This window comes from Cibotium barometz, chromosome 24 (genome assembly GCF_041138505.1).
Source record: "Cibotium barometz isolate CiBa-2024 chromosome 24, ASM4113850v1, whole genome shotgun sequence".
Lineage (NCBI taxonomy): Eukaryota > Viridiplantae > Streptophyta > Polypodiopsida > Cyatheales > Cibotiaceae > Cibotium > Cibotium barometz.
In genome coordinates this window covers 28,490,140-28,612,618 of record NC_141069.1, presented here as the reverse complement: position 1 = coordinate 28,612,618, position 122,479 = coordinate 28,490,140, and the positions used below count along the sequence as shown (strand labels likewise).

General features: G+C 45.5%; 1 protein-coding gene across 1 annotated transcript; it reads right to left on the bottom strand.

Annotated features, from left to right (window-relative positions):
- Nucleotides 1–11,609: 11,609 nt before the first annotated feature.
- LOC147625119 (Rhodanese/Cell cycle control phosphatase superfamily protein) lies at nt 11,610–115,358 on the bottom strand. The gene is made up of 6 exons (XM_086818390.1): nt 114,856–115,358; nt 67,529–67,650; nt 67,347–67,420; nt 22,441–22,481; nt 22,151–22,322; nt 11,610–11,915 (listed from the first exon to the last, which is right to left on the bottom strand). Exons 1-6 carry the CDS (start codon nt 115,217–115,219, stop codon nt 11,798–11,800), a joined length of 891 nt encoding a protein of 296 aa, XP_086674516.1. The 5' UTR covers nt 115,220–115,358; the 3' UTR covers nt 11,610–11,797.
- Nucleotides 115,359–122,479: the final 7,121 nt, after the last annotated feature.

Below are 122,479 nucleotides of genomic sequence, written 5' to 3'. Positions count from 1 at the left end.
TCTTTGCTCGTTTACAGCAAAAGCATGCACGTGAGAATATTGTTAGGACGCAAGATAGGCAAGGAGTATTGATTATTGATCCTACTTGTGTTCTAGATATGTGTATAGACTTTTATTGCCATTTGTTGGGTCCGCAGGAGGTCATATCTCCGGATGCCATTACAGCTACTAGAGAGAGTCTTTGTTTCACTTGTGGTTCATCACCAGGTATCAGATGTTTCTACAAATGAATTGGAAAGAGATATTTTTGAGGATGAGGCGGAAGCTGTGTTGAAGCATTTGCCTAAAGGGAAAAGTCCAAGATGGGATGGGCTCCCCAATGAGATTTTCAAAAAGTATGTTGATGAGTCGAAGGCCCCTCTAGCTTCTATTTTTCAAGAGGTGTGGAATACAGATATCATTCCTGCGAGTTGGAAGATTGGACTTGTACGTTTACTGCCTAAAGTTCCATCACCAGTTAATCTACGTCGATGGAGACCAATCACATTGATGGGGACCATGTATAAGATATTTGCAAAGGTCTTGGCCAACAAGTTGCAATGCTTTCTTCCTACTTTGATTCATCCAAGGCAATATGGATTTATTAAAGGTCAAAATATTTTGCATAATATACTGAATGTACAAATTGGAATTGATTATGCAAGGGCGTCAAGGCAAGATGTGGTTATGATTCAACTGGATATTAGAAAGGCTTATGATTCAACTGGATATTAGAAAGGCTTATGATCACGTTAGTTGGTCTTTTCTTTCGCAACTTATACAGGCTACGGAATTTGGCCCTTGCATGTCTTCTTTGATTTATACTATTAGCCAACATGCAGTGGCTAGGCTTATGATTAATGGTGGGGTGACTGAGCCCAATCATTTGACGAGATCAGTCAGGCAGGGATGCACATTTAGCCCTCTCTTGTTTGCAATTGTTGTTACACATCCAATCTTATCTCGACTGGATAAGCTAATGGAGGACGGTGAAGATATAGGGCTTACACTTCCAAGCGAAGAGCAGATAGTCAGTTAGGCATTGGCAGATGATTTTTTCGTGTTCCTTAAGGCTCAAAGATATAATGTTCAAAAGGCTATGGTTGTTTGGGATACTTTTGGTCTTGCAATATGTAGAAATCTGCTCTAATAAGCTGTACTGAGAGCGATTTGCTTGGTTTGGGATGGAATGGGCAGATCATACAAAGGGGATGCATCACACACCACTTGGGTTATCCGATTGGAGTTGATGTTGATTCACAGGCTTTGTTGGCATGGATTTTTGCAAGGATAAATGATAACTTTGTGTATTGGAAATCTTAGGGTTAGCCTATGCATGTTCGGCTCAAAGTGGCACAATCCATTATGATTAGCATGATATCTTTTTTCTTGCCTTTATTACCATGGACGGGTAAAGCTACATTAGATACAACAACCAATTCGATTTATGCTATGGAAAAGAGCAGGAAATAAGCTACGGCAAACGTGGATTTCTTAGGAACATGTTACTACCCTGAAGAGGAGTGGAGGGGCAGCCCTATTAGATGTCAGATTACATATGGTCGCTAGGAGATGGCCTTTATTGTAAGATATGTGTGTATCTCAAGAGCCATGGGTGGTAATGGCTAAGGCCCTCATAGAGGAGGTAGCACTTGTGCATGGTAATACCAGGATTGATGGCTTCACCTCTCCTTTCTCATTTGATGATCTCATGGAAGGAGGTGTTGGCACACACTAAATGGAAGCCTTCAAATCAACAGTTACGGTTCAATTCTATGGCAGGTGAGATGTTGGCAACTTCTCGACTTCTGGAGTGGCCTGACAAACTTGTTGAGCGACCAAAATTCAATAGAATGGCTCGATTGGGACTAGTGAGAATTCTCGATACTTTGTTGCCACATAGAGGCCACTTATTGTCTTTTTGAAAATTCGTCAATATTTTTGGGTACCACATGGATATGCACAGTTATGGGAGAAGGTGAGGACAACAATTACACCATTTGGTGATATTCCTCAGTTGGAGGATCAACAACCTTGGTTAGATTGGGCATTTAGAAAGCCTCAAGACATTGTCCAGCATACAACAAACCAAGTGTACCATATGTTGGTGGAAGATAAGCGTTGGATCACTAAGAAGGCTAATAGGGTATGGAACATCAGGAAGAGTAGGGCCTAGTGGAAGGAAGTAATCTTACAGGGCTGGTGGTCTAAGATTCCATATCAAGAGAAGGTGTCCCTATGACGCATGCTAGTTGGAGGCCTACCATTGGGGGACCAGTTGTGCGAAAGCGGCAGATTGCTTCTGGTAATTGTGTGTTTTGTACTACATGCTTGGAAACATGCTCGCATCTTTTCCTTTTATGTCCGGTGGCAAAGAAGGTGTGGGATTGCCTTTCTCGTGTATGGACTTCATTGACAGATAGGCTCGTAATAAAGGTTAAAGACTAGATTTTTGGCAAGATTCCGAATGGGCCAGATAAGCTAGAACATTTAGTTTTCTTTCATTTTTTTCAGATGGACAAGTTTGTGGCATTTCTGGTTAACTAGGAATGCCTTCATATTTGATGCAAAAGCTAGTATTACATCTCACATAGGTTGTATAAAAGGACTACTATTGTGGCAAGTCTCTTCCTTGCGGTCAGCTCATTTGGTGGAGAATGACATGACCATATATTGGATGAGGGTACTCCGAGCTATACTTGTGGTTCGAAGTAATTAGTGAGGGAAAGCTAGTACATCACATGGTGGCCATGTGGCCATTTATAAAGAAATTTTGGTAATATATCTTCTATTACGAAAAAAAGAAGGAGAGAGAGAGAGAGAGAGAGAGAGAGATTATTAACATCAAAAAGCCCTTTTATGTGATTGCAAATATCAAGACAACATGAAAAAAAGTAAAAGACTAGCTGTCGAAAGGATCGATAAGGTCAATGTACTGAGTAGACCCCTTTGTGTACAATAAAGTAGACAACGAAGAACCTCACATCTGGAGCAAGCAAGTGGAGGGTCTAGGTTACCAGAACCGGGGCAATCCTGCTCTCTAGAGAGATTGTGCTCTCTCAGAGGGCTCCTCAGGTGCATGGTGTCATGCACCTATGGGTGCTCACTCCTCGGGGACATCTAGCTCTGTCTTGGTCCCTATTTCCAAGCTTATCCATATAGGTTGTGTTAATCAGGGATAAAGAAGTTAATAAACAATGTATGTGCCGTATTCCACATTTTGGGCTTTGGCCTCACTAGTATCATGTGGTGCCTCAACTCTAATAGGAATATTCCCAAGAATATTTGGTCTCTTTTATAATTACCTATGGTTTTCAATGCAACACTAAAAAAAAGGTTTTGAAAAAAATGACATGGCACTACCACGTTAGTAGGATAGCAACGCAAGGCGTCCTTATAGGCTTGGAATGATGCAACTAGATTTTGGAAAGAAAAATATTAAAAGCCTTTTAAGTACTAAAAAGAGAAGAGCTTTAATTATGAAAAAGATAATTTTTGGGTTATAAGTGAACTATAAAGCGCTTTTCTTAAGTGCTTTTGGGCAAGAACTATAAATTCAATAATTCTCTCATTGTTGAGACATGTAAAAAGACAAGAGAGCTCTCTAGCTCTACGTACTTGTACTCAAGACTTCTCCAAGGGATTTTATCTAAGGAGCTCTAAGTGAGTTATACATCGCTTTTCTCAAGTGATTTTGGGCAAGAACTATAAATTTAGCTAGTCTTTCATTGTTGAGACATGTAAAAAGACAAGAGAGCTCTCTAGCTCTAAGAACTTGTACTCTTAATCTCTTCTCTCTCTATTCTCTCTCTTCTATTTATTTTGAGATTTTCTCAAGGTTTTACGCATGAATTTGTTTTTTTATTGAAGATAAGCTAAGTACCCCTTCCACAACCCTTATAAAGGCCTAGTATAGTGCTATCAGAGCGAAGGTTATATCTCTTTCCTACAAGGGATAACGATCTTTACACGGGGTGCTTTTTGCTTTTTCTTCGAACAATGGGAAGCACTCATCACTAAGAAGAGGACCAAGCCACCAAAAGTAGAAGCAAACCCAAGAAGACCCAAGAACCCACATGGTCAAAGAAATTATGACCAATTTGGACACTATTCTCCAAGATCACAACTTGATGAAAATTTTTGAGCAACTATCTAAGAAGATCAAGCAAATGAAGAAAGGGGATGAGCAACCAACAAGGGAGAATGCGGTTGAAAATTGAAGAGGAGCCATTCCAAATCAGTCCAATCTCATCATGGGAAAAGCCGACATAGTCAGAAAAGGTCTAGGAGCCCATCTTCTTCATTGAGCCTTTTATCTTCTTCTTCTTCTTCTTCTTCTTCTTCCTCTTCTTCTTCTTCCCCTTCTAGATCACCGTCTCCATGGCATGGAAAGAAAGGAAAAGGTAAGCACAACGCTAAGGCATTCAAAGAAGGAGAAAGGATGGTACGGTTTACACCATAATATGATGGAGCTTATGGTTACACAAACAAAGCCCTCACTTTTATCCACCAATTTGATATTGCTTTTGGTTCCGAAAACTATTTGGAGTCATCCAAGATTCCCATGGCTAATTTACATTTTATGGAGACACCCAATGCATGGTGGGGTGAACTCATGGTTGAGGGAACATCTCCCAAGAAATGGAAAGACTTCAAGAAGCAGTTTTATGTGATCAGTTTTTACCTATGGAAAGATTGCATACAGAAATAGGTGAGATAGTTGATCACTATAACAAGAAATTTGGGATGCATATCTCAAGATTACTCCTTTTAAGGGGATTTTTGAGAAGACTAAGTTAAGAAAGTATCAAGCCGGTTTGCATGTCAACATTTGAGATTTTGTGAATGCACGCCCGAATGATACCATCCAAGAAAAAGACAAGTATTAGAGATCAAAAGTCTTCGGTACTTGAGAAGCATGAGAACTCCAAGAATAGGTTTCAACCTATGAAGCTGAGAGGTATTCCAAACTCCTCCAAAGGAAAGCACAACTTGACCAAGGAGAAAATAGAGGTCTACTACAAGGAAGGGAAATAATTTATATGTGGCAAAGATGGGCACATGTCAGCCCCTCTTTGCCACATGTCGCCCAATTGGATCATCCTAAGGAACCTAGAGAGCAAGTAAAGTCCAAGGAAAAGTGGTGGGATTCCCGATGTATTGGAAAACACTTCTTAACTCGAGGCTAGAGAGCTATTCCTCTCTTCGGGCGAAGTGTGGGACAAGAATGCTCTAGTGTTGTTTGACATTAAAGCGCAGATAACTTCATTAACATAGAGCTTGCAGAACAATTGCGTATAAAACCCAAGGAGAAGGAACCGGCCTTGCATGCGAAATACGTGTTTCATGGGCAATAACGCCTATCATTGGTAAGTTGAGGATTCATGTCCAGGGTTATGTGGACTATGAGGATTTCTATATTTCACCTCTGAAGCACTCGGATGTCATCTTGGTGATGCCATGGTTCCATAGGAAGAGTGCTATTATTTAGATTCTCGAGAGGACCATTTCTTTTAAGCATAAGAATATCACTATTGTAGCAAAGAAGAAGGGAGATACTATTCCTATTGTATCCCATGTATCTATTTCCAAAGCAATAATAGAGTCTTCCATCTTCACATATATGATCTTTGTAAAGGATAAGAGTGAACACTCAATGAAAGATTTGAACTCTCTTTAGAGGGAGAGACTACAATTTCTCGAGGGATATAAAGATTGCTTCACGGATGTTATTCCAAGAGATTTGCCTCCTGAGTGACCAAAAGATCATGTGATAGAGTTGATTCCGGGGAGTTCACCCCCGAATTGACCTCCTCAGCTTGTGAGTGTGATACAATAAGAAGAGATTACGACATAAGGATAGGACTTGCTATCAAAGGGGTTGATATGGCCCAGTTCTTCACCCTTTTGTTCTCCAATGCTTGTAGTGCAGAAGAAGGATGGCTCATTCCGCATGTGCGTGGATTACAGAGCCTTGAACAAGATTACAATCAAGAATCGATTTCTTATACCGAGGGTTGAGATATATTGGATTGGTTGGAAGGCACTGCATTCTTTAGTCAGATTGACTTGAAGAGTGGCTATCATTAGATTCGGATTGAGCCATAGGATATTCACAAGACTGCCTTCCGTACCACTTTTGGATTGTACGAGTATTTAGTGATGCCTTTTGGACTCACAAATGCTCTAGCTACCTTCAACCGCATGATGGATCAAATCTTTAGACCACATCAGGCAATTTATTTGATGGCATCATTGTGTTTTTCGAGAATGAATATGAACACAAAAAGTATTTAGCTAAGGTATTCCAGCAGTTGTAGGAGCACAAATTGTTTATCAATGGAAAGAAGAGTGTGTTTTTCTTAGAAAAGATACACTACCTTGGACATACAATGTCTAAGGAAGGAGTGTAGATGGACCCAACAAAGCTTGAGGCCATCAACAATTGGCCAAAATTTACATGAGGTGCACAGTTTCTTGGGGTTATGCTCCTATTACAAGAGAAACATTAGAAACTTTGCCACCATTGCTGCTCCATTACATGATCTAACCAAGAAGAAAGTAGTGCTCATATGGGGTGAGCGTCAGAGACATGCCTTCAACCTATTAAAGGAGAAGCTTACTACTAGACCGGTATTGGTCATTCAAGACCTAGTGAAATCATTTGTGGGGGAATGTGATGCAAGTGGGGATTGTAGAGGGGTAGTTTTGAAACAAGAATGGCATGTTGTGATATTTGGACCATTTTGGACAAGTTCAATAAACACGCTCATTTTATTTTAGTGATGAAGACCATCAAAGTAGACTACATGGCAAGGATTTTTTTGACACAAGTGTCAAATATCATGGACTGCCCAAGTCTATTGTTGGTGATCGAGATCCCAAGAACACCAATTTGTTTAGAAGGCATTGTTTGATAATATGGGAACAAAATTGAAATTTTCTTCCTTGTATCATCCAAAGATGGATCATAGATGGCTGACCAGAGCGAGAGCAAATTCAGCCATTTTGGATTTATAAAATGCTGTGTGGCAGAATAGAAACCGGAATGGGAGAAGTATCTTCCACTAGTAGAGTTTGCCTACACCAATATAGCGCATAGTTCCACAGGCAAGGCGCCGTTTGAGGTGTTTATGGCAAAGTTATACTACCACCACTTCTAAGGATTGGATCTTTGTTGTAGATAAGTTTGTCAAAGACCTGAATATGGCTTTTGCATAGGTGCGGACAGCCATAGAGAGGTCAAGGGATAAGCAAAAAAGGGTGTTGATAAGCATAGAAGGGCGATGGAGTATAAGGAAGGTGATTGGGTATTGTTGAAGTTTGAGAAAGCAGAAGGGCAAAGAGAAGGATTATCCTAAGTTGTCCAACAGGTATCATGGACCCTTCCAAATATTGGAAAAGATCAATGATGTGGCTTTTAGACTAGCATTACCTGATCGTTGGAGGATTCACAATGCTTTTCATATGAGTCTCCTAAGAGCTTATAAGGATTCCGAACCTTTCGAAACACTAAACTAGGATTCTACCTGAAGTTGAAGAGTTAGAGGTAGTTATTTAACCAAAGCAGATTATCTTTCGTAATGAAATAAGGGGATCACATGGCAAGATTACTAGAAAGTAACTTGTCAAGTTCAAGAATTATTCGGCAATGGATGCCAAGTGGGTGAATGAGACCTTCTTTATAGAGTATCCATGGTTTAATAAGCATATCTCGAAGCTTTTTGAGGACAACTGATTAGAAGCCGAGGGGATGTCACCGGCCTTTGTATTTTGACCTCCAAGGAATGAACAAAAGAGAATGCTTAAAGTTTATATTCCACTGCAACAAGGAATTGAGTATTCTAGAACTCGAAGGTTCTTATCCAAGTTATATCTCTGAGATTGGACAACACTAAATCTTTTGTACAAGAGTCATAGAACTAGCCATCTCATGGAGGCACTGTTTATGAGTGAAGAAAATCAGAACTGAGGACGTGGATATGAATACTATTAGTCTACCATAGTTTGACACTAACATGGATAGTTGGACTACAGTAGGAACTAACATAAAAACCAAGAAATTGGTATCAAAACCAAGGAATTGATGGTGGATTCATTTGTTCATTTTATTTATGCTTGTGAGCATATCTATGTATGTGTGCCAAGGGTCGAGGAAGGGATGAGCATGTGTGCACGTGTTTGTGTCTTTTGACATATAACGGGTGCATATTAATCTTGATAGGAGGAGAATCATGTTGGGGAACTCCTGCCTAAGGGAGGCTCTAGAGGTGTAAGCGGTGGAAGTATCTGTCGGAGAGATCAAACCCAAGGTCACTTTATGTGAAGGGTGAAAACCATGAGGACAAGATGCTCCTTGAAGCCAAGCACAAGAGAAGAGGACATTCCGCATGAAGAATCATGTCTCAAGAGCCAGAGAGAGAAGAGTTAGGCCCACAGCAAGAGAAAAGTAAGAAAAACAAAAAGCAAGGAAAAGCTAAGACAAAGCTAGACCTATCAATTGAGGACAACTGTTTAATAAATTGGGGGGATGTCATCGAAGCATCAAAATACAGGTTGCTAACATGCAAAAACACAACGCAAAAAACCCAAAAAAGAGTTTTGAAAAAAAGTGGCCGCATGGTAGGATAGCAACAGAAGGCAACCTTATAGGCTTGGAATGATGCGACAAGCTTTTGGAAAGAAAAAGATTAAAAGCTTTTTTAAATACTGAAACACAGAAGAGCTTTTATTATTAAAAAGATTCTTTTTAAGCTAGGAGTGAGTTATAAAGTGCTTTTTTGAAGTGCTTTTGGGTAAGAACTATAAATTCAGCTCTTTCAATGTTGAGACATGTAAAAAGACGAGAGCTATCTGGCTCTAAGAACTTGTAATGAAGACGACTCCAAGGGGCTTATCTAATATAACTTAGAGGGGGGCAGCCCAAGGCTTACTATGACCCCCTATGTAGTGTCTTCTCTCTGTACTCTCTCTTTTATTTGTTTTCAAATTTTCTCAAGGTTTTATACGTGAATTTGTTGTTTTCTTGAAGATAAGCTAAGTACCCATACCACATTCCTTACGAAGGTCTATTACAGTCAACGTACATGTATTGTCTCATGGGATGCCCTTTAATCTCCCTCTCTTAATCCAAAGGCGGTGTGGAAACACCCTCAGCTCACCAATGCGGATCCTCATGAGGTGGAACATGTGTCTGTGGAGATAACTGGCCCCCTAAACCATCCCCATTGACCCTCAAGAAGTGTGTAGATGTGTGTGTAGATGTGATGTATGTATGTGATGGCATAGAACATGGTAGCTACAAAGAGAGGGGCTGATCCAGATTCGGTCAATACTATGGCATTGATGGATTACTCCTAGTCGTGCGGGAGAGCATCAAAACATGCAGTCTCTCCACTCTATGTCACCAGTCTTCTATTTAGACTCGGCCAATATTATGGCATTGATGGATTACAGCTAATTGTGAGTGAGAGCATCAAAACAATCTCTTCTTTCGTCCCTCTTCATGGTAATTGTCACATACTTTGCCCAACTCAACAATCTAATAGCATAAGTTTACAGAAGTAGAGGAGAGCTTCAAACTTGATGTGATCTTCCGCGTCTCCATAGAGCCAGACTTCGCCGTCCCCAATGATGCTATTGAGGGCATACTATGTGTTCTTCCCATGTGCTACCAACCTAATGATGTGCTAAAAAAAACATTGGCTAGCAAAGAGCAATAAAGCCCCCAAAAAAACTTCACTCTAGGTGTGGAAAACAAAAGCACATCTATTTAATAATGGCATGACCTAATCTCTCTCTCTGTTTACATCAATATGCAATCACAATATATTCTTTGGGGTTTGTTTCCAATCGATGCAAACTTGAAATGTTCCTCAAGAGTGGTGGAGATTGGATGCTTAGCCCCCCATGCTTCATCTTCTATTAGCCACAGTACAGCCTCCTGTCCTCCCCATTGGTGTCATCAATTATTAGTGCTTGAGGAAGTATGAGGAAGTTCTTACGACACAGCCCCCAGTACCAGTGGATGAGGCTGACAGGCAGCCCATTATGTGAAATGATCTTGTTAGAAATTAAGCAGGATATAGACCCTTGGGTGCAGCAGGATATGGTGTAGCACCATATATGCAGTGGCCAAGTTGGGAGAGATGTGTAGCGACAGTGCTTGATTGGAAGACTTTCAGAAGTCTTACAGATGATTGGAGATTGACATCCACCCACAGCATCTCAAGGGGAGTTGCAGACGTACCCACCCAGCATCTTAGAGGGAGTCGTGGACGTATCCAGCAGATTATGCAGCCATACCTAACCACTGGATCACTGGTACATTTCTCGGTGAGCACCATCATTCATGGCTGAGAGTCTTTTCTAGGAAAGGTATGCCCCTTCACATGCTTGGCTTATTGGATCCAGAAGACAAAGGGGCTTAGTGCTTTCTACTCTCATCAGCCGGCGTGGTGACGACTAGATGTGGCATGCAAGAGATTATACCTGGCTCTATGCTTCATCCAATGTGAGAGTAGCGGGCTGCTTAGGGAAGCACTGAATATTGATCCCTTTGCATGTCCCCATGGTGACTCATGCTTCTTGGTGTTTATGGTTATGTATTTTCATTGGGCCAACCCCATGAAGAGGTTGCCTTTTTTCAACTACACTCCATAATGCTCGGGTGCTCTTCCTAGGATAGACCTAGAGGACTCCCACTCTTGGACCACATCAGGAGGCACACGACATTACCCCTCCCATCCAGAGGAGATTCTTGCATAGACTTTGACATTCATACAGGAGCAGCCTGATCCCTTCTTTACATGGCGGGCTCCCAAGCTATCTTTGGTGCTGATCCAGCCTGTCCCAGATGCACAGCACCTTAAAGTACATCATTGCTTATGGTAATGCAGAGCAGCCGGACCTAGGTATCTATAGCACAGCTCTTGGGTAGATTGAGGAGAGGTCTAGATTGAGGAGTGGACCAGTTTATGTTACTTAGGATGATATTTGCTTGGCTGGCCCAATCTAGCCCATAGATATTCTTAGGGATTGTGATCCTGTCATTTTGTTACGTGGAGGTGTGGCCCAAAGAGGTGCACTTCAGGATATTCCTCAATCATAGTATGCACCATCCTTGCAGAGCATCGACACCACTTGGCAGCATTGGCAGATTTGAAAAGCCAGATGCACAGAGGCTTTCGAGGGCACTTGTATATATAATGCTCAGTGTATATGCAACATATGGAGTGATATCGTTCACTCTTATGGCCACATGGACCCACACACGGGGTCCATCTAGAGCTGCACAAGCGGAAGGCAACCTGTTTACGAGAGAGTGGGATCATGGTAGTTTCTTCTCTTCGACCCTCTTGGCAGCATAATGCCCCATATTGGTTGAGATCTCCCTATACTCTGGCTTATAGCCGTCATTTTGTACTGTTTCACTCATACTTAATAGAAGTCTCTTTCTTGGAAAACATTGGAGCAAACATCTTCCCAATTGGACTCTATTTTCAGTGTTACGATGGGTAAGCTGGGATGATGGTTATTTTTTGCTCCTTACATACTCTGCATGTTGTCAAGAAAATTAGACCTGCCATCCAAGAATGGGTTCGGCATTTGCACATGCTTTGAGACAACTTGCAAAAATATTTGCTTTCCCTTCTTGATAATTTCAAGCCTTGGAGGTGATAAGTAGTATGTGCATGATACACCTTTGCAAAAAATACAATTAATTTTATGAAGTAGAATACATGGATTAAAGGAATCTTCCTTTGTCAAAGTGGCTGACTTGCAACGATAAAGCAAATGCCATTGATTATAACCTTTGTTATGCATTTGTTCCTCGTATTGGTAGGCCTTGATGTATCCACTGATTCACACCATCTTTGAGATGGTAGACATTGGTGAACCCAGCTTCTTGCAATTCATATACTGCCTTCAAGGATCTACAAAGACATTGAAGCCATGGTATAATCAGAAGCAACTTCCTTAATGAAGACATATATAATCTTTTCTTGAATAAAGGAGTCTTAGAAACAAATGCACCAAAAATGCTAACTCCAAAAACATGCAAATTACCTTGAAAAGACTCTGCTATAAATTGAATAAAGTATTCAAACTGTTGGGAATGGCATTAACAAGGGACAGATGGCCAAGCCATGGTGATGAAGTGCCTAGATGAAGACAAGGCCGGCCATGGGAAAAATTGTGTGCTTCTGTCATGTGTCCAAGTAGTCATAGTACATACCCTCTATGAGCTGGCACATCTGAGTCTGAACGTTGGATAAACCACATACAGAGAAGTTAGGATGCACAGACAGGAGAGCAAGCAGAAAGTTGACTGCATGCCCAAGTCACAGTCAACTTTTCATGATTCGCAGCTTGCATCCCAACCCTGGACAAGCCGAGCAACTGCCCCATTGGAATAAAAGCAAAATCAGCCAATAGCTAATCAATTCTCTTGGACCAGGAGCTGCATGTAGAGTGACTTGCTTCATAATGCTACAGGCACCTGGCCAAGCCTTGGCAAGACAGCCTTCACCATCCGCCCCTTGTGAAGGGGGTCCTTAGGGATACAGATAGCTAACCTGAATCTTGTAGCCCTTGCAATGCAGTGAAAGGGAAACCATCAACATCGACCTCCCATCTTGGAAACTTCTTTGTTGTCTTGCAGGTGTCTGTATCAGTGCCATCACTTGACACCACAGCATTAAGAAGTTGCTAGGCTTATACTCTTCGAATGTGTGATGCTGGGAGAAAGGGAAACTGAGAACAACTTTGGTCTCTAGTACATTGTCCTCTCTCCCATTCTTTCCTTCCCTGGCTCTATCCCTATTAGCTGGGCCTGATACTTTGCATGCAAACTCAAATGTATCTGAGTAATTACTAGAAAAAGGATGTGCAGCAAGAGAGGTAGAATTAAAGGAGAGGAGGGCGAGTCTTCATGGAGAGGCTTCAATAATAACAAGATTTATTGAGAGGTAGGAAGTCGACCACTTCCAACTTCCAAGCGTACTACTTACTCTAAAGTGGGATGTTGGACAGGGATTAAGGAAGTATTATTTCCACTAGGACCGTTCAAGTGTAGAAGAGCTCTCTCTCTCTCTCTCTCTCTCAGTATATGGGGGCCAAGCATAGCATTTGAATCACAGGGCAGTTGGTCAGGCGGGTTTCGAGAGAGATTTCTCCACATTGGACCATATATTCACTCTACGGGCTTTCATAGAAGAAGCACGATCACGACGGAAGCATGCGTATTGCTGCTTTGTGGATTTCCACAAAGCTTTTGATTCGGTCCCTCGGTCCTGGCTCATTGGACGCTTACAGGAAATTCAATTACCATATGATGCAATTTAGACTCTGATGTCACTATATGCGGCAGTAACAGGCCAAGTGCGTGCACCTCTCTGTCTCTCAGGAGAGAGATGCAGCACTCTTGGGGTTAAGCAAGACTGTTTGCTCTCACCAACACTATTTGGGCTATATATTGATGAGATTGCATCCTTTGTGGACAGCTTTGGAGATCGAGGATCACCTTTGGCCCAAACAGTGGTAACCATATTGCTATACGACGCTGATTGTATTGTCCTCATCTCAGATTCAGAGGAGGGACTGCAAAAACACCTAGATGCTCCGGACAGATTCTGCACAGAGAGAAACCCCACGGTCAATTTGGGCAAAACGAAAGTGACAATATGCTCTACCACCTTATGGCTATCCTTCCTAGAGGCGAGAGTGGAGATTGTGCCAAGATATGTATACCTTGGAGTCACATTTACAGGCCTCGTGTTCAGTATGGCTACTGCGACCACTGACAGATTAGAACGAGGACATGCCTCCATAGCCCATTTGGAGAGACACTGCTTCCATGCACATTTTCAAGAACCCTGCACTAAGTGTTGACTCTTTGACACCTTAGTGCCCCTAGCAGCTATGTATGGAGCAGCGAGGAGTATTGAGAGGCTTGAGGTGCTGATGCTGTCATGCATGATTAGGAGTAAGCCATCGGTGCCCCATGACATAATACATGTGGAGTTTGGGGTAGCTCCACTGGTCACAGATGCTCTCTTCTAGACCCTTACATTCACCATTGTTAAGCGTCCGACAGGAGCTGACTAGTGGGACCTGAGGAACTGGCCGGAGAACATAGGCCGACAGTAAAAAGCCAGTACACTGACAGCCGTCCGCAGACGGCAGTGCATGTGTGCCTATTGTAATCATATGTACTTTATTGTAACAGCTTGATAATAGAATGATTCTTGTAATAGTAAGGGAAACGGCTGGATGGGACAAGAAGAAGGTTCTTCCAAGATTGATCTGAGCTAGCATCGTGCGTTCCCTGAGTGCCCCCCCAGCCCCCCCCCCCCTCTCTGCGCGCTTCTGCAGCCCCCCCCCTCTCTTCAAGCCTCTGCGCCCTCCCCCTCGCTGTGCCCCCCTCTTTCTCACCCCCCCCCCCCCCCCCCCCCCCCCCCCCCCCCGCGGCCCCTTCTATTCGCTTCGCTATGCTCCCCTTTTTCGCTCTCTGCCCGCCTACCATCTTCACTCCCCCTCGCCTTCAAGTTTTCATAGCCATTTTTCTTTTTCTTTTTCTTTTACTTCTTTCCTCTTTCCTCTTCTCTTTCACTTTCTCTTTTTCTTTCTCTCTTTTTTCTGTGTCTCTTTCTTTTTCTCTGTTTTTCTTTTTTATTTCTTTCTTTTTCTTTTTTTCTTTTTTTTAAATTTTTTTTTTTACTTTTTTCCTCCAGCCTGCCCCGCCCCCCCTCCCTAGCCTCTGCTGCAATCTGCCCTCTTCTCCACCTCCCCCCCCCCCCCCCCCCCCCTTCTTCTTGTTATCTCCACTCTCTCGCCTCAGCCCCCCCCCCCCCCCCCCTCCCCCCCTTTTTTCCCAATTCCCCGTTTCCCCTTCCTCACAGGTTAATTTTCAGACTCTTCGGGATTCTCTCATTTCGGCAAGCCTTCACATTTTCTGGTCTTCACCCTCAGGAGGACACCATGGCAGCCGCTCCTCCATTGAGGCTGCCGTTGCTTGCATATCCTTTTTCGAAGCAGACCTTCAGGTTCTTGCCACAACTATTGCAACATTATAGGCTTCCACGCTGGTTTGCAAAATTGTTGGTAGCCGCCTGCTGCGCATGGACAACTCAATGATCTTTTCCAGGCAAGCCTCATTGGTGAGCCTGCAACGATCACAAACATTCACCTTCTAGGGCGTGGATAATACCAGGTGGAGTTCGGCTCGCCCACGGCGTCAGAACGAGTCATGCAGCCGAGCCCCCTTGCAATGCGTATGGCGCGGGCCTTCTTTGCGCGGTGGCAGCATGGCTTTGATCCTATGTCTGACCCTTTGGCTAGCGTGTCAGGCTTCCCAGTGACAATCTGCTTCCCACGCCTTACGAAGGAATACCTTCCTCTTCTCCCAGTGATAGGTGGTGCCATCAGGAGAGCGATGGAACACCCCCCCCCCCTTCTACCTCGACCCTCGCATGGGCAGCCGGTATTCCATCCCTCCACATCTGTGTGGCCTCGCCGGATTCAATGCCTTATGTATATCTATTCCTAGCCTCCGGGGCGACCCCATCTAGTGGCAAATGGAGTATTCAGGCCTTCCACGTCAATGGTTCATTTGCAGACAGATGGAACTTTTAGATAGAGCTTGCCCTCAACGACAGTCCAGGAGCCCACCTCCAGTGTTCCCCCCCCCCGTTTCACTTTCAGATCCTCCCCAGTGGGCATAGAGAGAGGCAGGTTCCTAGACAGCGGAGCATCGGGCCCCAACTGTGCAGACGACTGTGCTGCCGGACAGTGGTGGACGGTTGGCCCGTGCCCGGGCTGTCAACCGTCCACCAGAGCTTAGTGTTGAGTTTATGCCTGATTTATGCATGTTTATGCATAACAATTATCTAGAGAGGTCTTAGGGTTTTAACAGTGGTATCAGAGCAATCTCTATTTAATTGTTGATTTTTTTAAGTAAATTTTAATATTTACTAATAAAATGTTATCTTTTGTTTATTTGTGTTGATGAATTGCACGTGGATCATCGATATGGTGATTGGAACATGTGTAACTACAATTCAATGGATGAATCGACGTTGCGGGGGAATACCGTGAGTTAATGCTATTTTTTTCTATTTTTATGGTTAAAATCAAGCATTAATGGAATTTTTTATAAAAATACCATAGAGTTTATGGTGGATATTTTTGTAGAATGGATTCCCTAAATTTCTAGAAATTTTAGAAATTTTTTCCCACATACCCGTTGGCAACGGCCCCCCTCTAGTCACAAAGTGAGCCCCCTTCGCCCCACCAGTTTGGCGGCCAATTCCTCGTCGTGATTCCCGCTTGGTCCTCAATGCCCAGTGAGGTTTGCAGACCCCATCGAGCCCTTGACGAGCCTCCCCCTCTTATGGATCTCTCCCAGCAGCACCCCTCTCCGGCCTCTATCGGATAGGAGGAGCACAGGCCCCAACTTCTCTACACTTGACACATTTTACGTCGATGACTAGGCTTGCAGTCGTAGGGGCATGATTGGTATCTTGGCGGGCACTTCCTTTTCAGATCACGCCCAAGTTATTTTGTCCCTAGAGCACCTGTCATGTGCACAGTGTGTATCTACCGTGTGCTACACGGACGCAAGACTAGTTTCGAGGCTTGGGGAAGCTTGGAGCTAGGCAGGCTGATTGACGAGCTGAGTTAGGGATATACTAACGGGCAGGCACCCAAGTATGGACGGGCGGGCGCCCAAGTGTGGACGCCCGATGACCGGCCAAGAGCCTATAAAAGGGTGGCCAAGGTTAGTTATTGAGATATAGAGAGTCTCGCGAGTTTGTGAGAACTCTATGGTCTTGGAGCCTGGATCTAGTGTAGACGTGCACTTGCTTTATGCAGCCAAGGCCGGCAGCAATCTCGAGGCCCGCGAGGACAGCTTCGTGGCGGTATGGGACGTTGCGAGGAGAAGATTGGTCGGTACGTCAACCTAGTTAGCTCAGCTCGTGGCTCGGTGGGGACAGCCAAGACTGTGGGCTTGCTCATGGCTGTCATGGTTGGGAGGTGAGTCAGGCCTGCACCCCCTTGTTTGTTTGTTTGTTGTTTGCAGGAATCGAGTCTCGTATCAAGAACGATCACGAGGAGATCCGTGGGGATTTGACAGTGGTATCAGAGCATACCTCGTGAACGAGCAAGTGGGTAGGTAGAGAAGATGAGGTCGAAGAAAGGTATGTGTTAAAAAAGCTTGCTGTTTTTTCTGTGCATACTGCTGTTTTCAGATTCAGTATGTGTTTTTCTTCATCAAAGAAACCCCCCATGTTGATGGGAGATGGTAGTCTAAGAAGGGTCGTTTGCTTTGCAAAGAAGAGGAAAGATTTGTTTATGCAGGCGCATGAACTGCAGAGAGAGAAAACAGAAAAAGCACGTTGCTTTTGGCAAGAGAGAGAGAGAGAGAGAGAGAGAGAGAGAGAGAGAGACAAAGAGCCGGTTGTGGCATGCTAGTCGAATTGGGCAAGGTTGGCAGCCGGCCAAGTGTATGAAGGAGGCCCTGTTGGCGGGCGCCCAAGGCGGTGTAGGCAGGCGTCTAGGCTTGCGTAGCCAGGCGGCCTAGGCCTGCGTAGCCAGGCGGCCAGGCCTGCGTAGCCAGGCGGCCAGGCCTGCGAAGCCGCCCAGGCTAGGCTAGGCCAGGCCTGCGAAGCCGCCCAGGCTAGGCCAGGCCTGCGAAGCCGTCCAGGCTAGGCCAGGCAGGCGCCCAGGCCACGTGGCCTCCTACACGGGCTGTCGCAGGCGCAAGCTGGCGAGAAGGCACTAGCAGCAAAGGTGACGACAGCAGCACGCCGACGGCTAATCCAGGAGGAAAAAAAAAACAAGGAAAGCACTCGTTTTTTTTTTGGCTTTCGTTTTTTTTTAGTTTAAATTTTTTTAAAAAAGGTTTAAAAACCCCTCCTCCAAGGTTTCAAAGGTGTTTTATTTTTAAAAAAAAGAAAATTGAATATATATATATATATATATATATATATATATATATATAAACACAAAAGCAAAAGCTAAAGATAGCTTTTGGGAATTTTTAGCTTTTGGGGAAACCTTTATAAACCCCCTTAAGTGGGCTTCTTGCCACACATCTCTCAAGTTTTCAAGCTCTCAAGCTCTCAAGTTCCCTTGCACTTTTATTGTGCAAAGATCGAATCTTCTCTCCACTTGCCCTCTTCACGATGTCGACCCAAGAATCAGAGTTGGAGCCCCTTGTAAAATGCGAAGGCTTGCCGGCTACGGAAGATACCGATGCCGATCTTTTTGACGATTATGTGTCAAAATCAGATTTCCAAGAGTTCAAAGTAACTCTCGAAGCTTCTTCAACGGAACGTCAGGCACAAATCGCAGCCCAGATGCAAGCTTTGCAAATCTCCATTGCTCTATTGACCACTACCCTCTCTACTCTATCGGGTATGGATACATTGGCCTCTGCTTTAGGCCACAATATTACTCCGGAACCGTTCGGGGACGAGCAAAAGCAGCGCACCAAGGAGATCGTGGACACGTGGTTACATAAGTGGCAAGTTCACTTTCAGTTTCATCCATATGATGATGGAAAGAAGATCCAGTTAGCAGCAGGTTTCCAGTCCGGCAAAGCTTTGCTTTGGTGGAAGGAATTCAACCCTAAGCCAATGACTTGGGTACAATTTGAAGACGTCTTCAAAGAAAGAATTCCTCAAGAAAGAGGATGATTATGATGATGTTGCCCGGTTTTCAGCTTTGACCATGACCTCGCAGCACCTCACTTATGAGGTCTACCTCCAGAAGTTTCGGGACTTGCAGATGAAAGCTACAAAGATGGATCCCACTACTCTTTTGGGGTTCTTCGTAGCTGGTTTACTAGACTCATACCGTTTACAGGTTAAAAATAACAAATGTAAAACATTGGACGAGGCCATTCATTCAGCTCGTATCTATGATGATACAATGGTCTCTTCCAAGTCGAAGCCCGTTACCAAGCAAGGGAACAAGCATAAACGAAAGTTCTCCGCACCTATGGCTAACACGACAGAAGGAAAGTCTTCGGACCAACCTTCAAAGAATTCAAGTTCGACACCAGCGAAGAAGAAACGACTCCTTAGGGCTTTAAAGCTCAAGAAGGAAGGACGTTGTTTTCTTTGCGAAGAAAAAGGACACATGCGTAACGAGTGCCCAAAGCAAAAGGGTACCAAGACGAACGCAGGACCCAAGCCAAAGGCAGCTAATTAGTTGTCTTTGACAGGTACGTCAATTACTGTACTTTCTCGCCCTAGTACTTGTTCTGATTGTCTGTTCAATTCTAAAGTATTTGGCTTGCATGATCTTCTCCGAGTTTATGGAGAAGTGAATGGCCATAAGACTCACATTCTTCTAGACCCTGGTAGCTCACAAAATTTTGTTAACTACAAACTTGTGCAGAAATTGAGTCTTGATACGACACCCAGCGATCATACCTATGAGGTACGCTTACCTGCGGTAAGGCAAGTTTGGGATCGAAAGGTGGAGATACTTCCGATCCAGATTCAGGACTACAAAGACACTCTAGAATGCTATGTAATGCATCTAGAAAATGTAGACTTGTTATTAGGGATTGAGTGGTTTGAGACTCTTCAAGTCCAGATAGATTGGTCTAGTCATATTTTTTCTTTTCAGCATAGGGACACCAAGTATAGTATTTTAGGTGATTGTATACATCCCTCTCAGGGACCTCTTGTAAATACAATTGATTTTGGAAATATAATGGATTCTTCTTTGTATACCGCTTTCCATTGTGTATTGATTCCACTTCTTCCTTTCTCATCCCTTCCTTGGATGTAAATGAAGTGTGTTTGAAAGCAAAGAATTACAGAAGATACTTGATTCGTTTCAAGATATATTTCCTAAGGAACTACCATCGGGTTTACCACCTGAACGGGCAGTAGATCATCGTATTGACTTGATTCCTGGTGCTCATCCTGTCATCAGTATTCCACCTTACAGGATGAGCCAAGCCGAGGAAGATGAGTTGGCTAAACAACTCGAAGATTATTTAAGGATGGGCCAGATCCGTCCAAGTAAATCACCTTGGGGTGCACCTGTGTTGCTTAGGAGAAAGAAGGACAATACCTGGAGAATGTGTATAGATTACAAGAGATTGAACAAGCTGACCATTAAGAACCGTTATCCTCTCCCTAGATCAAATGACCTGATTGACCGGTTAGCAGGAGCGAAATATTTCACGAAGATAGATTTACGTACTGGATGACCTGATTGACCGGTTAGCAGGAGCGAAATATTTCACGAAGATAGATTTACGTACTGGCTACCACCAAATACGTATTCATGAAAGGCATGTCGAAAGAACCACCTTTCAGACTAGGTATGGCCATTATGAGTTTCTCGTATTACCTTTTGGGTTAACCAATGCTCCAGCCACTTTCCAGCAAATGATGAACGATCTTTTTCATGAACATTTGGGAAAATTTGTGGTGGTGTTCTTGGATAATATTTTGATATATAGTCGTACTCTTGAGGATTATGTCAGACACCACACGATTATCTTATCTATTTTAAGACAGAATAGACTATATGCTAAGTTAAGTAAATGTGAGTTCTTTATGACCGACATCATTTACTTGGGACACAAGATCACTCGAGATGGATTGAGCATTGACTATGACAAAGTTCAGAAGGTTCTGGACTGGCCTATACCGCGAACAGTGAAACAACTTCATTCTTTTCTCGGTTTTGTTGTTTTTCTTCGGAAATCTGTACAGGAGTACTCTCAGCTCACACTACCGATGACCGACTTATTGAAAGGTCGTGGACATAAGTCAAATCAGCCTATCACTTGGAATAACGATTTGGATATGGCCTTCAGACTTTTAAAAGATAAAGTCAAGGAAGCACCTATCTTAGCATTGCCTGATCCTAGTCCGCCTTATGTTCTTGAAACTGATGCCAGTGACTATGCTATCGGGGCTGCTCTATTTCAAGATGGTAGACCGGTTGCTTTTGAAAGTAAAAAGCTAGACGACACTCAATCTCGTTGGCAGCAGGTGATGCAATATATGAGGATTGGAGATATCTCAAATGTACCTGATAGAGCTAGACGACATAGGGACAGAGTTTTGAGAGGACATGTTGGGAGACGAGACCAGCCCATACAAGCCGTTGCCCAAAGATCCATCACTGATTTCTTCATGGCACGAGCATCCACATCAGCAGCAACCCACGCCGACACCACGGCATCAACATCGGCTCACACCAGCCATACACAAGGGCCGTGTTCGTGTCCCACAAGAGTCCTAAGTGGGCAGGCCTACTCCATCCTCCATGCCATGCGCTCCCAACCAGAGTACCGAGGATCTACAACACACAGACAAATCCACGAGATTCTCCGACGACAAGACATGCTGCCATCAAGAGGCTTATAGAGTCATGTTCCAGTTTTCACATCTTTTTTTTTTGTGGGTTTTTCCATGGCACTGTATACCCAATGGTATCATTGTAATATTCATGGTCTCATATGCCCTTCGGTCTTTAGTAAACACTAATATATCTTTCTTTCTTTCTTTTTTTTCCTTGTCATGATACTCAGGACATGGACTTGTTGTATACAGATTTGTCTCGTAGGCCAATCTGGCCTTCCGCCATCGACCGATGAGAGACATCTTTGGATAGTGATGTGTATGATGCTTACCTTTGTTGCTGGAGTTTTCCTCCCAGATGTTATCCATTAGGAGCTCCTAGTACCGTACTTTTCCTCATAGTTGTTTCAGTTTCAGTTAGTTGTTTAGTTGTTTTTAGCTTTCCTTACACAGACATTGTATCAGATCCACCAATTGTTGTAACCTTTTTGGTCTCATAGGTCATTTTGGCCTTCTAAAGACGTTAATATATCATTTCATTTCTCTCTCTCTCTCTCTCTCTCTCTCTCTTATGAAGGTGATGATAAGGGTTGATAGGTCTTAGGGAAATCTCTCGGGATATCCTGTTTGGCTTCACCACAAAAATTACCCTTAGGGAAATCCCTCCCCATGGGAAGGGAGGTAACCATTTAACGTAAAATTGAATTGAATAACTTTATCCTAAATGGCTCAACCATTAATGCAGGAGAAACACTTCTTGCTCTGTATATGGCTCTTCGTTATACTAATTCTGGTGCTGCAGAATATTAAAAAAGAGATAGAAATCCACTTACCGAGATTGCCGACCAAACATCCGTTCAGGATCTGCATACTTCTTTGCTTTTGGTCCTTTCCTCTCCACATACGTTTGGAGTGTGCCACCAATGCTGCACATGACCACCAACTTCTTTCTTTTGTCGCCTCCCACAGCTTCCAATGCTTGATCAATAAAAAGAGGATTGCGCTCTGAATAAGAAACAATGTGACTCTGTCAAAAGTTCACCTAGATACTTCTAATTAAACACACAAGTGAATAAAACAATATAATGTCTGCCTTCAAAGCTATCAAGGCATAGTGACCAACCTGTGCCAGCAAAATCAGTAAGTAATGCATACCCGAGCCTCCTATTACAAGCAATTGAAGAAGAATTCAAGTAAATATTTGAAAAAACTTAAAAATTACATACACAATACAAGCTTCCAACACAAAAAGGTTATCTATTTCAAAACCAAACTGTAAATTAGCCTAACAGCATGTCACATGCATCAGTCCCAATCCTCAGATAAATGTGTCAAGCTAGGGATGCTTAATCAGGCAAGGGTTTAGCATAGCAACCAGCCCATGTTACAAGCTATTATCTTTTAAGGGACATTAAGGTATGAGAGTTTTTTTTTTCTCTCTTTTCAGAAAGAGACCTCTATTAAGTATGAGAAAAACATACAACAATCATAGCTATAAGCCGGAAAAGAATAGCATCACCCCAATATGTAAGGTGATTTAGACCACTAAGGAGCATCATGATGCCATGTAAGACCTGTGGTACTAGAGGAAAAGAAGATGCCATGGTCCCACTCCCACATAAATATCGCGCGCTTCGCCTGCGCAGAACGAGAGGGCCCGTGAATGCGAGCCCAAGTAGCCATAAGTGTATGGATGATATCACCCCATATAGTACTAATGCACTGAGACCCAAAAATCTGGACACCCTCAATAGCCTCCGTGCATCTAGCTCTCCAGATCTGCCATGCTGTAATATTGGCAACAATCTCCCAAATGGTGTCAATCCTCTATCTGGGGAGTGTATACTCGGAGTGAGGAACATCCTGCAATAAACCATGCTGGGCAATACCTCTACGAATGAAAATAGCAGAATCTATACCATTTCCCTCATAAAAAAGCAGCGGACCGGACTGGGAGAGCCAAGCAACTGCCCCCCAAGTCACATGCATGGCTCGGCCACTCAATTTGCCCATAAGTTGGGCTACAAAACCCCAAATCTGTTGTGCAGTGCTGCATCCCCATAAACAATGTTCTACAATCCCAGAATTTGCCACACACCTAGGACAGGAAGGTGCTACACCGAAAACCGATCTCCACTGAGAGTTTGAGGCATGACATCCAGAATGTCCAACAATGCGCAGCCCGCCATACTAGTGCAAGTGTGAATGCAATAATTGCAATTAACACAATATGCAAGATTGTCTTTAAAATTGTAAACTTAGCAACATGAGAAGAAGAGAACCAACCCTTCCACTATCATTCCCTTTCCTCTTTCTTTTTTCTCTTCTCTATGTATTCTCAATGAAGTTCTTCAAAGTAGCTCAAAGAACCCACTTTGTTGCAGTGCAACCTGACAATGGTATTGGAGCACATTTCTCACTCCTTAACCTGACAAAATATAAATTTTAAACATGGTTCTACATGGTGCTCACATACATTTCTCATAAGGCAGAATACAAAGGAACAGACTCCTAAAATCTAGGAGGGTTACTATTTTTGAGCAACCCTAGTGGAAATTTCGTGCGTCGTTACGTCCGTAAGCTAAGCAAATGGGAGACTTGTTGAAGCACCTTTGACAAATGTCTATGAGTTGAGATATTTTTAGAGATGAAGTTTGGGGGGGGGGGGGTTGGTTGTGACCACTTAAATTGGGACATATGGCAAGACTATAGATCAAAGTGAGACAAGTGGCCTCACACTTGTCACCTCAGCTCTCCACTTGTCATTATAGCATTTACTTGCCATTATAGCTCATGTCATGTGCATCACAGATGCCATGGACATTTCTAGGGCTAAATCCAGAAGGGGCAAGCAGATAAAGACTATGAACCAGTAGAAGATGGACATGGAGCAGGACTTGGAGCAAAGCATGGATCAGAAGGGCTGTCGGCTGCATGGAGGCTGACATCAGCATGACCAAAGGGCTGTCGGCTGCAGGCCAGAGGGTGCTGGCAGCAGGCGCATCAAGGAATATGGAAGATACCACAGTCGGCTGCATTAAATGGAATTTAATGAATTATGAACTGGCCGACTGCTGGTCGGCCAGTTCCCCACATGCTCCAAGGCCTATATAAAGGCACCTTTGCTCTATGTTGTATTCATTCACTCCCACTAGGGGTGTGAGTCACTAGGGGTCCCATAGGGGACAGAATTTAGGGTTAGCAACCTTTTTATGAAGGCAGCCCATGGCTGTACAGATATGTACCTTTTTGTACCATAGTATATACTGAAATTCCAGCACTTCTCACTCTCTCTCTCTACTCTCTCTCTACCTCCGTTTTTGCATCAGATGGTGCGTTTTTGCATCAGATGGTTTCCAAGAGTGTTTAGGGCTGAAAGAAGACTACCCAGAGCTTCCGCGCGTTACAGTGAGAGCTCCAGATCCATAAATTGGAGCCCTCTCTTCATTTGAGCAGGCTCTCTACCATGTTGGCTCCTCGCCGCCCCAGTTCGCCTTTGCCCTCGCCGCCCCTGTTCGTCGCTGTTAATCTCTCTACTGTCACCGCCCGCAACTGTCTGCCCTCGCCTCTGCCCTTGTTTCGCTGTTCGCTACTGGTTGCCGCCCGCTTTTCGCTGCACTGTTCGCTGCTTGCTTCACTTCGCTGCTCCCTGTTCGCTTCGCGCCTCTGTGCGTAGCCGCCCTCTCTGTTCGCCACCGGCACCCACTACTGCTGGCGCTATGCTGGCCCGCCTGCATGTCTGGTAGGCCCTGTGCCCCCCTCTCCCGTCCCCTCCCGTCCCGTCCCGTCTCCTCCCCTCCCACCCTTGCTAAGGCCCCCCAGACAGTGTATCAAATGTCACATGGTTGTAACTTTGGTCTCATAGGTCACTTTGGCCTTTTGAAGACGTTAATATAACATTTCATTTCATTTCTCTCTCTCCTCAATCTCGAGGAATGGCCCCGAGTCTCCAAGAGAAACTCGAGGCCCTCGAGACGGCAATGAAGGCACTAATCAAGGAGAATAAGAAGACATCCGATTCCAACCTCAATGAGGTGGAGAACAAACTACACCAGCACATCATGGCCCTCGAAGCATGGGTCACGGACCTTGAACAAGAGAACACAGCACTCAAGGAGAAGGTGAGTGCATTGAAAGTGGAACTGGTAGTCGTCAAGAACACCGAGAAGGAAGAAGGGGAGATCAATGAGAACACTCTCACGGCCATCAAAGAAGAGATCTCCAAGGAGATCACAAAGGACATGGAGGGAAAACTCGAAGCCAAGCAGTCAGGTTGGATTGAGGTGGTGAAGAAGAGAATCCGCAAAGAAGTGAGGGAGGAGACTCAAAGGGAAGAACATCAAATCATTCACACCACCATTGAGGAGGAGAAGATGAGGCATGCCCACCGCCTCAACATTCGAGTCACAGGTATAGCCGAGACACCCAACTCCACTCTCGAGAAAGATGGACAGCTTCTATGCATGAAGCTAGGCTACAGGGAAGAGGACCCTCTCCCCTTCACCAAAGCATGGAGAGCCGAGAAAGACTCAACACGCAAGCAAGCCCTCATCCTACAGTTTGTAGGAGAGACGGAGAGGGGTCATCTTCATGAGGAAGAGGGTCATACTACGAGGCTTAGAGGGAGCTCCTATTTTCTTGGATGATGATCTCACGAGGATGCAGCTAGAGCATAGGAGGACTTGCATGCCACAAGTCTTACACGCGAGGAGAGAAGGCAAGAAGGCCTTCTATCGAGATGGTCGGGTCATCATTGATGGCCGGCCCATGGATTAGCGGTCGACTGGAGCATGTTATGGTGGGGAGAGACATCATACTTCTGACAGAGACACATCAGAGCCCACAGAGAGGGCTACCTCGAGTAGAGGGATTCCAGTGGGAGTCAGCATATAGGAGGACCACACGCCAGGGTACCTCGAGAGGGTCGGGGGGAGTAGCAGTTCTATTCAGACGAGAGCTACAGGGGAGACTGAGAGTGGTAGCACAGGATCCAGAGGCCACATACATGTGGATCAGCTTACAGCTCTCACAGGACAGGGTTATATACATAGCCCTATGTTACTTTCCTCCATCAGGATCCTCCTATGTCATTACAGAGGACATGCCACAGGAGGAGGAGACAGGAGCCTCACCATACACTTGTCTCAGAGGAGATTATGCATTATTCTACACTAGGGGAATTATTTCTTACGGGTGACTTCAATGCCCACACACAGAGCAGACAGTGTGAGGTGTATGACTATGATGACATGGAGATCCTCCACCCTGTGGATCCAGAGGAGATAGGGGCTAGTCGGGCATCAAAGGACACTGGACCAGAAAGAGGACATTATGGGGACCACTTACTAGAGTTGGAAGCCAGGCATCGTCTCATTATTTATAACGGGATGCTACAGTGGCCAGGATCAAGAGGGCTGACATGCTTCCCACACGGGGGTCATACACGGACCGGAGGCACGGTGGTGGACTACATTATGGGGTCTTTGGAGGCATCACAGCTTGTCACCTCATTCTCCATCCCACCTTGTCCTATTGGGGCAGATCATACATACTTGGCAGCCGGATCACCAGTATCACCAGCCCCCCACATACGGACGCCACACACTACCATCTACTTCACACATGACATGGCAGACATATACACTAGCAGAGTAGAGGATGGGCTCCTACTCATGGATCCCCTGGCACCTATGGATACCATTACAGCCCAGCTGGCATCACTCCTACACATGGCTGCATTACAGAGCTTCCCACATCGTGTCCACTCAGGAGAGCCTGCAAGATCTGGGACTATGCCCTAGAACAAATGGTATGATGACGAGTGCAGAGCCCTATACTCACGGCTCCGCATACAGAGAGCCTTGGGAGCCATCACAGAGCAGGAGTCGAGGAGAGAGATGAGGAGACTTACTCGCCGCAAAAGGCGGGCCTTCGCAGAGATACAGGAGCTAGAGATCTTCCATTTGTTCATGAGTAGAGATAGCCCTATCTCATGGCAGCACTTCAGAGAGACCCGGACACTCACACCCATTGTAGACCCACAGACATGGCACACATATGCAGAGGGCCTATACCACGCCCCACAGCAGCCACCTATACCTCAGCCCACAGGAGCCTCGACCTACCACAGCTAGCTTCTTTACCCACTCGATGGTAAAGGAAGCTATCCGCCGCCTACAGCATGGTCGGGCCGCCGACCATATGGGCCTATAGGGTGAGCATCTCATATATGCAGTAGATTCTTTGGCTCCTTTTCTTGCACACCTGTTTAACAGGGCACTAGCAGAGGGTTTGCCTACGGAGTGGACGATGCACACCATTGTGCCGATCCACAAAACAGGGGATATGCTCGATCCGAGAAACTATAGGACGGTTATGGTTGGCCACGTGTTGGCCAAACTCTATGGTGCAGTGTTGGAGCAAGAGCTTAGCTTATATGCTGAGCGAGCAGGTTTACGCTCATCAGGGTAGGGAGGCCTCAGGAGAGCTTTCTCTACCACTGACCATGTATTCACTTTGAGATGTATGATTGATCAGGCCAGAGTGAGGAAGAGAAAGCTCTATTGCTGCTTTGTGGATTTCTGCATGGCATTTGACACAGTACCACGAGAGAGGCTCTTTCAGCGCCTGCAGTCTCTTGGCATACCAGCAGATATGACATGGGGCATCTATGCATTATATGAGCAGGTTTTTGGGCGAGTCAGATGCCCAAGAGGTATGTCCGAGACTATTGCTAGCACCATTGGGGCGAAGCAAGGATGCCCACTTTCCCCCACGATATTTGGGTTATACATTGATGAGGTGGCTGACTTCATTACACGGGGAGGCAGAGATGGAGTTGATCTAGCAGGTACCTCAGTACATATTATGCTTTATGCTGATGATATTGTATTAGTGTCTCAGTCTCCAGGAGGTCTACAGCAGCATCTACATGCACTCGATGATTTCTGCACACAGAGGGGTCTTACTATGAACCTTGGGAAAACCAAGGTTATGGTCTTTCATACATCAAGACAGGGCAGGAGTCAGCTGACATTCACTCTCGCAGGACGCCATGTGGAGGTGGTGACATCATACGTGTACCTAGGGGTTGTATGGAGCAGCGGTATGGGCGCCAGGACTTGCTACCCATTGGTGGACATAGATAGAGAGACCACAGGCCCTCATGATGGCACGCATGATACGCAGCAAACTGCCAGTACCTCATGACATTATCCGAGCAGAGTTTGCTGCACCTCTTATGATGGTAGAGGCCATATTCCAGACTATATGCCTGCTAGACAGATTCAGAGAGATGCCACAGGACAGATTGTCATACAGAGCTTTTGAGGCATCTAGACAACTGGCTGAAGCAGGAGACAGAGGATCATGGTATGCACAGGTCACACATTGGTTCTCACAGCATGGCCTAGACATGGATCATCTACCACCATTCCAGTATGACAGGGATGCACCACATATCCGTCTCTCTCATAGTGAGAGGAACAGAGTATTGAGACAAGACCTATGGCAGCTCTATACACGAGAGACATGGATATCACCTACACAGCCTCTTCCACCGAAGATGCTATACTACAGAGATCACTTCATGAGTATCACTGATGATGGATTTATAGAGAGGCCTAGATACATGGAGGGCTTTTTACCACACGGCTCCCGAGTAGCTATTGGTCAGCTTAGAGTCTCATCACATCGATTGGAGATTGAGACTGGCAGAGCAACACGGATCCCCCGAGAGGAGAGGGTATGCAGATTGTGCAGAGAGGAGGTGCAGAGTGAGGAGCATTATGTATGCAGATACAGAGCATATACAGCCATTAGAGAGAGATATCCCATTTTATTCAGAGAGGCACAATTACTCTCCAGAGAGCAGAGACACTCAGAGCCCGCAGGAGACAGAGGACACCTGGCTTTCGGACACCACGCCTATACCAGAGAAAGATGACAGAGATCAGAGCTCAGTTTCACAAAGAGGGTGCGGAGCGACTGGCTCGCTTCAGAGCAAACCCAAGCATGTTCTTCAGGGAGCTGTGGACACCCCCTTCATTGATGTATACCATTCTATACCCCCAGTATGGTACAGGATGGAGCTAGCTAGGTTGCATATCATGATTGTATACTCCATGCATATATCTTTGCATTCTCCTAGTAGTAGAGCTCCATCACCTCCCCCACTCATTGTACTTATTGCACACCCAGATTCAGCTTTTTAGTTCAGTACTTTTTCATTTTGTTGGGATGACAGAGGATACCCCACATAGGTACACTGATTTGTCTCATAGGCCGAGTTCGGTCTTTTGGAAGACGTTAATAAAATCTTTCTTTCTTTCTTTCTATGGAGAGTCTCTACACTACTTCACTAAAGGGATACTCTTACCTCTAGCTTTTCTATGGCGGTATTCTTGCTATTTCAAGTGTACTTGCCACTATACTTGCTGTACCAATCATTGTACGTCTTGTACCGCCACTATACCTACTATACCAATGATTATAGTGCCTGTACTTGCTGTACCAATCAATGCACTTATTGTACCAATCATTTTACCTATTGTACCAACCATTGTATGTACAATTGTACTTGATGTACCACCACATGTACCTACTTCCTATTTTTGTACCTCTTTGTACCAACTCTATTGGTGCTGCCCTAACTTGTTTTCGTTGTGCGTGGTGCTGCCGAACAACTCCTTCATGGTGCCTAGGATGGTGCCTGTCACCATTTGGTCCCTTCACTAGCCTTGACCAGTGTTTTACACACTGAGCAAAACCAAGGTGTGAACAGGGATTTTTCCATAGAAGAAAGCTGGAGCATTTACCGGCAAAGTTTGTCTTGAAAGATGGCAACAGAGCATAAGCAGCATGGGATTTTATTCATCAAAGTGACTTATAAAGTTTATAAGTCAGTGTGTTCACACATCATTAAATACGGGCTGCTCATATGATTATTTTGGGATGGACAGGTGGACAAAAGGAGGCGCCTACTTGAAACTTGGCCAACAAGTTAGGGAAAAGAATAAAACTAGTATTTTTGGGCACATCCACTACTTTTGGCAGAGAGAGAAAAGCACTTCAAATATAGCTGGTCGACTTAATGAAAAAGGGGATTGGGGCCTCTCTTTTGGGCATGCGCTCCCATCCCCAGCCAAGGCAATCGCTCTCTCTCTCTTTGCGCAGCCGTACAGTTTCCCCCTCTCTCCTGGTGCAACCGTACAGACTTTCTCTACGCTGGCCGTTCAATGGTACAGCAACTCTCTCTATGCTGGCCGTACAGACGCTGAGGACTTCTTGTGTGCAGGCCGTACAACAAATAGATGGTGTTCTCCTAGTGCTGTCCATACAACCAGCGGGTACAGCTAGGCTGCCTTACGCTGGACGTACAGAGCTTCAGTACTCGATTTTTCAGCAGTTGTACAGTAGTAGTACAGCCGTACAGGTTGTTGGGGGTAAAGGCATTTTGCCCACCCTTATAGTGTGTAATAGCCCATAAGTTGTATAGAACATAGTACACTTAGTACTTTTAATGTACTAAGTGCACTATGTGTACTAGTGCAAATATACATGTGTGATAGGGTAGTCACACACTCACACTCTTGACTACATGTCTCTCTCTCTCTCTCTCTCTCTCCCTTCTTCTCAGTGTATGTCTCCCACATGAAACCCTAACTCTAATCTCCCTTCAACTGGTATCAGAGCAGGTCGTTGAGACAACAGGTCGTTGCAGTCCAGAGAAGGTCACGTGTGTGTAAGGAAGGCGTTGCAGTTTTTTTTGGCAGAGCCTGGAGAAGAAGCGCAAGGAGTCAACGTGTAGGGCAGGCGTGTGCTGGGCGCAGTCTGTGTGCGCGTTGGGCAGCGACTACGTTGGGCAGCGACTACGTAATGGCGGCGCAAGTGTGCAACCAACCGCTGCCGTCGACCATCAGCTGTGAGGAGTAGCCGGGACAGCCGTGGGGCAGCGTCCAACAGCCGTGAGAAGAGTCTGTGTGAGCGAGCTGGGATAGCGTGAGGATCTTGAGGACCGCCTTGAGGAGTTTTCGCGCACAGCTGGAGAAGTCGAGCGCCATGCGGGAGAGGCTTCGTTCCATCATCGCCGCGCAACTCGCCTTACGCGGGCTCCTGGCACGCGAAGTACAATGACTTCGCCTACATCTACGCATCTCGTCGTCATCGGCAAAAACTCACACAACGCCTCCATCTCTGCCTCAACCTGCGCTTGAGAGATAAGCTCTCGCCTTTAGGCATGCGCACCTTCCTGCAATCCGACTCTGACCGTTTGTAATCACCGTCTTCAACCTGTAGAGCTATGCGTGTCATCCCCGCTTTGTTCCTGAACCCTTTGTTGCTGACCTGAGTCGAGTCAGACTTCTGCAGCACGCCTGAAGAGCCCTCCATCTGCACAGTTTTTCTGCAGCAGCATCAGCCAGTTCACACGGCTATCCAGCAAAGGGGCATTCACAATAGCAGCACCTCATCAGAGCAAATACGACTCCCCCCCTTTTTCTGCAACAGAAATCAGCTGATTTCAGAGGTATTTGCCTTAAATTTGTTTTTGGGATTTGCAATTGCGCAGGTACAATCATCAATTGAGCAGGTACAGGTTCAAATTGCTCAGATTTTGAGCAAAATTGGCAACAATTAGGTGACATTGGTCACATTCCGCGTCAATTTGCAGGAAATTGGATGTCAAAATTTGGGGCTTTTGATGTAATTGTGCCATTGGGCATTCATACATGCTGTATGATGTGAGCAATCTCACATTTGGGGCAAAATTGCAGGAAATTGGAGTGCAAATCAAAGGGCTTTTGTGCCAATTTGGTTGATTTGCATGCAGGCACTGGCATTTGATGCTTTGGGCAATGTGTTGATGCCTGTCAAGCACTCAATGTGCCATTAAATCAAGGGGCTTTTATGTATTGGATGTATATGTGGCCAGGGGGAAGCATTGTGAAGACTCTGGATGCCTTCATGTGCGTTAATGTACCATGTATGATCAGAAATTGATCTTGAATCAAGGGGCTTTTCAAGATTTTATGCTTGTTGAGCTTGGCAAAGCAGCAGGGAAGACTTTTATGCCTTGAACGCTCAGAAATCCACTTGCAGTCAAGGGGCTTTTGCTCAATTTCTGTCCGGGACTGTTGTATGCAGTGGTGAGGACTGTCAAGGTCTGATTTTCACTCATTTGGACAGCCAGGAGAGCATTTTCAGCTGCTGTACTTGCTGGTACAGATTTGGTACATCATTGGTGAGCACTTAGTACTGTTGTACAGTACTTTGGAAGGGGAACAGAGCACATCTAAGGTGCTGTCCTAAATCTGTAGCAACCAGATTTTGGTGATTTTATCACATTCAGTGGGAGTAGAGTTGCATTGGTGCTTCCGCAGTGGGAGATAAACTTTGGGAGAACAACTGTGAGCACTTTGTGTGCTTTGGTGCAGTGTTTTGCACATCTTGCATGGAGTCAGGCATTGACTGTATCAAGGGTTGCATATTGCTATGGCAACCACAGGTGAGAGCTCTTCATTGCTTCACATCAAGAAGCTTGAAGGCTCACATAATTATGACATTTGGCAAACCCAGTGCTATAATGTGTTGCTCCAGAAGAAGCAGCACAAGCCCATCAAAGAAAGGGGTGTAAAGCCCGCTTCTCTTACTGCTGAAGAATGGGAAGATATGGATGAGCTAGCAAGATCCACTATCATGTTGTCTGTGTCAGACACTTTACTTTCAGCATTCGTGAAGAGAAGACAGCTTGGGGAATGTGGCAAAGATTGCAGGACTTGTATGCCCAGCAAAGTGCTTCATAGGTCTTCAAATGAAGGAAGGGGCGTCTATGACAGCAAAGTGCCTCAAGCAAAGTGTATTGGTTGAAGAAACTCATAGGTCTTCAAATGAAGGAAGGGGCGTCTATGACAGCCCATCTAAATGAGTTTAATGGTGTTGTCAGCCAGGTCATCAATCAAAAGTTGGCAATGGACGATGAGTTCAAAGCCACCTTTCTCTTATGCACTTTGCCAGAGAGTTGGGACACATTCAGGACAGCCACTAGCAATTCAAATGCTATGCTGTCATATGCAGATGTGGAGGGTGCTCTTCTTCAAGAAGAGATGAAGAGGAAGAACAATTCTGTTGGAAAGTCCAATGCAATGAATGCACGTGGGAGATCCCAGCAAAGGGGTAAAAGCCAAGAATGGGGAAGGAGCAAGTCCCGCTCCAAAAAGGACTTGGAATGCCATTATTGTGGCAAGAAGGGACATATCAAAAAGCAATGCTACAAATGGAAGAATGATCAAAGAAAAAGGCAAAGGAAAAGACAAAGACAAAGATGAAGCCAAAGATGCAAAGCCAAAGGGCAAAAGTGGAGTCAAGATTGAAGAAGTCAATGTGTCACATGCAAGTGACAGTGAGGATGAAGTCCTATTCACGTCTTCACTTGATGCCCATTCACTTCTTGCAAGAGATGGTCATGGTATGCACTCATGGATCATTGATTCAGGTGCCTCCTTTCATGTCACAGGTTGCAGAGACTTGTTTGTCAGTATACTGCTGGCAATGAAGGAGTAGTTTATTTGGGTGACAACCATGCATGCAAGATTCTTGGCAGAGGTGATGTGAGGCTTGTGTTTTCAGATGGCTCACAGCTTATTCTCCATGGTGTCAGGCATGTGCCTGAGATCAAGAAGAACCTGCTTTTCTTCACGGTGATCTCCATGAGGAGATATATATGCAACAGCCATAGGGTTATGCAGTGAATGGAAAGGAGAAGCTTGTATGCAAGCTGAAAAAGAGTCTTTATGGGCTCAAACAGGCACCAAGGGAATGGTATCATAAATTTGATACATTCATGAAATCCCAGGATTTCAGGAGAAGTGCATAGATCACTGCTTATACACCAAGAAAGCTTTGGATGGCAATCTATTGATCCTCATCTTGTATGTTGATGATATGTTGATTGCCGGGAAATCTCGTAAAGAGATGGATGCCTTGAAGAAGAGGCTGCATCAGACCTTTGATATGAAGGATTTGGGTGATGCAAATCACATTTTGGGTATGCGGATACTTCGAGACAGAAATCAGCATGTGTTGTATTTGTCTCAGAAGGAATACATTGGCAAAGTTTTGCAGAGGTTCAATATGGATGGGGAAAAGAAGACTAGTACTCCTTTGCCTCCATATGTGAAACTCAGTGCTATGGACAGCCCACAGTCGGATAGTGACAGGGCTGATATGGCCAAGATTCTGTATGCTTCAGCTTGTGGCAGTCTCATGTATGCCATGGTTGCTACCAGGCCGGACATTGCATTTGCAGTGGCAATGGTTTCTAGATACATGGCCAATCCTAGCAAGAAGCATTGGGAAGCAGTGAAAGGTGTCATGAGATACCTGAAGGGCACACAGGATATGTGCATTTGCTTTGGCAAACAGGATGCATTAGTGCATGGTTACACGGATTCGGATTATGCCGGTCATCCAGATAACCGGAAGTCTACTACCGGTTATGTGTTTACATTCACAGGAGGTGCTGTGTCATGGATATCCAGGATGCAGAAGTGCACTGCCTTATCTACTACAGAGGCCGAGTATATTGCAGCCACAGAGGCTTGCAAGGAGGCATTATGGCTATCTCGGTTAGTGGTTGATTTGGGTTATACAGGGGATATTCCATTGTTGCATTGTGACAGTCAGAGTGCCATCCAGTTGGCAAAGAACCCTGTCTTTCATGCAAAGACGAAGCATGTGGATGTGAAGTATCACTTCATCAGAGAGGTGATAGAGAACAAGCAAATTCAGCTTGTCAAGATTCATACGGATGACAACCCGGCTGATCTGTTGACAAAGAGTTTGCCTCCAGAGCGGTTTGCTCATTGCAGACACTTGATGGGCATTGGATGAGGCCAGTTTCAGCCTTGATATGGCCTTGTATATTAGCATGTACATGCTAATTTTTCTTTTCCTTCATTTAAGGGCACTTTGCCTTTAAGTGGGAGGTTGTTGGGGTAAAGGCATTATGCCCACCCTTATAGTGTGTACTAGCCCATAAGTTGTATAGAACATAGTACACTTAGTACTTTTAATGTACTAAGTGCACTATGTGTACTAGTGCAAATATACATGTGTGATAGGGGAGTCACACACTCAGACTCTTGAGTTGACTTATCCCCACATGTCTCTCTCTCTCTCTCTCCCTTCTTCTCAGTGTATGTCTCCCACAAGAAACCCTAACTCTAATCTCCCTTCACAGGTCCACACGTGTGGCGTCAATCAGCACCGTTTCTCTCTCTTAGATCTGGCTGATCATCTGGCTGTGTTTGATGCCTGTTCGTGGGCTGTTTGGGGGATTGTTTGACAGCTCTTTGAAGCTGTAAAAAGCTTCTATCTCAATAAAGAAGTACCTAGGGGGGGGCGGCCATTCCGGCTTAGTGCAGTGTTTATTCATAGTTCTTGTGGTTTCCTGCTATGTGTTCTCTGTCTGAATACTTGGAGAGTTGTGTCCTTTTGTTCCGGGTCTCCGCTACTTGTGACAGTGGTATCAGAGCATAGGCTTTTCCAGACTGTTTGGAAAAGAGGGGAGAGACTCGGAAGAGTTTTCTCATTGCTTCAATACTACGGACATGACAGCACTATTGGGATACAACATCAAAACATTGTTCGAGAACATGCCTGCAGAGTTCCAGAAGACTCTAGATGCCCGGTGGAGTTATATTCAGAGCAGCTAGACAAGCTCCTTGGACAGTTGGCCACACAAGAGTCCTTGCTAAGAAAATATCGACGCTACCCATACGTAGATACACTATTGTCTAGAAAGGTAGCTCAAGATCAGTCGGTTATAGACCTTTTCGGAGATCTAGCCCAAATGTATGCCGAAGATTGTGTAGACTTGGCTTTCAAATCTCTCTCGGAGGACGACGACATTCAGCTACAACCAAACGGTGATCTTCTCATCCTAAAACCTCCTGAGCAATACCGAAAACGCACACCAGAGGATTTGGATGAGCAGTCCTGCTATGAGAAGAAGAGACCTCGTTTGCCTACTGTGACGTCTCCTGAAGAGCAACAGAAGACTGAAGATCCTCACCCAGCATCTCTTGAGTCTGAGGAAGGAGTAGCACATCAAACGAAGCCCCAAGCAACTGTGAAACAGCTTATGTGCATGGGTGGTAATCCTAGTGAGTGATTCTATGAAATCATGGAAGGGTGGTAACCTTGGTGAGAGTGTCGCATGAACTCTGGGAAGGGTAGTTGCCCTGGTGAGTGAAGTCTCATGGAAGGGGAAACCATGGCGAGCATGTTTGGTTTCATGGAAGGGTCATTGCCCTGGTGAACCATATGGACATGTGAAGCATGTTTTGGCCTGGGCATGCCGTGGTACAACAACCGTACAACCCTCTCTCTCTACGTTAGCCATACAGTGGTGCATGTACTACTGCTGAAAAATCGAGTAATAAAGCTCTATATGGCCAGCGTAAGGCAACCCAACTGGTCTACTTGTTGGTTGTACGGACAGCTCTAGGAGCACCACCTATTTTCTGTACGGCCTCCCACACAAGTCGTCCTCAGCATTTGTATGGCCAACGTAGAAATGAAATGATATATTAACGTCTCTAAGAGGCCATAATGGCCTATGAGACCAAAACTGAGAGTACATCTGAAGTTGGTGTCTCATCAAAGAGGACAACTAAATGAGACTAAAAAGTACAATAAAATGATTGTTCTACAGTTATAAGAAGAATTGTATGGCCAGCGTGCTGTATGGTTGCCGTACAGGTCCACACGTGTGGCATCAATCAGCACCTTTTCTCTTTCTCAGATCTGGCTAATCATCAGGCTATGTTTGAGGCCTTTTCGTGGGCTGTTTTGGGGACTCTTTGAAGCTGTTTGGTCTTGCTGAAATTTTGGAAAATCCGGGGTTATTCACACCCGCACCTTGCTAAAAAGCTTCTATCAAGTACTTAGGGGGGGTCGGCCATTCCGGCTTAGTGTGGTGTTTATTCATAGTTCTTGTGGTTTCCTGCTATGTGTTCTCTATCTGAATGCTTGGAGGGTTCTGTCGTTCTGTTCCGGGTCTCCAGTACTTAGATCTGTTCTACACCGGTTTTATAGCTACCCAAGTTTGTATTTCACCGATGTTTTGGATTTATGGTATACGTGGAAGTATTTTTTCCTTCAGCTGAGTTTTTCTATCACATACGGCATTATGAAGACCCGTGGTGATGGAAAAGATTAGTACCCTCACGGGAAGAGATTGTCATGTGCACACATGGACATGTCATTTTTCTAATTAGGCAACAGATTAAACAATAGGATTAGTAGGAGGCAGTCCAAGGAACAGGCCAGGACCTTGTTGGCCAATATGAGGAGCAATCGGCCAGGATCAATCCTACCTTGCTCTTGGGAAAACCGTTCCAAGGGGGTGGAGCAAGGATGCCAGGATCAACCTCGGGAAGGAGACCATCATAGTGTTCAGGGACATGGCATGAAGGCAAGGGGACAAAGTGGAATAGATGTATAGGACTCATGGAGTGGAGTCAGAGACATGGCAAGGTTTTTAGTCAAAAGGTTACTGGGAAGGAAAGATGACAAATTTTACACTCCATGAGGAGACAAGGGGATAATGCCAGTCATCCAAGGTCAAAGGTTGGAATCTCGTTATCGAGTTTAGGAGGGGATATCATGTGCACACATGGACATGGCAATTTTCTAGGCTAAGTCTTGATTACACATGTAGGAATAGCGGTAGCAATCAAAGGAACAAGCCAAGACCCTGTTGGCTAGTATGAGGAGCAGTCGGCCAGTACTGATAACCCACATGTGTGAAGGTGCCTCTTTATTGACTAGATAAGCAAGTCGTAGAGCAGACCGACAACCGGAAGGGCTGACCAACCAATAAGTGGAAGCCCAAAAAAGGCTAAGCAAGGTTCACTTGTTATTCATCTTCCCCCAGATGGGGCAGATCATAGGGTAGGTCAAGAGTCACCTTTTTGATAGGCCGAAGGCCATAAATCTTATACAGTTTTGTGTAAAATAGAGCTTTGTCTCTCCTCTGTATCTTTGTTGGTGATTCACATCAGGGTTCCTATTTAGTTGCTTAGGGGTAAAAGAAGACACATAGAGCCTCTGTGTATGTGACAGAAGTGATTTACACATATTCATGGTATTTTGGGACCTCTTTTGATGAGCCCGTGTGTATGGTCGAATCATGGCTGAATATGGATAATCTGGCATCTCCCGTGGGAGATTAAGGCTCTCAAAGCTTGTACATGATATTTTTCTCCCTAGGTAATAAAATACTCCAAAAGGGGGGGCGGGGGGTGGTCAGCCCATCCCGGCATCTATGTGGTGTTAGATGTGTACACCTCTCTTTCACAGTTTTGTGGAATTAAGTGGGATATGTTTAAGGTTGTGGCCAAATTTAAGGGTCTAATTGCATTGATGATCAAGTATTTTGTGAAACCCCTTCTACCCCAACTAGGAGTTAATTACAAACATAAAGAGAATGCGGGGGAGAGGGAGAGCTTGAGTCTGTTGCAAACAAACACACACAAGAGAGAGAAATGGATGGTTGAATTTCCTTCTATCTTCATCTCTTCTCTATAACCATAAAACTAACTAGATAAGAGTACATACTATAAGGGAAAGTAATCTCCTACTATACCATACGATGGTCAGTCCATAGTGTGAACCCGACTATATGAACTGGCACTATAACTATGTCATACTCTTGTAATCTAAATATGGTTCACATAGCTTGTCATCTACACTGGTAGCATATCAACCATAATATCTCCAACCAAGCCAGTGGCATAAGTGCTGAAGCTATCAACCAAACGGGTCATCAATGTCCATAGCACTAGTTGAGATCGATATCTCAACACTCCCCCTCGAGCTCAACTCCACACACTGCACTCCAAGTAAGCTCCTAAACCTATGGAGCTTCTTTGTACCAAGTGCCTTCATGAAGATGTTAGCCACCTGATCCTCTGTGCTGACATATACCAGATCTACATCACCTGCTAGAACCTTCTCCCTCATAAATTGATAATTCACCTTAATGTGCTTCATCCTGGCATGGTATACTGATTTACTGGCCAGCTCTATGTGCTACTCATGTTGTCGCAACAATAAATGACAACGGCCCCGAACATTCATCGAAAAAGAAGGTTGTAAAACCATGGACGCTCCTGCTCGCTGAAGCTCCCGCCTCCACCCTGCTCTGCGCACATTCGCTCCCCCCCCTCCTCCTCGCGCCTTCCTTCCGCCCCCCGCTTGCTCCCCTCTGCTCGCCGCTGCGCCCCCCCTCTCCTTCCTCGCTGCTGCGCCGCCCCTCGCGCCTTCCCCCCCCTCTTCGCCATTTCGCCATCCCCCCCCGCTGCCGCCTGGTCGCCATCCCCCCCCCGCTGCCGCCTGTTCCCCCCCGCTGCCGCCTGTTCGCCATCCCCCCCGCTGCCGCCTGGTCGCCATCCCCCCCCCCCGCTGCCGCCTGTTCCCCCCCGCTGCCGCCTGGTCGCCATCCCCCCCCCCCCCCCCCCGCTGCCGCCTGTTCGCCCCCCCGCCTCTTCGCCTCCTCTCGCCCGCCTCCTTTCAGCAGCGCCCCGCCCCCCTCCTTCTCGCGTTGTCGCCGCCCCCCCCCCCCCTCTGGGCCTCTCCTCCCCTTTTTTGCGCCGCCCCCCCCCTCCCTCCTCTGTCGTGCTGCTTTTCACCCCTTGGGGGTTTTTGTTTTTTTTCCCTCATCGTCATCCGTCCTTCCGCCTCTTGGTGTGCAGCCCGCTTCTTGCAGGTTTTCCGCTTTCGCCTCGCCTTCGCTTGAGCTTCAGACTCTGATGGAGACTCCTCCCGCCTCGCCTCAGAGGGACTCTTCCGCAGCCCCCTCGCCCGCCCCCGAGGTCATCCCCATCAGGCTTTCTCTTTCGCCGGAAGAGGAAGCGAGCCTCACCGCAGAGGTGGAACGCCTTCAGGCTCACTCCACCATCTGCCGTATAGTCGGCACTCGCCCCAGCAGAGGGGAGATCAGGGATCTACTTCAGGCTCGCCTTCTTGCAGATGTGGGCAAGATCCTTGATGCACAGCTCTTGGGCCGGGGACATTATCAGATCGAGTTCGAGGCCGCCCAGAGCGTTGCCAAGGTCCTTGCCATGAGTCCTCTGGATATCAGGGGTGCTCGGGCTTTCTTCAGGCCTTGGCAGCATGGATTTGACCCAGCTGCGGGGGCGGAGCAGGGAGAGCGCCTCTTCCATATTACAGTTTGTTTCCCTGGTCTCCGCCGGGAGTATCTTCCGCTCCTCTCCAGGCTCGGAGCATTGGTGGGCTCGGTTCTTGAGACGGGCCCCTCAGCAGCTTCAGTGGTGGCCAGAGCAGCTGGGCTACCTTCGGTCAGAGTGTTGGTATCTGACATCTCCTCCCTTCCTAAGGTCATTCAGCTACCTAGGATAGGGGGGGGGGTGGATAGATCAGAGAGTGGAGTTCTCGGGGCTCCCGAACCAGTGCTTCATTTGCAGGCAGGTCGGTCATTTGGCCAAGGCCTGCCCTCGCAGGAGACCTCGGCCCTCACCACAGCAGCAGGCCACGGATGGCCCGCCCACAGATTCGGCTCGGCAGGCTGCCTCAGGGACACCTGCTCAGGCCACAGAGACCTCGGAGTGGCAGCCTGGACAGGGGCGCCGTCGAGGGAGACAGCCACAGCAGCACGCCCAGGTACCGCTGCAGCAGCAGCAGCCACAGTCTCAGCCTCACTGGGTTCCCGTGAGGAACAGATTTGCTCCCCTTCAGGAGGAGACCCCTGCAGCGACCGAGGACCAGGAGATGCCAGCTCCCCCTCCTTCACCTCCCCCACACCCATCCCCTCCCACCGCCTCGCTTCCACCATCGCCTCCTCCCGCCCCCGCTCCGGTCTCGGCAGCGGCTCCCTCTCCTCCTCCCTCGCCTCCCCCTCCTCCCCCTCCGCCCGCCTCGCCTTCCCGGGAGGTCCTGGCAGCTCCCTGGCGCTCACCTGCAGTCCGGAGGTCGCTGAGCACTGACCTCGCTCGAGCATCACAGAGGAGACCTATGCCGATTAGGGCCTCACGGATTTCATCTATCCGCAGTCGGCTGAGTCGCCTCGGCATTCGACAGCGCTCGGCGGCGTTTGATTATACCTTCACACGGCTTTTTGGAGCAGAGGGCCCCCATGAGCCAGCACCCATCCGAGTGCATGTAGTGATACCTCCGGCCCGCGGGGAGGAGGCACTAGACTCAGCGGTGGCCTTCTCGTTCCCTCTATGTGGACCTTGTGACCGGGAGTGGACTCTAGAGCTCGCTCTCAGCACGTTGAAGACTCAGGCAGTTGAGTTTTCTCATCACATGAGCGATTTGGAGGTTACAGATGTGCTAGGCCGACTTTGGGAGTTGGCTCATTTTGTCTTGGATCCCGGGGGTGTGGATACATCCGGGATTCGGCATTTGGTCGTGCGCATAGTTGCAGATTTGGCACGCGACCCAGGATATGTGAGTATTCACGAGGTTACTATGTCAGAGCAGGAGGCAGTCGCCATGGGTCACAGCCACTGGCGCCTGATCCGGGATTCTTGCAGTACACCGGGTGGGCAGACTCGCAGCCGTTCGGATGGGGACTACTCTCCATCCAAGCCGCTTGCGAAGGCCCGCCGCACGGCTGAGACAGCATCCACCTCAGTAGGACATCCATGAGGATCATCTCATGGAATGTACAGGGCCTTGGCGGAGCACACTTTATACGCTATCGAGGCTGCTTGAGGCAGGAGTTACAGAGATGCCTGGTTGGTGGCAGCATTGACATTCTGATGATGCAGGAGCACCACTTGGGTGAGAGCAGGATCCGGAGATATGGTTCGGTGATGCCTGGTAGATGGGACACTTTCTGGTCTGCAGGGTTTGGTCCTTTGGGTGGACAGGGAGGAGTATGCATGGTTATTGCAGATGCATGGCGGCAGGCCATTGTGGATCGAGGGATCATTGTGCCTGGTAGAGCACAGTATGTCATTCTGAGGATGCATGATGAGCTATTGGGTGTGCTCAACATCTATGCGCCCAATCATGCTAGTGCCAGAGCAGAGTTCTGGACTCAGGTTACAGATGCATTGCCAGAGGCCGCACATTGGTGTGTTGGGGGAGACTTCAGCATGCTTGAGGACCCGGCAGATCGGGTGGGAGGCAGTCATGTTACAGTGCACGGCACGGAGCTTGCAGCTTGGGACCGGTTTTGTATGACACTGAGGATCACTGATGCATGGCAGCATGGGGCTTTCTCCCGGTCTCAGGACAGTCTTAGTTTCTCTCGGTCGGATCGCCGGCAGGGAGGGACTAATCTATCTCGGATTGATCGCTTTTATGTGGGCGATTGGTTGGGGGAGCGAGGGGGCTCCGTCGGCATTCTTGCTGGCACCTCATTTTCAGATCATGCGCCAGTTATACTGACTTTGGAGGAGGGGACACAGGAGCCCAACTTGCAGTTGAGGATCCCAGAGAGGGTACTTGCAGACCCCAGTCTCGCTGAGGACATTGAGAGGATCTGGCATGATAGTCAGTGCTCTGACCAGGATGCAGCGGGCCAGTGTGCCCAGGGACTCATTGATCTTAGCTCTTTTCTACACGCTGCAGCTTTGACACGACTGGGAGAGATTCGCGAGCGGGAGCAACGGCTGAGACGCAGCCTTGCTTCGCTACAGCGCCTCCAGGAGCAGCAGCCTGCATGTGAGTGGGTGGCGTCCCAGCTGAGCCAGGCACGCCAGGAGGTTAGAGAGGCAGAGGAGCAGAGACATGAGTTTTACTATCGTCGTCAGGCCTCTCAGTGGACGCAGCTTGGTGATAGAGTGACTGGGGAGTTTTTTGAGATCACTGGACCCCGTCATGCGCGAGCAGGGGTTCGCCAGCTTGGTAGACCGGATGGATCGATAGCTACTGAGCTCGGGGAGATCAGAGCCATTGCCACTGCTTTCTATCGTGACTTGCTTTCAGCGGAGCCAGCCACTGAGGATCGAGATGTATGCAGACAGACTGTGTGGGCCCATGTGCAGAGGAGGGTCAGAGACCATATGCGCACAGTTCTAGGTGCGCCTCTATCAGAGATTGAGCTTGCCGAGGCCTTGAGGGTCCTGCCGCGACATAGTTGCCCAGGGGAGGACGGACTGACGCCGGCCTTTTTTATGCGCTATTGGGACCTTTTGGGGCCAGGCCTCCGCAGGGGCTTTCAGCATGTTTTGGACACTGGGGTGATGCCGCAGAGCTTTTCAGAGGGCTTGATCTATCTTATCCCCAAGGGGGAGGGAGTATCGGATGACATTCGGCATTGGAGGCCTATTACGATCCTCAATACTGTATACAAGGTCTTGGCAAAGGCCTTGAGTTTGAGGATCCAGCCCTTCCTGGGGGAGTTGATTCATGCTACTCAGACAGGATTTGTCAAGGAGCGCAGTATCCTTGACAACATCTTTACTTTCTGGGAGGCGACGGCCCGAGCTAGGTTTCTTGGCGAGGACTTGGTCGTGATGCTTCTCGATTTTGAGAAGGCATACGATAGAGTTGATTGGGGATTCTTAGAGGGCACTATGCTACGCCTGGGCTTTGAGCCAGGATGGATCAGAGGGGTGGCAGCTTTGTATTCCACAGCTCGCAGCCAGGTGCTGATTGCAGGAGGTCGGGGGCCGAGTTTTGAGCTGACCAGATCAGTCCGTCAGGGGTGTCCTCTCGCCCCTTTCCTTTTTCTCTTCTTTGCGGAGGCTATGAGTATGTATTTGACGGCAGAGGAGGTTGGTTTGAGAGGACTTCAGCTCCCAGTCCGGGGGGAGGATTTGCTTGATGCTGAGTTTGCAGACGACACGGGCTTATTTTTGCATGGCCAAGAGGCCAATCTTATTCGGGCAGAGCAGTCGCTCCAGGTTTTTAGTGCAGCTTCGGGAGCATTGATCAATTGGCGCAAGACAGTGGCCTTTTGGATCAGTAGTGCTCCCACTCCGGCATGGAGTCCGGACCCCGGTTTTAGATGGATTCCTCCCGGCACAGCAGTGCGGTATTTGGGATGCCAGATTGGCCTCGATTTGTCACCTGAGCAGCAGATTGCCCCGCTTCTTCTGAGCATTCGGAAGAAGCTATTGTATTGGAGTACAGCTCGACTATCCTTGGCTGGGAGGGTGGTGGTGGCAAATCAGGTGCTGTTAGCGACTATGTGGTACATTACGTCTTGCTGGATTTTCTCGAGCTCTTGCATCAGCCAGGTACAGAGGCTGATCAGGAACTTTCTGTGGTCTGGGCGGGACGGTCAGCCAGCTCGGGCAAAGGTTGCATGGGCAGTTATTACGCTTCCGCTGGCTCAGGGCGGTTTGGGCATTATAGATCCAGTCGATCAGAGTAGAGCCTTATTGGGGAAGCTTATTGTCCGGGGGTTGCTTCCAGGCACTGAGCCTTGGAAAGAGCTCCTCTTGCAGCGACTGCAGGCCCGGGCGCCTCCTGCAGGGGGTACTTGGGCACCAGAGATTCGCTGGATATTCATAGAGATGAGGAGGACAGGCCTCAGTAGAGGATGGGAGGACAGATTTGCTTTGAGTATCCTGAGAGCTTGGGAGCTGCTGAGACCGGGGCTCTCTCAGCGGCCTCCGTCTAGTGTTGAGGAGCGGGCCAGGCAGCCGCTCATCTGGAGCCCAGCGGTTCGTACAGAGCAGGGTCATATGCTGGGTTCTCGGCCTCGTCTAGCCTGGGGACCTTTAGCGGCAGGCCCAGCTCGTAGTTTTGGAGACTGGCAGGCTTTCTGCAGTCTACCAGAGGAGACCCAGGTGGAGAGGCTGAGTCACTTCAGAGGGGGGTTGATTATGAGGGATGATATTCAGGAGGCACTTACAGAGGAGTGGTTCACACCTCTCGAGCCAGTGGCCCCACGGTGGATGGGTGCCTTCACACAGTTGGAGATCCTGATTGCTGTCAGAGCTAGCACTGAGGATGGCAGATGCCTCTATTATGAGATTCAGGATGAGGGCCGACTCCAGAGAGTGGAGGTGGAGTCGCCTTTGGTTGCAGAGTGCACCTTTTAGAGGATTCGGGTAGTGGCTGCCGCTTCTCGGAAGTGGCATATTGACCCCGACCCTGCTGACGTGCTCCCGGATTGGCGTATATGGGCATATGCAGCGCGCCCCTTGGCCCGGCTACAGTGGGACCCCCGAGAGTATGAGTGGCATGATCCTTATGCATCCCTTGAGGCCACAGAGATCACATTTTTCCAGTATACTGTTCGGCTGGGACGGCATATTTTGACGGCGAGGAGGACGGTTTCTCCAGCGGCAGCGGGGCATTGGCGATTGCAGGGACTATCACAGGAGTTCCTGGAGGATTTCTGGGCTAGGCTCTGGGCTAGTCGACAGGCCCGCAGGATCTCGGCTTTTCAGTGGCTGGTCGCCCACAGGGGCTCAGCAGTTGGCACTTGGCTTGTTTACAGCGGTCTTCCGGCGGCCTGCGTCCGATGCGGCCACCCTATGGAGACACAGAGACATTGCCTTTGGGACTGCCCTCAGGCACAGCAGATTTGGCTGCGGATGCTGCGTATTCTAGCCCCCCTCTCTCCAGAGGGTATGTTTACGTGGGGTGCCGCTGCTTGGTCGACTTCGTCAGGGCCTGCTATGGGCTATGAGATGGAGCAGGGCAGTCAGGCCATCAGATTTATTAGGGGCCAGCCTCGCCTGGTTCCGGCACCGGATTTCTCGTCCGCCAGCTGGACACAGGAGAGGGATTTACGATGGGAGCTCCTCAGCAGCCTCACCATCTGGTTCACCTGGAGGGCCCGGTGCTTCACGGCCTTTGAGGGGAGATTAGAGCCACCAGCAGAGACTGTTCGGGGGATTTGGCAGGAGTTGATCCACACCCTGCGAGGACAGTACGACCGCATCCGGGGAGACTCGGATGAGGCGATTTTACGGCGCCAGGCCTTTCATACCACTTGGCGCTGCGGCCCGTTCTACACCCTACACACGGGATCCCCCCGTTGGCACTACAGGCCACCTGTTTGGCTCTTTCCCCCCCCCATTGTATGATTTAGCCGCTCAGTCCTTTAGACTGATGCTTGTATTTTGCAGCACCTAGGGAGAGTCTCCCGGGCTGCCATGATGTATTCACTGCTCTTCTCTCTGTTAGGAGCAGGAGAGATCTCTTTTGTAGCCCTACGGGCGTTTTTTACATAACTAATGAAAGGATCTTTTCTCGGAAAAAAAAAAATGACAACGGCCCCATCCACGTCCTCACCCATACCACCAAGCAACTTCTGAAACCAAGCTACCTCAAAAGCTGCCATAGCAGCACCCCTGTACTCTGCCTTTGTACTCAACAAGGTAACTGTCGACTATTTCTTGCTGCTTCAACCTATAGCAGCACTCCCAAAAGAAAACATAAAGCCACTATTAGATCTCTTGTCTGTCTATGATACTACCAGTCCAATCAGCATCTGTGTACCCATGTAGCTGTATCTCTATGCCAGTGTTAAGTGCACCCTAGACTGGGGCACATAGTGACACACTCGCATCATCATCAGTGCAACATTTGTATATAATAATAGTACCTTTTAAGGAACATTTGTCGTATGCCATGACCCCATTGTGAGCCCTTAGTCCAGGGACAGTTAGGCACAAGCTACATAGGTAAGTCTTCGAGCCACACAGATCAGTCTAGGGTCAGTCCTCTTAACCCACTTGGAGAACCCCATAAGATAAGTTCATGTAGCAATCAAGCATAGCTTAGGTTTGCATCAGAAGCATCATTAGCATGTAGGATACAAATGTGTACTTGCAGCCCTACAATAGGCCATGGGCAGCCCATGCCTCATGGGCACTCTTGGGTAGCCCATACAACAGCCAATCCAGGATGTATGGCATAGTCGGCAACCCTAAATAGGTATGAAGAACAAGTCAACAACTATGGGAAAATCTTTGGGTATCAAGCCCACTAGCATAAGCACTAGTCGACAACAGCATATGGGGTAGATCACCTTGTGCAACATTAAACGCTTTTTTAGCACTTTTTGGCCGCATGAACTCGCCGAAAGCTTCTCTGCTGGCCGATCAAGAGTCCCATGCCCTATAAAAGCAAGCGCTAGTTCTCAACCTAAAACATCAATCATAAATCAAGCATGAAATCACACTTCAATCTTCATCTTCTCCAAGCAAACCTTGAAGCTCCTCTTCAGCATTCAACCAGCATATGTGCAGTCCTATAGCTATCCTAGACTTGCATAAATGGCTCAGAAGAGTTCAATAGTGCCCTTAAATTGGTGGATTCTCAGTCGACCCACGGTCTTCCTCGTCCTTGCATTAGGCAGTCATAAATCTTGTTCTCAAGCATTATACGTAAGTTCTCCAAAGAAGTAATATAAGCAAATACTCCTACTTTGCAGGGGCAGCCCTTTCAATGGGTATTTGGGACCCAATATTGTGTCATCTACGTTCTATTGTGTTACCACGATTAACCTCAGTGCATGTAACAACCAACCTCATAGAAAAGTCCATAATCAACTGTGGACTTTATGTACTTGAGAATCCGTCTAGCCACATCCAAGTGTGGCTTCCTAGGAGCCTACATAAACTAACTCACAAGTCCAACAACATAACTCAAGTTTGGCCTAGTAGTGGTCATCTAGATCAAGCTACCCACTATATGCCTGTGCACAGTGGGATCCTCCAAAAGCTCACATGTATCCGCGGAAAGCTGTGTTCTACTCCAATGGCACTAAAATAGACTTACAACTTGTCACACTATACTTAGACAACATGTCCAAGCCATATTGCCTCTGTAACAACAAAATGCCATGAGGTGATCTCACCACCTCTATACCCAAGAAATACCACAGTTCACCCAAATCCTTTCTCACCGTCGCATCCCTAGAGGCCTCTACTCTGGTATGCAAGATTGTCGGTAGCCGCCCCGCGCGTGGCTACCTTAGAGATCTTCTTCAGGCTAGCCTCCTAGGTGCGCCAGCAAAGATCGTAGATATTCATCCTTTGGGACGCGGCTACTACCAGGTTGAGTTCGACTCACCAGCGGCGTCTGGCATCTTCCGGAGTTTGGGCGCAGTCCTGGGAGTCTTAGCTTTTCTCGATCGGATAGACGGAGCATTGGTCCCAACCTCTCTCAGTTGGACAGGTTTTATGTTGACGAGTGGGCTTGCAGCCGTGGAGGCATGGTTGGTATTCTGGCAGGCACTACATTTTCAGACCATGCCCCCAGTTATTCTATCCCAAGAGGACCCATGGAGGCATGACAGACATGCGAGCTCCAGGATTCTAGACAACCTCATTCACGACCCTGAGATTTGTAGCCGGATTGAGCAGATATAGACAAGTCTCGAGTTTTCCTAAGGATCTGCAGTGTGCACTTTGGATGAGGGCCTTGGGGAGGTCAGTATTTTCTTACAGGAGGCAGCCCAGAGGAGATTGGAAGGATTTTGGGAGCAAGAGAGGAGTCTGAGGAGGAGCCTAGCCTCTTTACAGCGTCTTCAGGAGAGCTCCCCAGATAGCACGTGGATTGAGAGTCAGATCGCTCCTGCCCGCACGGAGATTCGGTCCATTGAGGAGAGGAGGGTGGAGTATAGATACCATGCCAAGGCCTCATTCTCGACTCAGGCCGGTGACAAAGTTACTGGAGACTTCTTTGAGATAGCCGGCCCTCGCAGGAGGAGAGACCGTATTCGTAGGCTACGTGGCCAGAATGGAGTTATTGTTTCCGATCCCCCACAAGTGAGAGCCATCGCCACGGATTTCTTCTAGTTTCTTATCACTAGTGCCCCATTATCCCCCCTGGTGATGGATGCGTGCGAGAGAGTCTGGACACACACGAGAGGTGGTTCCCCCCTCCCTTCAGTCTTTCTTATTGACCCATTTCACTGCAGAGGAGCTGGCGAAGGCGGTGAAGGCATTAGCCAAGGGCAAATGCCCAGGGGCGGATGGGCTTCCTGCTTCTTTCTTTCTTCGCCATTGGGACCTCATGGTGGAAGGTGGCCTTCGTGCTGCCTTCAATGAGATTATGCTCACAGGTGCCATGCCAAAGAGGCTCACAGAGGGCTTGATACATTTGATTCCCAAGGAGGGTGGTAATAGATTGGAGATTCGATAGTGGAGACCCATCACCCTTCTAGGGACGGCCTACAAGATTTTGGCCAAGGCCATCAGCAACAAGCAACTTCAGCCTTCCCTCCCAGACTTGATCCATGACACTCAAACTAGTTTTGTTCAGGATCGGAGTATTTTGGACAACATCTTTACCTTTTGGGAGGTGACAGCTTCGGCCAGGATGCGACAGCAAGACCTCATTGTGCTACTTCTTGACTTTGAGAAAGCTTATGATAGGGTGGATTGGAGCTTTCTAGAGGGCACTATGAGCCGGATGGGATTCCCCATGGAGTGGATTCGCAGAGTCTCAGGACTTTATTCAGCATCTCACAGCCAGGTTCTCATTCAAGGAGCTCGAGGCGACAAATTCCCCCTTTCCCGCTTTGTTCGACAGGGCTGTCCTTTGGCACCGTACCTCTTTCTATTTGTCGCCGAGGCCATGAGTAGTTTTCTCTCCGCCCAGGAGACCGGACTTCAAGGATTGCGCCTTCCCCTCCGCATGCACGAGGAGCTGTTGGACTCAGAATGGTGAGCCTTGGAAGGATTTCCTCTTGGCCCGGATTTCAGCCCGCACTCCGAGCCTTGGAGGCCCGTGGCCGCAGAGTACTAGATGAATCTTCACAGAGATGTGAGCCCTTGGTTTTAGTCCTACCTTTGAGGACAAATTCACAGCCAGTCTACTTCGTGCTTGGGATCATCTCACGCCAGCCCTCAGACAGATTGTTCCAGTGGCCTCAAAGGAGCAGCTTCGGCAGCCTTTGATCTGGAACCCCCTGATCCGTTTACTCGGTGGCCACATGCTAGGGACCCAACCGCACATATCCTGGGGCGCCTTCAGCATGGGACCAACCAGGTCTCTTGGAAATTGGGTTGCACACAGGTAGTTACCTCAGGAGGAGTAGGAGAGAGGCCTGACACGGATCCGGGGTAGAGAGAGGCTCAACATCGACATTCACTCAGCTATTCCTTCGGAGTGGCTTACTCCTATTCCAAACCCGACTCCCTCGATATGGCTAGGCGTATTCACCAAGCACGATATTCTCATGGCGTTCTATGGAGCAGATGAGGACAGTTGTCTGCTCACTTTTTCTATTGGATTACATGGCAGATTAGAGAGATCAGAGCATCCCTTGAAGGATTTCAGAGGCTACACCTTATAGAGGGTGAGGGTGATTGGTTTTTGGGCACGTACATGGCACATAGATCCAGCACCGGCCAAGGTGAGCAGCCAAGGTGAGCAGGGAGAGATTTTGGCGGTTATAAATTTGGGAGTGCTGACCTCTCACGCGGTTGCAGTGGGACTCTGGAAAGTGGATGTGGCATGATCCCACAGATCGGGAGGAGACATGTGTGCTTGTTTCCCCCCCCTTTCCCTGTATGAGTAGCTTTCTCCTTATAGAGCGGCCAGCCGAAGGAAAAGCATCTCTCCCCCTTATGATCACTTGTTTCCCACCCTTATATGAGGCGAGTTTGTACTCAGCCCTTTGTGACTATTTTCTCTTTGACTAGTTGATGGATCTTTTTCTCGGAAAAAAAAAAAAAAAAAAAAACCTCATGGCTACATCATGTATACTTCTTCTTACAAGAAGGCATTCTTTACATCCATTTGATGTAAAGACTAACCCTTCGCTACAACCATAGCAATGACAGCACTCACGGTTGCCATTCTCACAACCGGGTTGAATGTAACCTCATAGTCAATGTCATAGGTCTGCACACAACCCTTGGCAACCAATCTTGCCTTATACCTACTCATTGATCCATCTAAGTTACACTTAACCTTATACACCCACTTCCATCCAATTGCCTTCTTTTCCTTGGGCAAAAAGCACTATATTTCTCTCCTAATTTTTTTAGATTATATCACTAATCTTTTAACATGCATGGACATGGGTGTATGACACCGCATGAGGCCAATGAAGAGTTATGACCAAAGGTGTTCACATTCATTAATAATGAGGCTGGGCATTCACACTCATTAAAATGAGGCCGGGCACCTTTGATGTAGTGTGGGACCCTTCATGGAGCTGGTCGCTCTCTTCTATGAAGCATATGAACCACCAGAACAACTTGTGGAGATTACAGGAGGAGGGGCTATCCACTCTCTACTTTCAGGGTTGTCCACTCTTTGTTCATGCAGGTGCATGCTTGTCTACATGCATGCATGCAACATGCAAAGCTACCTACATGCATGCATGCTACAAGCAAAGTTATCTACATGCAAAGCTACCTTCATGCATGCATGTCACATGCAAGCCTACCTATCTGCATGCATGCTACATGCAAGCCCATGAAACCATGCAAGTTCATGCAAGCCCATGCAACCATAGAGGCAATGCAAGCTCATGCAACCTCACCTTTTTGCATGTAATCTCATCCACTCGCATGTAATACTATCTACCCCACGCAAGTCTATAAAAAAGCACCTACTAGCGAAGAGAAAGTTTTTGGAAGAAACGGTGGTGCATGGCTAGGCCAAAGTACCCATTCAATGTACTTGTATAAGAATACTCCCATAAGGCAATAGAATTTACCTTCAAGGGGGGAAGGGAAGGGGAGGGGGGAACAGCCCATCTTTTGGTCCATAATGCAGTGTCATCACTTCAGTTTTGTGAAGAGCTTTCATGTGGATGCCTTGCTATGTTATATCAAACATGTGTTTCTTGATTCATGGCTATGTATATGCTAAATTAACCATGCATGATGAAGAATTCAGTCTTTAATTAGTGTAAGCACACTTCCGTCTTGTCACAGTGGTATCAAAGCAAGGGTACTTTCTCTTTCTCAAGGGTACTTTCTCTTTCTCAAGAGGAAGGTGATTCTGGAGAACCCACGAACAACATTTTGGCATTATTTTGGGTTGTGTTCCCTTGCTCTACCGTGAGGAGGGCAACCCCAAAGCAATTTGAAGCAATTGGGTATTAGTGATACAGTCATCATGGGCACTCCCCCATCCCAAAGTGGAGCTGAAATTCAGCAACTAAAGGAGGAACAGGCTGAATTGAAGTCTATCTTGGCCATTCCAGAAAGCTGTATCTTTTAAATACATACAAGTAACCCACATGACGAAGCTTAGATTTTTTTGTAAAACTCCCATTCACAAATGCAATTTCAAACTATCTAATAAAAGATAGAGCTTTATTGATATCCCGTTCACCATTAGATGATTCGAACTTGATATCCTTGTCCCCTGCCTTGAAAGTCTTCAATTTCTTCGAGGGTTTCCCAAGGGGAGAAGGAGAATGGGCTTTGGCTTTAACATGACTTTTAGAATGGTGATGTGAATGGCTTTCATGAGTAGAAGAACTGCGACTAGGTGAAGGGGAATCATTTTGAGTACGGTGTCAGCATGAGAAAGAGAGCAGGAGTGAGTGGAAGAACTGCGACTTGATGAGGAAGAATGATTTCGGGTACGGGTATGGGCATGAGAATGAGACCAAGAAGAACCCTCCTTAGATGCATGAGGAGTTGGCTCGTTGTGCCTCTTTTTCAAAGATGACTAAGATACTTACTTGAGAGGAGAGATGCTAAGACTTGCAAAGATTTCAAATCCCAGTTTTATGAGCAATTCCTCGCTCCTGATTTTGAGAAGGATATTAAGAAAGAATGGGATTGGTTGTCTGAGAAAGATCTCAGAAAGAGCATGAAAGTGTGCCTGCATATGTGGACAAATTCTCGGTTGTTTTGCTTAAGGTGACTCCTTTTATGAAGATCTCTAATGAAGAAAAGATGCAAAAGCTTGAGTCTGGTTTACAACCCATTGTTAGGATGAGCCTCAAACTCTATCCTAATAGCACTTTACAGCATATGGAGTCAGCTATGATAGCTGAAAATTTGCATACTAAGGGCACCCCTAGAAAGCAAGAGTTTAGCTCATACAAAGCTAAACAGAGGGCAAAACAACAGCAGTCCAAGGTTGGACAGCCAACTAAAGGAGCCAACTAGAGGAGGAGAGAAAGAGCCAAAGAAGCAAGGGTTTGGTCAAAATAAGTCGTGGGGTAAGAATAAATCAACTCGTTTGAGTCATCAACTTCTTAAAGAATCTCGGGAGCAAGGTAAATGCTTCCATTGCCGTAGCAAAGACCACATGAAGTGGGAATGTCCTAAACTAGCGAAAGAAGAGGCTACTCAGGGAGTCATACCTTCTTCAAATGTGGTGCCAAATGTACAAGGCAATACCTCAATTGATCCGAACAGCCGTGCATTGCTTAAGGCTTGGGGTAAGTTGTAAAATAAAAATGCTTTATTTTTATTTGATCCTGGTTCTCCTGACAATTTCATTTCTATTGATATGGAAGCACTCAAGTTACATCCCAAGACCCAAGCAGATGGGATTGAGAATGCATACAAAGACCGCTTTCCAAGGACGAAATGCACATGTTACGCCGGTGTTGGCAAGCTCCGCAACAGATTGGCAATTATGGTGATAATGAGGAGTTTCTCATAGGTCCTACGTCTTCAGGATATGATGTATTACTTGGCATGCCTTGGCATTTTCGTATGCTTCAAGTGCTAGATTTTAAAGAGAAGAAACCTACTTTTTCTCATAAGGGCAAACAATGTTGTATTAATGAAGGCACTGAAGGTGCCACTATTCCAGTTGTAGGCCACGTTGCCATCAAGAAAAAAATAAAGAAGTCTTTATTTGGGTAGAAGCAAGACAGATTTCTTGTCCCATTATGAGGATTATTTTGCAAATGCTTTACTTGGGCAACTTCCCTCAAAGCACCCAGAGGATCATCGTATAGACTTGATCCTTGGGAACTCACCTCCAAATCAGCCCCCTTACAGAGTAAGTGCAAGCCAACAAGAGGAAATCATGACACAAGTAAATGATCTTCTCGAGAGGGGCTTGATAAGGCCTAGCTCGTCTCCTTATTGCTCACCAATGTTATTGGTACAAAAGAAGGATGGTTCATACAGAATGTGCATTGACTATAGGGCTTTGAGCAAGATATAACCATCAAGAATCGGTTTCCAATACCGAGGATTGATGATATCTTGGATAAGCTTCAAGAAGCATCTATTGTCAGTCGTATAGATTTAAAGAGTGGCTACCATCAAATATGAGTGGCCCCTCAAAATGTACTTAAAGACAGCTTTCACGACTACATTCGGTCTATATGAGTATTTGGTAATGCTTTTTGGACTTACAAATGCTCTTGCTACCTTTAACCGAATGATGGATCGTATTTTCAGGTCTTACCGAATGTTTACAGGAGTTTTCTTTGATGCTGTGTTAATCTTCTCTAAATCCGAAGAGGAAAACAAGCATCATTATGCCATTGTTTTGGAAGAACTCCGTAGGCATAAGCTGTATATTAATGCCAAAAAGAGCGAATTTTTTCCACCTGAAATTCACTATTTTGGCTATATTGTTTCCAAAGATGGGATTCAAATGGACCCTCCTAAGATTCAAGCTATTGTTGAATGGCTTGTATTAACTTCTGTGCATGAGTCAAAAGCTTTCTTGGTTTATGTTCATACTATCGCAGATTCATTAAACACTTTGCTCTTTTGGCTAGTCCTCTCCATGATCTCACCAAAAAAAAGATTGCCTTTCTATGGGGTAATAGGCAATAGTTGGCTTTTCAGAAATTAAAAGATGCCATAAGTCATGGGCCAATACTCATTGTACCAGATTTGCACAAACCTTTTATTGTGGAATGTAGTTCTTACATTCTAACTTCTAACTCTCTTATTTTTCATAGGATTGCTCTTCAGGGGCATGTGAGAGGAATTGGAGTTCCTACTCACTCATACACACAAAGATACAAAACCATCTCAACACCGTGCAATTAGCACGGCTTGTATATTGCCGTGCTAACATGCGCATGGTGGAGAAGATGCATGATATGGAGATATCCAAACAGGTAGAGATCTCCGGGTTCAAAGTTTGACTCATTAATGATGATTTATAAATGCATGACTAAAGTCTCATAATTTATAAATGTTTGAACTTTGCTTTCAGGTGAATGTTGACGAGTTCAAGTTGATAGTGAGTGTCCACAAGGAGCGAGATCTAGATGACGAGGCCATATATGTTGATCTCTACAGGGAGCTAGCGGAGATTGACCGTCAAGTTTCTAGTACTCGTAGAGGTCATGCAGCTAGAGGTGTCACACGAGTAGAAGGCCGTGGATGCACTTTTCAGCGTCCTACTTTGACCCCGGTGGCTACATATGTGAGGCGTCCTACTTTGACCCCGGTGGCTACATATGTGAGGCGTGGCTCCGGCTGTGGCTCCGGCTCGACTTCAAGGAGCACTTTAGCACTATGCATGTGGTGATTGCACAGAAGCAATGTTGAATCAAGAAGGCCATGTAGTGGCTTTTGAGAGCCGAAGGTTGCAGCATGCAAAATTGCATAGTACTATTTATGAGAAGGAACTAATGGCCGTGATACATGCTCTCACCATATGGAAGCACTATCTTTTAGGTGCTAAATTTATGGTAAAAATTGATCATCAAAGTCTCAGGCACTTTCTCACACACACAAAACTTTCAAAGAAGCAGATGCGGTGGGAAAATTTTCTTTCCATATTTCATTTTCAGATTTTATACACACCTGGAAAGAAAAATTCAGTGGCCGATGCTTTATCCCATAGGCCTAATGTGAATGCCATCACTACTGCCTACCATGAGGACTTCTCTTCTATGCTTGATATGTATGTTTCTGATATGCAGATTTCAAGGATGTATGGGCTGATTTGTAGGCTGGAAAATCAGTCCATCCTTACTCAATTAAAGATGGCTTTTTGTGCAGACATCAAGCTATATGCGTAGCCAAGTAGACATCAAGCTATATGCATAGCCAAGTAGCTTCGTCACAAAGTTATGGATGAAGCTCATGCACCTCCTAATGCAGGGCATAGAGGTATTGTCCCTACTACACAAGCTTTGGAAAGGTACTTTTATTGACCTTCTTTAAGGGCTGATATAGAGCAGTTTGTTCGTGAATGTATGGTATGTCAAAAGGTTAAGTATGAAAGGCATAAGACGCCTGGTCTACTACAGCCTTTGCCCATTTCTCAAGAACCTTGGGATAACATAGCAATGGTTTTTATCACAGATCTACCTAGATTTGCATATGGTAATGATGTTATTTGTACTATAATTGATCACTTCAGTACGCATGCTTATTTTATTCCAATAAGGAAGACCATCAAGACAGACCACATGGCTCGACTCTTTCTCTTTCATACCTTTAAGCATCATGGTCTATTGTCGGTGACAGGGACCCCAAGACCACGAGCTTATTTTGGAAAGCTCTTTTTGACAACATGGATACTAAATTGAATTTCCCCTCTGCTTACCATCCTCAAACTCATGGGCAAAGCGAGATTCAGTGGTGCTAGACTTGCTCAAGTGATATGTTTCTCAACCATTGGAAGATGCACAATGCTTTCCATATCAGTTTATTAAAGCCATATGTTGGAACACCACCATCTGAACCAATTACAGACGATCCACTAGAAGTGGATGAATTGGAGGAGGTGCTTCAACCAGAACAGAGTGTTTTTCACCAAGAGCGCAAAATCAAAGGAGGAAAGTTGATCCGGACGTACTTGGTTAAGTACAAGAACTATTCTCTTATGGATTCTAGGTGGATGGAAGAGCATGACCTAAAAGAATATCCTGATCTCCTCAACAATTACTTAGAAGCTTTTCAGTTGAGAACAACAGTTTAGAAGCCGAGGGAAATGTAACTACCTTCTAATTTTTCGAGATTATATCGCTAATCTTTTTACATGCATGGACATGGCTGTATGACACCGCATGCAACCATGGCATGTCTTGGCCATGCTTCCCTAGAGAGTGTCAATTGCATCTGGAGACCCTAGCCATGAAGGAGCATGTGAACATGGCCACTTGAGTGAGTGCCACTTACATCTTGGAGACCCTGGCCACAAAGGTGCATGTGAAAGCGGCTATAGGCATTTGATGGATCTTCGAAAGCCAAATGCCATAGTTTGTAATGATTTCAAGTACATGTGAATAGATGGGGTTTCTTCCAAAATATGTATTAAGATGTATACATTGTGTACATGGTTTATTTTAATTTGTGTGTATTGTTTTCTATGCTTGGACAATGCCTAGATTTCATCGCATGTGGGATCCATGGATCCAAGGACACCTACATTGCCCGTGGGCTAGTGTGCTACACAAACTATCTTCTATTCACCTGTTGTGTGTGGATTTGGACAGAAGAAACACGTATTTGAAGGACAATGAAGAGTTATGACCAAAAGTGTTCACATTCATTAATAATGAGGCCGGGCACCTTTGATGTAGTGTGGGGCCCTTCAAGCAACTGGTTGCCCTCTTCTATGAAGCATATAAGACATTAGAAGAACTTGTGGAGATTAGAGAGGGAGGGGCTAACCACTCTACTCTCACAGCTGTCCACTCTTTGTGTCACAAATCGGGGATGTCCGATAATAAATAGAACAACACTTCAAATGCCAATGGAAACACAGCGGAAGAACAATATACAATACGATAACACCGCACTGAGCCGGAACGGCCGGCCCCCCCTAGGAACTTCTTTATTGACAGAGAAGCTTTTACAAGATACCAAGGTGCGGGTGCAATCAGGACTGGACTTTCCACAAAGCATCAGCACAACTCTTGCCCAGATCTCAATCTAGAGCCAACAATACAAACATAGCACCAAAAGCCATCCGAAAAACTGTCTCAAAACAGTCCCATGAATTCAGCTCATAAACAGTCCATAAAACAGCCCGGTACGAAGCCCAAAACAGCCCCGAATTCCGTGCCAAATCAGCCCCAAAACAGACCCTCAAATCAGCCCCATAAGAGCTCTCAAATCAGCCCTAGGAACAGTCCTAAATCTGCCCAGAAGCAAGTCGACCAGCCCTGTGAGGTTCTAGGAGAAAGCGATCGGCCATCTAGCTGCCCCGGAAGAAGTCAACCAGCTTGTAGAAGGTATGGAAGAAGTCGACTCGAACTATGGGAGGTTTGGAAGAAGTCGACCAACCCAGTAGAGGATATGGTGCAAGTCAGCCAGCCCTGTAGAAAGTCGGCTTGCTGAAACAGCCCTGAATCTACTGTACGGCCAGCACAAGAGAGAGGAGAGAGAGAGACTATAGTCGGCCAGCAAGCAGAGAGAAGACTCCAAAAGGATGCCTCTTCAAATCAGCCTCAAGACCTGCTTTAATAGAGTCAACTAGCTAAAAAATAGCTATGCTTTTCCTTTTGGCCCAAAATAGCTGAACTTGCCCAAAAATATCAACTTTATGCTTTTCTTGGCTTGTACTCCAAGTTTTAGCCTAAAAATATCAACTTTATGCTTTTCCCAAGCTTGTTGGCCAAGTTTTAAGTAGGCGCATCCTTTTGTCCACTTGTAGATACCCAAAATAATAATATGTCTAGCCCGTCTTTAATGCTATATGAACACACCGACTTATAAATATTATAAGTCACTTCATTGATAAAAATCCCATGGTGCTCATGCTGCATAGCCATCTTTCAAGCCAAACTTTGCCAACAAATGTTCCAACTTTCTTATGTGGAAAATCCCCGTTCACAACTTGGTTCCGCTCAGTGTGTGAAACCCTGATCAAGATTGGTGAAAGGGACCAAATGGTAACATCCCCTCCGTCTTATAAAGCAGTTGTAGACAACTGTATAAACCTGATACCACTAAGATATCCTTTAAGAATAGCAGATGCACTGCCAATCCAAAATATTTCATAATTCCAACATTAAAGCCATAAATCCAGATCCACGATCCGACACCAGATACGCGCACAAGAGCCAACCGTATCAAGAAACAAACAGTATCCATATCCTGAGTCAACAACTCTGATAATAACCAAACACATGCACAAGAGCCAACTGTGTCCCAAATATCCATAAATCCATAAGTAGCTTTAAGTACTTTGCAAAAGAAAAGTAAGCAGAATACATAGCCAGAAAACATCTTGCCATGCCATTGGACTGCATAAGGGCACCACCCCTATGATCCATTCGCATGCCCAAGCCATATGGTTCACCGGGGTAACAACCCTTCCATGAAACCATATATTCTCGCTAGGGTTTCCCCTTCCATTAGGCTTCACTCACCAGGGAAACTACTCTCCCATGAGTTCATGCGACACTCACTAGGGTTACCACCCTTCCATGAATGAATCCATACACAGTTGGCGCAGACACATTCCCCTACCAATGAGATGTTAGATCACATGACCCTTGGTGTAGACATAAGTCCCCAACCAACAAGGCGTCATGTCCACTCTACCACATGCACTCCATGTCGGTACTTAGAACATACACTTTGGAGGAGAGATGGACTCAAGTTCACTCTACCACATGCACTCCGTATCGGTACTCTGACCACACACCCCTTGGAGATATCCTGGTGCTCCATAAACACATCTGCTACATATAGTTTTACAGGCATTTTATTCGCCAATAGTTTTACAGGCGTTTCGGCCGATAGAAATCCATAAAAAAACCTCAATCCATGAGATATTCATGATTTCTGTAAGTCCACTGCATCCCAAATAAAGGGAGCCAAAAACATACTCCATCCAAGCAAAAGGAGCCAATGATAACCATATAGATGCGTCAAACCATCGTATATGTATAAATCCTCAAGCAAAGATATACCAGAAACTTTGTCCATAGTCCTTGAACATATCCATATGAAAAACCATATAAACCAGGCTTTTCAACCATAATGTTTACCTGAAATAGTTCAAGGCAAACAAACAACACACAATTCTCCTTGTGCAAGCATACAAGGGTTAAGTGTCCAAAAACACTTACAATAAATTGCAAAAAGCAGCAACTTTGCAAAACTCAAAGTATACTTAGCTTTTATCTTTGCCAGGTTCGTCATGAAGCCAAAAGAAATATCTCCTTAGCATACACATGAGGTATCTTGAGATATAGCTCCATATAGCTTGCTCATAAGCTTGATTTATCATCCACAATAATCCATATGAAAAAAGTGTTGAACATGGGCACATAAAGCCAACTCCATATTTCGAGGATAAAATCTATAAATCCATAAATCCTTAGTCCAACCTGTGTACTTCTCATGCTTCTGACACATGACTGCTTCCACAAGCTCAATAGCAAAACTGTTGGTCAATGTAGTCCCCACTTTTGATCTCTCTCTTTCTCATTGTTCGAAGGAAGCCTTTGCTTCCGAGAAAGCCTATGCTCTGATACCACTGTCACAAATCGGGGATGCCCGGAACAATAAATAATAGACCAACACTACAAATGCCAGACACGGAGTATGAAAACACAACGGAAGAACAATATAAAATACAATAACACCGCACTGAGCCAAAACGGCCGGCCCCCCGTAGGAACTTCTTTATTAGAGAAGCTTTTACAAGATACCAAGGTGCGGATACAATCAGCAACGGATTTTCCATAAAGCATTAGCACAACTCTTGCCCAGATCTCAATCTAGAGCCAACAATACAAACATAGAACCAAAAGCCATCCGAAAAACTGTCTCAAAACAGTCCCATGAATTCAACTCATAAACAGTCCATAAAACAGCTAGGTACGGAGCCCAAAATAGCCTCGAATTCCGTGCCAAATCAGCCCCAAAACAAAGCCTCAAATCAGCCCCCTAAGAGCTCTCAAATCAGCTCCAGAACCAGTCCCAAATCTGCCCAGAAACAAGTCGACCAGCCCTGTCAAGTTCTGGGAGAAAGCGACCGGCCATCTGGCTGCCCTGGAAGAAGTCAACCAGCTATGTAGAAGGTATGGAAGAATCAACCAGAACTATGGGAGGTTTGGAAGAAGCCGACCAGCCCAGTAGAGAATATGGAGCAAGTTGGCCAGCCCTGTAGAAGGCATAGAGCACGTCGGCCTGCTGAAACAGCCTAGAGGAGAGAGAGAATTGTAGTCAGCCAGCAGAGAGAATACTCGAGAAGGATGCGCCTCTTCAAATCAGCCCCAAGACCTGCTTTAATAGAGTCGACCAGCTCAAACATAGCTATGCTTTTCCTTTTGGCCAAAATAGCTGAACTTGCCCAAAAATATCAACTTTATGCTTTTCTTGGCTTGTACTCCAAGTTTTAGCCTAAAAATATCAACTTTATGCTTTTCCCAAGCTTGTTGGCCAAGTTTTAAGTAGGCGCCTCCTTTTGTCCACTTATAGATGCCCAAAATAATAGCATGTCTAGCCCGTCTTCTTTAATGATATGTGAACACACCGACTTATAAATATTATAAGTCACTTCATTGATAAAAATCCCATGGTGCTCATGCTGCATAGCCATCTTTCAGGCCAAACTTTGCTAGCAAATGTTCCAACTTTCTTCTATGGAAAATCTCCATTCACACCTTGGTTCTGCTCAGTGTGAAACACTAATCAAGATTGTCAAGATTGGTGAAAGGGACCAATTGGTGACACTTTGTTTATGCATGTGCATGCTTATCTACATGCATGCATGCAACATGCAAAGCTACCTTCATGCATGCCTGTCACATGCAAGCCTACCTACTTGCATGCATGCTACATGCAAGCCCATGCAACCATATGCAAGTTCATGCAAGCCCATGCAACCATACAGGCAATGCAAGCTCACGCAACCTCACCTTTTTTCACGTGATCTCATCCACTAGCATGTAAAGCTATCTACCCCACCCAAGTCTATAAAAAAAGCACCTACCAGCCAAGAGAAACCCTTATTCCATTTTCCTCAAGCCTTCTTAATGCCTAGAGCTGGGCACACCACTTCAGCCCTCTCCTAGCACTTCTCTCAGCTAGTTGACCTGTTTTAAGCACCCCTCCTGGCATAGCTCCTGCTATACAGCCTGTTTTCAGTGCACTCATGGCATAACTACTGCTGTACGACCTGTTTTTAGCATCTCAAAGCTATGTGGCAGCATTAGAGCTGTACAACCAGCAATTCCAGCCATGCCTCGGAGATCTCTATTGCTCCCAGATGATTAAACCTGATTTGTGCCCCTTCCGGACATGAAACCACAAGAGAAGGGTGTCATCGAAGCCTGGAGGTGAAGAAATGCCAGTTCTTTCTCTATGGTACAGATGTCGGCCGCAATCACTGCATATGCTTGGATACATACGTACCTGCTGCTGCTGGTGTTGTCTGTGAAGAATCAAGTAATGAGACTCTTGGAAAGTGCTGGGCACTTGCCTAAGGTGGTAATCACTATTGGATAGTAGGATCTGGTCTTGGTTTCCATTTTTATTTCCAAGTGCTTGCCCAAAACAAGTGGGCTCCAACTCCTATATTGCTTTAACCATGTACGCATAATGATGGACTGCATATCCATCATATCTCAACCTGTCAACAGGGTATCTAGCCCTTGTAGACCCGCATACACCTGGATCACTGCCAGGTGTCCTCAAAACAGCCTTGGTTCTCGTTGCACTAGAAGTAACCACTGATGGAATGCCAAGCTCTTCATCAAGGCTCTTCTCACAGCCACTAGAGTCACCATCCACATATGAGTGACCTGCTGACAAATCAGTCACAAAAGATTGATATGCCTTTTCCTTCCCTTCACGTGATACATGTGTATCAACATCTGTTCTCAACTTGCCTGACCATGGACCAACACTGGATCCACTGTTAGAGGACTCTCCAAGTGCACTAAGCATCTATGATTGTAGCTCTCCATGTAGGTTAGGATCATTACTTCTTACATCTGCATCTTCTTTTGCGTTCACTGGTGTATACTAGCTATTCATCTCATCAAAGACATCTCCTCTGCTTACTCGCATCTCACGAGCAGTGGTGTATACTAGCTATTCATCTCATCAAAGACATCTCCTCTGCTTACTCGCATCTCACGAGCGGTGGAGTTATAATATCTATAACCTTTTTGCTTCACAAAATAACCGATGAAGATGCATTTCTCTACCTTTGGACCCAACTTTGATCTCACTTCATCGAGAACATGCACATATGCAATACATCCAAGCACTTTCAAGCGAGACACATCAGGTTCTATGCCTGTAAACTTCTGTTTAGGTGTCATACCATGAACAATTGCAGCAAGAGTTCTACTCATAATGTAAATAACATTTACTCCCTGCTTATACTCAAAAATAATCTAGCATATTCTTTTCAGACATCAAGGCTACAACACCATTATGTTGCGGAGTGTCCCTGTCTATAAATTCTCTTGATTCCCTGATTTCTCAAGAAATCACTGAACTCATTGGAAAAATACTCTCCCCCACCATCTAACCTTAGGAATTTGATCTACATACCTTTTTTCAACTTGACCAAGGCTTTAAATCTCTGAAAGTAAGCTAACACCTCACTTTTCTCCTTTATGAAATAAACCCAAACGTTTCTAATGTGATCATCGATGAATATAACATAATACCTACAACCTGCAATTGTTATAGTCTTGATCAATCTCCATATATCCAAATATATAACATCCAATGGCCTTGCACTAACGTGTGTTTTATGCTCGAAAGCATGCTTGGCATACTTACCAAGCTGGCATGCTTCACATACTTTATGCATACCATCAACCTTAAACTTTGGCAAACCTGCAACAATATTTTGGACCTACATAGACTTTAATTGTTATATATTCACATAACTAATGCGCTTGTGCTATATGTTAATATTTGCAATGACAGTTGTTCCACGCACAAACATTGTTGCCTTCACCTCAGGCATGTTAACATCCAAAGTAAACATCCTGTCATTTATGTTACTCTTTGCAACCAAGTGACATTGATTTTTGAAGTCTTCCACAAAACACCCTTAAGAATTGAACCTCACTTGCAGACCTTGTTCAACCATCTCTTCAACAGAAACCAGGTTCTTTGTAATATTTGGAACTGCCAAGTACTTCATTTTGTCATCCTCATAGACAATGGCACTTTACCTACATATGCAATGGAATGTGCAGTATCATCACCTATTTCTACATAACCTAGTTTTACTATTTTCTACATATCTCTAAGCCACTCACCACATGACTGGTCATGTGGTTAGAGACACCTCTGATTGTGACACATCTCCTATCTGGAAGTGAGCATGCAATGCATCACAAACAACTGCTCACTTCTGTCATTGCCCTATTTACTTGATGATGCATAGTTGCCTAACTGCAACTTTTCACTTTTGGTATCATTATGTTTTTATAGCAGTTCTTTGCCATGTGTCTTGATTTGCCACAGTAATAGCACTCTATTCTATTGGCATTTTGATTTCTTTGCCAACCGCCTCGACCTCTCTGACTCCCCTTGCCTCTAGAGTGACCTCTTTCTTCTGTATGAGATTGATTTTCTTCTTGTTATTGCTAGTGGTTTCAATTTCCAAACCAACCACCACCCCGTCCTCTAGATAACAACCTACCTCTGTCTCTACCTCTTCTTAAATCTAAGTAGAATGCATTTCTAGAGAATGAACCTCTCCCAATACTCATCTCTTCACGAACGAGAAGAGCAATCAACTCCTGAAAATCAAAAAAGTTCTCTCAAACTCCAATGGAGGTCTGAAACTGACTGTATTCTTTTCGAAGACCATTCAAGGTCACGGACACCATATTGTCATCATATATTGGTGATCCAATAGAAGCTAGGGCATCTATAAGCCCTTTAACCTTCACTAAGTAATCATTTATACTCCGTTTTCTTTTGGTCACGTCGTGAGCCCTTGCTTTAGCTGCATCTTCCGAGCTTGGATGTTTGTGTTATACATCTTCACCAAGGTGTCCCAAACCTCCTTAGGTGTTTGTGCATCCTGTATATACACAATCGTAGAATCTGTCACATTGACAGACAATCAATACAATACCTTTCTAGCTCTTTCATGCCATGCGCTTACTGAGGGGAGGAATTTTCTTCACCAATCTCTAGCTCCTTTTCATCACCGGTGATAAACTCCCAATATACTTTTCTCATAAGAAAATTGGTCATCTTGAACTTCCACGCTTGGAAGTTTTTCTCCAGGTTCTCGCTCACAATCTGTGACAAGCTATTAGACATCTTTACTTGTAGCAACTTACCATAACACTGCTTGCAAAAAAACCTTCTACACTTGCAGCAAATTTGCAATCTTCAACAACGGTAATGTAAACATGTTATAATGCCATTGTGTGTGAATTAGTCATCCACCAACACCTACAACACTTAGATTCTCTACACAGAGTGTCCTGCAACCAAATTTCTGTAACTTTGCACTGAACCACAAATTGGGCATACACAAGCACTTGCAAAGTGCCTGCGGAAAACTTGCAGAGCCAAACAGGACCCAAAACGCGCAAAACAATTGAGTTAACATAGTTAACTAGCCACAATATAATCTTCTTCCTTCACCCAAGAGAATGCCTTAATCTGAGACAATGACTTCCCTGTCTGCCTATAGCTCTCACAGCTACCAAAAGTATTATTCCAAATTCAAAGAAAATCAAAGAGAAAAGAAGATGGAAATACTCTTACTCGTGTACTGCTTATTTTCTTACCTCTTTAGCTCTCACACAAACCGGAGCTCTGATACAATAAAGAGAATGCGGGAGAAAGAGAAAGTTTGAGTTCCTTGCAAGCAAACACACCCCACAAGAGAGAGCAAGACACAAGAGAGATGGATAGCTGAATTTTATTCTATCTTCTTCTCTTCTCTACAAGTGGGGCAGATTGGATAGTGCGAGGGCCCTTATAAAGGCCAACCCACCGTTGGTCGTATATGCCCTCGTGTTGCATTCTACCGACGCCATCAACACTACATTTGCTGATGTACAGTCTATTATGAGATCCGAGGGAGATATCACTGCCTCTTCCGAGAGGATTTTGGGCCGTTACGCAAGGTCATGGAGTTTGAGGATCAGAGATGCCTCGGATTGCTTCTACTTGAGCTCAGGAGAGTCGGAGACACAGAGAGACCCTCTTGGCAGACAGGAGGCCGAGCCATGATGTACCTAGACAGAGGACCCTAACAGATTTCTTTGGCACTAGCACCAGCAACCCAACCCACACCTCTCCTGATACCTCCTCCATTGGGCCATCAGGGCACCGACCACGCTCCCAGGGAGTCACCACTGATAGAGCAGTTATCTTATGTCGTGCTCATCGGCCACGCCCACCCGAATCCCGACCACGGCATCCTCATCATCGCCAGATCAGAGCCATTATTGCTCGGCATCGGAGGTGCCTACCTTGCTTCTACGACCTCTGCATTCTAGACAGCCCCATGGCGGAGATACTTGATCTAAGGAGAGGGCAACACTTCAACTGATCAGCATACATGGATCTACCTGATATACATTTTTCAGTATTTTCCAGTATTTTCTACTCAGTATCATCTCGGAGTCTTACAGTTCTGTTCTTATAACTGTAGGACAAACAGTTTATTGTACTTTTTAGTCTCATTTAGTTGTTCTCTTTGATGAGACACCAACTTCAGATGTACTCTCAGTTTTGGTCTCATAGGCCACTATGGCCTCTTAGAGACGTTAATATATCATTTCATTTCTCTCTCTCTCTACAATCACGAAACTAACCACATAAGAGTACATGCTATAAGGGAAAGTACTCTCGTACTATAACATACAATGATCGGTCCATAGTGTGAACCCGGCTATATGAGCTGGCACTATAACTATGCCATACTCTAGTAATCCAAATATGGTTGTCACACAACCTGTCATCCACTGGCAGCATATCAACCATAATCTCACCAACCATGCTAGTGACATATGTGCCGAAGCTATCACCCAGGCGGGTCATGAATGTCCACAACAGTTGAGCTCCGTATCTCAATAAAATATGCGCGCAAACACACACGCACGTAGCATGTGAGAAAACAACATATACAAGCGTTTGTGCACACAGAGTGCACATGCACATGCATGGCCTAAATGGAAAGCGATACAGCCTCATGAGTAAACACCTACCATGTATCAACAAATTCTTCATTCACATAAAAACACTTTTAGCCATAGCTAATCCTTTCTCCAATTACCTCATATTTGCTTTTACATCATTCCCTTGTATCAGTCGAAAAAGTGGTGCGCTTTGCGATTTCTCAACATGAACCTGCCAAAAAGCAGTTTAGACATTGTAGATTAAGATTAATAAACTACTCAAATAATTCCCATCAATAGATACAACCTAGAGGGACATAGAAAGTAACATTGACAGTACCTTCTCAAAGTCATCTGACTCTCGTACATCAAGGAGGATCACCTTGCCAGAACTAGCTAAATCATAGGCCTCCTTACATTCAATGCTTTCCAAGTTTCTCTCTGTCAGCTTCCTGTGAACCTCTACAAAAAGATGAAACGAGACTAGGGTTACAAAGGGTTACTTTAGGAGGACAGAATACAAAGGAAACACATAATGTTACATAACACTGACTAATTACAAAAAGTCTACATTAGAAGGACCAAAATTAAAAGGAAATTAGAAGGACCAAAATTAAAAGGAAATGCACCGTGTTGGATATTTTACCACTGATAGAAAGCTTTCAAAAAGGGGAAAAGCAATATGGGTCCCCCTCTCCATCAATGAGCACCAGGTTACTGGAATAACGATGCCCTTTCCCCTCTCCCATAGTTCACTTGTCATCAAATCATGACAAGAAGACAAGGTGTAGACAAAACATGGAGTCAGCTTTCAAATGTATAGGACAGGATTGTTTGGCAAGTGGCAAGTGACAAGCTCAATCTCTAGTGCAAACTCTTGACTGTCAGTGCTTGTGGGCATCATTACTTGCAGAGGATTTTAGCAATGCAGTGTGCATTTTGTGTATTTAATATTGTATTTGGTGTATTGGCACAAGAAGATAAGCTTGACAGGAGTAATTACTTCATGTGGAGCTTCATGATTAGAAATCTCTTGGTATAGCCAAAGGCCTATGGGACCTTGTGAATGTAGAGGACACCCGTCCTCCTATTCAGCCAAGCACTCCTACAAGGGGTGGTGATAGAGGTGTTCTACACGAACAGGCATAACATGTTGCACCGGCTCCAGCATAGGAGCAAAGGAGATGGGATGCAAGAGATGCACATGCCATGTCTGTCATTGAATTGTCAGTGAAGAGGTCAATAATACCTCACATCAGTTCTTGCAAAACTGTCAAACTTGCATGGGATACTCTGGAAGCCATGTGTCAAACAAGGAATGAGGCTAGAGTTGCATATTTGAAGAGGCAGCTTGACATTCTCAAAATGGAAGAGGGTGATGCTATGACAAAGCACTTGACTAAAGGTCAAGCACCTTAGCGAGTAATTACTCAACATTGATGAGGTGATCCTAGACAACTAGTCGATCACTACTACTTTGAATTCATTGCCTCCATCTTATCTTGGTTTCCACACCTCCCTCAATCTGTCTATTATAATAGGAAACCCAAATCCTCTCACATTTGAGAAGCTAGTGGATCTACTATTACAAGAAGAACAAACCAAAATAAACATGTCAAGTATGTGTGGTTACTGGTGGTGATCACACATTTGCCATGAAAGACAAGGGCAAGAGTAAGGCATCTTCCCAAGGTGGCTATCAACCAAAAGCTTATTCCGAATAGCCATCTAGTAAGTTGAATGCTAATAAGAATGATGATGGGAGTCGTGAGGATCTCAGAGTTCTCCCCCCTACTTGTGCCTCCCCTTCGCATTCGTCTGTGCCCCCCCCCCCCCTCCCCCCCCCCCTTTTTCTTCTATCTTCTTTCTCCTCCGTCGCGCCTGCGCATAGGAAGGAATACCTTCCTCTTCTCTCATTGATCAGTGGAGCCATTGGTTGAGTGATGGAATCCCCCCCCCCCAACTGCTACCTCATCCCTTGCACACGAAGCCAAGATTCCATCCCTTCGCATTTGTATTGCCTCGCCGGAGTCAGTGCCTCATGTCATATCTATCCCATGCCTTCGGGGCGACCCCATCATTCAAAGAGTGGAGCACTCCGGCCCTCCAGGCCAATGCTTCATTTACAGGCAGATGGACCACCACGCTAGAGCTTGCCCTCGGCGCCAGTCCAAGAGACCCCCTCCTATGGTTCCCCCCCCCCCCCCCCCCCCCCCCCCCCCCCGGGTTCCCTGTTCATATCCTTAAGGGGTAGAGCGCCCACGCCCGGGCCGTCAACCGACTACCAAAGCTGAGCGCCGACCGCCGCGCACGCCAAGCTGGCAGAATACAGGAGGATTCGGTTCTGTAAGAGAACCGTTTCGAGCATTTATCATAGCACCCACCCGTGGGCGATGAGCCCCCTCCAGTCACGACGAGGGTCCCTCTTGCCCCTCCGGGTTGGCGGGCGCTTTCCCACCAAGATTCTTCCTCCGGTCTCACTGTCCAGTGAGGCCAACTGGCCCCACTGAGCCCTCGACAATCCCCTCCCAGCAACCTCCCTCTCCAGTGGATCACTCCTAGCCGCGCCCTTCTCCTTTCTTTCCGCCCCCGCACCCCCCTCGACCTCCCCCCTCCCCCTCTCCATCCTCACCTCCGACTCTTCCCACAGTAGTCCCTTCTACCCCGTCCTCTTCCTCTAAGCCCACACTCCCCCTCCCTCCACCCCTCCAGACCACTCTGTCGCCCTCCAGCAGCCCCTGACCCAGAGCGGAGGCAGCCGGCTAGTTCCGTTCGCCGCTTGATTCATCAATTCTCAATGCCGGAGAGATGACCATTGCCACTTCCCCACTAAGGGCTCTCCCAGGTGGGGCCCCCGGATCTTGGGGCTGCCTGTGGATTACAATTTCTTTCGATGTCTTCATGCCCAAGGGACATATTTTTGAGGAGACAGTAGCCCCCATTCAGATATGTGTGGTGTTTCATCACTCCATACCTTCTACGCCAGAGAGTGGCGCAATGATCTTCTCTTTCCTTTGAGTGCAGCCCTGGTGACGGAGTGGGACTCAGAGTCAGTGGCTGCTGCCATCAAGGGACAGGCAATTGAGCTTTCACACCATCTTCACAATCTTCGCATCACCGACGTGCTCACCCACCTCCGGCCCTTGGCTAGGATGGAGCTTGAAGGCTCGATCTGTAACGGAAGGGCAGCTGTAACACGGAAATCTTATCAATCATGAAAACTAGTCACACACATGAACATGCCAAATAAGAGAGAGAAGTAAACAACTCTGCATAGTACACACTAGGAGCCAGAAGATGGGCTGACCCCCCCCCCCCCCCCTTCTTTATGGTTAGATTACCAAAAAGGAGTCTGGTTAGATTACCAAAAAGGAGTCTGCTTTAGATACAACCTTGCGAGTGCCCAGGGATTCTCCATTGGCTAGCGATTCTTCCAACACAAGATGAAAACAAAAGTAAAACATATGCTGAATTTGATGTTCTTCCACAGAACAAGAGAGCTTTCCCTGCTTAGAGCACATGCAGGACAACCATGGACAGCCCACAACATTCCCACATCAGCCCAAGATAGCCCTGTAACTCCATCTTCCACCTATCAGGCCCACAGAGCAAATCAACCAGCCTTGTGGGGCTGTTTCAGCAGTCGACCAGCTCTAAGAAGCCTAGGAAAAAGTCGACCAGCAAAGGTTTACATGGCAGAAAGCAACCGGCTAGCAGAGGAAGGTCTTCACACAAGTCGACCAGCTTTCGGCGGGTGTTCACAGATGAGTCAACCAGCAGCTTTTCAAGGGCTGTTAGCAGCCGGCCAGCACCAAAAAAGCCTCCAGAATAGTCGACCAATTTCCTCCTTTCACTTGGTTGATATCCGACACGGTGGTTAGCTGTAGGTAGCTCCAGATCAAGTTGCCCAGTCCTCCATGCACCAAGAAAGCATGCACATCAGCCCAAACTCGAGCTCTATCTAGAAATAGAGCTTGCCCGCCAATAATATCTCAAGTGTGTGCTTTTTAGGTCCAGGATGGGGCGACTACAAGCAAATTGCCCAAATCATGTCCAGTGATGTCTTCTAGCTGCCACGTGTATAAAAATAGTCCTGCCCAGTGTGTACAACTTATAAGTGAGTATGGAACAGCACCAACAAATATTAGTATGTGAAATCATAAAGCTGTAAATTGAGTTTTTAGGAGTACTTACCACCTGTAAAACACATGTAGACCACTTGCCAGTCCAAAACAAGTGTGCACATACACGTCCACAGGGTGCCCAGGCGTCCCCGGCCCCATGGACAACACAAGCAGTAATCTCAAGCATTGTCCAGGCAAATAAGACAAGTCATCCAAATATAAATTTAAGGTCATGCACACACGAGTGGAAATAGAGTAGAAGAACCACCCATCTGCTCAGTTGTATCAAGTAAAGTGTTCAGGGATTCATGATCCTTCCGGAATCTTCCGAAAACATAAATACAAATAATCACCAAGATAGCTAGTCCCACGAAATCACATCATGTCAGGCTCCATGAGCCAGACATGTATTGTCATGTCAAGCTCCATGTGCCAAACATGTACAGTCATGCCAAGCTCCATATGCCATACAAACACACCATGTCATGCTCCACAAGCCACACATGTATGTCATGTCAGGCTCCATATGCCACACATGAACAATAGAAAATAGAAGCAATGAGGAATTTTGTGACATTTCCCCCAGCTTCTAAGCAATTGACCGCAACTGAAAAGCTTCCAGATAGGCCGTCATAAGGATAATCCTGAAAATAATCCTCGTCCATCCATTTTGCATCCATAGCCAAATAGTTTTTAAATTTCACAAGATACCTACGTACTAGCTTGCCTCCCACATGTTTACACTTCTTATGAAAAACTATCTGCTCAAGTTGCAAATACCTCCTCAAGCTCATCCACCTCTAGTGGATCTTCCAAAACTGGTTCCATAGGAGGTAGTTGTAAGCCCAGCGGGGCATGCAGTGACAGACTCAACCACGTGTCCAAGAGATAAAAATATGAAGAGAGAGAGGGGAGAGAGAAAAGGGAATGGGGATCCACATTGAGAGGGGAACAGGCCCCGCCCCCTTTCAGGAATTTATTCAAGAACAATCCGCGGGCACGCTGGCCAGGATCAATACAATCAATGAATACAAAACAAATAAATATGCCAATGTAGGATATCCAAGTCGATGTCGATGTCGACGTACATCTCTGACGTCGAGCACACCACGGGGATGACCGACAAGTATCTCTCACCGGGCTAGTACCAAATCCAAATATCCAAATCCAATGAATCTAAGTCCAATGAATCCAAATCCAAATCCAAGTCCAAGTCCAAGTCCAAGTCCAAGTCCAAGTCCAAGTCCAAATCCAAGTCCAAGATCCATGTTCATGTCCAAGCTTCATGCCCAACCTATATGTCCAAGTTCCATGTTTATGTCCAAGCTTCATGTTCCATGTCCAAGCTCTATGCCCAAGTTCTCCATGTCCAAGCTATATGTCGAAGTCCAAGAAACGCTCACTCATCCCATGAGTAATCTCCACAACTCCTAGTCTCGTCTTTTTTTTTTTTTTTTTTTTTTTGGAAAAAGATCCTTCTATTAGTTAATGAGAAAACGCCATAAGGCTACAAAGCTCACCTCGCAAGGAGGGATAAAACTCCTGAGCTCCACCCCCGTGGCTGGCCGCTCTCTGGGGGGGCTACCTAATAGTACATGTGGGAGGTGAGAAAAGCCAAACTGGAGGCCTGTAGTGCCAAGTGACATCCTCGCCCCTCGCGGTGAGGAAAGGGCCGGGCTGCCAAGTGCGGAGGAAAGCCTTGCGGCGCCCTCTCATGCGATCCGAGTCGCCCTGGAGTTTCCCCAGTGTCCTCTCAAGGTGTGAATGATGTCCACCCAGAGGGCTTGTATGACCTCCGCCGGTGGAGTCGCCTGGCGGTCAATGGCCTCCCTGCATCGGGCTCTCCAAATGTGCCAAGCCGTCATGCTGCTGATCATCTCCCATCTGTGCCCGACCCCCTCCTGAGGTGCTGCCGAAGAGAAGTCTGGCGTCGGAACCACCGCCATCGCCCTGTTAGAGACCTGGATGGTCGCACTGCCAGGGACGTCCTCATATCCAAGGGCCGGGCCGCTGTCCGTGGCCCAAGCCACCGCACCCCACGTCACCAGCATCTCACCTGGTGAGCCTGCAAAAACCATCCTGAGAGCGCGCTGCCAGACCTGCTGTGCCTGTGGGCAATCCCATAAGCAGTGCCGCTGCGACTCCTGTGCATGGCCGGACCGAGGGCAGGACGCTGGGTGACTGCCGAAAGCTAGCCAAGCCCCCACAGCCAGTCCTCTATGCGCTGTGAGCCAGAGAAACAGCGTCACCTTCCGGGGCCGGAAGCTAGCCCAAAGGTGCTGCCAGAAGTCCCTAAGAAAGGCAGGGGAGAGCCCCTGTCGCCGCCAATGCTCAGCCGCCGCCGGGGTGCTCGCTATCCTGTGTCTCTGAATCCGCCGCCCCAGCCTCGCGGTGTACTGAAAAAAGGGGATGCCTGGGCTGGTAGGGGCCAAGTAGGGATCTCGCCAAAACCACTCACCTGGATCCCACTGAAGGCGAATAAGAGGCTTGCTGTCCCAAGCCCATAATCTCCAAGAACAGTCCTCCCCTATCGAGGCCGGTGAGGGGTCTACATACCACTGTCTCTGATGAAAGCCGACCACCCGCACCCTCTGAAGAATACATCCCTGGAGCCCATCCAAATCTAGTCATGTCCTCTGAAGCTGGCCACCCTCTCCCACCTCGAAAGTGAGTGGGGCGACTCTCTCCACTGTGCCGCAGACCGCTAGAAGGATCTCATGCCGAGTAAAGACACCCATCCACTGTGGAGGTGGAGGGTCCTGTACTGGGGTCCGCCACTCCCGGGGGATGGCCGCCTCAATGTCCTGTCTCATCAACTCTCTGCCCCTCATCCCACTGAGTCTCCTCTCCTGAGCCTCGAGAGGCAGCTACTGAAAACCTATCCAGTCGTCTAGGGACTGGGCTGGGCCAGAGCTCAGCGGGCCCCACGACACATGAGACCGCGATCCAACCATATGGCCACTGGGGAGACGAATCAAGGGGTTCCAGATCAAAGGCTGCCTCAGGCGCTCCTCATCGGTGCCCGGGGGAGTCTGGAAGAGTGACGGCCTCAGATGCGCCCAGGCCCTCAGAAGGCTAGCTGCAAAACGCTCCTCGAAGCCAAGGCCCACTCCTCTGGATCGCTGCTCTGAAAAGATCCACCTGATGCTGGGGGTCCAGGGGCCGCTAAGAGAAGGGGTGCGGCTGAGCATCCTGGAAACAAGAAACTCCTTCCACGGCTCAGCGCCTGGCAGGAGGCCACGAACTACCAACTTGCCAAGCAATGCTCGGCTTTGGCAAATAGGATCAACAATGCCCAGGCCGCCTCTCTCCCTCGGCTGAGTGATCACCGCCCAGGCCACCTTGGCCCTAGCGGGCCGCCCATCGCCACCGGACCAAAGAAAGTTCCTGATGAGCCTCTGCACCTGGCCAATGCACGCCCGTGAGAAGGCCCGGCAAGAAGTGATGTACCACATAGTAGCAAGCAAAACCTGGTTGGCCACAACTACTCGGCCAGCCAGCGATAAACAAGCGGTACTCCAATACAGAAGCTTCTTCCGAATGCTCAGAAGAAGGGGGGCTATCTGCTGCTCCGGAGATATGTCAATGCCCACATAGCATCCCAAATAACGCACTGTAGTGCCGGGGGGCAGCCACTGAAAACCGTCAACTGGCCTCCAAGTCGGGGGGGGCAAAGAGCTGACCCACAACCCACACGACTTGTGCCAGTTGATCAAAGCGCCCGAAGCTCTGCAAAACCTGTCCATGGCTAAGGCGAAGCGGCGGAGGTTCTCCTCACCTCCCTGAAGATAGACAGCTGTGTCATCCGCAAACTCCGAGTCTAGGAGCTCCTCCGAGGTGCGGATGGGAAGCTGGAGGCCCCGCAAACCTGTATCCTGTGCCGTCAAAAAAGTGCTCATGGCCTCCGCCACAAAAAGAAAAAGAAAGGGCGCCAAGGGGCACCCCTGCCGCACCGAGCGCGAGAGCTGGAACCTCTCTCCGCGCACGCCCTGTATCAGCACCTGGCTATGAGCCGATGTGTAGAGTGCAGAGACCCCACGGATCCACTGAGGGGGGAAGCCCATCCTCTCCATAGTGCCTTCCAAGAAGGCCCAGTCCACCCGATCATATGCCTTCTCGAAGTCGAGAAGGAGCACTGCCAGATCCTCCTGTCGAAATCTAGCCAGAGCCGTAGCCTCCCAGAAAGAGAAAATGTTATCCAAAATGCTCCTATCCTGGATGAAGCCTGTCTGCGTGGAGTGGATGATGTCCGGAAGGTGAGGCTGAAGCCGCCTGCTGATCGCCTTAGCTAGGACCTTGTAGGCCGTGCCTAGCAAGGTGATCGGTCTCCACTGTCTAATCTCCAGTCTGTCTCCTCCCTCTTTGGGGATCAAGTGGATCAACCCCTCTGCCATGCTGTCCGGCATGACTCCTGACTCCATAATCTCCTGGAATGCCAATCTGAAGCCCCTATGTAAGAGGCCCCAGTACCTCTAGAAGAAGGCCACCGAAAGACCGTCCTCTCCTGGGCATTTGCCCCGAGGTAATGCCTGAAGAGCCTCCTCCAGTTCCGTATCCGAGAAGGGGGAGAGAAGGGAGTGCTGCAAATGGGCCGGCACAACCGGTCTCGTGAAGCTTCCTATAGTCTTGTCCATGAAGAAAACCGTGGAAAAGCTCTTTCTCACGCAAGAAAACTGATATAAAACCTGTTTTAATGGTTTTTGGGCGATAAAAACATCCAAAAAGTAGTTTTTAGGTTTTTGGAGCAGTTTTACGGTTTTTGAAATTTCTGTCCGTACATGCATCCGTATCGCCCATGCATATGCCTATACAAGTCTAGGACTAATCATACATCTGAAAAGCAAGTTGCAGAAGGTGTTGATAAGAAGCTCTCCATGATCATAATGATGCCCACACACACTCCACAATCTCCTTCAATCTTCAATGATCTTATTCATGGTACTACAAGAGAAGTCCAATCCTTTTTATACTTGTAAGAGGCCCTGCTTTTCGCCAAAAAGCCTTCATGCTTTTGCTTTGCCTTTTTATGCTTTGCTTTTGCGCTTTTTTACTTTTATTAATAAAATATTACTCAACTTTGGTGCTTTGCTTTTCTTTTTTTTCTAGTGAAGATGTATTTATATTAATAATAAGAAAAGAGTACATATAAACTGTGGGATAGTCTTCTCAAACAATCAAGAGAAGAACTACCCACAGAAACTGCTCAATCCAAAATCCTCTTAGTGCTTTGCTTTTCTAGCTTTAAGGCCTTGCTTTTTGGCTTTAGAGCTGCTTTTTGAGAAAGCGCCTTTTAGCTTTTTGGTCCGGCTCAATTTCCTCTTTCCAACGGTGGCCTTGGCTCGTGGTCAATCCTGTTTGACTTTTTGCTTTTCCTTGCTTTTTGACCAAGAATGGTGCTTTTTCTTAATCAAATCTTATGAACTCTATCCCCATGTCTTCTTCCACCTGTCTGGTGTCCAGGCATTCATTTCATCATGTGAAATAGAGCTAGGAGGACCAAATAGTTACAGCAGTCCCACAGACGGTGTCAGCAAGCTACTGTGAAATGCATTATGTATTTTCCAGTGATCAGGTAATACCAATCATAAGCCACATCATTTATCTTCTGTAAGATCTGGAATGACCCATACACCTATTCAAAAGCTTAGGATACACCGGCCTTCTTTACCTGGCCACTTCCAAAGGCGTGCTTTCTCGAACTTAAGTAACACCCAATCACCTTCCTTGAAAATAACCTCTCGCCTGTGCTTGTCAGCTGCCTTTTTATGCTTAGCTTGAGATCTTTCTATGGCTATCCGAACCTATGCAAACGCAGTATCCAAATCTCGGACATACTCATCTGCTGCAAAGATTTCAACTTTTGTTCGTAAGATAGGTGGTAGCACCACCTTGCCATAAACTATCTCAAACAGAGCCTTACTAGTTGAAGAATGCATAGTATTGTTGTATGCAAACTCAACCAAGGTCAAGTACTTTTCCCAATCTGTTTTCTGCTCAGATACATAACAATTCAGCAAATCAAGTATGGCTGAATTTGCGATTTCACTCTAACCATCCGTTTGAGGATGATAAGCTAATGAAAAATTTAGCTTTGTGCCCATGTTATCAAACAATGCCCGCCAAAATAAACTAGTGGTCCGAGGATCTCTATCCCCCACAATAGATTTGGGCATGCCATGATGTTTGTAATGTGAGCCAAGTACAGCTTTGCCATGTGCTCTGTGTCACATATGCAAATACAAAATTATGAATTATATACTTAATAGAAGTCTCTTTCTGAAAAAAAAAATATGAATTATTTATCAGTATCATGGATTGGTTGATTCTAGTCTAAGAGCTATTTTGAAGCCAACATGGCAATTATTCTGCGCTCGTATGCAGGGCTGTCCTAGACAACAGTGTGCCAGTTGAGCTTCCTTGGCTAGTGTGAACATGTGCTTATTTTGGCAACTTTGCAGAGAAGGATTTTCTCACATCGATCATGACATGGCATATGTGGATGGATCCCCAGAAGGACTCCGGTGTGAGCCCACTAACATGTCAACAAGAGTTTGTCTTTTGCATGTATGTGGATGGATCCCCCAGGAAGGACTCTGGTGTGATCCCACTAACATGGCAACAGAACATGTATGTCTTGTGAGGCTTGACATGACAGAACATGTATGGCTTCTGAGGCTTGACATGACAGGACATGTGGCTTCTGAGGCTTGACATGTGTGGCTCCTAAGGTTTGACATGACAGAACATGTGTGGCTTGTGAGGCTTGACATGACAGAACATGTATGGCTTATGGCTTCTGAGGCTTAACATGACAGGACATGTGGCTTGTGAGGCTTGACATGACAGAACATGCATGGCTTCTGAGACTTGACATGACAGGACATGTGTGGCTTGTGAGGCTTGATACGACACATGGTGTGTTTTTCTTATAGTACATGTGTGGCACATGGAGCCTGACATGGTGTGATCTTTCTTAGGGCTAGCAACCCTGGTGCTCACTTCGTACTTATGTTTTGGGAAAGATTCAGCATCCTTGAACATTCAGAAAAGCGGTTTATGGATTTATGGATATTTGAGACACAGTTGGCTATTGTGCCTGTGTCTACTTATTATCAGCATTGTTAACTCAAGATATCGATAAAGTTTTGTTTTCTTGATATGGTTGGCTCTTGTACCCGTATCAGGGTTCGGATTGTGGAATTTGGATTTATAGCTTTAATGCATGGATTATGAAATATTACGGATTGGCAGTGGATCTGCTATACTTGGAGGATATCTCAGTGGTATCAAGTTTTTACAGTTGCGGACAACTTCTTTATAAGACGAAGGGGATGTCACCATTTGGTCCCTTCACCAGTCTTGACCAATGATTCACACACTGAGCGGAACCAAGGTGTGAACGGGGATTTTCCATGGAAGAAAGCTGGAGCACTTACTGGCAAAGCTTGGCCTGAAAGATGGCCATACAGCATGAGCAGCATGGGATTTTATTCAATAAAATGACTTATAAGGGTTTATAAGTCGGTGTGTTCACACATCATTAAAGTTTGGCCAGACATTATTATTTGGGCGTGGAATTATGGACATGTGGGACACCTTGTAGCCCAAAAAGTCAATAAAAAGCTAGGCGCCCACCTTTTATGAGATATTTTTATAGTCTGGACACTAAAGATGGCAAGTTTGATCATTTATAGAGTGATTGGCTATATAAAGCACAAACCTGGATATTTTTAGCAGGGAAGGCCACTTTAAGCTAAGGGAAAAGCAAGCATATGCTTGAAATAGAGGAGGTCGACTCTATGAAAAGGGGGAGCAAGGATGTGCATCAAAAGGGAAGGGGGACAGCACTGCTTTTCTCTGAATTTGCTGGCCGTAGAGGACCTTCAGTTGCGGGCGCTTTTTCTCTCCATACAGGCCGACCTACTCTGTTTCTCCCTTCTAAGGGACTGGCCGTACAGCAGCAGATCCCTCCTATGATCTGGCCGTACAGCAGGTACAGTTGCGGGCAGCTCCTTCCTCTCTCTTGCGCTGGTCCTACTGTGGACAGCAAGCCAGCCAGTTCACTCTTGCGTTGGTCGTACTGTGGACAGTTGTCACCATTTGGTCCCTCACCCGTCCCGACCAGTGTTTTATACACTAGGTGGAACCAAGGTGTGAACGGGGATCTTTCCACAAAAGAAAGCGGGAGCATTGACCGGCAAGGTTTTGGCCTGAAAGATGGCATCTGGACAAAAGTGGCAGGGGATTTTCATCATTAAAGTGATGAATAAGTGTTTTCACACACTATTAACAAAGGGATGGACATATTATTATTTGGGCAAGGATTTATGGACATGCGGGACAGCTTGTGTGACCACTCCCTACAGGAGGCCTACAGATCGGAAGACAATATACACACATTTAATTTAACTGTTATTAAACAATGGAAACAACATCAGCAACACATACTGGAAATACTGAAAATACAAATGACACTAGCACTGGGGCCGGAAAGGGCCGCCCCCCCCCCCCCCCCCCCCCTCAATACTTTTTGTATTTCTTGGAGTATTTATATTTGTACAAGTGTCACGGGCCTGACAAGCCAGATTTCTCTACAAGGGAGTGAAAACAACCAAATAAAACTAGTTCAAGTCGATGAAGAGATGTTGGTCGGAGTAGCCCTAAATCACAGGCTCATTCTCAGCTTCACTGGTGGGTGGACACTTGCCTTTCACTGGTCTTCCGGGACCGTGCACCAACAGGCACGCCCGTACTAACGCAGGCCAAGGGTACACCGCGGAGGGAACGTGGCTTGGTTCTCCCCAATGAGCTTTGCTACCAAATTCCCTAGTGAGTCTAGCCTTCACTGGCTCTCAGAAGCTCTGAGAGCGCGGTTAACAACACCACACAGGGAAATATACTAGCCACACCAGGAAGAATTTCCTGAACATGGTCAGCATATACATGCCATGCTCCTACACTACACAACTTAAAGCATTTTCTGAATTTAAATTAGCAAATTTCAGATTTATTCAAATGAGAAAAAGAATATGAGAGCACCTAGTACGGTGAGTACAATCTTGATACAACCGGTACAATTTGTAGCAGGTACAATCAAGCACTTTAGGTACTTCACACGTGTGCAGGTACAACCAGCCAGGTACTATGCAGGTACCTGTACTTGCAGCAGGTATTGTAGGTACACAACGTCAGCCACCAACAGGTACAGCACGTACACAAGGGGCAGCCAGCAGGTATAGCAAGTACACCAGGGACAGCCAGCAAGTCACCAAGTACACCAGGGGCAGCCAGCAGGTACAGCAAGTACACAAGGGACAACCAACAGGTACACGTGGGCAGCAGGGCTGTGTGGCGGGTACAGCAGGCTGGTACAAGCGGGTGCAGCAGGGCTACAAGGCGGGTACAGCAGGCTGGCACAGGCGGGTGCAGCAGGGCTGCAAGCAGGTACAGCAAGGCTGGCACAGGCGGGTGCAGCTAGGCTGTAAGGCGGGTACAGCAAGGCTGGCACAGGCGGGTACAACTGGGCTGCAAGGCGGGTACACCAGCCAGGTACACAGGCGGGTGAAGCAGCCAGGTGTGCAGATCAGGTACAACCAGCAGCAAGGAGGCATGGGCAGCTTCAGGCGGGTACAGGCAATGGATAGAATAGGCTGCAGGCGATGGAGAGAAAGAAGCCACCAACCCACCACGTGGGGAATTTTCAATAATGTTCCATGCAAAAGCCTTATCAGCACCCACACTAGAAAGTAAATATCCAGCCCAACTTTAAATGTGTGTGAACACATTGGCTTATAGATTTTACATTTTAAAAGGGGCAAAATGACAATACTTACCACCTGTTCAAACTTCACACGCCACACCACCAAGTCAGCAAACAGCGTTCCACGGTACACTGGTGGGGACGTCCCCGTCCAGTGTACTGGCACGGCATAACAGGCAGACACACGCAAACAAGTCATGCAAAAACAAATTTATGCATGCAAGCATAAATGCATGTGCACAAATAGTGGACGAAATCTCCCTTTCATGAAACTTGTACAAGAGGTTCCTGTCGGGCACAAAACTGGCGTGACGAATATAAATAAATATGTTTTGGTCTTCCTATGGAGTGACAGTCCCATAGGTAAGACACCATCCTGGCCATACACGGGCCCGTCCATACAGCACGAAGCAAATCACACACGGGTGACACGAAACTGGTTCACGTCCATGTGATGCAGCCCTGGTCGCACACGGGTGGCACTGATTTGACTCCCATCTATGTGACATCATAAAACTGGCCCTTTCACATGGGACACTGGCCTGGCCCCATGTGAACATGGCACAAATCTGGCCGCTCTATGGAGTGACAGTCCCATAGAAGTGGCTCCAAAAATGGAGATGGATCAAATGGTGACATCCCCCCGGGCTTCTAAACAGTTGACCTCAACTGAAAAGCCTCAAGATATGCCTGTAGAAGCTAAGGGTAGTCAGCAAAATAATCCTCATCTACCCACTTTGCGTCAATTGGTAAATATTTTTTAAATTTCACAAGGTAGCTCATGGAAAGCTTCCCATGTGGTAACTCTCTCTCCTTGTAAAATACAATCTGCTCTGGCTGAAGGATCTCCTCAAGCTCATCAACTTCTAGCGGATCTTCTGTTTGACAGGCTCCTCTGGATCTGGCCCCACATACTTCCGCAAAAGACTCACATGAAAAGCATTGTGAATCTTCCAACGGCTGGGTAAAGCAAGCCTGAAGGACACTTCATTGATCTTGTCAATCACTTGGAAGGGTCCATAATATCGAGTAGAAAGCTTTGGATATGATCCCTCTCGTCCTGGCCTCTTCCGAAGCCTAGCTTTCTCGAATTGCAGCAATACCCAATCACCTTCCTTGACTTGCATCTCTCTCCTATGCTTGTCAGCAGCCCTTTTATGCTTATCTTGAGCAAAGGCTACATCCAAGTCACGCACATACTCATCAGCTGCAAAAATCTCATCCTTTGTATGAAGGATAGGTGGTAAGACTACTCTGCCATAAATAATCTCAAACGGGGCCTTTCTCCTGAGGCATGAACTATGTTGTTGTAGGCAAACTCTACAAGTGGAAGATACTTCTCCCATGCAGTCTTTTGATCTGCCACATAACACTTCAACAAATCCAACACGGCTGAATTTGCAGCTTCACTTTGGCCATCCGTTTGGGGATGATAAGCTGATGAAAACTCAAGTTTAGTGTCCATGTTATCAAATAAAGCCCTCCAAAAGAGACTTGTAGTCCTGGGATCTCTATCCCCAACAATGGACTTAGGCATACCATGATGCTTAGAGATGTTAGCAAGAAAAAGCTTCACCATATGATCAACTTTAATGGTTTTCTTGACTGGCAAGAAGTGAGCTTGCTTGCTAAACCTGTCCACAATGGTCCAAATAGCATCATTCCCATGCTGGGATCCAGGCAAGCCCATAATAAAGTCCATAGTAATACTTTCCCATGGCTACGAGGGAATAGACAATGGCTGAAGCAAACCTGGAGGCTTTTGCCTGTCAAATTTCACCTTTTGGCAAGTAAGACATGCACGTACATATGCCTCAATGTCTTTATGCATGCTTGGCCAAAAGAAATCTCTCTCAATCATGCGTGTAGTAGGCATGATACCTCTATGACCAGCATAAGGTGGAGCGTGATATTCCTCCATAACCTTTGGACGCATTTCCTTCACCACACCTAGGTAGTTATCCTTCATAAGATAACCCTCTTTGATCACATAAATCTCGCATGGCAGATAAGTCCCCATGAGAGGCCACTGAAACTGCACCCACATAAGGCCTCCTGGATAATGCATCTGCCACCACATTTTTCTTTCCTGGAGTATGTACAACCTGAAAATGAAACATGGAAAGAAAGTTTGCCATTCTCATCTGCTTCTCCGAAAGCTTTGTTTGAGATAGAAAGTATCTCAAGCTTTGATGATCTGTCTTGACTACAAATTCAGCCCCAAGAAGATAATGTTTCCATATCTTTAAGGCATGAATTACAACCAAGAGCTCTTTCTCATAGATATCCATATGAAGCTCGGCATCATGCAATCGACGGCTCTCATATGCAACTGCATGACCTTCTTGATTTAGGACAACCCCTATACAATCGCCACAAGCATCACATTCCACTATGAATGACCTTTGCAAGTCGGGAACAATCAATACGGATCCACATATGATAGCATTCTTGAGTTGCAAAAAGGCATCCTGCTCCTTTGGAGTCCATTTAAAAGTGGCTTTCTTCTTCGCGAGATCATGTAGAGGGATGGCTATCATAGCAAAATGCCTTAAGAAGCGCCTGTATTACCCCAGAAAACTACGTACTTGATGTACATTTTGCAAGTCTGGCCAATTCCGAGTGGTTTCAATCTTGGCAGGATCCATTCTTACACCATCCTTGGATACAATGTGACCCAAATAATGTATCTCTGAAAGGAAGAACTCACTTTTCTTGGCATTAATGAAGAGTTTATGCTTCCGCAACTCTTCAAACACTGTGGCCAAATGAGCCCTATGCTCCTGCTCATTCTTGGAGAAAACCAAGATGTCATCAAAGAATACACCTGTGAATTTTCGATGGGGTTGGAATATCCTATCCATCATACGATTGAATGTGGCTGGGGCATTGGTGAGACCAAAAGGCATTACCAAAAATTCATACAATCCAAAAGCTGTCCTGAATGCAATTTTGTGGAAATCCTATGGCACCACTCGTATCTGGTGCTAACCACTCTTCAAATCTATGTTGGAAATCATGGATCTAGGGCTAGGCTAGCCTAAGGAGGCTCAAACATAATGCTAAACATGATTATAAACAAATGACAAAAGCAATACAAAGCAACACAAGATGCACTTACTTGACCAAGAGATTGTGTACTTGAGAATGAGTTGTTGTGTTACATTACATTGAAATGACCCTTTATATAGGTCCAAGTACCATATGGGCTTTGCCTTTGCATGTGGGATAACTCCTAGCCTTCACCACATTCATCCACATCCCTTTGACCTTGTCTATGATATGACATAGATCACTTTTTCTAACACCCTTCCTTGATCATGGCATATCATAATGCCCTTCCTTGCTTCTAACATTACATGAAAGAAAAAGCTTAACTCATAAGGAGTATAGCTCTACAGTACATAAAAGAAATTAGCATTGCTCATAGGGAGCATAGCTTCTACATTGCGAAAAGAAATTAACATGATATGAAAACATTCCTACATGAAAACATTCCTCTCCCATACCCCATCATCATCATAGCATCATCATCATCATATCCATGGGCATCATCATCATCATTTGTTGGTCATGGAGACCCAACTCCCCATCAATCCCCCCTTGAGGGCTACATGGCCTACTGAGAGATATTGTGAGCATCATAAAAACACATAACCTACATCATCGGTGGTTAGAGGTGTCCATACATAAACATTTGGGTAAGAGAGGGCATAAACATTGTTGCCTTTAGAAAGCCCATTCTGCATCTACCTCTGCATCAAAGGAGGTAGTAACATTGTTCATAGACTGTGCGTGCATTCCCATCCTTGAGGCATCTTCATAATGCAGAGAATTTTCCAAAAAGAGTAAAAGAACACTCTTTCTTTCGTACCATATGAACAGCCTCTTAAAGGTTTTTTAAAACCCTAGTCTGAAAATAATAAAGAAAATCTTTTCAAATGCAAAAACGGCCAGATTTTATTCCACCGGCGCTGCTCGTTTATTGCTGCGTTGATTTCGAATCTGTCAGGAGCTCCACGCTGATTTCGGATCTGGTCAACTGCGCTTCGCTTGCTTCGCTTCAAGCACTCCCTCTTCCGGCTGATTGTATCTGCAACTTCTGGCGCATTCGTTGCTGGGTGCTGATCATCACTTACCTCGCTGGCACCACTTCTGTGCTTGCGGGTGTGTTTGCTGAAGTATTTCAGCTGCTCTAATGTGCATATGCCCAAGGTTTCTGTGAGGAGCAAAAAGAGCCAGTTGATGCTGCGTTTCTTGGCGCTCACAGCGGGCCAGACATGGTCGCTTTGGAGGCAGATTTGGCAAGTCAGGAGCTGTGGTGTAGTCCAGTGTCTGGGCACCCGGTCATGCATGGAATCTTTATTAGACAGAAAATAGCTGCTCAGACGATAAAAGGCCGATTGAAGATCCACGTCCACCATGTGATCACCACACTTTTTGCAGCTTACTTCACCATAGACTCTTGAGATGCCATTGCCTATCATCCAATCGAGTGTTTGCACAACGGCCCGCCTATCTCTGGACCATGGGTATGGTGGTGCTAATGATGTGAAAAATACTAAGCTAAGCTAAGAGAGATAGACCTAAGCTATTGGAGAGCTGAACCTACCAGATCCCTAATGGTGCAAAGACTAATGCAATAATTTTGTTATTCCTTCTTCTCAATGGCACTTCCTTTTACGGGCACCATATTGAAGAGAAATGGCAAAACAACTAAACTAAGCTAAACCATAGCCAACCAGGAAATCATGGATCTAGGGCTAGGCTAGCCTGAGGAGGCTCAAACATAATGCTAAACATGATTATAAACAAATGACAAAAGCAATACAAAGCAACACAAGATGCACTTACTTGACCAAGAGATTGTGTACTTGAGAATGAGTTGTTGTGTTACATTACATTGAAATGACCCTTTATATAGGTCCAAGTACCATATGGGCTTTGCCTTTGCATGTGGAATAACTCCTAGCCTTCACCACATTCATCCACATCCCTTTGACCTTGTCTATGATATGACATAGATCACTTTTTCTAACAATCTATACGGCTGAAACAAGCCGAGCCATCAAGCTTATCCAAAATGTCATCAATACGCGGGATTGGAAATCTATTCTTGATGATGAGCTTATTTAGAGCTCTATAATCCACACACATGCGGAATGATCCATCTTTCTTTTGAACAAGAAGCACGGGAGAGCAATAAGGTGAGGAACTTGGCTGAACCAAACCTTTTTCCAAAAGCTCATTAACCTGCTTCATGATCTCTTCTTGTTGTGCGGCACTCACACGATATGCGGGTTTGTTAGGTGGAGAACTACCTGGCACAAGATCTATGCAATGATCCTTGGGCCTTGAGGAGGTAGTTCACCTGGCAATGCATCAGCAGAACAATCTTTATATGCATGAAGAAAATTCAGCCTATCCTGAGTTAAAACATCCACATTTTGATGACTTAGTTCAATGCTATCACGAACAAAAACCAAGTACGCAGAAAGACTCTTTTTCATCGCTTTATTAATTTGGATGTGAGATACAAGTGGAATAGAATCCCCTTCCTTGCCAGCATCAATAACATGCATGCGGCCTCTATGCATAAAGGAAATCCTGTTTGTCTTGTACTCTTTGCGGGGCTCAAGCCTATGATGCCATGGCTTGCCAAGCAATACATCGCATCCATTAAGTGGTGCAACCAAGAAATGCTCATGATCAAGGTAACCTTGGATATGTATGCGCAACTTCCCAATATGGGGTAACCTGCACCTCTTTACCATTCTTCTTTGGCCCATGATCCTTGGATGAGGTATTTTCAGCTTTACCTCCCTTCTAGACCTCCCGGAAGCTCTTTTTAGGTGACTGTCCACCTTTTTGCAAGTTTGGGACAGCCTTCTCTTTGCTCTTAAACCCCCTTGATCTTGCTTAATTTTGAGAACCAATTGCTCCGTAGCAAGAGCAGAGGCTATAAGCTGTTGTTGCAGAGTGTGTTTTGGGTGCAATTCAATGCCCGAACGATAAGCTGGTTGCAATCCAAAGCGAAACTTCCTGCTGCACACTTTCATTATCTTTGTACTCAAGTCTCCCACTTTTAGGTGAGAGTTTGCTCCGCATTAGGAGGCATAAAATCTGTCCTTAAACTCTTTCCAAGTGCAAATGGGGTCTTTGGTGGTCTTTTCAGTGATCTACCAATGGGCAGCTGTCCCCTTCAAGAACATGCTTACATGACGAATTTTGGACTTCTCAGTGAAGTCCTCATCACTAAAAGCAATATCAAACTGTGCCACAAAAGCTAGCACCTTAGAGGCATCATACTTTCCATGAAAGGCATCAAATTTCACGGACTTGTCCCCTGCCTTGCACTCCTTGAGCTTCTTGGGATGTGGTACATGTTCTTCTCTTTCTCTCTTCCCCTTATCCAACGGGGCAGCTCTCTCTACATGAGCTTCATGGACAATGATGGGTGTTCCACTAGCCAAAGTGACATGGGTCTTTGATTCTTGTGGCCCCACTGCATGTGACCTCGCTGAGAAATGCCTTGTCTCGTCACGAGACAACTCAATAGGCAAGGTTTTTTGGCTTGCGTGCCGACCACTGTCCCCATGATGTACATACCTAGAATCCAAATGGCCTTGAGCATGCATAAATCTGTTTCCTCCTGTGCCATGAGGAGTGGATGCATGGCGAGAGGTGACCGATACTTCTTCTTTATGCAAGTATGATCTCAACCTTTGAGAGGCTGGGTCTCCATGCTGCAAACGGGGTGGATTCTTGAACATAAGCTGTCCATCCTCTTCCTCTTTAAGGTCACCCTTGTGGATAAGATAAGAGAGTGCCAACTCCCTTGGCTTCTTACCCACTTCTCGAGCCATAGACTCAAAAGTCATGTCCACCATAGCATCAGCTTTCTTGGCTTCTATGACACATTGTACATGGGGGTCCTCATGCAAGAATTTCAGCTCTTACTCTTTTGCCTGCAAGAGCCTCTTCATGTGCTCCAACTCAGCCCTCAATGCATTGGGTTCTTCCTCGTGCATGGGTTCTTTACCTCGTGATGGCTGTCCCATATATGCACTGTCATAGACTCTCTCAAGAGACTTATGCCTTCCAGGCCATGCATCGGAATCCCGTGAAGCACTTGATTGGCCCCTCGAATTCGGCACTTCCAATGGGTTGCCCTGACTATCCATTCAATTAAGTGTTCGTGCTTGCTTCCGATCTCAAAACTTCCTGTCTCCTCTTGAGAAAGAGAGACGACCGGGCTCTGATACCAATGTGACCTCTCCCTACAGTAGGCCTACAGATCGGAAGACAATATACACATATTTAGAACACTTAATTTAACTGTTATTAAACAATGGAAACAACATCAGCAACACAAATACTGGAAATACTGAAAATACAAATAACACCAGCACTGGGGCCGGAAAGCCCCCCCCCCCTACTTTTTGTATTTCTTGGAGTATTTATATTTGTACAAGTGTCACGGGCCTGACAGGCCAGATTTCTCCACAAGGGAGTGAAAACAACCAAATAAAACTGAGTCAAGTCGATGAAGAGATGTTGGTCGCAGTAGCCCCAAATCACAGGCTCATTCTCACCTTCACTGGGTGGACACTTGCCTTTCACTGGTCTTCCGGGACCGTGCACCAACAGGCACGCCCATACTAACGCAGGCCAAGGGTACACCGCGGAGGGAACGTGGCCTGGTTCTCCCCAATGAGATTTGCTACCAAATTCCCTGGTGACTCTAACCTTCACTGGCTCTCAGAAGCTCTGAGAGCGCAATTAACAACACCACACAGGGAAATATACTAGCCACACTAGGAAGAATTTCCTGAACATGGTCAGCATATACATGCCATGCTCCTGTACTACACAACTTAAAACATTTTCTGAATTTAAATCAGCAAATTTTAGATTTATTCGAATGAGAAAAAGAATATGAGAGCACCTAGTGCGGTGAGTACAATCCAGATACAACCGGTACAATTTGTAGCAGGTACAATCAAGCACTTTAGGTACTTCACACGTGTGCAGGTACCTTGCAAGATGATCCCTCAAGACATTTCCGATAGCATTGTGAAGAAGTACTCCTTGCTTGGAAAAGCAAGTGATAGTGGAAGAGTCCCCACCACCATTGCCGCCGCTCAAGACGAAGTCATCCCGCCGGCAAGGGATACATCCTCTTCATCATTCTCTGCATCCTTCTCCCCCTTCACCAACTCCAACCCCTCATCAAAGAGGCCAAGTGAGTTTGAGGTTCCACACAAGAGGCAAGCCACTCTCGGAGGCTCCATTGGAGCAAATGTGGCCTCTCTCTCTTGGGTCCGAGCAAAGCAACAAGACGCAAATGTGGAGATTGCACGTACGATCATTGAGTGCAATCTCACATTTCCTGTCCTCAAAACTCCTCAATGGCAAAGGATGGTGAGGGCCATTGCCGAAGTAGGACCATGCCATGGCCCTTGGCATGGTATCACTTACAACGACATGCGCACGAAGGCACTTGATGAAGAAAACGAGAGAATCAACAAGACCCTCGGGCCCGTCCGAGCGGAATGAGTGAAGTATGGGTGTCCATCCTCTCTGACGGATGGACCAATAGAAAGAAGAGGGGCATCCTCAACATTCTAGTATCTTGCCCTCTTGGCACGTACTTCTTGCGGGCTGTGGATGCCGGAAAGGCGGGGAAGAAAACCTCGGGCGAGGTCATCTATCGCCACATTCGACAAGCCATAATTGAGGTAAGATACAATTTTAATTTTTGAGTTTGAAGCTTGAAAGTTTAGCCTTTGCCTTTTACTCAACTTTTAAGTCTTATTTAGTTTCCTTTTTCATGCATCATGCATGATTGCATCCATGATCCATGATCCATCATCCTTGTAGGTTGGCCCCAAAAATGTAGTTCAAGTGGTTATGGACAATGCGTCCAATTGCCGCCGCAAGATGCGTCCAATTGCTTGAGGAGGAGTTTAAGTCCATAGTATGGACTCCTTGTGTCACCAATTGGCCAACCATTTGGTCCATCTCCAATTTTGTGTCTCGTTCACTTGAGGCCAGGCCGGTGTCTCATGTGAAGAGGCCAGTATTTTTGCTTGACATGGACGGGAGCCAAACTGGTGCCACCCGTGTGTTAGCAGGATGGTGTCGTATGGACGGGAGCCAGACTGGTGCCACCCGTGTATGATCTGGACTGTGTTCTATCCATGGGATTGTCACGCCATGGAAGAGCCAGTATTTATGCCGTGTCTTGCCTATGGGACTGTCACACCATAGGGAGGCTTGTGCCTGGAACTGTGTCTTACCTATGGGACTATCACTCCATAGGAAGACCAGGATTTATGGTTTTACGTCGTGCCATTTTTGTGCCCGACAAATATTTTGTACTTGTTCCATGAACGGGAGATATGTCCATGATACTATTTGCACATGCACTCATGTTTTGCATGTTTGAAACTATTTTCGCATGACTTGTATTTTTGTGTTTGCCTGCTTGACGTGCCACTTACTGAGCGGGGACGCCTACCAGTGAGTCGTGAAGTTTGCTCTGTCTTCTGACGAGTTTTGGTGCATATGAACAGGTGGTAAGTGTATTGCACATGTTGGTTTAATAGTTTATTTTCTAACCTTTCATTTTATAAGGTTATATGTTCACACTCACTTAAAAGTGGGCACCCACTTAGGGGCCAAGGTGGGGAGCCTCACTTATCTTGTGTGTGTGTGGGGGTGGGTGCATGGTCACCTACCTTGGAGCTGCCCGCCCACATGCAAACATGGGGAGCCAGCCAACTCAAATTGTTAACTCCCCCTCCAAACAAAAAGGGAGCCACCACCTCTATCGAAGCATCCCGGCATTCATCTCCTTGGCTCTTTAGGCTGCGCCAACCTCATCCCCATAGCTGACGGCGGTGCCCTTTGTCCAGCAGGCTGACGGCTGCATGTGCACTTCATCTATAGCAGCTGTGTGACCAACTTCGCAAGGCTGTCTTCTCTGCTCTACAGGCGACCATTCAGGCTGCGCCTGTCCACTGCAGGCATCCCCTCTTCTTTCAGCAGCCAGGCGGCTGTGGCTGTGCGCCTCCAGACAGGCAGCCAAACAGGCTGCGCTGCCTACCTCAGCACGCGGCTGTGCACCTGTTCCCCAGCCAACAACACTCTGCCCTCAGGCGGCTGCACTACAGATAGCTTCGCAGCCTACCACAGCAGCCGGCTGTGTGTCCATCACCAGCACGCTGTGTGTGTTCTTCTCCAATAAGCTGTGCTCTGCAACCAAGCAGTTGTCCACCACCAGCAGGCTACGCTCCAACTCCAGCAGGTGGCTGTTGACTGTGCGCTTCATCCCCTTTTGCTGGCGGCTTCTCTTCAAAGTGGCGGCTACTACTCTTCTTCCTTCTCCACAAGAAGGTGGAGAAGGCGGCTGTTGACGGTGCGCTTCATCCCCTTTTGCTAGCGGCTTCTCTTCAAAGTGGCGGCTACTACTCTTCTTCCTTCTCCACAAGAAGGTGGCTGTGACCTGCATAGCGGGTGGTAGTTTCTCCATTACAGGCGGGTGTGCCTCCTTTTCATAGGCGGCATCTCCTTTCTTCAGGAGGTTATACTTTTTCCCAAAGCAACTACTCCACTCGACTTGTTGTTGTGTCTCGGTGTCCCTCTCAAGTAGCTGCACACAGACACCATGGGTATTGGTCTTCCATCAGCCATCCACAAGTAAGTGAATTTTCAGATTTAAGTAAAGTACTTTGTGATAAATCTAATAAGGGATTCTCTCCACTGCAACACCCGTTCGGTGCAAGGTAGTCCAAGCTCTTGGAGAACCACGGTCCAAAGGTGCTCAGATCGGGAGAGCCAGGCGTTAGTACGGGAGCGCTTGTTTGTGCGTGGTCCTAGAACACCAGTGGGGCGCTCTCAGCGGAGTCCAGTGAAGGCACAGGACCGTAGAGACTGGACCACTTCGGTGGTTGCTCTACTTCGAACGTCGACTTCGAGCCTTTTGTTTGGTACTGTATTCATTTGTACATGGACATCATCTGGTTCTTTGAACCCATGGAGCATTGTATTTGTTAAATACTCCCAATAAATATATCATATATTGAGGGGGGGGTCGGCCCGTTCCAGCCCCAGTGCTGGTGTCCATCTATTTCATTTCATTTCATTTCAAATTCCAGTTGTTATTAAGTTGTCCATTTCAAATTGTGAAATTAAGTTGTGCTATTACGCGTGTGGGTGTCCAACGGAGTCTGTTCCCACTTGACGAGATCGGTTTCATTGGTATCAGAGCACGGTTGTTTCCCTCTTCTTAGTGGGGAAACGAACCTGTGTATTGGACACCCCGCTTCTAGCACACTTAACACAATGGACAGCCAAGGCAACCCTTTGGAAGTGCCTAATTCGAGGGGTCCATCTAGTGCCTCCCGTGGTTCTGATGCTCTGCGAGGAAGGCACAAGCCCCTTGAAAGGGTTAATGATAGTGAATCAAAGGGTCAACTGTCTCGAGGAAAGACAGTCATGCTAGAAGAGCCTGATGCAATGAGGGCTGAATTGGAACATATGAGAAAGCTTTTGCAAGCACAAGAGCAAGAGTTAAAATTTTTGCATGAAGATCCCCATGTGCAACGTGCCATTGAAGCTAGGAAAGCTGATGCAATGGTAGATGTAACTTTTGAGTCCATGACACGGGAAGTGGGCAAGAAGCCAAGGGAGTTGGCACTTTCCTACCTCCTCCGCAAAGGTGACATCAAAGAGGGGGATGACGGAGAGCTGAAATTCAGAAATCCACCTCGCTTGAAGCATGGAGATCCTGCATCTCAAAGGTTGAGGTCTTTTATGCAAAAGGAAGAGGTGACAGTCACCTCTCGTCATGCGTCTTCTCCACAAGGCACAAAGCCTGACAGGTATATGTATACATGTAACATAGCCATTGTGATTGATCATCAGACTTAACTCTTGAGTACTCAAGAAAAATAGAAATAGATCCAAAATCCAAAATCCACAATCAACTTGTGAAATTTCAAACAATACAAAGAGAGGCGCAATGCGCAAGAGCTACAAAGATAGATAAAATGCGCATGAGCAAATCCCAAATATCAAATGTCAAGATCAGCAACTAAATCATCATCAATTGCTCTAGAAGAGCTCCCAATCTCATCATCATGGTCCATGTCCATATGCACTGCATCATCATCTAAATCTGAAGAAGGGTGGGCATCAACGAAACCCTCTGCCTCCAGACTGTAGAGCTAACTAAGTACTCGCAGATTTGCAGACATAAACCAAATCACTGTTTCTTTGTGTAGCAATTCGGTTCCACTTCTTTGAGGCAATGTGACAAAATACACTCCACAATTGCTCAATAGGAGAGGAACTAGCTCCTTGGCTCAAAATATGAATGGCAAGACGAAGCTCAGGAGTCCCTGCTCCATAATCCTCCCACCATAAAGCAACACCCACACTGCATCCATCTCTCTACGCATCTGCTGAACCAAATCTTCCTTGCCTACTTCTATAAATTGATAATTGATCTTTGATAGACCTCCTTTGAAAAGGATCTAGCACCAATTTTCCCAATACTTTCTCCTAACCATCTACGACCTCCTCGTCAGTCTCTTGGCTGCACCCCTAGAACTTTGGATCTAGCACAAAACCAACTGCATGTACAGGTGAATGATAGTTATCCCATCGAGTATGGGAAAGTACTCTCAACTCCTCTTGCCTTCCCTCATTAGGCTCCACCTCTCTAATGTGCTCTATCGTCTTGTCCATGCCCTCATAAACCTTGCCAATGCAAGGTTGCTTGCTATCCGCAATCCTTAATATGTGAATGATGGGCTTCACAACAACATTAAGATGGCCCACATCAGCCAAAAATGTATCATGAATCACATTACTGTAGCATGCTCTACCTATAACTAAACGAGAGATGGGCCAATTAATCCATTGATCACTCACCACAAGCTGTTGCAAAACATTTTCCACCTTTTGAAGCCTCTCCAACATAATAAAATTGTAGACAAAGCGGGTTTCAAAGTATTTTAAGATATCTTTTGGGGAGACCTCTTTATGAACTCTAGGAGAATATGGTGGTGACGAGTGATAAAACCGACAATCTCTCTCCCTTTTTCAAGAACAGGTGCCACCCATGGCAAATCCCCAATGTCCTTCAGCAATTTATTCAGCCCATGTGCGATACAAGGAGTGAATGTGATATGGGGATACCTCAACTCCAACTTTGCCCCTGCCGCTCTGTTTAATGCTTCTCCATCTCGTATGACCTGAATCACATGTTCTCAACCAGTGGTGTCAACAGCATTTGCCCACTCCTCCACAAGCACATTGGAGCTCTTCCCTATTTCAAATGCATCATGTGAGGATAAGAAATGCACACCACCTCGTGAATAAGCTACAATACCATGGATGGTGCGAGAGCGAGAGTCACTCCATATAAGAGACCACATTTCTCTTCCACCCAACATCAATATTCTCTAATGATGCATCAATGGTCTCTTTCGCCTTTTTCAGCAAAGTGTCTTCAAAGTCTCTGATGATGGAGGAGTATATGTGGATCCAAATCCAGCAATTGCATGGACCATCTCTTGGAAATATGGTGATCTTGCCACATTAAATGCAATGTGATCAAGAAAGAAAAACCTAGCCACTGCAGCATCCACAACTTCTCGCTTCCGAGGATCCCATGAACTAGGAATAGTTCTTTGGCCACCTCATGATGGTGGTGCCATGGGAACAACAAAGGCCCAAGAGGATTACCCTGAGCAAAGCCAGTACTCCTAGCCTATGTTGCATAAAGTACCACTAGATGCACTAGAAGCAAAAAAAGAGGGATTTACAACTGCAAACCTTGGAGGTGGAGCTCGAAACACCTATGCATTGAGCCTTTCCTGTAACTCCTCCTCCTTCTGTGTTGGAACTGATCGGCAAAAAGCCACATCATGGCAAGGTTCATGCATCAAATGAGCTCGCACACAATTGGCACCTCCTATCTTTGCTTGCTTGCAATACCTCCACTTACATTTCCTGGCACATCCACTTGCATGTCTCATCAGAGTCCATGTCTTCCCACCATGACCAAGTAGTTTGCTTCTTGGACCACTTGCTACCTGAAGCTCTAGGTGCCATTGAATGATTGATGATTGAAGGAGAAGAAGATGAAAGTGATGAGGAGCACACTGGTCACTGTTGTGTAAAGCCTATGACCTTTGAAGTTTGAAGGAAGTCGAGTGACAAGTCTCCATTCAATCCCACAGAGGGGCGGCCAGCGGCGAGCGCACACACACCAGCCCTTTTTTTTCTTATCTTGGGGAAAGTACAGTTTGAAGGTACTTTAGTACCTTAGGTACTATATTAGGCACCTTTGGCATCTCAAAGGTACCTTTAATCGATGGACGACAATCCTTGCATGCTAGGCCATCACAAGGAACGGCTGTTCTAGAAACGGCAACGTCATTCTCGAAATGGCATCAGCCGTTCCCACTCAACCGCCATGTCACCGGCCGTTCCAAGTCATTCCGGCTTTCCGCACAAGTAGGAAACGCCGTTCCACTGTTCCAAACCACAAGGAATGGCATTTCCTGTGACTGCTATAGATACATCTCAATGGTCAAGTTTTTTTTTTTTCAAGAAAGAGACTTCTATTAAGTATGAAAAGGGCATACAACAATCACGGCTATAAGCCGGAATAGAATAGAATCACCCCAATATGTAAGGTGATTTAAACCACTGAGGAGCATCATGATGCCATGAGAGACCTGTAGTACTAGAGGAAAAGAAAATGCCATGGTCCCACTCCTCCATAAATATAACGCACTTTGCGTACGCAGAATGAGAAGACCCTTGAATATGAGCCCAAGTAGCCATGAGAGTATGGATGATGTCACCCCATATAGTACTAATGCACTGAGACCCAAAAATCTAGACACCCTCAATAGCCTCCCTGCATCTAGCTCTCCAGATCTGACATGCTATAATACTGGCAACAGTCTCCCAACTAATGTCAATCCTCTATCTTGGGGGGTGTATAATTAGAGTGAGGGACATCCTGCAATAAAACATGCTGGGCAATACCTCTACGAATGAAAATAGCAGAGTCTATACCATTGCCCTCGTAGAAAAGCTGTGGACCAGACTGGGAAAGCCAAGCAACTGCCCCCCAAGTCACATGCATGGCCACTCAATTTGCCCATAAGTTGGGCTATAGAATCCCAAATATGTTGTGCACTGCTGCATCCCATAAACAATGCTATATAGTCTCAGAATCTACCACACATCTCGGACAGGTAGGTGCTACACCAAAAACCAATCTCCACTGATTGGTGGGGAGACCACTATGTAAAAATAACCAAAAGAAATGAGAGATCTAGCTCCTTCTGTATGAATGCCAAAGCCTATGCCAAAATCTGCGCTATATCACTAGAGAGATATCATAACTCTCGAGAGTAGGGATCCTATGCATATGTCGAGTGAGAAGAAGCCTGGCATTCCAGACCATGAAACTGAAAAAGGGAAGGCTTTTCAATGGATCGAAGGCATCAATCCGCTTCCACTCTCCTGGATCCCACTGAGTAGCCACAAACACCAAGAGCCATGAGTCACTATCTAAAGAAAAGGGTCAATGAACCAATGCTTCCCCGAACGACCAACAATCGTCACTGGACTAAGCCTAGTATCTAGGATGATCCCCTCCATGCTACAATCTCTTCAATCTCCCTCCAGGCAAGATAGAATGAATGATGCAATCTGTAGCCTCCGGGCCCGGGAGAGCAATGACCTGCAGAGGTATGCCTATCCTCGAAAAGACTCCCAGCCAACTCGAATGATAGTCTCCATGAAAGGTCTCAGAGAGCCACTCATGCAGAATAGCTGCATCAATTTGATCAATACGTATGCGAGAGCCCCTAAGATGCTGAATGGATGCAGCTCTCCGATCCTCCAGAAGACTCTTAAAGGTCTTCCAAGCAAGAACTTTGATTGCACATCTCTCCCATCCTGCCCACTATATGTAATGAGATGCACCAAGTGGCCGACTAGCCTCATCCCTGATGAGCTCGTTCCACATAATAGGTTTATCGATCAACCTCATCCAAAGACCTAGGAAGCCTTTGTCGTAAAAAAGGTCTCATGCTTCTCCATGCTCTGACAATGGCTGCAATAAGAGGGGAAGATGGTGCCCTGATATCAGCCTCTGTGAACAAAAACCGTGGGCAGCCAATCTCTCCCAACACGGGGTGTACATCTGAAAATCTGAGACAAGAAAAAATCCTTCCAAGGCTCAGTTCCTCGTAGGAAACCTCTGACCACAAGTTTGCAGAGCAACGCCCTACACTAAACATCCGGATCATTAATAGTCAGCCCTCCCTCTCATCTACACTAAACATCCAGATCAATAATACTCAGCCCCCCTCTCATCTGGGCTGAATAGCTATGAGCCAAGCTACCTTGGCACGAGTGTCTATGGTGCCATCCAAACCCGACCAAAGAACAAGGGAGAGGCCATCCTTCCCTGGACACTTACCTTGAGGTAAGGCATGAAGAGCATGACGGAATTCCTACAAAAGGGGCATCCAGAACAGCACGCATCTCCTCAGTGATCAAATGTGGCAATGCATTCCAAACCTTCCTCTGTGCCCTGTGTCTCAGTTTAGAGTGCGGCTCAGCACTAAGAAGCTGGGGATAGAAATCAGTGGCAATCTGTCTAACCATAAGAGGATCTGAATGAAGAGTGCCATGTGAATCCTACAACTACCTGACACTATCTCTGGCATGAGATGGGCCGTGAGTAGCAAAGAGATGTTTGTTGCATCTGCCACACATCTGGGTCCAAAAGGATTCATGGCCATGGTAACGGTACTCCGTACATTGCTCAAGAGAGTGATGAAGCTCTACCCTACTAGTACATAAAGAATCTGCAACCCATTGAGCATGAGGATCTTTCTTGGAGCTCTTTCTGTAAGGCAACCAGTCTACATCTAATAGCCCTTTCTAAATCCAAGGCCTCTTGCCTCTTCGAAAGGGCACGTGTGAAAAAATTCACTAATATTACAGAGAGCAGAGGCCAGACTTTGCGAGGCCTGTGAGAAATCATGAGATCTCAAAATATCAAGCATACGATGTGATATCTGTGCATCTGAAAACAAATGATCAGGGATGCGTACATGGGGTGCTAATCCATGGCGACTCAGATCTCTAATGCGCAAAACCACTGGGCAATGATCCGATTTAGAGGTGCCTGCAGCAATAAAAGTATGCCCCCCCTCTGTCGAGCACCCAATCATCCACATAAAACCAGTCTAACCGTGCATAAATACATCCTGCATCCCTTCTCCTGTTAGACCATGAATAAAGAAGAGTGGATGGTCTCCTCCAAATTTCATCCTCATGCCAACAACCTCTACCATGAATGGTGTAACTTGGTTGAACACAATGCTAATCAATACACTTAAATACACTAAGATTTGATGGACACTTGCTCAAATACAAGAAGTAAATTGCTGAATTGACAAGAGACACACAATGAGCCGGAACGGCCGACCCCTCTCTCAAATAAAGTATATTGATCTTGGGAGAATCAAGTACATAGTGTCATGGGCATTTCTAACCAGATTTCCATACCAATGCATATGAATACAGTATTGCAAAAAAGTGGTTGTCGATGTAGACTTGCAATCCACACTACCCTCTCAAGTGCCCATGTTCCCTACCATCTGCTCTCTATTGTTCCACCAACACATGGTAACAACAATCTGCAAGAGAGCACGCAGGACAAGAGAACACTACACAGGGTATGTGGTCTTGTAATCCGGTTCCTCCCTCCTGCTACTTGCTCCCATATTTAAGCATAAAAGCTTACCAATAGCAAGTAGAGTCGATGATAGCGGAAGTCTTCGCGATGAAAGACCTTGGAGTGTTGAGATCTTCGATTTGTCGCATTTGTTCGTGACAAAAGTCTTCAAGAGGATGAAGGGAACCTTGGGAAAGCTTCCCCTATGGTTCAACTTGAGAAAGGAGGGCTGAAATTAAGGTTTTCAACAAAAAGACCAAATTACAGCAATAAAGAGAGCTGTTTTGCTGAATTTCAGTCATTGGGAGTGTGTAAGTAGGAGAGTGATTAGCATCCAGAAACACTCTTGGAAGCCTGAAAAACACCTTAGTAAGCTTGGAAATGGAGTTGGGAAAGAGAAAAGTGCAAAAAATGCAGCCCAACAATCCTCATGAAGGAGGCACCAATCTCTAGAGAGAGAGGAGGAGGAGTGAGGTGGTGAGTTGTCCAATGTAGGTGGCAGGCAGTTGCTTTGTGGAGCAAGCTAGAGTGGACACATGGTTGGTTACTCCCTTTGTACAAAGGGGATAAGGTCTGGGCGGTGGACATTGGGTTATGTCCACCTCGGGACATTAGTGTGTGTGAACACCGGGCTGGTCATAATTTATAAGTAAGTTTTGGTCGCCCAAAACTTAATGAAGTGTGTACACACTTACTTACAAATTAATGCTAACTCCTAAGGCTAGGTTTATGACCAATACTTACCACCTATCACACGCCACATAACCACGTCAGCAGACAGTTTCACACGCACGGTTCGAGGGTAGGCGTCCCCTTACCCGGAACTACACATTGGTCAAGCAAGCATGAAAACAACATGCAATTTCAATTGCAAGCAAGCACATAAAGATGCTATGCAATGCAGCATTGGTAAGGACAATCCCCGTTCATGAGACTATACCAAAATAGACGTGCTCGAGGCAAGTACACGAGGTACCAGACCCAATGAAACACCAATCCACCAAGCATTTCCGGGCATGCGCACAGAGACACAAGTCCCAACAAAAAGCCAAGTCCACAGTATCACATGAGTAGCATCAATCCCCGGCATAAACAATTGCCATGGACACCAGTCCAATGTACATACATGATACGAAAGCACAGGTGGACCAATTGGGTGGCCAAATGGTGACATCCCCCCCGGCTTCTAACAATTGTCGGCAGCTGAAAAGCATCCAAATATGTCTGAAACACATGCGGGCAATCTCTGAAGAACTCTTCATCTACCCATTTAGTATCAATGGGAAGATAGTTCTTAAACTTCACAAGGTAACGCCTGACAACTTTGCCTGCAGCAAGCTTACGTTCCTTGTGATACACAATCTGCTCTGGCTACAAGATCTCCTCAAGCTCATCCACTTTTGGTGGATCCTCAATGACCGTTTCACTGGGCTCCGGCCCTACATACTTGCGAAGGAGACTCACATGAACAGCATTGTGTATGTGCCAATGACTAGGTAATGCCAATCTGAAAGCCACTTCATTGATTTTTTCGATCACTCGAAAAGGCCCATAGTATCCGGTTGCAAGCTTAGGATATGCACCCTCTTTGCCAGGCCTCTTTGCAAGTCTTGCTTTCTCAAATTTCAGCAATACCCAATCATTCTCTTTAACATCCAATTGCCTTCTATGCTTGTCGGTAGCCTTTTTATGCTTGTCTTGTGACCTCGCAATGGCTATCCGCACTTAAACAAAAGCAATATCCAAGTCTCTTACATACTCATCAACTGCAAATATCTCATCCTTTTTGCGAAGGATGGGTGGCAAAACCACCTTACCATAAACAATCTCTTACATACTCATCAACTGCAAATATCTCATCCTTTTTGCGAAGGATGGGTGGCAAAACCACCTTACCATAAACAATCTCAAACGGGGCCTTTCCCGTAGATGCATGCACCATGTTATTGTATGCAAATTCCACACGCGGTAAGTACTTCTCCCAAGAAGACTTCTGATCCGCCACATAACATTTCAGGAGATCCAACACGGCTGAATTTGCAGCCTCACTTTGCCCATCCATTTGAGGGTGATAAACTGATGAAAAGTCCAATTTGGTGCCCATATTATCAAATAAGGCCTGCCAAAAGAGACTTGTAGTCCTGGGATCTCTATCCCCCACAATGGACTTCGGCATTCCATGATGCTTGAACACTTGTGCAAAATATACTTTAACCATATGCTCAGCTTTGATGGTCTTTTTGACCGGCAAGAAATGAGCTTGCTTGCTAAACCTCCTGTCTACAATTGTCCAAATTGCATCATTTCCCTGTTGGGTGCGTGGCAAGTCCATAATGAAATCCATTGTAATACTTTCCCATGGCTGTGTGGGAATAGGCAATGGCTGAAGCAAACCTAGTGCCTTTTGCCTATCAAATTTCACCTTTTAACAAGTGATACATGCACGTACATGTGCCTCTATGTCCTTCCGCATACCTGGCCAAAAGAAATACCGCTCAATCATGTGCGTAGTAGGCATTATGCCTCTATGACCAGCATATGGAGGAGCATGGCACTTGTCACGACCCTGTGTTTTTCTCTGGACAGTATGCAGGTGTGCACGGGGACGTGGTGGACAGTGTGAATGGCATCAGATTGGAGTTAAAAAGGAAGCCCATGTGTGGACAACCCCAAGTGTGAAGGGGGCAAAGATACTTTAATTTAAAAAGGTTTTATAACCTTTGGTGGGCAAAAAATTTAAGTTTTAAAGGTTTTAAAACCTTGGGAGATCCCTAAGCAATTTATAGAGGCTACTCCACTTTTGGAGGCCCACGACTCTCTTCTTTTCTCTCTCACTTGCTTTTGGGGAGGAGGCGTGCATGTTGGCTGCGTGGAGGAGAAGAGAACCACACCTGCGTGGAAAGTACCCCTACAGAACTGCTGGTCGTACAGAACAGGCGGCTGGGTACTGTACGGAACAGGCGGCTACATGTTTACTGGCTACTGGTTTTCGGCTGCGCACAGAAGAGCCTATGTGGATCTGTACGACTGCAGTACAGTGTACGGCTGCTGCCTGCAGGTACAGTGTACGGCTGTGGTGCAGGTACAGTGTACGGCTGTGGTGCAGGTGCAGACCTGAACAAACTGACGCAGGCGCAGATCTGTCCAGCAGGTACACACGTGTGCAGCGTGTGCAGCGTCAGTCCTGTCCAGCAGGTACAGGTAGGGCAGTACAGTATCGTACAGCTGCAGGTGGCGCCTCATCTGGTACAGTCGGCACATCACCAAGGTACATTGGTATGGCTACTGCAGGTGTTGACATGTACGGACAGGTGCAGGCGCATCGTACAGGCAGCAGTGTATCTCATAGGCGGCCAGGTGTGTGCTTTTTGGAGGACGCCGTGTTTTTACAGAAAGGAGGGGCTGGTTTTTCATGAACATAGACATCATGTCGATGGCGTTCAACTGATGGAACTTTCAGCTTCTCTTTGCTTTGGGTTCGGGATTGTTTTGAGATCAGTTTGAGGACTGTTTATGGGTTGTTTTTGTTTGATAGCAAATTCAGCAATGTACTTGGGTTTCTGGCTGCAAGTACAGGTCACTTGGTTATGTTTCTTGACATGGGAGTGATGCAAGCTCGCATGGCTGCGTGCTCATGGAGCAGATTGTTTTCTTCCTGCTAGAAAGGAACAGAGGGACCTACAGTTATGGGCATCTCTATGTTGCCAGATGTTTCATGAGGGAACAGGTAACTAGATGTATGCTGTTGTTGAATGGTGCCATGAATGGTTCTGTATGGAAATAGGACAGAAGTTTCAAAGGGAAACAGGCCTAAGGGTTCCATGTGGAAACAGGTCGTAGGTTTCTCGAAGAAACATGTTTTTGGGTTTCTCCAGGAGATAGGTCACATGCAGGCAGAAGGTACAGGAATGGACACATGTATGGTACAGCCTTGCTACTGATTGGACAAGGGACAAGGAATCCATGACAGAGATGGATACCCTTGGAAGGTAGAGAGGGTTAGTACAGGTGTGTCGACTGTATGGTATGCTGTGCCTGTGATACGAGTTCTCTTTTGAGAGACAGTTTGGGAGTCTGTGTTGTGATGCAGAAGCACTGGATGTGTCAGGGTGTGATGCTGTTCATAGTGTGAGAGGCTATGGATGGTTGTGGCAGCCTTGATCATGGGAGAAAGCTTCTGTATGCAGACTCAATGTGAGAGAGCCTTTCGATGCGAACAATGGCTGTACTTGTTTGTGGATGCCGAGTGGACAAGAAGCCATGATGCAGGTTCTTTGCAGGCTTCAGGGGTTCTACTGTGACGGCTGAGTTTCCAGCCTTATTGTAATCAAAGCCCTTATAATCAATTAAAGAAATACCGCAAGGGGCGCCACTGCGATTTGGGCCCAATCGGTGTCCGTGTACTGTTTGCAGGAGCACTCTAGCTCCCCCTGTTTGTTTTCCTTTTCTAGGTCCTCAATGGCGTTGAAGTGTTTTATGTGCGAGTGTTTGTTTCACCGCCCGTCAGATTTCTGAAGGCCGGTTTCAGCACTCATCCAAAACCTTTTGCCTCATGTCAAACACCACACATAGGCAATTATCTTTCATAACCCTCTTTGATCACATGTGAGGCATGTGCATGACCAGCCATCAAATCAGCCCAAATAGTGGAAAAATGAGCATCCGTATGATACAAATCACGCATGGCAGACAAGTCCCCATGAGAGGCAACCGAAATAGCTGCTACATACGGCTTTCGTCACAATGCATCTACCACTACATTCTTCTTTCCTGGGGTGCGCAAGATCTGAAAATGAAACATATAGAGGAAATTGGCCATCCTCATATGCTTCTCTGACAACTTAGTTTGGGTAAGAAGATACCTCAAACTCTGGTGATCTGTCTTGACAGTGAAATCAGCCCCAAAAAGGTAATGTTTCCATATAGTAAGTGCATGAATTACAGCCAAGAGCTCTCTCTCATAAATGCCAAGAGATAGCTCTGCATCATGCAATCTACGGCTCTCATAAGCCATGGCATGTCCCTCTTGATTAAGGATAGCTCCTATGCAATTTCCAGATGCATCACATTCCACACTAAAAGGCTTTTGCAAATCCGGAATGATCAACACTGGACCATGAGTAGTTGCATCTTTCAATTTGAGGAATGCATCCCTCTCTACATTAGTCCATTTGAACACGGCCTTCTTCTTTGTCAAATCATGCAAAGGAGAAGCAATCCATGCAAAGTGCCGAATAAACCTGTGGTAGTAAGAGCATAATCCAAGAAAACTACAGATCTCATGCACGAACTCAATTCGGGCTAATTCCGAATTGCATCAATCTTTGTAGGATCCATCCACACTCCATCTTTGGACACAATATGCCCAAGATAATGTATCTCTGACAAGAAGAACTCACTCTTCTTTGCATTTATGAAGAGTTTATGCTTACGGAGTTCTTCAAAAACAATGGGCCAAATGAGCTCTATGCTCTTCTTCGGTCTTCGAGAAGGATGTCATCAAAGAAGACACCTGTAAATTTCCTGTACCCACGGAATATGCGATCCATCATTCTATTGAATGTAGCCGGGGTATTCGTAAGACCAAAAGGCATAACAAGATACTCATAAAGCCCAAATGCTGTCCTGAAAGCAATTTTGTGTACATCCTCAGGCACTACACACACTTGATGATATCCACTCTTGAGATCAATTCGGCTAAAGCATAATTTTGTGTACATCCTCAGGCACTACACACACTTGATGATATCCACTCTTGAGATCAATTCGGCTAAAGCATGCCGATCCATCCAACTTGTCAAGGATGTCGTCTATGCGTGGAATCGGAAACCGATTCTTGATGGTAAGCTTATTCAAAGCTCTATAATCCACACGCATACGAAAGGATCCATCCTTCTTTTGAACCAAGAGAACCGGTGAACAATATGGAGAAGAGCTTGGCTGAACCAAACCCTTCTCAAGAAGCTCATTCACCTGCTTCATGATCTCCTCTTTTTGGAATGCACTTACACGATAGACTGGCCTATTAGGTGGTGAGCTACCCGACACGAGGTCAATGCGATGATCTTCCGGTCGTACGGGTGACAACTCATTTGGTAACTCATCAACAAAACAATCATTGTGATCTTGCAAAAATTTCAGCCTATCATTACTAAGAGTGTTTACATGTACATTATTTTCCTCAACATGATCTCATACAAAAATCAAGTACGCAAAAACACTCTTTTTCATTACTTTCTTAATTTGTACATGAGATACAAGGGAAATGGTATCACCCTCTTCACCAGCATCAATTACATGCTCTCGGCCTTTATGCATGAAGGTGATCCTATTGGTCTTGTAAGCCTTGCACGGATCAATACGTGTATGCCAAGGCTTTCCAAGCAATACATCACAGCCATTAAAAGGTGCCACAAGAAAATCCTCATGATCCACATAGCCTTGAATGTGTATGCGCAACTTGCCAAAAATAGACATGACCTACACTTCTCTACCAACAAAGGCAGCCCCTACTTCAATTTGAGGATCCATGTCCTTCACTTCAATACCCAAAACAGTTTCCATCCGTGTGGATATGAAATTCTCAGAAGCACAATCATTAAACATGAACAAAGCGGGCTGATCCTTGAGCTGTCCCCAAGCTTTACATACAACCCTATCTTTGCTATCATGTGAAGTGTTGCCATGCACATCCGGAACCATATGCACATTAGGCTTTGATACATTTGCATTATCATGCTTCTTCTTGTTTGGGCATGCCTTTGCAATATGCTCGGTGCTATCACAAGTAAAGAATTTCCCCTCGCTCATATATTGCTTTTTCTACTCCGGAGTGAGACCATAGTCTCTCAGTTTGAAGGGACGCTTCTTGGTAGTGTTATTTTTGCCTTTGGACCATTTTTATCTTGGTTTTGGTCCTTTTTAGGTGGCTGTCCATTATTTTGCAGGTTTTGGCCAACCCTCTCTTTGCCTTGAAATGAGGGTTTAGCCTTATTGGATCAACTCAATTTGAGTTCCAATTGCTCGGTGGCGGTGGTGGCAGCTGCGATTAGTTGGTGTAAGGTATGACCAAGATACATTTTTAGTCCCGCTTTTACACGGGTTGCAATCCTGATTGAAACCTTCTCCTCCTTTCCGCCTCGGTGACATGCATAAATGGAGACACCTCCAAAAGCACTTTCCAAAACTTTTGTACATATGCATTTACCGATTCCCCCTCATTTTGCTTCACCCAATCCCACTTCATTGTTATCTCATTCAATGCATTGGGAGGCAAGAATTGAGCATAGAACCTCTCCTTGAACTCTTCCCATGATCTAACAGGATTCGGTGAGAGCTTCTCCGTGAACCACCAATGGGCAACAGTGCCTTTCATAAACATGCTTACATGCCGGATCATGGATTTCTGAGTGAAATCCTCATCACTAAAAGCAATATCAAACTGGGCAATAAAAGCAAGTGCCTTTGATGCATCATATTCCCCATGATATGCGTCAAACTTCACATATTTGTCTCCGCTTTGAAGTCATGAGACTTTGATGCATGTGCTTGCATCTCAACATGTTTTCCCCCATGTTTGTCCATTGGGACAGCCCCTGTGACTGCCATCATTTTAGGACCAAAAGGTGATGCATAAGGCATAGATACATGTGCCATGTATGCATGAGGCATGGCTGGCCCCTCAACATGCATTGATACATTTTCAGCCATAGTTTCTCCCTCACGAGCATACTGGAAGGCATGGGTGACATGAGAGATACGCGGAATACCTACACCAACAGAAAATTGAAGCCCATGATACATGTGTTGTGTATGCATATTTTCAGCTGGCAATGGCATTTAACATACATTTTGACCACCACCATAAACATTGTATCCTTCATGGGCAACATAAGGTATTCTTGCATGGCGTGAAGTCACTGATTGTTCCTCTCCCATAGCATGGAGATTCATCCTCTTAGACATAAGTTCTTGTTCGGGCACCTGTGGGGATTCCAAGACATGTGGGATGGTTGCCTTTTCTGCATGTGGGATGGCGTGAAGTCACTGATTGTTCCTCTCCCATAGCATGGAGATTCATCCTCTTAGACATAAGTTCTTGTTCGGGCACCTGTGGGGATTCCAAGACATGTGGGATGGTTGCCTTTTCTGCATAGGCATCCTCGGTACGAGCCAAGTATGCACATGCTGCATCCCTCGATTGCATGTGCAACTCTTAAGCAATCATTGCCATTGCATGATTCATATAAGATTCAGCTTTATTGGCCTTCAAACGGTCATATACCAATGGATCCTCGCGGTAGAGATTCAATTCTTCTTGTTGTGCATGGAGAGGAGCCTGCATACGAGTAAGTTCAGCCCTCAAGACTATGGACTCTTCTTCCTGCATCTTCTCTTTGCCACGGGATAACTGTCCCACATATTCATGTTCCCTATTATGCACCACATGAGTTTGCTCATCCTGTAAAGCATTGGAGGCATGCATTTCATTGTCCTTGCCTCTTGTGTTAGCATCTCCAACATTCATTGTATAGGTGTCCATAATGTTCTAAGTGTAGAGATAGCTAGTGTTCACGGTGATCGTCTCTCCCGATAGAAGTGAAAGAGAACCGTATGCTCTGATACCAATGTAGCTTGGTTGAACACAATGCTAATCAATACACTTAAATACACTAAGATTTGATGGACACTTGCTCAAATACAAGAAGTAAATCGCTGAATTGACAAGAGACACACAATAAGCCGGAATGGCCGACCCCTCCCTCAAATAAAGTATATTGATCTTGGGAGAATCAAGTACATAGTGTCATGGGCATTTCTGACCAAATTTCCATACCAATGCATATGAATATAGTATTGCAAACAAGTGGTTGTCGATGTAGACTTACAATCCACACTACCCTCTCAAGTGCCCATGTTCCCTACCATCAGCTCTCTATTGTTCCACCAACACATGGTAGCAACAATCTGCAAGAGAGCATGTAGGACAAGAGAACACTACACAGGGTATGTGGTCTTGTAATCCGGTTCCTCCCTCCTGCTACTTGCTCCCATATTTAAGCATAAAAGCTTACCAATAGCAAGTAGAGTCGATGACAGCGGAAGTCTTCAAGTGTTGAGATCCTCGATTTGTCGCATTTGTTCGCAACAAAAGTCTTCAAGAGGATGAAGGGAACCTTGGGAAAGCTTCCCCTATGGTTCAACTTGAGAAAGGAGGGCTGAAATTAGGGTTTTTAGAAAAAAGACCAGAAATTACAGCAATAAAGCGAGCTGTTTTGCTGAATTTCAGTCATTGGGAGTGTGAAGGAGAGTGATTAGCATCCGGAACCGTTACATGATCTAACAAAGAAGAAAGTAGCATTCCGTTGGTCGGAACCTGAAAAGACAGCTTTTCAAAAGTTAAAGGATGCCATCATATTAGGGCCGGTTCTTATTATTCCAAATTTGCATAGGCCTTTTGTGGTCGAGTGTGATGCATGTGGAGATTGCTTGGGGGCTGTTTTGAACCAAGAGGGACATGCAGTGGCTTTTGAAAGCCGCCGCCTGCGACATGCGGAATTGCATTTGCAGGTTTATGAGAAAGAGTTGTTAGCCGTTATTCATGCCCTTCAAACATGGAAGCATTATCTTTTGGGGGCTGAATTTATGGTAAAAACAGACCACCAAAGTTTACGGCACTTTCTTACATAGCCTAAACTCTCGGAAAAGAATCTAAGGTGGGCAAACCTCTTGTCCATGTTTCATTTTCAGATTTTGCATACCCCAGGCAAGAAGAATTTGGTGGCGGATGCTTTGTCACGCAGGCCACAAGTGCATGCCGTAACTACCGCCTACCACCAGGACTTATCAGGGATGCCATATATGTATGCTTTGGACACAGATTTTCAGCTTATTTGGGCTGATTTGAATCATGGTACTGCTGTCCCATCTTATTCGATTAGAGATGGGTTTTTGATGATGCAGAATCGTATTTGTGTAGTGCATGAATTACACCAAAAGGTTATGGAAGAGTGTCATGCTCCACTATATGTTGGTCATCATGGTATTCTGGCTACTACACAGGCTTTGGAAAGATATTTCTTTTGGCCAGATCTACGCAGGGATATTGAAGCTTATGTGCGAGAGTGCATAGTGTGTCAGAAAGTCGAGTTTGACAGACACAAGACACCTGGTTTGCTTCAGCCCTTACCCATTCCACAAGAACCATGGGAAAGCATTGCTATGGATTTCATTATGGATCTTCCGAAATCGGCACATGGAAATGATGCTATATGGACTCTTATAGATCGTTTTAGCAAACAGGCACACTTTATTCCTGTGAGGAAAACAATCAAGCCAAAGCACATGGAAAAGTTGTTCTTAGCTCAGATTTTCAAACATCATGGCATGCCCAAGTCTATTGTGGGGGATAGAGATCCTCGGACTACCAGTTGAAATATCATAGTTGCAGAGGCCATGAGCATCTTTCTCCGCTCCACTACTGGTATTTCGGGATTGACGTTGCCTCTTTGTAGTCAAGAGGAATTGGTTGACTCTGAGTTAGCTAATGACACAGCCATGTTCTTAGAGGCTTCACATATATGCTTATGTTCCTTCTGGTTAGCACTAGAGGAGTTCTATTTGGCAGCAGGGGCACGGGGCACTCATTAATTGGCACAAATCTGTTGGTTTTTGGGTTAGTGATTCACCGAGAGTTGCTTGGGGTGCAGAGCTTGGTTTTACTTGCACTACTAAATATTTGGGATGCCAAGTTGGGATTGATATTTCTCCTGCACAGCAGTTTGCTCCGGTACTTATGAGTATCCGGAAGAAGCTCCTCCATTGGAGCTCCAGGAGATTAGATTCAGCTTCCAGAGCTTTGGTGGCTAATCAGGTATTGCTTGTCTCAGCTTGGTTTATTGTCTCTTGTTGGTGCTTCTCTCGTACATGCATTGGCCAATTGAAGAGATTGATCTGCAATTTTCTCTGGTCGGGTTTGGATGGCACCTCAAACAGTCGTGCCAGAGTAGCTTGGCTCACAGTTATGGGGGGCTTGAATATTATCGATCCGGATGTTCAGTGCAGGGCGTTGCTTTGCAAACTTGTGGTCAGAGGTTTCCTACCAGGCTCTGAGCCTTGGAAGGATTTTTTCTTGTCTTAGATTTCCGGATGTACACCCAGGGTCGCGAGAGACTGGATGCCCAGCACATGTTTTTTGTTCACAGAGGTTGATATCAGGGCACCATCTTCCCCTCTTATTGCAGCCATTGTAAGAGCATGGAGATGCATGAGATCTTTTTACAAAGGCCTCCTAGGTCTTTGGATGAGGCTGACCGACAACCTATTATGTGGAACGAGCTCATTAGGGATGAGGCTGGTCGGCCGCTTGGTGCATCTCGTTATATGCAGTGGTCAGGATGGGAAAGATGTGCATACACAGTTCTTGCTTGGAAGACCTTTAAGAGTCTTTCGGAGGATCGGAGAGCTGCATCCATTCAGCATCTTAGGTGTCATGTGCACAGTGTGTATCTACCGTGTGCTACACGCACACAAGACTAGCTTCGAGGTTTGGGGAAGCTTGGAGCTAGGAAGGCTGATTGGCGAGCTGAGTTAGGGATAGACTAACGGGCGGGCACCCAAGTATGGATGGGCGGGCGCCCAAGTGTGGACGCCCAATGACCGGCCAAGAGCCTATAAAAGAGTGGCCAAGGTTAGTCGTTAGTTCATAGAGTCTCACGTGTCTTTGTGAGAGCTCTATGGTCAGGAACCTGGATCTAGTGCAGACGTGCACCTGCTTTATGTAGCTGAGGCCGGCAGCAGTCTCAAGGCCCGCGAGGGTAGCTTCGTGGCGGTATGGAACGTCACAAGGTAGAGATTGGTCGGTACGTTCATCTAGTTAGCTCAGCTCGTGGCTCGATGGGGACAGCCAAGACTTGTGGGCTTGCCCACAGCTATCAAGGTTGGGAGGTGAGTCAGGCTTGCACCCCCTTCACGTTTGCTTGGTTTGTTTGCAGGTTTCGAGTCTTGTACCAGGAGCGTTCTACGAGGTGATCCTATGGGGATTTGACATTACGGGCTCTGGCATTCGTATTGATCAAATTGATGCAGCCATTCTGCATGAGTGGCTTTCTGGGACCTTTCATGGAGACTATCATCCAAGTTGGCTGGGAGTTTTTTCGAGGATAGGCATACCTCTGCAGGTCATTGCTCTCCCGGGCCAAGAGGCTACAGATTGCATCATTTACTCTTATCATGCCTAGAGGGAGATTGAGAAGATGTTGTATGGAGGAGATCATCCCAGATACTAGGCTTAGTCCAATGAGGATTGTTGGTCGTTCGGGGAAGCATTGGTTCATTGACCCTTCTCCTCAAATAGTGACTCGTGGCTCTTGGTGTTTGTGGTTATATGGTGGCAATCCTATCAGATATCTTCAGTGGGATCCAGGAGAGTGGGAGTGGATTGATGCCTTCGATCCTTTGAAAAGCCTTCCTTTTCCAGTTTCACTGTCCGGAATGCCAGGCTTCTCCTCACTCGACAGATGCATAGGATCCCTACTCTCAGGCCTCATTGAGAGAGCTATGATATTTCTCCAGTGATACAGTGCAGATATTGGCATAGACTTTGGCACTCATACAGAAGGAGCAGATCTCTCATTTCTTTTGGTTATTCTTACATGGTAGTCTCCCCACCAATCAGTGGAGATCGGTTTTCGGTGTAGCACCTTCCTGTCCTAGGTGTGCAGCAGATTCTGAGACTGTACAACATTGTTTATGGGGATGCAGCACTGCAAAGCAGATTTGGGATTATATATCCTAACTTATGGGCAAATTACGTGGCCGAGCCATGCATGTGACTTGGGGGGCGGTTGCTTGACTCTCCCAATCCGGTCCGCAGCTTTTTTATGAGGGCAGTGGTACAGATTCTGCTATTTTCATTCATAGAGGTATTGCCCAACATGGTTTATTGCAGGATGTTCCTCACTCTGCTTATACACCCCCCAAACAGAGGATTGACACCAATTGGGAGATTGTTGCCAGTATTACAGCATGGTAGATCTGGAGAGCTAGATGCACGGAGGCTATTGAGGGTGTCCAAATTTTTGGATCTCAGTGCATTAGTACTATATGGGGTGATATCATCCATACTCTTATGGCTACTTGGGCTCGCATTCAGGGGCCCTCTCGTTCTGCACAGGCGAAGCGCGTGATATTTATGCGGGAGTGGGACCATGGCATCTTCTTTTCCTCTAGTACCACAAGTCTTACATAGCATCATGATGCTCCTCAGTGGTTGAAATCACCTTACATATTGGGGTGATCCTATTCTTTTCCGGCTTATAGCTGTGATTGTTGTATGTTTTTCTCATACTTAATAGAAATCTCTTTCCGAAAAAAAAAAGTAACAGGTGGCTAGGGTTGATTTTTATTGAAAATCCATGATTACTGGCTATTTATGGTTGGATGATTATTTATGGTGGCAATAGTCACTATACAAGTGACTTGGGGATTATTGTTGATATACTATTATACTTGACAATCGGTATGTACCTGAAAAAAAGTAACCTTACTCCTGCCATGGACATGGCAGTTCACAAGCGGTCTTGCCGAGGGTCCCTTAGAACAAGCTCTAGTGGTATGGGATGCCAAGACTGACTCGCTTGGCTTGCAGGGAGTGAAACTTAGCCCCAAGCTTGGAGGAGATTCCGCATAGAATCTGCGGTTGGGAGGTGAGTTTGCCTCCACCCTTCTAATCATGTATGTTTAGCTTGTGTATCAAGAGATCCTTTAAGAGGGGTCTTACAATGTGCTGCAACATTACCTATCTCACTGTTCTTCGAAGGGCCAAGTATAAATTCTACATTGCCGTCATGCACTGATTAAGTTGGCTGCAACCAAGTCTGAGTCGGATGAGGGCTCCTGAAAATTCTTCAATAATAGTGAATGGGTTGGAACTGTAGCCATTCCCCTAAAAGAATTGTAGCGGTTTGCTGACATGTAGCTCCAGAAAAATAGAAACTGCCACCTACATATGAGCAGAAAATGTGTACACCAAATAGCTGTCTTGCATCTCCTACAGCTGCAAAAAAACTTTGTGCTCTCAAGTGAGCACGTGATCAAGCGTTATCTTCTGCCACCTATATATGAGCAGAAGATGTGTCTACCAAATAGCTGTCTTGAATCTCCTACAGCTACAAAAAAATTGTGCTCTCAAGTGAACAAGTGATCAAGCGTTGTCCCAGTCAGGCTTGATGAGCTCATGTCTGAGTGTCTCATGGCACGCTAGGCCACCCCCTCTCCCCTAGGTACCCAGCCATTTTGAGAAATCAAGGGCTTGAGTTGATGTAAAAATCTGGCAGAAAGAAACACAATAATCCCCTTCTATCCAAAAGCACAAGTAGGTTAAACCCTCTGTCTAAGACAGTTCTTAAGACCTAGTCAAAGTTTACGTTGCTTACATCATCATGACATAAAAATTATAACACTATCATGACCTGATATACTATAACTCAACTTGTCCTAAAAGTCGACTCTTCATACATGATTATATGCTAAGAACCATTCACATACATTTTCCCTCTTGATGCCCTGTGGAAACCATCTTTAATCTCTAAAGAGCTGATTATGCTGGGATTATGATGCCCTGTGGTTTTGATATTTGGGATTGTGGCTCTAGTTATGCTTATCACATGATTACACAAGAAAAATATGGCTATGTTGGCCTGGTAACTTAGACCTGCTTCTGTGGAAGCAATCCAAGGCTTACAGACAAAACACCAACAATGCAATCCTCACAAAAAAAAAAGGATCCAGTTCTGTTTTGCTCCTTGACATTTTTCCCTCAATATCCTGTAACCGCCCCTAAATCACAACCTGCTCAGTTCTCTTACGTGGAAGCACTCACATGGCAACCATGACACCGCAGCTCAACAATGTGCTCCTATTGAAATGTATATGGTGTCATTGCTTTATCCTCAAATTTGACATCAGAATTTGTGGATTTAAATGGCATCACAAAATACTTTTTTGATAATCCGAAATCCTAGACACATCCTCACCTAAATATCCATGCTTACTTAATCGAGCCAGCAGTGGTTCATGATACAATCACTTTGAAAACCACCAATGATGAGGAGATCGCCTGCTTGTCATGTAAGAAGATGATCGATGCCTTGCTTGTTGGAGGTGTCAGCTACAAAGAGCATGACATAGTAAACTCTTGGACAAGGAGAAACATGAGCATTTTTTCCTCATAAGATCTCCGAATCACTTGTGAGAAGTTAGCTAAGGTGAAGGTATTCATGGACGTGCAGCCTTCATTGATGTGACTCAGCATGAAACCATAGTGGCCTGCATAAGTCTCCATCAGGGCTTGAACCTTACAAGGAATTTCACCAGTTCATTATTAGAATACAATGCATTTTTTAATTTTGTTTGAGCACTACAATTACTTAAAAATACTTCATGCATTTCCTAAGATATTTTCTAGTTTACTGGCTTAATCCTCCTCTGATCTTGTGAGATTTTGGGGGCTTAATCTTTGTGTAATTTTACTGGCTTACTCCTCCTCTGATTTTGTGTGTCTTCCCTGAGGCTGCATTTGACTGATAGTAATCTGGGAGCATCCTGATTGCTCAATTTTCTTTACCCTTGATGCACAGATAAGCGCGAAATGGACATGAAAATTCAAAAAATAGACCCTCCAAGAACATGGCTACACACATTGACTGCAATCCAGGTTCTTGAATGCAGTTAAGTATTGATGTGACACAGCCAATATGTAGCTTTATTAAATATCCAAATGGAGCCCTGATGGACTTTAAGGGGAAACTGTTTACCTGACTCTTCATCCTAAGGAATGCCCATCATCAAGCTCATGCATGAGTGCATGATTTGCGCTGCAAGCATGTATGCAAGAAATGTGTACGGACATGCAAGACAAACGAGAGGAATGCTCGTACATGTACGGACAAGGGTAGAGAGCTTGTGTGTTGCACGATACGTGCGCAGTGTGTACGTACCAACCCAAGCGGTGTATTTGAAGGAGTCTTGGAACCATGATCCTATGTAGCCGTTGCGGGCGGCCAAGTCAGCTTTGAACTTGTTGAGCTTGGCCTCCATGGTGTTGTCCTTGACGAAGGTGTTGTAGAACCAGCCACGGGTGGTAGGGTTGGCGCCTCCAGGACTGCGCCCCCTTCCACCGCCCTCCTCCTCCTGCTGCTGCTGCTGCTGCTGGAGCTGCGCCATAGCCACAACCGGGACCGTGTGACTGCAGAACGCCATGGAAGCTGAAGACCTGCCCCTCCCCAAAACTGCCAAGGTGTCAGCCCCTCCCCCTCCTGCAACCACCGCCCATCTCGCGCCCACCCCTTCCAGCACAACCATCTTCTTCCCAACCTAACGTTTGCAGGCCGTCCTTTCCTCCTCGCAACGTCTGTGGATGGTCTTTGGAGCCAAGTAGGCAAAAACAACCGGGAGCCACACACGTGTGCATTCACTTCTGACCACAAGTTTTCATTTGAGGCTGGTTACACACGAGAGTGCCGGCCCACTGTGAGGTGTGGTATTATGTTATCTACTTCTTTAGGTATTGCTTCTCTATTACTACCCAATGGTCGAATAGCTCATTCAAGATCCATTACATTTGAATATAGTAACAAATAGTCATTTGGCTGAACTTCTGAGAGAAACAAAATTAATAATATGGTATGAAGCTCCTCTGACACACAGATATGCTGTTGAGGCACTAGATCGAACACTAAAGGATATAATGTCAAGCAATCACATTTTTGAAGGAAAGGTTATGCTTTTGGGGGGAGACTTTAGACAAATCTTACCATTAATTCCAAAAGGAACCCATGAAGATGTAGTTAATGCATCTTTGTGTCACTCCAAACTTTGGAGAACAATAACAGTATTAAAACTATCACAAAACATGTGAGTTTTTCATAATTTTCACAACAATGACAATCAAGAATTCATTAAAACGATCCTTGAAATTGGTAATGGAGCATATAGAGGAAGTATTGAACAACCAATAACAATTCCTGACAAAATGTTGTTACAAGATAACACAATAAATGAAATAATTCATTGGCTATATAAAGATATAACTAATGATATAGAATTTTCATCATTTTTCAAAGATCGAGCTATCCTAGCACCAACAAATATAGAAGTTGACAAAATCAATAGTATAGCAATTGAATCAATGCACGGAGAAAAACATGAATATCTTAGTGCAGATTCAATAGCAAAAGAAGGAGAAAATTCTCTCTTATATACAATTGAGTATCTCAACAGTCTAAATCTTGGAGGATACCCAAGTCACCATTTATGCCTGAAAAGAAATGCACCAATGATTTTACTTAGGAATTTAAATCTAAGAAAAGGACTTTGTAATGGAATAAGACTAATATGCAAAGAATTTTATAGCAGAGTAATAGAAGCAAAGATAATCACAGGTAAAAACATTGAATAAGAATAACTATATATCTATGATTTAACATTTTCATAAAAAAACAAAAAATAACACCAAATAATATATTTTCAAGAACAAATATTAGAGAAAGAGTTTTCATTCCAAGAATAACTTTCGTACCAAAACTGATTAAACTTCTATTTGAAATAAGAAGAAGACAATTTCTAATAAAATTGGCATTCTGTATGACAATAAATCACAAGGTCAAACATTGTCAAACCTAGGATTATATCTATCAACTCTCATCTTCACTCATGGACAATTACATGTTGCATTATCTCAAGAAAAATCATCAGATAACTTAAAGATTTTCTTAAAAGAAGAACACATAGAAATAGAAAAAAACAATCTCAAAGAAAATACAACACAAAATGTAGTATATAAGGAAATCTTGGAGATGACAAGAAAATGAATAAAAATGTAAAAGTAATAATATATAAAAATAAAAAAATATAATAAATTTATTATTTGTTAAACCTCATATCAACATTGCTTTTAAATTTCAAATTACGAATTATGGGAAAAAATTTCTATATTACAACAAACTTAAGTTGCTTAATAGAGGATAAGAATTTTAATTTTAAAATATTAAAAAAAATAAACTAACAAAGCTTTTATTTTTCAAACGTAGATCCGTATTCTTAGGGTGCTCCAATATCAGCAAATTTAATTGGAAAGCTTCTAAACTATGCAAGCGAATACGGGTTAAAAAATATCATAAATACATTTAAAGAATATTAATAAAAAATTTAATTAAATATTTATTTCATCTATTTTATAGATATCTACCAATTAAGGAAAGAATTTATGCAAAACTAATTTTTTTCCCAAAGCCACAAAAAAAAAGAAATATATTTGCCATATGTATAATATTTCATAAAAATAATAAAAAAGAGAATAGAAATTGAAAATGGACCTCTACAGATAAAATTCTCTTTTTTGGGAATTAAATAATCAACAAAAATAAATAAAGTATGAGGACATGCTAATGCAGAATATTACATAAACATGTTTATACCAAATGAACTAGACATTTAATATATGACAATAAAGTTTTAAAATTTTATCTTGCATAAAATAATTTTAAGCATAAAATAAAAATAAAAATAATTAAATCCATCGTAGACGGATCAATATTGCTTGCTAATTTAATGCCATTTACACAGCATCTATACAAAGGCACATCAACCTTTTTTTTTTGTTGCAAGAGAACATATATTCATATTAATAAGATTTAGTTACAAAAAAGTGAAAATATCGCTTGTGGGTAGAGGAAGAAGTCACAATAATTGAAGCTTAGCGTTATCCAGGAGCTTTGAGTTGTAGGGGCCTGTGAGAATCCTGAGTTCAGTTAAAAAAGTGTCGAGCTTCAACTCCGAGTGTTGCATGTGCAGGCATCAATGAAATACTAACTTGTTTCTAGACATCCAAAGTTGATAGAGGACATTATAACGAATCTAGGGCTAGATGGTTGCTAGACGTCCAGAGTTGATAGAGGACATTATAACGAATCTAGGGCCAGATTGTTTCTAGATGTCTAGAGTTGATAGAGGACATTATAACGAATCTAGGGCTAGATGGTTGCTAGGGCAAGGTTGAGGTGCTATGTAAACTGATGTTAGGTGCCTCGACTTTCAAGCCACCTCCTGGTACCTCTCCATAGTGTCTCAGCATTTGGGCACGCCCAATGTGGAACATAGTTCCCTTGTGCGTGTTGCAGAAGGGGCAAAGCGATGATACTGGCACCTAGTTAGCTAGCATGTCGCGTGTGGGGAGTTTCTGTTGTAGCAATTTCTAGAGAAAGACATTGATTCGAAAGCACAAAGTGGATGTCCATATTGTAGCAGTGCACCGAGCCCATATTTCCACAGTACTGGGTAGGTTCCACTTGTGGCCTAGTCTGCCAAACCAATTGGCTTGGCAAAGTGTGAATGCTAGCCCCCCTTTCATTCCAGGGAGTGGTTTCCTTGTGGGGCTGATGCCTAGTCGACAAACCAGTTCTCAAGCTTCAAACATATAGCAATCGACCATTGTGGGGGAACGCCTCAGGAACAACTTGGAGCATTGATAGGGATGAATTGGATAGGCCAAATTGTCGGACAATGTCTTCCCAGTCAAGCCATTGGGTCTATCTGTTGTCCCTTAAATCATTTCATATTTATATGCCCTTCTTGTGGAGTTTGCCTGCCTGGTTAGTGTGTAACAATGCCTACAGCTTACCACCCTCCATGTTGCATATAGTAATCACCAGATGCTTTCTCCAAAGGCTCCATGTGAGGGGTGATTGACCAATCCACCAAAGAGAAAAAAGGATTTCTTGCCACCTCGCCACACCAACCCATGTACTAAGGTGGAGTATTTAATTTTTCATTTACTTATGGTAGTGAGCCTATGCCGTCACACAACAAGTTCAACCATTGTCCTGGTAGTCCCGTGGCATGTTAATACTTGGTGTTTTTACCCCCCAAGGTTGGGAGGTTATGAGGGTCTTGTCTCTCATAGTCATGTTAGTGATTCCCAGTCCGCCTTTCTACTTTGGCGAGCATACTTGCTCCCATGGGATTGCATACTATCCCTTGTCATCAGCTTTTCTCCACAGGAAATCCCTGAACAGTTTGCCTACCTTGGCCCAGTCTATTTTATTGAGGGTGCAGTATGAGGCAAGGTAAACAACATATGATAGTAAGACATGTTTGAGTACAAACAGTCTCCCGAGGAAAGATAGTTGCCTTGCTCCAAACTCTCATCTTTCCTTGTAATCGGGGGAAGAACCAATCAAATCTTTGTTTATTGCTAATGTCAGTCCCAATGGGGCAGCCCAATAGCCTAAGGGGCATTCCATGTGGAATTCACTTAAATCCAAACTTAAGGTCCCAGGGTTCACCTCTGTCTAGCAGAGCAAGGCCTCTGCTTTGGATGTGTTGTTAACTGAGCCAAAGATCCAGCAGATGTAATGAAGCAGAACTAAGGTCTAAAATATGTAAATAATGGGCCATGGCAAGGCTACTATAAATAGGGCCTTGGGTTTATTGTAGGGATCTTTTAATCATTCATATCTTGGACACTTACATGTATTTTTGGCTCCTTTCATGGAGATGGCCTTTCATGGTCTAGAGCACATGGCAAGCTTGATAGCCATCCTCTCAATGAGAGGTTAAACCACTTAGGCCTTATGCACATACCTTTTTTGCTACATGTGCATGTGGATTTCTTCTCTTTTTCTCATAATCACATGGATTCCTCATATGTGTTTGATGCTTATCAAATGGATGCTAGATGTGGACTTTATGTGGATTTCTTCTCTTTTTCTCATAATCACATGGATTCCTCATATGTGTTTGATGCTTATCAAATGGATGCTAGATGTGGACTTTATGTGTTGATTTCTTTGATATTTGAGATAGATCCATTTTATTTAGTATCAAAGCTTTGATTTTGATCCACTTTCTTGGATTTTCTTGAAAAACTTTTGAGTTTCTTGATTTTCTTGATCAAGAAGATGTGAAATGGAAAAATTGGATGGGTGAATCTCATAATCTTTGTAGTTTCTAACCTTTTGGAGCTTTGATCTTGATTTTAGGAGTTTTCTAATGCATTTTTGGGAGTTTTCTAATGCATTTTGGGCAAGAAATTGCAAGAAAATAGCAATTTACATGTGTTTTTTATAATTTTCTTGATTTTTTGCATGATATTTCTCTGTACTTTCTTGGATTGTCTTGATGTTGATGGGGAAGAGGGTGGAGATGAAAACTTTAACCTCATTTGGCCAATTTCTAAGGGTTTTGTGTGAGGTTTGAGCCAAATATTGGGACTGGGACCAAATTTTGAGTAAGTTTTGGACCAAAATTGGGAGAAATGCACTAATCTTGATTAGTGATGTTAATCAAAACGTTTTCTCTGTAATCCCTTTCCTGTGTGCAAGCTTTCATGGCCATAGCACTCATTTTCAGCCAAAATTTGTTGTCATTTCTTGGGACAATCATTAAGCAAGACATATAGATGAGCTTTGAAGCTTCAATGATCCAAATAGATAGTCGTTTCTTCTCCTGTATCCTCACACAGTCGTGCAATTCATTGCCACTAATTGGACCAAGATTCAAGCTTGGCATTCACCAATGAAGCTTTGGTAATGGAGTTCTTCTTGATGATTTTGTGGCTGCCTAAGTTTTTGTGGATTTTTGCGAGAAAGAATGATTATCACCATCATCTTCATCAATTACAAGCCCTTCCCATGATGTAAGCTTCCATTCAAGTCAAATTTCTCATGATTTTATCAACATTTTGGGAATTTAGGGTTTTTTATGAAATTAGGGTTTCACCTAAATTTTTTCCAAAATTGGCATCAAGTTTCTCTTCTCTATGCTTTCTTCTCCCCATACATGTGCTTAATGTTTGATTCCACCCAAGATTTAGGGCTTCTTGGCTTTCTTGAATGATTTGGATTAGGATTTCGAATTAAAATTTCTAAGATTCAGGGTGTTACTTCTCTTCTCCTATCTCTCCTCTACCCTCTCATATCATTGATTTGCTATAATGATCACAATTTTAGGGCTTCTTGAGAGAAATAGGGTTTTGGGAATTGCCTTCAAGATTAGGGTTTGTGGTGGGATTTCTTGAGTTTTCAATCCACAATCCTTTTTCCCTTGATCCTCTCTACACAATCATGCATTGCTTGATCAAATTGGCCAAGCGTATTAGAGTTTCGGGAGAAAATAGGGTTTTGGGTTAATTCTTGAATATCATGGGATTCTCATCACTCCCTTGCATATAGCTTGCATTTCTTTGAATCTCTAATTTCTCTTTATCATTCCCACACATTCTTCTAATCACTTTTACCCAATACATGCAAAGAAACCTACAAATTGGATTGAAAGAAGAGAAGAGTATGCAATCATTGATGTTTCCTTGGTGAGGACATTGTTTATTGCCCTTTGATTGAGTGCATATTGGAAAAGGAGATTGCATTGGATAATCGATGCATTGTGATGGATTTGATTCATGCTTATGCTGAATGTAGATGCCTTTCTTTGTTCTCTTGAGTCCATGGTGAGGGGCTTTGAACCAAAATCATTTGGGACAAGTAAAAAGGCTATTGGATACATGAGTTGTAATGATTGGCATGTTCTATAAATACCATTGGTATGTATCCTATGCTCTCATCCATTTCTATGCTTTCCATTTATTCTTGCACTATTAGAAAGCTAGTTATGTGGTGAGGGTACCTTGGCAATTGGTGAAGAGGCAAAGGGGAGAATTTCTTGAATCCGGTGTGCCATGAGTGCCTTGGAAAAGTGGTACATCGGAGGATTAGGTACATGGAATGAAGACATGGCCTCAACTTTTGCCATTGGATTTTAAACTTTGGTAAGAGGGTGAGAAGGCTTGGCTAGGAGATCGACAAGCTCTACACCGACTCATATAAAAAATCTCTATACCGATTTCCCTCAATCCAATAAAATGGCAATGGTTTCAAGGACAATTGGCAATGCACTTGGCAATCAATAGTTCACAATATGGTTATGCAAGGATGCATAGTTAATATCTTTGATTGCATTGGATTAATTTTATATTGATTGAGATCCGCTTCCAAATGCAACAAAGTTATGGAAAAAAAATTCAAAATTGAGTCAAGATGCATTGAAAGGATGCTAATTGGATGCCACATGATGCTATGGGTATGCCGGAATGCATTGGTTCAAGGGTATACAAAGGGGATGCTTTCAGTTGACATTTGGGTGAAATCTGCAGATTTTACAAAAGTGCAAGAGAGGTTTTGAGATGACCCAAATTGGACACCTACACTTCATTCCCCATCCTAACACCTTCCAAACAAGCCAAACGACATACCATTTGGAGCTATCGGTGAGCAGTTATACCCATTTTTCATAGGGCTTCCCTATTTTGACAGTTTGTAAACCAAAAGTGATCTCATGGACTGAACTTGATGGGTGTGTAGTACTCCTCAAAGGGGTCCTAACAAGATAAATATTGCCCGAATCAGACTCTTGAGTAGGGAGTTACGACCCATTTTTGGTAAAAGCCTGTTTCATAAAAACCCAAAACAGAGAGTATTAGGTCCTAAAATGAACTTAAACTAATCACATAGGATTATTCCTCGTCTCATTACCTTTACATAGAGCCTTAGTATGTTCAAATCGGATAAT

Excerpts from the sequence above, each read along its gene's own strand:
- LOC147625119 (XM_086818390.1), bottom strand. The coding sequence starts at position 115,219 with ATGGTTGTGCTGGAAGGGGTGGGCGCGAGATGGGCGGTGGTTGCAGGA. Across the intron at positions 67,421-67,528 it reads AGTCAGATGACTTTGAGAAG|GTTCATGTTGAGAAATCGCA; the intron begins GTACTGTCAATG and ends GCTTTTTGGCAG. Across the intron at positions 11,916-22,150 it reads ATGTTTGGTCGGCAATCTCG|ATCCTTGAAGGCAGTATATG; the intron begins GTAAGTGGATTT and ends ATGTCTTTGTAG.